This window comes from Callospermophilus lateralis, chromosome 14, assembly GCF_048772815.1.
Source record: "Callospermophilus lateralis isolate mCalLat2 chromosome 14, mCalLat2.hap1, whole genome shotgun sequence".
Lineage (NCBI taxonomy): Eukaryota > Metazoa > Chordata > Mammalia > Rodentia > Sciuridae > Callospermophilus > Callospermophilus lateralis.
In genome coordinates this window covers 93,768,717-93,912,895 of record NC_135318.1, presented here as the reverse complement: position 1 = coordinate 93,912,895, position 144,179 = coordinate 93,768,717, and the positions used below count along the sequence as shown (strand labels likewise).

The 144,179-nt window shown below is 41.6% G+C and overlaps 1 protein-coding gene across 1 annotated transcript; it reads left to right on the top strand.

Annotated features, from left to right (window-relative positions):
- The first annotated feature begins 31,609 nt into the window (after window positions 1-31,609).
- Window positions 31,610-110,553, top strand: LOC143386066 (dynein axonemal heavy chain 9-like). Its single transcript, XM_077105176.1, has 17 exons — window positions 31,610-31,831; window positions 34,346-34,469; window positions 45,161-45,303; window positions 46,353-46,514; window positions 46,724-46,957; window positions 58,626-58,886; window positions 71,445-71,870; window positions 77,300-77,419; window positions 79,697-79,885; window positions 82,660-82,895; window positions 89,017-89,139; window positions 90,489-90,693; window positions 93,550-93,714; window positions 96,852-96,992; window positions 101,657-101,827; window positions 103,540-103,662; window positions 110,278-110,553. The coding sequence occupies exons 1-17, from the start codon at window positions 31,610-31,612 to the stop codon at window positions 110,551-110,553; spliced, it is 3,321 nt and encodes a 1,106-aa protein (XP_076961291.1).
- The last annotated feature ends 33,626 nt before the right edge of the window (window positions 110,554-144,179 follow it).

Genomic DNA, 144,179 nt, shown 5'->3' with positions numbered 1-144,179 from the left:
GCATATACTTGTAATCCCAGTAGCTCAGGAAGCTGAGGCAGTTGGATTACAAGTTCAAAGCCAGCCTCAGCAATTTAATGGATACAGTAAGCAATTTAGCAAGAGAGTGTGTCAATAAAAATTAAACAAGGACTGGGATATGGCTCAGTGGTAAAGCACCCCTGGGTTTAATCTCCAGTACCAAGAAAGAAAAAAAAATGCACTAAGAAAAACAAAAAGAAGGTAATTAGCATTCTCATATCATTTATTTGCTTTAAGAAACACTCATCAAATAATTTGCTTCAGAGAAAGACTCAGTGAAAAATATTTTAATTAGGTTTTTAAAAGCATTGGAGTCTATTGTAGAAAACATAAAGTGAAGAGTACTCTTATTGGTATTTTCAGGAACAGAAGAAAGACTTCCAAAGTTGTCTATCAGTACAAACTAACTGAATGATCAATTCGTAAGTAAAACCCCCACAAATGGTCTTGTATATAGAATAGACTTTGTTTACAATTTAAAAAAAAAGTCTAAAGAAAATGTAATTTTAGATTTATCAGAAAATGGAGAAAGTAGCAGCCCCAATCTTCAAGAGGAGTTTTTTCTAGCTACCCCAGCAACAGGGAGACGTCTGAATACAAAAGGCAATTTGAGAGACACAATTTGTTAACTGCCCAATGTGCTGGAACGAACCCTGCCCAGAGCATTTTCCTATCATCCAAAACCTTGAATTCTCTTCCTTAACTCCTGCTTCTTTCTTTCTTATAAGATCATATCCTGACTTTTTCCCTTCCCTAACTATGCACATAGGGAAATAGTCCACATCATCTAACCATTCTCAAATAACAAAATGAAATAAATACTACTCTTTCTGAAGCACTCAAAACTCAAAGTACGGGGCAAAGCTTGGGAACATCTACTTTCCAATTCAGGCAGGCAGGCAGGGAGATGATGCCCTGAAATCCAAATCCTAGTCAGCCTGCTGCCAGAGTTCATGATCTTCTCACCTCCCTATCTACTAATACTGAGTTCCTCTTTGGTTGCCAGCAAAATGACTGGTTTTACACATTCTGTGAGGAGATACACTTACTTAAGTGGCTTCATTGTTTTATAATTAACTTGTAATATACAAAGGTGAACCAACTTGCTACAAATTTGTCTTCACCTAGGTCAGATCTGTTCTTTTTAAAATTTTTTAGCTTTAGGTGGACACAATATCTTTATTTTATTTTTTATGTGATGCTGAGGATCGAATCCAGTGCCTCACACATGCCAGGCAAATGTGCTACTACTTGAGCCATATCCTCAGCCCCACCTAGGTCATAAATACAGTTATATTTACTGGCTATGATTGTCTCTTTTCTTAAATCAATCAAAACCTATGTTCAATATTAACACACTGGCATATACACTGATAATATATGAATATATGAACTAAATATAATCATTATTTTATTTCTCTGTTAGTAAAAAAATAAAATATCAGGCAAACCATGAAGTCCTCAGAGTAAAACAAAAGAAATAATAATAAAACAAAACAATAGTGATAGATTATATTTGTTGTGTTTTTTTCTTTAATGCCAGCCACTATCTTAAACACAGATTAATTCTAAACCTCACAATGCCATGAAACATATCTTCTTTTTGTTTTCATTTTGTAGCTGAGGAAACAGAAATATACCGCAAATAAGTGATTCATTAATATAGTATAGTGTTATACTATATTAATGGTGGAAGTAGACTTGGGAAATCGACTTTTACTCTGCTCTCAACCTCTGACCTTAAGCAGTGGTGCACTTCTCCCTGAATACGCTCATTACTAAATCTTCCTCCGAACAAAATCTCCTGCAAATGAGTTAAGAAAAGGGGTTGACATTTTACTATTTCCTGTGTCAAGTAACAGATCCAGTTCTACAGTTCCACCAAAGCTTTGAAAATGGAAAATTCTGACTTTCTGAATATATAAAAAATGCATAATAATCTGCAAGACACTGTAAATAGTCCTCTTCAGAGATTCCTTTGTGCCCCTGCTTCTTGTGCTGACATTTGATTGGCACCACCAACAGTGTCAGAGCAGTCTGTGACGGATACACAGAAGGCTTGGAAAAGAATCACAATGAATAATTTCTAATAGTTACCCCAAAGCACTGTCGTGGTACCTGCATCAGATATAATCCTGGCGATGCCTCACATATCTAACGTAGGCAGAATGAAAGATGATCTAAATGTGAGGGAGTAGTGCAAGAGAGGTATCGATTTCTTTAATAAGAAAAAGTTGTTGATTTTTAACTTAAAAATTTAGACAATGTATTGGTCTGCTTTCTATAATATATAAGGCTATTACATGAGAGGTATTTCAATTTTGATCTGGAACGTCTCCCAAGGGCTCATCCATTGAAGTCTTGGTCCCTAAGGTAGCAGTGTTCAGAGATGGGACTTTTGGGTCATGATCTAACCTCATCAGTGGATAAATTTATTGATGGATTCATAATTTTAAAGACATTATTGGGATGTGGTAGAAACTTTCGGAGTGGGGCCTAGTTGGAGAAAGTCGCATGTTGAGGGTGTGTCCTTGAAAGTTCTACATATCTTGGCCCTAGCCTCTTCCTCTCTTGCTACTCCCTGGTGCCATGAAGTGAGCATCTTCCGCAGCTATGCTCTTATGCCGTGATGTCCTGTATAGCCCAGACCCAAGGCCATGGATCCAACTTACTCTGAACGGAAGCTTCTGAAATTGAGATCCTAAACAAATCTTTCCTTCTGTAAGCTGTTTTTCTCAGGTATTTTGTCTCAGTAGTGAACAGTGAACTAACACAGGAGCCTAACTTTACAGAGAGAAGGCATTTATGTAGCTCACAGGTTTGGAGGCTGAAAATCTAGTCGCATTGCACAAGCTCTGGAGAGTTCCCTAACCCTAACCTCATGGCAGATGGCAATGGCAGGAAGATGTGTGGGAGGAGAGATCAGGATGACAGAAGAGGAAGCCTAAGAGAGAGACTGATGTCCCACACTTCTTCTGAGGACCTGGAGGACCTTTCAGTAAGCCTTATCTCTTAGAGGTTCCACACCACCTCCCAGTACCACCCTCCTGGGGACCTAGCTTACGACCCATTAACCCCGGGGGGAACAAACTCAAACTATTGCTGGGTAGGGGTCTGAGATGATCCCCAAAGGACAAAGGTCCTCTCGACTCAGCCCTGGCAGGTTCTTGACTTCCATCACAAAAAAGGAATTTCAGGACACATCAAAAGAGGCACAAGCAGAGATTTATTCAGGAAAACAAATGACAGAGCAGGAGTGCAGGTGCTTGAAATTGAGACTTTGGGAATCTGGGGTTCTTCTTTTAGAAAAATGTTTGTAAGTGGCGAACATGAGAAGCACGTGGGGGTGGTGTCAGCTTAAAGAGCTTGATTCCTTTGATAGAAGAGAGAGCAGGTGATGGTGGTTGGCCTTTCTCAGACTTTAGGTTGTTATTATCTAACTTAATAGCACTTGAACTTCATGCATATCGTAGGTCTATAACATGCACTCTCTCAAGGCTTCTTTTCATCAGTCTAAAAATACATTCTGTAAATTTACAAGGTATATAGGTATAAATTAGCTGGACTTACACTACTCTAAGATTTATGGGACCTTTTAAGAGTTCAGGCCTGGAGGCTTATAAAGAAATGGTGAATTCAATTAATTTCTACAATATAAACAATAGGTTTGCAAAAGGGTCTGCAGTTTCTGATGGTGAACAAAGAACCGGGGTTGAAGTGTAAGATGAGATGTTGAGAGGGTAGGAGATGAGGATACAGTTAGTAGAACTTAGGAAATATGAAAAAGGAATCTAAAGAAGATGGCTAGTAGCAGGAAAAGAGAGAGGAAGTGATTTTGGGGAAACAAGTAAGTGGAAAGACAATAGAATATATAAAATAAACACACATAAATACTAAGAAAAAATTTTAAAAATGTAAAAATGGGAGATAAAAGAATATACAACACAATTGTAATATACTTTTCAGACATCCAAGTCCTCAGTATCCTAATTCATGCAAAGTATTTGGTTTCACAACTGTGGGGATGGGAGAATGAGAGAATAGGGAGGGAGAAAAAGAAAACTTTTGAAGAAACAAGGATTGCTTTGGTTGGAGTTCAGTATCTTTCCTGCTTTCCTTTTCATCCAAATAAGTGCTGTTTTCTGTTATCTGCTAGGATCCCACCCTCAGGATTTTGAAGGATACCAGGGTGGTAGGGTTGATCTTGCATGCAGGGCACCTGAAGTGGATACGGCAACAGCCAGTTTCTGATAAAAGACTGCACCCCAAGGATCTCCTTTGGGGCCCACTCATGTGATATGGGCTCCTGGTCTTATCTCCTTATCTTGCCTGTAGACCTCTCCCTCTCCGTTTCTACTTCCTAATTGTGGACCTTTCTCTTAGGAGGTCTTGTGGGTTGTGCTCTAGGGGCTGCAAACCTGTCTTGGAGAGCTGTTTAGTATTGGGCAGTCGCTATGTGGGATTAGTAGCTGAAGGATAGCAGGGGGAGCTGGGGACTATGGATACCTGCCCAGCTGGTGTTCCAACCTGGGAGTTTCCACAATTAAAGATGGTGATGAATGTGCCCCAAGATGGAGGCGGCTACTTTTAGTGATGGAGTGTCAGGTGGGGGTGGGGTGGGTGGTGGTGTTGGGCAATGTGTTCAAAGATGCAGCTCTGACCTAGTGTGGGCTCCAAGGGCTATCCTGGGCCTGCATGGATTCCTTTCTGGGTCAGCGGGGCTCAACAATCACTGTTTTCACATTGCTCATAAGCAAGTGAAGGGCCAAAGGGGCTCTGGGATCCTAATTTGTCACTGGAAGGATCCTCTGAGGAAGTATTGCCTTAGCAGAGCTATGAAGATAATTAGGAACAGGCCAGCAGGATGAAGGGGAAGCCCATTGGACAGATAAGGATTTACATGCCATAAAGTAGGCATGTAAACACTGCAGTAGGAAGTAAAATTCCATCCACAAGTAGGAATGTCACAGACTCCCTGTGCTCAGTGACAGTAGACACTAGTAGAAAGTCTGAGGCTTCAATATGAATGTCCTTTTTTGTGATCAAGTTTGTGATTAACTCTTCTGAACAACTGAGACTGGAAACCCCTTCTAACCGTGTGAAGTCTATTTAACAGCCTGGCCCTCCTGCATTATTGGGTAACTAATGAGAGAGGTAGCAATGCAGAATCTCTGGCCTTGTCCCAGACCTACTGAGTTAGATCTTCAGTTTCTTTTTGTGTATTCAAGTTTGAAAAATGTTCCTGGTGGTCAATGATCCTAGACATTGGCTATAACCAGAAATCATCTGTGGTGCTCTGACAAAGAACACACACTGGTGCCACCCCTACTGAATCAGGTTTGTTCACTTGTTTCCTGACCAGAAAATACTCATATTTTTCAATTTCCACAGGTAATTCCAATGTGAAACTTGGGTTCAGAAGCACAGGCCAAGGATAATATATCCTGAACTTGGCAAGATATCAGAATAAACTGAGCAGTGCCCTGTCAAAGACATGATATACAATTCATAGTCTCCAAGGATGGATGGGCTTGACAATGTGTGTGTGTGTGTGTGTGTGTGTGTGTGTGTGCGCATGCACGCAGATAAGATGTGCATTTGTGTAAATTCAATCATGCATCCAAGTGTTTTCATATTTTTCCTTGTGGCACACCATTGATCTAAGAAGGTAAAATAGGAACTGAGAATCTGTTGAATGTTGTTGCATTATGATTTGGAGGATAATTTTTTCAATTTTACTGACAAATTTTTTTTCAAAGAGCCTTTGGATTATGTAGCTGCAAAACCCATGTAAATTATTAAGAACAATATGGAATTAACAATTTGGAGCTAACATGGACATTCATCAAAATCAAGTATATGACATTGTTTTATGTTTATGGTACTCAACTGATGGAAAGTGACGGTTGATGTTCAAGTTTTCTTCTTTCCACTGCTCAGAGACCTATAGCTTCCTTTTCAAACTCAGCGGAGGGCTACCACTCACAAACACAATTGGAGGAAATACATGTGCATTGAGCTTATGTCCCAATAAGGTTTGGGACACAGAACATGCCTAACAGCGGTGGAAGGAGAATTTAGATGCAAACCCTGCAGTAGGCAGTGTGCATGTGACTGTTCCCCAGAGTCAGCTTGGTGCAGATTGCTTCGGAGGGTATCTAATGTCATCAAAAACCTCAACAGAAAGGGTCAGGTGTTATGGTAATGATATTTGACTGCCATTGTCAATGTTGCTTTGTTAAGACTGTGTAGAAAATGTCCAAGTTAAAGTTTATAAAAGTTTTTAATTGGAGTCAAGTTATCACACTTGAGAAGGTTATTGGAACTATTTTTGCTTCTCAAACTTTGGCATCGTTTCGAAGGCTTCTTCCCCCTCTCTTTTTAACAGAAAGACAATGCTTATAAATGTCATAAAAGAGAGGTTTGTTTTTGGATCTTATGTAATGTCATTCAGAGCTAAAAACCTGTGTAACTGCATCTTTTAATAGCTATGTTGATCCCAAAGTAACTCACGAGGTCACTTGAAATAGGGGATTTTCACTAAAATAGATTTGCCTGGAGAAGTCTTGAATTTCTCATCCTTGTAAATAGATACATGTCCCTCATAAATGCTCTAAACTTTAAATTGATAAAAGGAATTAAGGTCACTAGAGGAGAAGCATAAAAGGAGCTAGAATATCCCAGAATGATTTAGCCAGAAGAGAGCTCCAGGGATCTAGCTTTTTACTTACTGAAAGGTCTGCAAATAACGAGTTACCTTAGCCATAAAAGCATCTCCCAGGAAATAGCCATCTGAGCCTCATTTGGTAAAGGACTCCTTGAAGGTGATTCTAGGCCAAAACCCTTCTTGCTTGCAATTATCTCCTTTCCATTTGTCTTCCATGAAAATGAGCATATCTTGCTTACAAATAAATGGCTTCCCTTTTGTTTCCCAACCCTCAGTAAAGGAAGCAGGTTTCTTTAGCTCTTCCCTGACTTTTTATCCTTCCATCATTCACCTTCACTATTTATATATGATAGATGATTGATAAATAGTTATTGTATTAAGTTTACTCAGTTGATTTCCTCTAGATTGCTCATTATACTATGTAATACTTTCAGTTATGGAGCTCCAAAGTAGCAGCGCTCAAAAAAAGGATCTAAAACATCCTGAGTAGGGCAAAGAGAATGCTTCATAGTTTTCTTTATGTCCTATTATTGCCATCAGACTTTTTAACCAGCTTTGTTCTGTGGAGTTGACTTTTGATCTGAATTGGGTTTTCTCTAAGGGGTTTCAGAGCTACCTTAGGAGGGACTCCCTCAAATGGCTTGAGACATTTATCTAACACTGGGATATCTTCCCAATACATAATGATCAGGATATGGGCTAAATGATTGATAATTGATTGTAGTCAAATATTCCTGGTCAATAGGATCTGAGTGACCATTTTTGCAAGTTTCTTGCTTTTCGTTCTTTTATTTATCCCAAGTTCCGATCAATTGTAATTTTTGTTTACATTATTATGTACCAAGCACTGTACTCTATGAAATAGGAGTGAATATATTCTCTGTTTTTAAGACACTAAAAATCTCTTTGGGGAGATACACGAAAGCTGTAATCATATTTCACATTTCTAGACCAAAATATAGAGGTTTCTTAGGGTGTTGTGGGAACACAGAAGAGTCTGTGTAGGAGAAGGTCCAGTTGGGAGAACAAATGGCAGATCAGCTGTTTGTTTAACAAAAGCACAATCACAGCCAAAGGAGACAGACATGGCGGAGAGATCTTTTTCCAAGGGTGGCAGCCTGTGGATCTCCAAATTGCTCTAGGGATATTTTGATAAATCAACCAAACAAGAAAAGAAAAAGGGTGGGACAAAGGACAGGAGGGAGAGCTACAGAGAGGAGACCACAGAAAAGGAAAGGAAATCACAGGATGATAGGAGTGTGCCACCAGACCTGGCTAACTCTTCAACACTCTTTATTGACCCTGTGATTAAAATGCCCTCATATTAATAAAATCTTTTCACAATATTATGTGTTATATATTAAGAAAAGTTGGTAGCTATTTATTATTTTTGCAAAGATGATGAAAATGGAGAACAGAATGAAGACAGTCCCTTCCAAGTGGCCATTTCTCATATTAATTATTGGCCACTCCTATTCTTATTTGCTTTCTCTCTCAAAACACTCTTTCTCCAACTTAATCTTGGTTGTGTATCCATGATTTCTCAGAGCTTTAACATTTGTACATACTAATGAGAAGCAGGTAAAGCACTATGAACTTCAATGTTGACAACATATGCATGCAGCAATAAAGAAGAGTGATTACTGACAGTTTCACAAAAATGTATTTTACACTATCTTAGGATAATTTATCAAAAACTATGAAAAAAGCAATTATTTAAAAATCATTTGGAGTCTTCACCACCTCAATTTTCATTTATAAAACAAAATTATTTAATGTTGGCAAACCTCAGCTAAGTCTACAGTGTCTAGCAAGTAATCAAAATACGAGTTATAAAATATAGCCTAGTGCATAAGTTGCAGCACAAAAAAAAATAACTGGGACTTGTTGGAGACGTGGTAGCAAATTAAGGAGAAAGAACTAGCAGGTTAGAGACTAAATTTCAGCTGAAAATATTTGTATTGAATCACAAGTGCATAATTTCTTGGAATTTTGCAGAAATTCGTGGCGATGGAAAAAAATTTTTAAAGTTTTTAAATCATTTGCTTACTCCTTTATAAATTCACCCTCAAGATTTCTTAGAAATAGCATTTGATAATCCTGTGCCTTTTCCCCCACATGTCAATTTCTATGTTTTTAATTAAAGCCACATTACATTTTCCTTTGTAATTGTTAGTTTATAAATATATCTCTGAAATTTAGAACTTTCTCACACATTTACTGGCTACTTGTATTTCTTATTTTATCTCCATTGAATATTTGCCTGTATATACCTGCCTCTTATTTAGTTGTTTATCTTTTTTTTTTTTTTGAATTGATTTTCATTTGTTCACTATGTGATATATTCATCCCTTGGTATCCATGTAAAGTTGGTTTCCAGGATCTCCTGCAGCCACCTAAATTATGTATTAGATATAATATATACATATAACCTATGCACATCCTCCTGTGTACTTCAAATCATCTCTAGATTACTTATAATAGCTAATTCAATGTAAATTCTGTGCAAATAGTTATTATATGGTATTTTTAAAGGAATGAATGCAAGAAATAAATGTACCTATTCAGTGCGAACATTTTTTCCAAATATTTTTTGATCAGTAGTTGGTTATTTCACAAATGTAGAACCTATGGATCAAAAAGCCCTCTGTTTTAACATAAAAAATCCATTTCTACTGTATGTTGGAAATATTTCTCCTTTAGTTTATAGTGCTCTTTATAGAACCTATGGAATGTATAATCTGGTTAGTTTGCTCCAGCTACTGAAATAACTTATAAGTTAACTATTTTGGGGGAGGGAGTGTACTGAGGATTGAACTCAGGGACTCTTGACCACTGAGCCACATCCCCAGCCCTATTTTGTATTTTATTTAGAGACAGGGTCTCACTGAGTTGCTTAGAGCCTCACTTTTGCTGAGGCTGGCTTTGAACTCACCATCTTCCTGTCTCAGCTTCCTGAGCCTCTAGGATTATAGGTACAGGTGTGCATTATTTTTAATGTTTTTTCTTTACTTTTTTTTTTTTTTTTTGGTTTAAAAAAAAGGAGCCTCTGGGGCTGGGGATGTGGCTCAAGCGGTAGCGCCCTCGCCTGGCATGCGTGCGGCCCTGGTTCAATCCTCAGCACCACATACAAACAAAGATGTTGTGTCCGCCGAGAACTAAAAAATAAATATTAAAAAATTCTCTCTCTCTCCCCCTCTCTCTCTCTCTCTCTCTCTCAAAAAAAAAAAAAAAAAAAAAAAGAAGCCTCTTTTCCTACATAGAGAAAAGGAAAGCTCTATAAATCTATGTTAACTATCCTATCTACTTATATCCTTCCCACAGGTGTGCTCAATTACATGAACAGCTACTAAAGCTGAGCTGTTATTGATTTACCCAAGCAAATCCTGCTTGCAGCAACCTTTACCACACAAGTTACTTCTTGCCTTTGACGCCTATCCGATTAGCTGCTCTATCAGCATGTGAGTATCATCTGAGCTGCAGGTTTTTCCTCTCATCATGTGTTCCTTTTTGTCATGTTAGGATACATCAAGAAGGCCTCACCAGATGCATCTCCTTGATCCAGCTCATTGGTAGAGCGCTGGCCTAGCACGGGCGGGACCCGGGTTCGATTCTCAGCACCACATAAAAACAAAGGCATTGTTTTGTGTCCATCCACCAAAAAGATATTCTCTCTCTCTCTCTCTCTCTCTCTAGAGAGAGAGAGAGAGAGAGAGAGAGAGGTGACTTTCACTGTGGTATATTCACATATGTACACAGGATGGTTTGATTAGTTTCATTCCATCATTCCTCAAAAGTTGAGTTGAGCTGGTGAGTCATCCATTTAAAAAAGAACAAGCAAAAGGATAGAGTTTTAAATGCTGAATTCCCCCACCCTTTCCCTTTTGTTGTTCTATGTAAACTCTGACTTCATATTTAGATAAAATGCTTAATGAAAGTAGCAAGAGTGGATATTCTGTCATCTTCCTGATATTGATGGTAAAGAACTGATCTTTTTTCCCATTAAATATGATGTGACTTTCAGGTTTAAGTACATGCCTTTATAAGAAGCCTTTCTGCTTTTGAAAGTTGGCTTCCATTCTTATTCTAATTCTTCCATCATGAACAGGTGTCATTTTGTATCAATTGTTTTGATCATGTGGTTTTATTACTCAGATGATCTTATGGTTTTATTACTCTCCAAAATCGGTTATTTAGCCATTTGTGTTCAAATCAGTAAGTAGGAATTATTTAAATTAACTAGTTTTTCCTTTATTATTATTTTTTAAATGTTTTATAGTTTTAAATGCATAAGTCTTCCACTTCTTTGGCTAAATTTATTTCTAAATATTTTATGCTTCTTGATATTATCATAAATGAAATTGTTTCCTTAATTTTAGTTTGACTTATTCATTGCCAGGTGATTCTGTATATTGATATTTCATCACAATGATGATGAAATATTTACAATTTTAGTAGTTTTCTTTTAAATTCCTTGGACTTCCCTGTGCCATGTGTTTCCATAAGAAATAGAAACAATACAGGCAAAGAAAAACTCAGAGGGATACTGTTTGGTGATGCAGGCATATAGGTAGTGTTTGGTGGCCCCTGGAGTACAGCATGATTTAAGAACTGCCTCCTTAGATCCTTGTATCTTACAAAGTTAAAGCCTTAAAATGTTTGAGAAGGATCAAACTCATTGATTCTAAGAGACTGATAGAAGAAAATGGGTAGGAAAATCTCTTGGATCTGGGATCCTGCACTAAAACAAAGCTGAGGTTGTCTATTGCTTGGTTAATTGGGGAAAGGGCAATAAACATTCTTATACCTGAAGGAAGGCAAAGATTAGTTTCCAATGGGCACCAGGGAGAAAGGCTTAAGATGTTCATGCCCAAGCATATCTGAGACTGAATGTGGACTGAAAGAACCGATAAATACGCTTTATTTCATCACCAGCCTTGAAACAAATAGCAAGGACCAAGAACAAGAGTAGGGTGAGTGACTACCTCTCCAGAGACATGCAGGGACTGTTAAAAGCTTCAGGTAGAATTGGAACATTGAGAAAAACCCTCAAGGACTCTAGGAGAAACAGAAGATATCTGTACCCCTACTGGATGAATTCAAAGCTTGTGGTACATTGGGAATGATGATAGCAACAGCAAAACTTAAAATCAGCTAAATGCCAACCAGATTGACCATTTATCACAGTGGGCTAACTGGGGAAAGAGCATACTCATGTCTCGATATAAATCATATTACACTCAGTTTCTAATAACATTCTATGTATAATGTCTAGCTTCAATAAAAACTTCCAAAACACACTGAGTCATGTTCTACTTGGGCTTCTGTAACAAAATAACTTAGGTTGAGTACTTTTAAATAATAGGAACAAACTTCTCATAGTTCTGGAGGCTGAGAAGTCCAAAATCAACATGTCAGTAGCTTTGATTTCTGATGAGGGCTCATGCACTGGTTCATAGATGGCACATCCCTGTGTCCTCACATGGTGGAAGAGGCATGCTAGTTCACCGAGGACCCTTTCCCTCATGACATGATTACCTCCCAAAGGCCCCACTATCTAATACTGTCACCTTCTGGGTTATGACTTTCAAGAACAAATTGAGGAAGTACACATTGAGACCACAGCACACCAGGAAAGTGCAACAAAATGATGAATTGTCAACATAATGCAATCAAAGAACTCCACTCAAAACCACTGAGATGTTTGAACTATCAGGCATGAACTTCAATTATCACTAGTACCTTCAAGATCAAAAGGAAAAGGACAACTTATAATGAATAAGTGAAGAATTTTAGTTGAGATCCTGAAATTAAAAAAAAGAATAAAACTGATATACCAGCAAAACAATAACAACAACAATGCACATATCACTAATGAAGAATTCCTTTGAGGTCTGGGGTGTGGCTCAGTGGCAGAGACTTGCCTAGTGTATGTGAGGCACTGAGTTCAATTCTCAGCACCACATATGAATAAATACAAATTAAAAAGTCCATTGACAACTGAAAAAATATTTTTAAAAAACCTCTTTTCAAAAAAAAAAAAGATTTCCTTTTTCCTTAGATGTATGAGCAAATTTAACAGTTAAAGGGAAAAATCAGGAATGTAAAGGTAGAAATTAGCCTAATTAAGAAAAGAAAAAAAAAAGCTTTTGAAAGCATGTTAGAATTTAGGAGATAAATGTTCTAATCTAGTTATAATTGAAGTCCCATGTAAATAAACAAATGAAAACCAACTAAAGACACACAAATAAATATACATAGAGACACATTCAAGCATTCTACACAAATGACCAAATACAAAGTTTTGATGGCATCAATAAAAGAATAAACATTACAAATGGGGATAAATATAAGAATGATCATAGACTTCTCATCAGAAAGAATATGTTTTAATCTGCTTTATGTTTGGTATAACAAAATATAGACAGTCCCTGATTTGTGATGATTTGACTTAACAGTGGTGCAGATGTGATTTGTATTCAGTGAAAACTACATGACAAATTTTGAATTTTTATCTTTTCTCAGACCAGTAGCTGTCAGCTCAGTTTCATAGCAGTCACAGCAAGACACAGTCCCCAGTCAGCAAGCTACTCACTCTCGAGGTTAACAACTGATAATCTACAGTGCACTGTGCTGATAAGCTAGGATGCTCAGTAGACAAGGTATATTAAATGCATTTCCACCTTTTGACATTTTCTTATTATTATAGGTTTATCAGGCCACAGCTTAATTCTAAGTCAAGAATTATCTGTACCTGTGGCTCGATAATTCATAAAGGACAAAGACTTATTTCCTAAATTTTGGAGACTAGGAAGTTAAAGATCTACATCTGGTTAGAGCCTCCTTCCTGCTTCATCCCATGGCAGATGGCAGAGGACAAGAGAGCATGTGCAGAAGATAGCAAAAGATAGAACTTGAAACCTCAAGCCCTTTTGTAGTCAGCATTAATCCATTTATGAGGATGAAGCTCTCATGACCTAAAAGCCCCACCTCTCAATAGAGTTGCATAGGGGATTAAATTTCCAACACATGCTTTTGAAAACATTCACAATGTGACACTATGTAATCAGGAAGTCAAAGAAGTGACAATCTTTAACAGACCAGAAAAAAGTTAAACAGTCTAAAGATCTATTTCTAGGAAAAATATTCTTCACAAATTAAGGGGAAGCAAAACCAATTTTAGACAAATAAAATATGAAATAATATGTTGCCAGCAGATCTCAGTACTTGGAATGTTAATGCAACATGTGTAGGCAAAAGGATGATACAAGGCAGATATTTAGATCAAAAAATGAAGAGCTGAAGTAATTGTATAAGTTAAAGTTTTCAGAACAAATTTTTTCCTAATTCATATTTGATTACTGTCTATGTAAAGACATATATTAATGAGATATTGTGTGATTTATAAGGTATGTATAAGTAAAATAAATGAAAAAATAACACAATAGATAAAGAAAGGAAATCTGAACTTAATACAGTTTGGGAAAATAGTACCACCATGAATGAAAGAAAACACAGTGATTATGGGGTTAATTCCTCAAGAGACCTCATGATCTTTAAATGTCTGCACAGAACAACAGAGCTTCTATATTCATAAAAAAGAATCATCATGGCAAACTTATATCATTCCTCTCTCAATAACTATAGAGTAAGTTGCCAAAAATTAGTGTGTAGGAGACTTGATCAATGTAGTTTATCTACTTTACAGAATATCCTGTTTAACAACAGAATACACTTTTAAAGTACATGTGAAACATTTGCCAGGGTAAACCATATTGAGAGCCATGAAACAAATAGAAACAAATTGTAAAGAACTGAAATCAGCCAGGCATGGTGGTGCACGCTTGTAATCCCAGCAACTCAGGAGGCTGAGGCAGGAGGATCATGAGTTCTGAGCCAGCCTCAGCAACATCAAGGTGCTAAGCAACTAAGTGGGACCCTGTCTCTAAATAAAATACAAATTAGGGCTGGGGATATTTCTCAGTGGCCAAATGCCTTTGAGTTCAATTCCCAGTAACCCACCCCCAACAATAAACAAAAAGAACTGAAATCATACAAAGTATATTCTGTTACTATTGTGAATTTAATCAGAATTCAATACTCAGTGTTTTTAAAATGTCTAATTATTGGAAATTGAACAACACTTTTCTAAACCTTGAGTCAAAAGAAATCACAATAAAATTTAGGAAATATAAAAATGGAAGCATAACATATTAAAATTGGTGGGACAAGCTCAAAAAATGCTTAGAAATGTGTTAAATGTCTATATTTAAAAGATATAAAGTAAATTAAAATCTGAGCTCCCAGCTTAAGAACTAGAAAAGAAGAATAAATTAAATTTAAAGAGTAAGGCTAGACATTTAAATCAATAGAAGAAAAGAGAGAGTCCAGATATTGACCCATCTATTGACTTTTTAAAAGAGATGCCAATCTGTTCAACATACAATGTTGGAAGAATTGTACATCCTTCTGCAAAACACATATATTTATATATTAGTGGCCCTTGGCTTGCATCATGTACAAGAAATAATTAAAATGCATCATAGACCTAGATGTAAAAACAAACCCCACACAATACCTATGAGAAAACACAGTGACACTTGGAAAGGCAAAGTTTGTTAGTAGGATATAAAAAACCACACAAACCATTAAAATTCAGGTGTGAGATCAGGATTCCTGCTGTTAATCCTCATCGATGTTGAATTGTATCCTCCTGTGCAATATAACTAAAGAAAAGATGTGACATATGGAGATTAGGGAAGGAAACAAAATTACTGTTATTCGTAGATAATAGAAATTAACAGATAATTTAAAAAAATAGAATTAATCCAAGTTCAAAAACTGCAAAAGAGCATAAAATGAACATTAAATAATGAGTTATGTTCCTTTATGCCAGATAGAAATTAAAATTTCCAGTGACAGTGATACCATTCAGAAAGACAAAAAATATATATATTTTGGATGTACTTAGGAATAAATCTAACAAAATACGTTGGAGGCCTATATAAAAAATGTTACTAGAGACCCACAAAAGTGTCTTCAGCCAAATATGCTGGAGCACAGGAGCGAAGATTCCCATTTCATTGTCCCACACTCAGGCCTCCTGGAGAATGGGGCTGTCATTTCATGTCATGGTAGCAGCAGTAACTCTGGTGACAGTCCTCTTGATGGTCTAGGGGCTGCATGGCATTTCAGCCTCTATTTTGTACTGCTCTTTCTTCCTCTCCTCCTTACACATAAACTCTGATGGAGTATCAGACTGGCTTTATTAATGCCTATTCAAGGGAAAATGCCTGTTAGAAAAAGATCCCTAAGAGATCATAATAATCATTACCATTATCAAATTCTTATTAGGATCCAGGTGCTTTGCATGGATCATCTTATTTCAACCTAGTTACAACCATATAAGTATAATTAGAATGTCTTTTTACAGATGGGGAAACTGCTGCTTAGAATGGTTAAGTAAATGAGCCAAAGTCACAGAGTTAGTTGAGGAAGACTGATGAGTTCAGTGTCCAGGCTTTAAGTCACTCTGGTGGTGGTTCCAATCATTGCCTGTCACTGGTTCAGTCTCTGTACAAAGTTATGATTCAGTAGATTGTGGATTCTGGCTCTAATAATTTCAAATCAGGAAAAGAGTGCTATATAATGTATTATAATATTTTCTCAAGGACTTAATACCAAATTTTTTCCTATGCCTATAGAGAGGACAAATTCTTTTTATTATTCATCTGTAAAAGCACATGGCTTCCTATTTAGTATTAATTACCATAAAATAAAAACTGTAGCACTATTTTATTTTCATTTCTTGATTTTATGTTCAATATTTAGTAGATAAAATGGCTTCTATTCAAGATATACAATATGATCTGATATACATATATATTTGCAATGATTGTCATGAATTAATTAACACAACCATTCCCACCTATGCTACATGTTAGATCCCCAGAACTTGTCCTTATAAGGTCTCACCTATAAGTGAGACCATAGATATATTTGTATCTAATGGCAGCACCATTAATTATAGGAACTATCATCCTGATGCAGTGGATTTAGATAGCATTCTCAGAAATTTCTACATAGCTTATTCTTACCTTTTTAAAGCACAGACTAATCATTTCTATTGAGTCCAATATTTATCTTTTAATTTTCCTCCAAACTGTTGTTACATCTGAGGAATTGCAGAACCAGGAGGGAACACCTCATAATCAAACTGGTCCACCTTATCCATGGGGGCTGCATTCCAAGACCCCAAGTGGATGCCCAAAGCCACAGATGGTAACAAACCCTAAAGATATTGTGTTTTTTCCTCTACATGGATACTTATGACACTGTCTAATTGATAAATTTGACACAGTAAGAGACTAACAATAGCTAATAATAAAATAGAACAGTTATAACTTGAAATTTGAGGGCAAAACTAGCACCTGTTTTTCCTGCACATTTTCACTGACAGATGATTAATTTTTATTGTAGATCTTAGCAATCTTAGCATGTGATTTTTTTTTCTTTCCTGACTAAGAACTTTGACCTTCTCATTAAAGGAAGCACTTTATGGCTTTTCCTTAGAATGTTAGCACTGCAAGAATTATACCTCTGTGCTTTGGGGCCATGATTAAGTAAAATAAGTGTTACTTCAACATCAGAATGGCGACACCATGGCAGTGGATCTGATAACCTCGGCATCTACAAATTGAATAGTGAGTGAGTAGCACATGCTGTTTGGATATGCTGGACAAGGGGGTGATTCTTGGCCCAGGTAGGATGAAGCAGGATGGTGTGAGGTTTTATCATGCTACTTAGAATGGCACACAATTCAAATCTTATGAATTGTATTTCTGGAATTTTCCATGTAGTATTTTCAAACCATGGTTGACTACAAATAAATGAAACCGTGGAAAGCAAAATGCAGAAGGGTGGGAATTACTATATGTAATTTTGTGATTCTCCAACACAAGGTTATAGGCATGACTCTACCTCACTACTGGAAATACAAAGATAAGTAAACAATGATTTCATGGCAAAATAATGATTTCAAATTTAGTCATCTTATAAATTCTAGAGAACCTTTCAGATCAATCTTCTTGAATTAGAGTTACAAAAACATGAGCCACTGTAGAGCTCAATAACATTTTAGCAATTCATTAAATTATATCAGTTAGAAAGAATATTGTGTTGTTATAGATTATCAGGACAAGTTATTCTTTTTTTTTTTTTCTGGGTCTGAGGATTGAACCTAGGGGTACTTTACCACTGAGCCATATCCCTAGTTCTTTTTATCTTTTATTTTGAGACAGGGTCTCTGTAAGTTGCTTAGGGCATCGCTAAGTTGCTGAGGCTGGCTTTGAACTTGTGATGCTCACCTCAGCCTCCCAAGTGGCTGGGATCATAGGAGTGCACCCTGGTGCCCAGCAACTTATTCATATTTTGAATTCTCACAAAAATAATCACGGATACATTAGCTCTTCAGAAATGCTCTTTGATAGATCTTTATTTTAATCACCCTTCCTTAATGATCTGGTAAATTATGTAAAGAACAATAAATGTTATCTCCTCTGACAGAAGATCTAAATCTTTCTTAATTGCTTTCTATATAGTGCAGTCAACATTTTTAATGGTGGACAATCTTTTCTTTTGAATGTCAGACAGTCCATTATAAGAACATCAAGACTTTTGTGCTTGTCTCCTTCTAAATTAATCATACTTTTTTGAACTCAGTGTCTCACTCATATAATTTAGAACAAAAATTGAATTGTTTTATATTGCTGTATATCTGTACAATACCTCAATTATACATGATTTTTAAAATATATGGTTGCATTAAAATTGTACATGATAGTGAGATTAATTATGCCATTTCATACATGCATATATAATTTGATCAATCTCATTTCCCAGTACCTTTCTTTTCTTTTCCTCCTCTCTCTGCCTTATGAACTTGCTTTATGTTACTGACCTTTCTATTATTGTTGTTTCTTTTTAAATATTTTTATTAATGAATTATAGTTATACATAATATTGAGGCTCATTTTGACAATCATAACATGCATGGAATTTAATTTGCTCTATTTCAGTCCCCGTTCCCACACTTACTCCCTCCCTCCATTTCTTCCTCTACTGGTCTTCCTTCTATTTATTTATTGTTTTGTAAATTAGCACTTTATAGATATAGAAAGGTGCAATTCACTTTGATATATTTATATATGTACATAACATAATTTGGTCGACTTTAGTCTGTGCTTCTCCCTTTTCCCATTGCTTCCCCATATCCCTTCATCATCTCCTTCTTCTACTCCACTGATCTCCCTTCTATAACCCATTTTTCCCTTATTTGTGAAAATTTGGCTCTGGACTTTTCATATTAGAGAAAACATTAACTTTCTTAGACTTGCTTATTTAACTTAGCATGATGTTCTTCAGTTCCACCACTTACCAGGAAGTACCGGTAATTTCATTCTTCCTTATGTCTGAATAAAACCCCATTGTGTCTACATATCACATTTTATTCATTCATCTGTTGATGGGCACCTGGACTTGTTCCATGGCTTGGCTATTGTGAATTGTACTGCTATAATTATTGATGTGTCTGTATCAATATAGCATGCTGATTTTAATTATCTCAAATTAATACTGAGGAGTGAGATAGCAGGGTAATATGGTAGTTCCATTCCTAGTCTTTTGGGAGTCTCCATACTGCTTTCCAGAGTGGATGTACTAATTTTCAGTTCCACAGACAATGTATAAGTATAGTTTCCCACATCCTCACCAGCATTTAGCATTATTTGTATTCTTGATAATTGTCACTATAACTGGAATGAAGTGAAATTTCAATGTAGTTTTGATTTTCAATTTCCTGTTTGGTAGGGATATTCAACATTTTTTCAAATATTATTTGCCATTTATATGTCTTCTTTTAAAGAGTGTCTGTTTAGGTTTTTTACCTAGTTATTGTTTTTTTTTATTTTGGTGTTAAGATTTTTAAATTATTTATATATTTTGGATATGAATCTCCTGTCAGAGGAGTAGCTGGAAAAGATGCTGTCTCATTCTTGAGGCTCTTTCTTCATCCTCTTAATTGTTTTCATTACTTTGCAGGTTTTTAAATTTGATGCCATCCCACTTATTGATCTTTGGTTTTATTTCTTGAGCTTTAAGAGTCTTTTTTTTTTCTTTCTTTCTTTTTTTATTATTTATTTATTTTTTCATCTTCCATACATTTGATTCAAATGAGTTATGCATTTCCATTTTTACCCCAAATACAGATTGCAGAATCACATCAGTTACACATTCACAATGTTTACATAATACCATTTTAGTGACTGTTGTATTCTGCTGACTTTCCTATCGCCTACTATCCCCCCTCCCCTCCCCTCTCATCTTCCCTCTCTACCTCATCTGTTGTTGTTCCATTCTAGAAGTTGGTGCCTGTGCCGTTATATTAGAGTGGAGAGCCTATGTATTCTTTCAAGAGTTGCAAATTGCCTGGTCTAATTCCTAGGTCTTTGATACACTCTGAGTTGATCTGTGCAGGGCAAGAGATAGAGATCTAGTTTCATTCTTCTATGTATGGGTATCCAGTTTTCCTAGCACCATTTGTTTAAAAAAAAAAAAAAAGACTGTCTTTTCTCCAACATATGTTTTTGCACTTTGTCAATTATCAGATGAATATAAGTATGTGGATGTGTCTCTGTGTCTATTTTGATGTCAATACCAGGCTGTTTTTGTTGCTATAGCTCTGTAGTACAATTTCAGATTAGGTAATTAGGTATTGTATTGCTTCCTGCATTGCTCTTCTTGCTCAGGATTGCTTTGGTTATCTGGAGTCTCTTATTTTTCCAAATGAATTTAAGGCTGGTTTCTTTATAGTTCTGTAAAGAATACAATTGGTATTTTGATGGGAATTGCATCAAATCTGTACATTGCTTATTGCCTTTTTTTTTTACAGTATTCATTCTGCCCATCCAAGAACATGGTGGTGGTCGGGGGGAGCGTCTTTCCATCTTCTAAGGTTTCTTCAATTTCCTTCTTCCATGTTCCATAGTTTTGTGGTAGAGTTCTTTCACTTCCATAGTTAGGTTAATTTCTAGTTTTTTATTTTGTTTGTTTATTGTTTGTTTTAATGGATTTTATTTTTTAAATACATGATAGCAGAATGCATTACAATACTTATCATACATAAAGAGCATAATTCCTCATATATTTGTTTGTATATAAAGTATGCTCACACCAATTCATATGTTTGTTTTTCAGGTTATTGTGAAAGTGTTGATTTTTCTGATTTCTTTCTCAACAGAATCACTGTTGGAATATAGGAAAGCTATTGATTTTTGAGTGTTGATTTTCTATCCTGCTGCTTTGCTGAATTTGATTATCAGCTCTAAAAGTTTTCTGGTTAAAGTTTTTGGGTCTTCTAGATATGAAAGTAGCTACTTATGCTTCCTTTTCATCTCTATTTGTATGATATTTTTTTCCATTCTTTCATTGTAAGCCAATGGCTGTCTTTCCCTATAAGAGGTGTCTATGGGATCAGTTGTTGATGTATTATGGACTGTTTGTGTGGCTTATTCCCCTGCTTGTTCATATTGTTTGTATTTTTACCTGTCTGCTGTTCTGATTAGTTCTTCTACTTTTATGCAAGGTACTATTCAGTGAGCTTATTTCTCGTAAGTGACCCAGGCGGGGGCAAATATCCAAGTATTGATATTCCCATTCAACATGTATCCTCTGCTAAGCCCAATATCACAACCATTTGAAATAAAATACTAAGCCCAACTAGGAAAAAAAAAACCTTATTAAAATGTTCTTCAGAGATTCTCAAATTCGATTATAAGATTGTAATAATGTTACTAAATAGGTTGAGAAATTAATTAATAAATATAGAAAAATTACTATTATTCTACATAAGGCTTGAAAAGGGAAGAAGAAAATGAGGCAGAGGAAAGGATAGAAAAAATAATACAAATTAAGATTAAAAAGACAATAAAGGGAGGGATACTTGAAGTAGGATCGGGCATACCAAGAGGGAAAAGAGAGACTAAGGGGAGTCAGTGTGAACCTGAGCCAGTAGTGCAAAGATAGAACTGTCCAAGGTACTAGAGATTCGGCAATGAGCAAGACAGGCTGTGCACTGGATTTGTGGAGGGTAGGGAAAGCTTATGGGAAAACGTCACATGTGAAAAGGTGAAGTCAGCTAAGGGGAGATAAAGAAGAGCCCAAGAGGTGGGAAGGGGAAAGAAGATATCTCAGAACTGTATAAATTAGAAAAAATCAAATGAATAATTCGACAATGGTGACAAGGGCAATAGAGAGACCAAGATGAGACAAACTAAAAAGATATCATTAGATTTGACAGAAAGTGATCAATTGATCATTATTTACTCATTAACTTTTTATTTTTTTAATTTTTTTTTGTACCAGGAATTGAACGCAGGGGCACTTAACCACTGAGCCACACCCCCAGCCCTTTTAATTGTTTTATATTTATTTGTTTATTTATATATTTTTTTTTTATTTTCTTGAGACAGGGTCTCACTAAGTTGCTTAGGGCCTTGCTGAGTTGCTGAGGCTAACTTTGAACTTGATCCTCCTGCCTTAGCTTCCTGAGCTGCTGGGATTACAGGTGTGCACTACCCCACCTGGCACTCATTTATTTATTTTTAATAAATTTATTAATCCTGACCAAGCAAATTGAAATAAAGTAAAGAAGGGCAGATGGAGTGGTAGCCTCTTAAAAAAATGTATTTGCTTAAGGCTGAGATTATGGCTCAGTGGTAGAGCACTTGCCTAGCATGGGTTTGGTTCTCAGCCCTGCATAGAAATAAATAAAATTAAGTTTCAATGACAACCAAAAAAAATTTTTTTAAATGTGTTTTCTTAAGAAGTGAATCCTCAACAATTCCTTCAGTTTTTCTATACTTAAATACTTTCACAATGGTGTTCCTTTGGGAATCCAGAAAATACAAGTAAAATGATGTTTATCAAAAGAATAAATCTTTCTAAAGTGTGCTACACATTTTAGGTAAAGAAAAAATAAAGTCTCCTGAACATAATTTAATGCTTCTTGATGGATCAAGAATTGTTATTGGGAACATTAATTATTGTGCTATGCTGCTCACTCTGGGATAGTGATATATGGACTTGATTATTCTCCCTCTGAATTTCTCCCAACAGTTGATCTGTTTTATTTATTTATTTTCTTTCTCTTTTCAACCTCATGCCTGCTATTTCCTGCCTTCTGTTTATCTTCAGTCCTTTTTAGAATCCTTTTTAGTTTTTATATAGGGAAAGGAACATAGACTGAAATCAAAACATTAATCCTTCTTTTCTCCAACTTACTTCTGAATCAAACTGAGGTTTTTAAAAAAAAGCATGGATAAATGAATAATCAAATATCACTTTTAATATGAACATCATTGATATCTTGAAACTGAAGCAAGAATCTGGCAGACTTACCTTCCATCACCAGGCTGTGTCCCAGGTCATGATGTTATAAAAGATATGTCCTAAAGGGGCAGCCCAGATGTCTGCTTCCTGTAGGAGTTAGTTTACAAGAAAGAAAGAAAGAAAAAGAAAGAGAAAGAGAGAGAGAGGGGGGGAGAGAGAGAGAAAGAAAGAAGAAAAGAAAGAAGGAGGAGGAGGAAGAGGAGGAGGGGAAAGAGGAGGAGTAGGAGAAGAAGGTTGAAGTCTTAGTTCCTGAATTAACTGAGAACTTCTAGAGGAGTGAGAATATAGACAATCCAGGAACATAATACCAATGGACATCTTCATATAGAGGTCAATTAGTAATGTGATAGCAAGTTCTGCTCCTATAGAGCCAAACAGATGAAGTTAGGAATCTCAGTTCCTATAACCTTGGAAAATTAAGAAATCTCACTAATCCTCAATGTCTTTGTCATTAAATGGAAAAAAAAAACTCACAACGTCTATTTCAATGAGCTTTTACAAGGATCAAATTAAATAATATATGGTACAATAAAGATACTTCAGCACTGTAGAATGCCTTCACTCTTTCCAAATTACCATTTCCCTTCTTACCCCCTCTTCATGCCTGGCTTTGGCACCAGTGAGACATGACATTAGTAACTTCTGCATATTAATGAGAGTGTATCTCTCTGTCAGTGATTGATCAATACCACAGCTGTCACAGCTTTGGCTGTTCTTGGCTGTGCTCAGCATGCCTTGCCCTCAAAGACTTTTTCAGTCCTGCATTACTTGGAGACTGTTCAAGGATTTATTGTTACTGGGCAGCTCATAGCAAAATTCCTTAGACATTGCTTTTTACGTATCACAAAAAGCATTAGTTAATTGCCTAAGTTTACAAAGATCCAAAGCATGATTCCCCACTTTTCTAAGAGCTTGCAGCATAATTTAAAAGTAACTCTCACAATTGTTGAGACCTCAAAATGTTTGTGATGCGCATCATGGTTAGGAGAGCTAAAGGGAATGATCAAAAACAACAGCAGGGACATTCTTTTAAGTGTTGTAGCTATCTAATGAATGATTGGAAGTAATCAGCAAACTTTCCAGATAAATTCCACTTACACTACCAGTGCTATCCTCAGAACTGCTCTGCATTCCCCAGTCTGAGTTCCGTCCACCACACTCCCTGCCCTCCCAAATCCTCCCTCTTTGCCTATGGTTTTCGTGAAACAAAATCTGCCTCATCTTCCATTTCTCTGAGTTCATCCTTCTCTGGTGGATCTGAAAAAAAAACAATGGACCCCTGAGTAGAGGAAACCTGTTTCCTTCCTGGACCCAGGTACCCCAGAGTCTAGGGAGTTGTAAGTCTCCTCCTTACCCCCTCCCTCACCGCCCCCCGCCCCGAGCATGTTCAAGTCATTTCTCCTTTTGTCCTTCACAAACCACAGCTCTTTCAAAGCACACGGAATCCAGGTTCCATGCTACTTCTCCCCCCGTGACAGTTGACAGGTGACTCCTCAATGCTGAGCCATCTGTCTCTCCTCACCCATGGCTTCTAGTCTCCCCTTCTTTCTGATCCTTGGTCTCCTCTGCTCCTATGATCTTTTCTTCCACCTCACCTCAGCCCCTCATGTATAACCTCTGTCCTAGAACATCTACCAGCAATGGTGAACTCACCTGCAAAATCTGAATTTCAATTATCCCACTCTCCACCCTGTACCTCCTACCCTTCCACTCACCTGTCTTTTATTCCACCTCTTCTTAAACTTCATCAAGACTTTGTTTCATGGGCCATCTACCTTCTCAAGCTCCCCCCTACCATGTCTTTACTTTCTCCCTCACCTACGATGGATTCTGTCATCCTGGTACAAACTCCCCTACCTCTCCTGTCATTGTACCCACATGGAAAAGCCCCACTTTGGTGAAACCAGTCTGTTACCTTGTTCCACACCTATCCTCATCCAGCTGTTTATGGTTGAAGAAGAATCCCTCACCATGTTTGTGCTAGTCATTTTTTTGCATTGCTGTGAACAAAATACCTAACAACGACAACTCACAGGAGAAGAGATTTCTTTTGGATCATGGTTCAGAAGATTCAATCCATGGTCAACTGGTTCCAAGGCAGAAATATCATGGTGGAAGGGTGTGGCAGAGGAAAGTGGCTCATCTCGTAGAGGAAGGAGCCAGGGAAAAGACAGACCATTCCAGGGCACACTCCCAGTGACCTACTTCCTCCCAGTATCAGATGACAGGACCTCACGATTTTTTCATTCCCTAAAAGTGTGACCTCTGAATCTTGATGCATTGGTGACCACATTTTTACATATGAGCTTTTAGAAGATACTCCAGATCCAAATCATAACAATAATTGACTACATTTGTTTCAGTATTGTGGCCACAATATCAAGTAGGCCCCCCAACGTTGCTAGAATTCCTCCTCCAGGATCCTGAACACTTTGTTCCTTTGTCTTTCCAAGATAACTGAATTATATGTTTTTCCTTTCTCCTCAAACTTCTAACACTTCTCCCCTCTCTTTAATCCCAGCTAACAACCACATCTCTTGTTTCACTGAGAATTCTTATACCTGCCTACCTGGGATACCTGTGCAGCCCATGTATTTCATACACATCCTACCCACAAAATTGTGCCTTCCTTGCTGTTTTAATTAATGAGTTTGGTTCTTACCTGGGGATGATCCCTTCATACATATGGATGGGATCCCAACACCTCTCATCTTCTCAGTGACTTTACTCCTTCCTATAATTATCTTCTCTGCCTCTCTATCTCTCCTTCTACTTTTTCTTCTCCCTCTCCATTTCCCTCTCCCTCCCCTCTTTTCTCTCTCTCCTTTTTCATGTTACCCCATCATTAATTTCTGTATGCACATTAATGTACATACACACCTACCATGTTACCACTTATCCAGGAAATAATAAAATATTCCTTGATCTTCGTATCCCTTCCCATCTACTACCCCTCATTTCTCTTCAGCAAAACTCACCAAAGAAATTATCCATTCTTGTCATACCTCCTCACCTCTAATTCTCCTCAACCCACTGCTTACCATCTGAACAAAGCGGTTCCCACGGTAATCACCACAGACTCACCTCTTGCTAAGGTCAGTTGACATCGCTTGTATTACTGGACACCCTGTTGCATTTTTTCATGATTTACTATTGTGTCTACTTTCTTGGCTTGCATCCATCCATTCATCCAACACATGTTTATGGATTAGACCACCATAGTATGGGTATGGGGGATCTTGGTTTTATTGACTTCAGATCCCCAATACCAGGACATTGTCTGGAATCTAGCAGGTGCTCTATAAACTTTTTAACATATCATATAGGAATAAACCAAGTAGAGGAGAATAAAGGGAGGGGGGGGATGCTGGGAGATGAAGAATCCAATTTCAAATAGAGTGATCCAGAGGCCTTACCAAAAATGCAGTATTCTGATATGACACATAAGATATAAAAGTCACCATGGGTCAGGTTCACAGTGCTTTGAATATATCAATTTTATTTAGTCCTTATAAAAAGACCTAAAGAAGGTAAGGCCTATTGTTCTCCCTATATTGTAAATGAGAAGAGAAGTTGCCTGAGGTCATATACCTCATAGAAAGGAAGCCAAGTCTCACACCTGTGCAGTCTGGGTCCAGAGTCTGTGCTCTTGCCCTTCACATGTGACGTTTTCCCATAAGCTTCCCCTACCCTCCACAAATCCAGTGCACAGCCTGTCTTGCTCATTGCCGAATCTCTAGTACCTTGGACAGTTCCTAGCACATAGTAGGTATTCAGTAAATAAGGGCTTAAAATGTCTACCAACTAACCCCGTGATAGTGCAACCAGTATTTTTCCTCCTCTTTAAGAGCTACCAGCACCTCTGCATCAGTTTTGGAACTGAGGCGAGTCTTTGCCCTTTAAGGGTGAATTTAATTTGGGAGAACAGCTAGTGATTCCCAACATGGGTGATCAAACTGACGGATATTGTTTTTAGGAAAAAAAAATAAGGGCTGGTTATGAGAACTGGCTTTTCTCCTGAGACTCATAAACAGAGTCTAAAGATCATTTCCAAAGAGAGGCCTGAGCCACTTTTAGTGATGGCAAAACAACTGGGAAAATGAACTGTCTTGAGGGGGCAATGCTGAAGCACAGAATGTATTCGGATGTATAATTTTCTGTACATTTGTGTTTTTAAAAAAAAAAAAATCCATGTCCCATTCCTTTCCCCTTGCCCTGCCCTTCCCTCCCCTCCCTGTGGGCTCATTGACCCCTCTGTGCTGCCCCTACCGGCCACATATCCTTAGACCACAAAAAAGGGAGGCCAAACAATGCACTGAGAAACATGAATGATAAGCAGCAAGATGCCACAGCCTCTGGTGTCCAAGACTCAGAGCATTCAGGGCTTGCTCCTGGAAAATCCCACCCCCCTGAGACCCAAGTTGGGAGTGGCACAGGAGAAGAAAATTATCTGTATGAGCTTTCTGAGGAACCCAGGAGTCCTGTGGGGCAGGGGATGCAGAACAAGGTGAGAGCCAGCCTATTTTAATGGTGCAGTAGGATCTATGTTCATTCTGACTTCATCTGTCTATTTTCTTCTTGTCACTAGAACATTTTAGTATTTTCTTTTGTTGGATGCCCCTACACCTTCTCCCAATATTGCTTCTCTCCTTTCTCTTGCTTTAAACCCAATTGGCTGGGGTGTTTTGGCAAGGACACCTAACTTCCCCAAGCCTCATGTTCTTCATCTGTAAAACGAGAATAATAAAAATACCCTCGTGGTAAGGTTGTTGCTGCCTATGGGAAATGCTTCACCCCCGAGAAAGCAGTCAATACATATTCATTTTTCTCTTGGTGCTCTTGCTTCCATTCTCCATAATACCACTGAATTTGTTCTTCTATTGAATTCCTTCATTTATTTTTATTTTTATTTTTTTATTTCTTACATACATGACAATAGTGATATGCATTACAATCATAATTATCCATTCACAACACCTTCATAATTTCAGCAGATTCTCCTTCTGCCTTTTCTTAAAACCTTCAACTAGATCTTTTCACCCACTTTTGACACCGTCTTCATTCATCTTTTTCTTTGCCTCTTTGTTTTTTTGCACTCTCACGTGGATTTTCTGCCTGCTCTCTCTTTTTCTTTGAGAATCACTTAGCAATCATTAGTAAAAAAGAACTTCAGATGTACTTCTTTTGTGCCCAAAGTATCTTATTAGTTCTCCAGGGGATTTGTGTGTGTGTGTGTGTGTGTAGTCTTCAATAAACCAGCCTTCTCCAGCTGTGCTGTGTTGCATCTTCAGCTTTTGTTTTTAATCTCCCAGAAATTCAGTAAAGAGCTTAACATAGACTGGTGTGGCTGGCTGGCCCAGGAGCTCTTTAGAATATTGATCTTCTTTTTAAATTTTGTAATTTAAATGCAGAACCCTTTGCCCTCCTCGGAGGTTGTTAATGAATCCCCAGCTGGAACCTGATGCTGACAACTGCAGACTTAGCCATTCTTCTCTGGAAACTTCATCACTAACGATGTGTTTTCCATTTTAGATGTTGAATGACATGAGCAAAACTGAGTTCAGGCCTTCTAGAATGCAGCTGGGTGTTGGACATCCCAGAGAACCCAGTTGGAGTCCAAATCTTCCCCCCAAGATTGCCCCTCTCCTCCACTTTGAATCCATTCCCACCTCCCCTTTTCTAAATCAGGAGAGAGAACCTGGATATCTTAGCACCTTTCACAAAGGAGACACAAAGCAAATGACCATGACACAAAGCACATAGCACCATGAATAATTACGCACATCGTCCCAAATGTGACACTGAGTTTAAGGCATGGACATGTTCTATTTTACTTTAATAACATTTTGTTGGATATCTTCAATGTGCCAGCACGGAAATGCATACCAAACAAGTAGGCACACTCTTCAGATGTTGTGAAATGATGGTTTAAAAAGAGAGCAAGAGAAGCATAATGCTAGCTGAAAAAGTCAGAGTATAAATCTTCTAATTAAATTATTAAAGTAAAAAAGTAAAATCATTTAAAAAAACAGTAAATGCAGGTCAGTAAATGATAAACACTTAGATGAATGAATTGTAACTACATAAAATTCAGTGAGATATGATTTTAAATTCTAAAAATTTGTGTGCATCCAAAATACCTTAAAGAAAACTAAAAGGTAATAGTAAAAAGTTGGAGGGTAATTCAAAACATACATAAAAGGTCCTTACAAATGTAGAAGCCCACTTAAATTTAAAAGTGGGCAAAGGACATGAACAGAAAATTTACAAAATAAAAAAATATAGAAGGATCAATAAGCATGACAAATGTTCAATTCCATAAAAAATTAAAATTAAAACAATAATATTTTTAGCCACTAAATTGGCAAAGATTTATGTATGTGTGTTTGTGTGTGCGTGTGTGTGTGTGTGTCTACTTGCATGCATGCATGTGTGAGGTTGGGCACCAGGCCCCCCTTCATGCAGCTGGTACTGATTGTTGACACACATATACTTGTGCCGTTTCCTTCCCAACAACAAATACAATGCGGACCCACAGTTAGTTTATGCTAATTCTGACCAAGTCATCAGTACATGCAAGAAATTTGCCCTAATAAGAAAATTCATCACAAAGAAGCTCAGCATGAGCCCTGTGACCTCACACCTACTTATTGTAACTTGTCAAACCCCACCCACCAAAACTACTTCCCAGCCCTCCCTCCAAACTGATGTCACACAGACCTTAAGTCACTGCACCATTACTTAATTTGGGTATAGCATTTCTAATCATAATATCATTAACATAAGACAGGAAATAGGAATGTATTCTGTGAAATTCAATTTCAAATGGATCCCTGTTCTATTTGGCCAAATGCTACCTGAATTCTTATTATCGTTTTCTTTTTGTCCCAAGATCACCAACACCTACATTCACGGATTTATATTCTAATTCAGTGAATACAATCCAATAAATCCTCATCCTGCAATACCACAGATTCACCTTTTGATCAGTTTTACCTTAGAAAGGTAAAACTTAGTGCTATCTTCTGGGGGTGGTTTTCTGGAACATATCAAAAGCTACAGAAAGTGTCCTACTGCCTGACTCAGCAATTTTACTCCTAGGAACTTATCCCAAGGAAAAAAATTAGAGATCGAAACAAAGAGATTATATTTTATTATTTATAGCTGAACTATGTTGGAGACAATCTAAACATCCAACAGTAGGCTATTACAGATAAGCAACCTATTCTACTTTTATACCAATATAATATTCATGTTTTATACAATATTGTCCCAGCATCAAAAGCAAGATGCAGCAGATTGTTACTGTCAGAGGGAAATAATCAGAGTATAATGCTAAATGAAAAAAAAAATGGTTCAAAACACTACCTTCAGTCTAAAGAGTGAACCTAAACCCAATTTTTAAAAATTGACGAGATATAAATATATTGACTTTTTAGGTGTAATGAATGTATGTATGCATAACTACGTATTTACAAAAAATATAGATAGTAAGGAAAAGTCCACAAGGCCAATTAATTATTAATATCAATAATGTTTCTTACTAGACAGCAGCCAATTGTGTATTTTTCCAGTGGTTTTATACATTTTGTGCAATGCATAGCCATTGTTTTCAAGATGGACATGAAACGGGAACAGGATTTCTTTTTATAAATAACGTGCACCCAGGAGAGGGCTTAAAGAAAAGGTTGGCAGCGTCTCCTAGAGAGAGTTTGGAGGGCTTGATGCAGAGTGGCGTTTGAGGAAGGCTTGGGAGGACCGGGGCAGTGGCTTCCTTTGGAGAGGGTGGTCTAAGCCCAGCGTGAGACCTGGAACATTTCCCCATGCTGAGGTGGGCACTGAGGGCGATGAGAAGAAGCTAAGCCATGAGGGGAAGAATCCAGAAGCCAAGGATGTGGGTGTCTTGCGGGTTGGCAATTATGCAAACATTCATTACAAGAGCATCAACATCCACCAAGGACTGAAGGAGGCAGAGAGAAACTATGTCAGGCTCTGTTCTTACCCTTCCTGCCTCACGCTCCTCTTCTTTCCTAAGACGAACACACTGTTCTGGTCTTGCCATGTCCCCAAGCCTCCCCTGATATTAATTATTATTATTATTATTTTAGTAATATGTCTTCTACTTTTCTCTTTTTTCCTGTTCCCTCTTCTTGCCCAAAAGCACAAATAGGGGAGACTAAGTGAAGTGGGGCTGTGGGGCGGGCAAAGTCAGGCTTAATGGGGAGAAGAGGGAGAAGAATCCTGGGCCCCTCCCCATCCATCCCTGTGGCTGACCCCTGAAGTGCTGCCTGCCTGGCCTGGACTTGTCTCTCCCTGGTTCACTGAAGGCTATGGATTCAAGCAAATCAACAGCAACTTTAGTCCACTTGGGCAAGAAGGCAGAGCCAGGTTTGGGGACATTTTATCAGGTCCCCTTGGCTCAGCCCATGATGCACTGCTTCCAAGGAAGGATCCTATTCCCCCTAAGATGGTTATATGCCTCGTACTGGGAAAAGTCTGATCAAAGCAGCAGGCCTCTGCTTCTTCCTCTGTAGCTGCCATATCAATCGCATCTTGGAGTCCCCACGGGGGAATGCTCTGCTGATTGGCGTAGGTGGGAGCGGCAAACAGAGTCTGACAAGGCTGGCGGCTTTCATCAGCTCCATGGATGTGTTCCAGATCACGCTGCACAAAGGCTACCAGATCCCTGACTTCAAGGTGAGAAGGTCCGCCGGCTGGGGAGTAGACTCAGCCTCTGTCCAACCACCCACGACTCCTTGTCAACCTTCCTTAGCTCTCTAGTTCCCCTGTCCAGAGTCTCCCTTTAATTGTCCATTTTCTCCTTAGTGTCTGGGTTGGTGACAGGAGGGGCTCTTTTCTTATGAGACTCAGCCTGCGCGCAGTGACCTCTCCAAGGTCTGCCTTTGCAAGTCCCCAGCTGCCCTTACGACATCCGTGGGGCCTCAGCTTTTGCCCCAAATCTATATCAAATTCAGCGTGCAGCTTGCTAGCTTCCCTAGTACATGCAGGAAGAATCCCAACAGTCTTCCCAAGTTTTATTAAGAAATTCAGATTTTAAAAGATGGATTCAATAATGACTGGCCCCCTTAGGTCCTGCAGGGACATTTTCTGGTTTCAGAGAGCAGCCCTTAGGAGCCACGCGTGATGCATGTTCTGGAAAGTGAAGAAAGGACACATACAACCTTCAGAGATCCTTTGTCTAGTCCTCTCACTTTTATGCATGGCCACAACTAAGTCACAATAGAAAGTCATGGTGTCATTTATATCGAGATGCTCTGCCTTTCCTGTTCCTGGAAGAACTCCAGCCAGCCCTGAGCCACCTGCTCTCATAATATTCCAGCCACTGATGGGAGAGGTACATGCTGGCTTCTGCTCTGAAGCCACAGCTCAGGCTCTTGACACTGGCTGTATCCAAGGTCATACATCAGGTTCAGATTAGGTCTTTCTTCAGGGTTTCAAAAAAAAAAAAAAAAAGATAAAACAAGACAGCATAGTAATGGGAGCTATGCATTTACAGAATGATGTAAGACAGTAGTTCTACACTGAGACTTTGGCTAAATCCCAGAATCGCTAGGGATCTTCAAATAATGCCAATGGCTGCATCCCATCCCCAGCTATTCTGACTCAACTAGCATGAGAAATAGCCTGGGCATTAGGGTTTTTCAAAGCATCCTCCAGATGATTCTAATGAGAATTAAAAAACACTGCCTTAGATCATTTTGTAAAAGCATAAGGTAAGAACCATTGATCTAAAAGGAAGTGTATTATCTTGAATTATTTGGATACCAAGAAAGCTCTGCAACAATGTTACTGAAAGCGCAGTCCTTGCCCCCTATGCCAAAACAATAACAAGGACACAGTTTTGAGAAAAAGGAAAAAAGAAGTTTTATTGCTTTGCTCCGAAAGGAGAAGCACAGGGGATTCCTGTTCCAGAGGCTGTGATTCTGTCAATCAAGGGAAGCAGGGGGCTTTTAAAGAGGTGATTCAAAGGCTGCATTCCAGCGTTCTCTGTTGGAGATGTAATTCACTTGTTCATTTGGGAGATAGTCATTTCTGAGATCTTCCTGTGCCATCCCCAAAGTCTGGATTGCTTCTTTCCTGTGATGGGGTGTGTGCTCAAGAACAGATAACTCTGTCTAGCATGGGAAGAAAGGTAATCCTGTTTCCCTGAGATTAGAGTGAGAGAGAGAGAGATTAGGGAGGAGCAGGGAGAGAGGAAGAGAAAGAAACATGTCCATTTTTAAAATAAGTCACTGTGGCCGAGCAGCCAGGGATGTATTCAAAGCACAAAGAGGACCACTATTATTGGAACAGAATGTAGGAGGCTGTTAGGAAATAATCTCTGACTGGTGATAGGAAAGAGAGCAAGGGGTTCTGGGGCTGTAGCTTAGTGGTAGAGCATTTGCCTCGCATGTGTGAGGCCCTGGGTTCGATCCTCAATACCACATAAAAATAAATAAACAAAATAAAGATATTGCATCCATCTACAACTAAAAAAAAACTATTAAAAAGAAAGAAAATAGAGCAAGGTACTGGACAATGGCTGCGCTTTGTGAAGTTGATATAGCAAAAGAACCGTGACTGACCATGCTGGGTAAATTCAGGGCCTGGCATCCTTGCCCCAAACTTCATCCATCCATAGTTTTGAATGTGTGATTGCCTACAGCTGATTGTCTGTTGCAGGGAAAGTGTATTCCCCAATCTATATTTTTTTTTCAATGAAAGTTTTGCTGGAGCTAGTCATAAGAACGCAAGAGGCTGCCAACATGAGATAGCCCCAAGAACAAAATCCTTCTGTCAAGACCAAAAGCAGTTACCTGCCTTCTAGAGCAGGTCATTTGCTTGCATAATAATACAAGTAAAACAGATGAACAGAGAACACCTCCATCCTTTGGAAAGGACCACCTCTCCTATATCCACACAAATCAAAAACTCCAGGAGCTCGTTAAGGAGTCCCCACAGTTGTATGAATTAGAGGTCCTCCCTATGTGGTTTTACTCACCCAACTCCATTGGCACTGAGCCTGGGAGTGAGGGAGGCAGATTTTCCTACCTGTCAGTGCAAGGTAGCATTCTCCCTGCCTCTCACTGTCACCTTGCTTTATTTCCAATTAAGATAGATAAGAAAATGGTTCCATTTCTAAAGAGTGGATTGGGGATCTCTTTCAAGAAGGTCCCCTTCTCAGGATTTCTGGTATCGATTTTCCCACAGGTGGACCTGGCTGGCCTGTGTCTGAAAGCTGGGGTGAAGAATCTCAGCACCGTGTTCCTCATGACTGATGCCCAGGTGGCTGACGAGCGGTTCCTGGTGCTCATCAACGATCTCTTGGCATCTGGTAAGAGGTTATTTGCACTCGAGTGTGGAGACAACCACCAAGGTCAGAAATGATGAGTCATAGAAATGAGGGAGAAAATTGATAACAGTGAAGGACTGGGTCATTGAAGCCCTTCCCAGGTTTGGTGCTGGGCCCACTGTCCTGGCTCTTAGATTCTACTTGCATTGCAAATCAGGCAATAATCTTGAGGCTGTCTTACTGGGACAAGATCAGGTTATGGGAAGAAAAGCAGGTAAGAACCTGGGAATCTGCTTAGTCAGAGAAAAGGTGCTATTTCTTCTCTATATTCATCATGAAGAAAAGCTGAAGGTTAGGTATTGGCAGGAAGAAATACAGAGATAATGAATACCCAACACTGGAAAAAATTGGGTTGCCAATGTAATTCACCAAAGATTCAGAACCTGCTGGAAGCAGAAACAGATGTAGAATATTTCCACATCATTTTCCTTAGTTCCTGATGACCTTGACAGGAGTTGTCTAGTGCCCTGTGACACTATCTGTGCAAGATAGGGCTTCAGAGAAAAGCTTGATTCTTGCTGCATTATTGTTCTTATTGATGAGTATATAATTCCCCAAAGTCATATAAATATATATGTACACTTCATACACTCAAATTTACATGAGACAATAGAGTACATAAGAAAATAAAATGCATACATTAAGCATCTATATAAACATGTATATATTTATATCAATTAAAGGGAGAACATATATTCCTGGCTCTTAAACCAAATGCAGCCTCTGTAAAACCACCTCTTCACCAGGGAAAAGAAAACAGCATTCCAAGATGTTCCTGAACAAAATTTCTTCCTTCAGCTTCCCAGAATTTCAAAAGTCCATTTCTCCACAATCCATCCCCTAGATCTATTGAACATTCTTTAGTTTATAAAGTCAATATGGTCCCCAGGTACTTGTGTCCCTCATCTGTCCCAGGCCGTAAGTAACTTATTTCAGGATAGCTCCTAACAATCCCTACGAGCTTCACTGCTTCAGAACATAGCCTGCTTCATATTTTGTGGCAATCCACCTCATGCTCTGTCACTGTTGTTCCACGAAGAGCCTCTGGTCCCAGTCCAGACCATGCACTAGCAGGTCTTGTTTCTGAGGAGGGTCTGTGTCCCAGGTTCCTTAGCATGCTGGCTCCCCACACTCATTTCTTCCCCAGACTGTTCTGTTTACATTAGCTTTATATGCAGACATTTTCCTACCAACTCCTGTGCATTTTCTGGAGTTGCAGGTATAGCTTCCTTGCAAGGATTCCATGTCAGAAAGAATCAAGGTTTGCATAGACGTATTAAGGTGGAGATATAGTTAAGATTAGCACTTTTTTTTTCCCTCATCATTTTTTTTTTTTTTTTTTGGTGGGGAGAGGTTGGGGGTACTGGATATTTCCCTTCCTAAATACTGCCTTTAACATCTCATCACTGTAGTAGTTAACCTACAATATTATCTCACCTTTTATTATTTTATTAAATAAAACAAACAAACAAAAAGGAATCCAATTGGCCTACCACTCTGAAACTATCCTACAGCCTAATTTTTAAAACTGCCTAAGAGAGTAAAAGTGTGTTTCCAAAAATGTGTAGCTTTGGAGACGTCAGGCCTGGTGCCAGCCTCGCTCTGTTATTCAGTTGGCACCAATCCAGCCAGATCACCTTCTCCTAAAATAATGCCTGGGACATAGAAGTTGTTAGACTTTTGCCAAATGAAGTTTTAGTCCTCAATTAAGTATCTTTAATTTTTCATCTGGACAACAACTTTTCTCAAGTGCAAATGAATTTCTGAAGCCTTGCCCAGTGAAAACGTAATGAAGTCAGCCTCCTCCAAAGGCATGGAGTTTCCAGCTCACAGTTTCCTTGTAAAGCTTCTATGTCAAAAAGAAGCAAGCTTTGCCTAGACATGTTAAGGTAGAGGTATAGTTAAGATTAGCACATTTTTTTCTCCTAATCATTTTTTTGGGGAGGAGTACTGGATATTGAACCCAGGGGAGCAATATCTTTGGCCTTTTTATTTATTTATTTTTTTTATTTTGAGACAGTCTCACTAAGTTGCTTAGGGCCTTGCTAAGTGGAAGAGGCTGGCTTTGAACTTGCAATCTTCCTGCCTCAGCCTTCTGAGTGGCTAAGATCACAGCCTTGTTTAACTTGACCACTTCAACAGGGAAGATTAGAGCATCTCTTAGTCCTAATTTTACCTATCCAATAAATAATTTCTGGCAAGATTGTACTGATTGCTAGGCCAACCAAGGTTGCAGGGACTTCTCAAAATCTCACCATCTTCTTAATTTTTTAATGGGGTTGGGTCACGTAATTACTCCATCCTTGAAAAGCACAATAAAGACTAGGAAAGTATACCTTGGGCTCCCTTGACCATAACCCATTACTTCATAGTCATCTATAAATCCTTCCAGGTTGTCTATAAAAGCACAGTTAGGGGCTGGGGATGTGGCTCAAGCAGTAGCGGGCTCACCTAGCACGCATGGGGCATTAGGTTCGGATGTCAATGATACACCTCTTACAAGCTGGGTGGCCACCCAGGTTACAAGTAGATAAAGCATATCTCTGAGCCATGTCCCTTGGATGCCACCATCTTAAATAGGGAACATGCAGATGCTGTGACACTGTGCATTAAATATAGACTCTTGCTGGATCTGAAAAGTTTAATTCTTGCTATGTTCTTATTGGCCTGTTATGATAGACTACGAAAAATGTACATCATCAAAGTCATGAGTTAAGGAACTCTTACGAAAGTTGTTCTCTTGATCCTTGACCCAAGTTTAGCAAGTCCCCATCCTAATTTAGTAAAAGAAAAGAGAATTACCAAGTCCCCCTCTAATTTTCCACCCTTCTAGAAAGTCCGTTCACTTATTGCAGTACCCCTGCCCAATAAGCACTAACTGGCTAAGAAACTAGGAAACTATACCTTATATTTGGACCAATATCCTATTGGTAAATAGAACAGTCTAGTCTAGGTGTGATGTCTCTTCCTATCCTAACTCTGAAAGATTTCATACTTCATTTTACTCTGAAATTTTATGTTTGGAATTTCCTTTCACTTTTCAGAAGTCTTAATTACCTCCCTCTAAAATTAAGATCTGTTTTCCTTGACTTAGGCTAGATCATTTTCCACTTCTTCATTTATTCAACAACCACTTATTAAGCTCCCATGCTCCAGTCACAAGGTCCTATGCTTCTCTGAGAAACAGGTAGCCTCTGTATAGCCTAGGGAAGAGTGTAGAGCAACTGGGCCCCTTCTGTTCTAAAGTCATAGGCACAGTTCAGTCTCCACCTCTGACCCAGACTGTTCTTTTTATATTTGGCCCAATATCCGGTTGGTATATAGAACGTGAAAAGATCACCTCATCTTCTAGGTTGCCATGTTAGTGTTCTACACATATCACATGAAGATGCAGAGTCTGGTAAGATTTGTAATGAACTTGGCATTAGAGGGTTCTCCTGTGAGCAACTGGAACTGGGCTTCCATAGATGAATGAGCCTTCTATGCTGTTGTATAAGCTAACTTCTGACCCAGTTTATCTGAAAGAAAGGAAAAAACCACAAAACTTGGAGCAAAAGGACAGCCAGAAAGCACGCATTGAACCTCTTGAATGTATTCTGTGGACTCATTGGATCTGATCACAAGTAGTGCAACTTTGAACTCACATTCTCCAGATGCAAAAACAGAAATCCCAAGAGGGTGATGCAAAAAGATGCTTAAGTAATCAGCGTTTTGTTTCCTCGTTGTGGTACCCAAGTCCCATACAGGTTCTTCTCGACTTTGTGTGTCTGTGGATTTCCTTACATGGCTAAATTTTCCCTCACTATATCCAAGGCAAAAACAATGGCCACCAGTTTTTCTCCCAAAACATTTCTGAATCCATATCTTCTCTGACTCTGATGTTATCACTTTTTGATTCAACAAGTGCAGGTACTTCTTAACTCATCTCTCTCCTTTGCAGACAATCCCCTGGAATTATACTTTAGACAGGGCTTATCAAAAGTACAATTCCTGTATTAATTCCTAACTGGGTGCAGGATAAAACCCAAGCCCCTTTTGTATCAGGAAATGTCTAACACTGAAGTAGCATATTATGCTGTTTTCTGACATCCTTTTTCATGATGGTCATTTTGAACCTCGTTTCCTTCTCTTTCTTGGTCTGGATTCACTCCTACTCATATTAGAAGACATGCTTAAGTGTTATCTCTCTACTGATCCACTGTCACCCCTATGTAAGTCCCCTCTGTGTTCCTAAAGCAGTTGATATCATCCTTATATTGAAACAAGATTATAAATTCATGAAAGGCAAAGACTATATTGTGTTGGTTAATTTTATTTTGTTAAATAATTCAGAGATACAAAAACAGAATGATTAAATACCTATCATCCAGTTTAGGAAGTAAAACAAAGCAGGTAAAACTGTAGCCACCTGCAGAGGCTGTATTTTTTTTTCTTCTTTCATACCTTCTGTGCTCAGCCCGTCTCCTGGCCCATAATTACTGTTCAGGAGGCATTCATTCCTTGAACAAAGGTGTGTAATATCAGGAAAATGACATGCCATCATACATATTACTTATTATCAAGGGACAACAGGCTTTCAGAAGTCTTCCTGCCATGGATAGAGAGGAACAGACATACCGAAATAACTGTCACACTTCTCCCTTGAGACCCAGGAACTATTTTTGAAAACTATCAGAATGTGGTCGGGTTGAAACTCATAAGCAAGTGTAAGACTGGGGTCATGGAGCATCTAACCCTTAGTTTTACCCTTTTAATCACCACGCTTCAGTTAACAGAACTTTGTGAAACTATCAGGGTCTCTTCTCACTCAAGCAGTTACGTCCTCTGAGGAATCTGAAACTAACACAGAGGAGATAATCTGTTTTGCAAAACATTATTTTAATGACAAAACTATTTTAATGACCACAGAAAACCTGCAAGCACTTGGAGGCAAAAATAGTGTTTCCCAGTTTCAGGCCTCAGGAGGAAAGTTTTCAGATGTCTCAATAGCTTCTGCCTCTGTTCCCATCACAAGTCCCCGCCCCCCCCCCCCCCCCCGCAGTTCATCTTCCTGCTTTCAACACGATATGGCACATCACAGAATAAGTGACAGGAATATTGTCAGGAGAAACTGGAGGAACACATCTGAAAATCAGACTTTGCTAGGAATTCAGAGGCATTTATCCCTAGATATTTCATCTAGCAATCCCTTCTTACAGGTTCTTGGGATCCTGTGACAAACACCACCATCCTATGAGCCTGGAAAATCCCAAAATTAACTACATGCTTTCAGCATCTTGGCTCCGGGTAGCTCAGAAGCGGTGGTCAGCAGACATTTCCTACAAAGCATCAGGAAGTCAATACTTTAGGTTTTTGCAAAGCACACATCTCTGTCACACCAACTCCACTCTGACATTGTAGTGCAAAAATCACCCCAGATAATACCTAAGAGTCCAGCTGCACACAGTAAAGTTATTCATGGACAATAAAAGGTGAACTTCAAATAACATTCATGTGCCATTCAATATATCCAATTATCAAAAATTATAAAAACCATTCTTTGCTTACAAACCATACAAAAAGGAGGTCGAGAGCCACAGTTAGCCTGCTGCATTTGCCTCCTCAGTATCCTGCATCTTTTTTTAAATAAATGACAGCAGAATGCATTACAATTCTTATTACACATATACAGCACAACTTTTCATACCTCTGGTTGTATACATGGTATATTCACACCAATTTGTGTCTTCATACATGTACTTTGGATAATAATGATCATCACATTCCACCATCATTAATTACCCCATGACCCCTTTCTTCCCCTCCCACCCCTCTGCCCTATCTAGAGTTCGTCTATTCCTCCCATGCTCCCCCTTCCTATCCCACTATGAATCAGCCTCCTTATGTCAGAGAAAATATTCAGGATTTGTTTTTTCATAAGGTGAAGGTACTGCTGTTGTAACTTACACAGGTAGGGTGTGGCTAAAGGAAGTAGGTCACTTGTGGCATTCCTTTGGGTTTCTATTTTGTCCCTGGTGAGCCAAGCTCCGGGGCTCTTTCTCCCTCTCTCTCATTCTCTCTCTGGTTCCTGGTTGCCATTGCTCTCCTCCTCTACACCTTCCGCCATGATGCTTTACCTTACCCCAGGCCCACAGCTATGGAGCCAGCCAACTACGGACTGAACCTCTGAAACTGTGAGCCAAAAATAAACTTTTCCTCCTAAAACTGTTCTTGTCATGTCTTTGGATCACAGCAATGAAAAAGCTGATGAAAACACATGATATATAGTGTTTCCAACTTTTTAGCTATGTTACTGCTTCCTTCATTCCTCTCTCCCAATCTCATCTCTTTTATTTGAAGAAACTTATCTCATTCAGGATGAGCCTCTCAACTACCTTTACGCATCTCAGTTTTCGTTTCTTTGTATATTTCTCCCTTTCTCCAATATTACCATTCCACTTCTCCAAGACCAATCCTTCAGACTGAACTAAGAACCTACCCCCTGTAGTTCCTAATTCAAAATTTTGTTCTAATCCATCTCTTCTTTAGGAATAGTCTTGTCTTTCAAACATGACCAAGTCTCTCCCTCCAAAAGAAAATTATAAATCACCTTTCTCTCGCTTGAAATGCAAGTAACAATCACAGAGTATTTCCCCAGACTAAATTCTTAAAAGTATAAAACTCACTCCTTTCCCATTCTCACCACCCATGTTGACTTTTTTCCCTTGTTTTTCTATAATTTCTTTACAAGGTATTTTGGGAGCTCAAAATGTAATAAAACAAAACACCCATGCAATTATGAACAATGTTGCAAAATAGAAACCTGTGCAGTTTGCCAGAGTTGCTTTAAATAGATACTCAGAAACTAGATCACTAGATTGCCTTGTACCTGCATTTCAACATTGCTAAATAAAATGTCAAATTATTTTCTAGTGTAGTTATGCAAATTTAGTTTCTGGTGCATGAATACTTGTTTCCTTCCAACCTCACCAATATTTGGTTTATCTGACGTGTTAATTTTTGTCAATAGGAATGAAAGGAAATCTCACTCATTCCTTTTCCCTTTTTTGCTAGTGACACTGAGCATCTTTTTGAGTGTTCTTTGGCCATTCCTGTTCCTCTTCTGTGAGTTGCCTATTTATAGAATTGGTCCTTTGGCTCTTGGACTCTTTCTTATAGATTCATAGGGTCACATAGAGCATGGAAGGGTGGTGTCTTTGTCTCATGAATTTGAGGAATGAAATCCATGGACACAAGGGTGAGAGCAAAGTAACAGGATTTATTGAAGTAAGAAAGAAAAAAGATCTCCCAAAAGAGGAGAGGCCCCAAGAGAAGGATGCCAACAGGTGTCTATGGTCTAGGTGTTTTTAAAAGGTATATCTGATAACCCAGTGCAAGTGATTGGTAGAGTCAGGGATGCCAGCATGGACCAATCAAACACTTTAAAGCTTTAAGCTTAATAAGCCAATCATAAGTGCATAATTTCAATCCCTTATTTACATAATTAGGGGGACAGTTCCAACCTTGTGGTTTGACACATTAGGGAGAAGAAGATTCTTCAGGTAAGGGTCTACTTTGTGATCAGATGTTGCTAGGGGTAGGGACAAAGGTGACTAAAGAGGGGCTGCTCTGGTTGAAGCTGTGAGGAACAGAATTAGGAATTCTAAGTCAGTCCCCCAGACCTGAGGTCTCCCTTCAGGTTGGCATGATGCCCCCTCCCCTCCTTACCTTCTCCAAGGCCCTTATCCTGGCTGTCGATGGAAGACCTATCTCCCTGCCTCAATAGGAGTTCTGTAGATGCTTTGGATACTCACCCTTTTCTTATAATATGGGTTGTTAGTATCTTTTCAAAGTCTATGTCTGACCTTTATCATACCAATTTCTGATGTTATAAAAGTTAATGTTATTTTTTAATGCTTTGTGCTTTTCAGGATCTATTTCATCCTGAAAATTTTTTCCTAACCCAATGCCATAAAAATAATTGCCTGTGTTTTAATTCTTTAATCATTATGGGTTTTACTTTTCATATTTATATCTTTAATTCACCTTGAATTTATTTTCATAGAGTGATCTAATTGCATTTGCTATACTAATATTGAATTATCTTAGCTTTCCTTATTTGTTCTCTATACCTTTGTATCCTGATTTTGTACATCAATTTCCTGTTCATATATGTATGTGTTTCTAGGTGGTACACATTCATTGTAATCGTTTATCCCAGTACTAACTTCTCATTGCTTCAAAAAATGTATCTTTATAAAGAAATTTGATTTCTGGCATAGCAAATCCCTCCTTCTGGTTATTCCAAAAGAATGTCATTTTTTATCAAGTTTTATTATTTTTTATTTTTTTAGTATCTTTTTCCATATTTTATTGGTGCATTATAATTTTCATAGTATCAGGACTCATTGTTACATGTTACATATTACCTTTTTACCTCCATTATACATAATAATGGGATTCATTGTTACATGCTTATGATATAGCAATGTAATTTGGTCCCCATCCTTCCCCAGTATTTCCTCCCGTTGTCCCTCCCCCTACCCTTTACTCTTTCGGGTACATTTTAGAATATGCTTAACAAGGTCAAAACACAAACCCATTTGATTTTTTTATTGGAATTGTATCTTTGTAATAGTGTTACTACCACATCAACCCCCATGAACACAGTGTTTCTCTCCACTTATTAAGGGTTTCATTTTTTCCATTCAGTACTATGTTGTGATTTTTACATTAAGATCTTGCTCATCATTTTACGTATTTATTACTTAGCTGCCTATAATGTTTGCTGGTATTCTAAATGATAACTTTTAAATTGCCTTTTGTTTTTTACTAGAGAACAAAAATGCAATTTAATTTCCAATATTGATTTTGTATCCAGTAAGCTTGTTTTGAACATTCTTATGATTTCTGATCATTTATATGGATATTCTCTTAGGTTTTCTATGTATAAAATTAGATTTCAAACAATAATAGTTTTATTACTTTCTTCACTCTCCTTATACATCTTCCTTCTTTTTCTCAACTTTGTGCAGTTTAAGACCTCCTATATAATGTTAAACAGAAAAAAGATAGTGATTGTATTTGTCTTGTTCTTGATTTAAAAGGGAATGTTAAGTATTTTACTACTAGGATGTTTGTTTTGGGCTGGGGTTGATATCTATTATCAAATTAAGAGAAATATCTTTATTGCTAGTTTTCCAACAGTGTTTTAGAAATCCTATGTATCTATTTCAGTAGTTACATAGTTTTACTTCCTTAATCTATTAACAGTGAACTATTTCATAGATTTTTTTTAATATTTGCTAACTTCACATTTCCAGGATAAGCTGGACTTAGTCACCATTTATTGACTTTTATACAATAGTTAGAATTTCTTAAATTTTTATTTATCAGTGAGATCAGGCATATAATTTTATTCTTATATGCTACCTAATTAATACAGTGTTTTATTTAACTTTCAGAATTTTGCCCACCTGGTAAAAAATGATAATCAGGGTTGTTTCGATGTACATTTCTATTATTATGAGGCTGAGTGTCTGTTCATGTTTGACATCCTAATTTGTATAAGCTTAAAAGTAACTAAGCAGTTTGGATATGCATTTCTATGGTTACAAGTTAGACCTCTATTCATATGTTCAAGAGACATTTTCATTTCCTTTACCGTAAACTCCCTTTCCATATTCTTCATTCTATCATTCTATTGATTTTCTGATCTTTTATTTGTAGACAATTTTTTTACATATTAAAGAGATTGATCATTTGACAATAATCTAAATTAACATATATTTTCTTAATTTTTCCTCGTATTTTTCTTAATTTTTCCTCTGTAGTTGTTATTCTTTGCCTATGGTATTTCAACCATGAATTTTTTAAAAAAATTTTGTGTTGTCAAATTTATCAAATTTTATGCATCAGATTTATCTTTCTGCTAAAATAAATTAGTTGAGTTATAGTTAGAAAGTCCTTCCCCACTCAGAGGTTATGAGAATATTTTCTTTTTTGTTTTTATGGGGATTTTTTTTTCCTGATAGTTAAATCAATGACCCATTTAAATTTACCTTAGCATACAATGTAAAATAAGAACCCAACCATGATTTTTTTAGTTCTTAATACTACATATTGAATTATTAAATAGTTCATCTTTTCCCCATGGATTTTAGGTATCATATTTATTTTATTCCAAATTCCATGAAACCACTACTGCTTTCTCCCCCTCCTTTCTTATAGAAAATGATAGTTCTCTCTTCTGAAATATAAGGATTTGCAATATATGTTTCTTATGGCTCTTTTCACCCACTATCTTAAAACTAAATAAATTTTACATCTCCAGGTAAATGTTAAGCTCTTTAAGAACAAAATTTCCAGAAGGGCCAACAATACAGTAATTATTAAATAAGTGTTTTATGTGAAAGAAGAAAAGCCTATTGAAATGCTACCAATTGTCAATGCCAGGACAATGCCCTATACCAATGCCAATGCCCTCCTCCTCCTCCCTGCCCCATCCATTGCTAGACACTCTCCTATCCTGGGTCTAGTGCATTCATAGTGTCTCTCCAGCTCACCAGCAAGAGAGGTGGAATCTGGTGTAAACACCAAGAGACCCGTGCTCCAAGGCAAGATAACCATCCATGTCTGATTGCATCATTTAGCAAGATGCCAAAGCTGCCCATCCGCCCTCTGTTTATTCCCAGGAGAGATCCCAGATCTCTACTCTGATGATGAAGTTGAGAACATCATAAACAACGTGCGGAATGAAGTCAGGAGCCAAGGTCTGGTTGACAACAGGGACAACTGCTGGAAGTTCTTCATAGATCGAGTCCGACGGCAGCTGAAGGTAAAGAAAGATTGACCCACGGGGTAGACAGGGACCAGAAATGGTTCATGGGAGTCTACTGATATTTTTGGACATGGCCATCCTTACTGATTTTCTTAAGGGTAGGGGTGAGAGCTCAATGCCCGTGTCAGCCTGAGCACCACTGGAAAGATGACTTTCTCATCTGCTTTGTGGACCGTGCCCTCTCTTAATTTCTTGATCTCTTGCTGGGAAAGCTGGCTAGAGTGTATGGATGTGGTCTCTGCTAGATGTGCTTCACAATTCCCTGGAAGATCAGGAACACAAAGCCATGTCTGCTTCTCCCCTCCCTCATTTTTTTTTATTAATACATTATAGTTATACAGATGGATGGGACCTCTTGTTACATATTCTCACATACACACAACATAACGACATAATTTGGTCAATATCCTTCCCCAGCATTTCTTCCGTGCCTCCTCATTCTCCTCCCTGTGGTCTATTTTCTCTATTGATCTCCCTTCAATTTTTAGGAGATCTACCCTCACCTTCCTTTCCTTTTCCTCTCTAGCTTCCATATATGGGAGAAAACATACGACCCTAACCTTCTGAGTTTGACTTATTTTGCTTCACATGACGGTCTCTGGTTCCATCCATTTTCCTGAAGATGCCATAATTTCATTTTTATTTATGGCTGAGTAAAACTCCCATATATATATTTACATTTTCTTCATTCATTCACCCTTTGATAGACACCTAGGATGGCTCCACAGTTTATCTACTGTGAAGCGTGCTGCTGTTGACTATGTATGTGTCAATGGAATAAGGTGGCTTTAATTCTTCAGGGTAACTACAGAGGAGTGGTATGGCTGGGTCAGATGGCAGTTCCATGCCCAGTCTTTTAAGGAGCCTGAATACTGATTTCCATAGCGGTTGTACTAACTTACGATTCCACTGAGGATATAGAAGTGTTCCTCTTTCTCCAGCATTTAGTATTGCTTGTCTTTTTGACGACTGCCATTCTGTCATGTCTCCTTCTCTGTGTTTCTCTGGTACCTTTCTTTGCTCTCTCCATCCTTCTGACTTCTCAGGTGACTCTCTGTTTCTCCCCCGTGGGGAACAAGCTGAGGGTCCGCAGCAGGAAGTTCCCAGCCATTGTGAACTGCACGGCCATCGACTGGTTCCATGAGTGGCCTCAGCAAGCCCTGGAGTCTGTCAGCCTCCGCTTCTTGCAGGACACGGAGACCATTGAGGTGAGAGGGGGAAAGGAGACACTCCTCCATGTCCTCCTCACCTCAGGGCACAGAGGATTTCGCATCCAGAGGTCAGGGTTAAAGTTCAAGCTCAGCTAGAATGAAACTGGGACACAATTTTCCCATGTGGTGAAGGAAGATCTGGGGTGGGCTGTCACCTTCGAGCTTCATGGCAAAATGATCTCCTTATTCCTGCTGTGTGATTTTAGCCCACAGTCAAGCAATCAATCAGCAAGTTCATGGCCTTCGTCCACGCGAGTGTCAACCAAACCTCCAAGTCTTATCTGAGCAATGAGCAGCGTTACAACTACACAACTCCCAAATCCTTCCTGGAGTTCATCAGACTCTACCAGAGCTTGTTGTGCAGGAACGGAAAGGAGCTAAAGTCTAAAATGGAACGACTCGAGAATGGGCTTCTGAAGCTTCATAGCACCTCTGCCCAGGTGAGTCATGCCCTTCTCTCCTGCCTGCAGAGGACTTAGAGGAATAGAAATGGCCCCAAACCAGCACAATGGAGGGACTGCAATCAAGATATGGAAAACATTTATGATTTTCCAGGAATCTGCGGCAGAAACAGTGCCAAATGTTAAGGCTGACCTCCCCCAACAGAGACACATGTCCTTACTTTCATATCAGGTCTGCCCCCCTCTGAAGCTGGCATCCCCTGAGCCACCTCTTCTCTTTTCCCTCTTTGCAATCTTCTTTTCCTCCACTTTCCTTTTCTCTCCAATTCACTTTCCTCCTGCCTTAGTCTGTCTTGTGTTCTATAGCAAGATACCTGAGGCAGTGTGTTTTATAAAGATAAGAGGTTTATTTGGCTAACAATTCTGAATATTCAAGTTCATGGCACCAGCATCTTACAGTGGTTGGTGGGAGCATATATAGAAGAGGTGTGTGGTGCCTACAGAAGAGGAGATCAGGACTGATGCCAGGTACCCTCATGACAACTCATTCTCATGTGAATTGATCCAGTCCCATGAAATCAAACTTACTCCTGAAAGATGGCATTAACCCTTTCATGGGGGTGGAGTCCCTGTCACCTAGTTGCCTTCTACCAGGCCTCACCTCTTAATGATTCCATCACCACACCAGGGACATGGCTTCCAGAACATGAACCTTTGAAAGAAAATCCACACACAAACCGTAGCACCTTCCATCCTTAGAAGGAAAGGAAATGAATGGTGGAGAAAGCAGTTTCAGGGCCATAAGAGTTTTGATTCTTTTCTTCCTGTGTTATCTGTCAAAGAGCCGTTGGGACCCACTTCTTAACTTCTGCCTCATTTCAGGCATTTCTTCTGATGCTTCCAAGTTGCTGGCCACCCTAAGAAGGCCCTGTCCTCCGGCCCTTGTTAGATTTTTCTACTTAACTCTTAAAAATGGAACAGGTCTATTTCAACCTACTCTTCTGCCCTTGAGAATCGGGGATCGCTCTGGCACCAGCTCTGCCCCTGCCTTGGCTCCCTGAGGATCACTGCTCAATTGATGGCCCCTTTCTCTTCTCTGCTTACCAGTAGCAGAGACGACCCTCGTTCAGGTGATGAAATCGTGATCAACTTAGTTCCTAGAGGTCACATGTTCCTGTGGATGTCTAAGCCTTTTCTTTTTTTTTTTTTTTTTTGGTCTCAGAATTTTGCCTTTGGGGGCTGAGGTTGTAGCTCAACGGTAGAGCACTTGCCTAGCACGTGTAAGGCACTGAGTTTGATTCTCGGCAAATAAATAAATATATAAATGTCTGTTGACAATTAAAAATATTTTTTTTAAAAATATGATTTTGTCTTTGGAATTCCTCTTTTGACTTGCCTCTCCTCTCCACTTCAGTTTCTTTATTTTGTTCCACATTTTTTTGTGCATTATAGTTATATGCACTGATGAGATTTGTTGCTACATATTTGTACATGCGCACAATAACAATATAACCATATAATGTGTCCAGTTCACTTCCCAGTACTTCCAACCACCCCCCCCTTGGTCCTTTTCTTCTACTGATTTTTCTTTGATTTTTTTTTTAAGAGATCCACCCCCATCTTTCTTTCCTTTCTCCTTGCTAGCTTCCACAGATGAGAGGAAAACATGCAACCCTTGACCTTCTGAGTTTGGCTTATTTTACTTGACATAATGGTCTCGAGTTCCATCCATTTCTCTGAAAAATGACATCATTTTATTTTTCTTTATGGTTGAATAAAACTCTATTGTGTGTATATATAGTACATTTTTCTTTTTCCATTCATCTGTTGATGGACACCTAGGGTGGTTCCATAGTTTGGCTGTTGTGAATTGTACTGCTATAAACATGGGTGTGCGGGTATCTCTATAGGATAATGACTTTAATTCTTCAGGGGAAACACCGAGGAGTGGTACGGCTAGGTCATGTGGTGGTTCCAGGCCTAGCCTTTTGAGAAGCCTCCATACCGATCTTCATCTACTTCAGCTTCTTGATTCAGAAACATAATCTGTCTAAAGGATCTGAGTTCATTTGGCAGGGTGAAGTTGGCCCTTGTGATCCCCACACCGTCTGGGACTGAGGAAAGCCCTCTTCTGTCATCTGACTTTGTCCATCTGGTCTGGTCTCTCCTCTCGGAGCACTGGCTTGCTGAATGATTTCCCTGATCCCTTTATCCATTATGTTCTTGCTCATTATTTCTATCCCTTTGGCCTTTTTCTTTGTGTTCTAGGGCAGCTTTTCAAGTTTATCTTACAACAATACTGATTTAACGGTCTGTGATGCTACTCTGCTTCCTGTACTTTGCAATGAAGACTTTTATCATTTCATTGCATTTTTAATTTCCTAACAGCTCTTCCACATCTCATCCTTTCTGCTTTTCGGTAAAAAGCAAATGGTATACCCTATTGCCTTTTAATTTCTCTTTTCCTGAAACTCTTTCACCAAACCATTCTACGGATGACGCCAAACGGTTTCCACCGTATTGTTTTCTAGGTCTGATAATGGACCATTTTCAAAGTGGTGTCGATTTTCCATCTTCTAGATGTTATTGCTTTCTTTCTCTGTTCTGTAGTGTTGTACAGATAATTTTTTTTTCTTTATTTACCTTCAGGCAAGGTGAGATCATTTCAAATTCAATGTCCAACAGCAAATGACATATGCAAATGACCCTACGATACTACTCCCTTTCCACTTGTGTCATGACCACAAAAGCAATTTACCGGATTGTTCATCTTTGCTACGGAAAGGCAGCATTTTTTTTTTTTTTTAGAGAGAGAGAGAGAGAGGTAGAGAGAGAATTTTAATATTTATTTTTTAGTTATTGGCGGGCACAACATCTTTGTTTGTATGTGGTGCTGAGGATCGAACCCAGGCCGCACGCATGCCAGGCGAGCGCGCTACCGCTTGAGCCACATCCCCAGCCCCAGAAAGGCAGCATCTTGTCCATCAGTCACCTTCTGTTCCTCTCAGTCTCTGAATTTATGGAACACAATTCTAGAATGTAGTACTATCAGATTCTTTCAACATCTCCCACCTCTTCCCCTTCCTTTGTTTCCTCATTCCTTCAAAGCTCCTAGAACATTCTACATTTCTACCAGCCATTCCCTGCTCTACTTCCTGCCCATTTATCCTCTAGGAATTGCTGGTTGGTTGTGTAAAGAATGGCGGCCAGGGAGCAAGGGACAGGAGACACTCTGACCCTCTCTAGAGCAGTAATCTATTTTGTGCAGATGCAGGGTCCTTGAGCAGACAATGATGAAGGCACACAGGTCTGTGTTCCTGTTTTAGGTGACCTCTATTTAATAAGAAGAAGACTGGTGATATTGTTAGGTGAATCCAGCTCTATTATCCCATGTCCTGGCATTAAGTTCAGTATCAGACACCACAAAGGCCATCTTTTCCGTCTGTATTTTCCACTTTAATGAATGATACTTCTGGCTACCCAGTTACCTAGGCCAGAAACCTGGGAATTATCCCAGACTCTGTCACTTAAACATTTAAGAATGAACGAGTCATAGCCAGGCACAGTGACACACACCTGTAATCCCTGCAGCTCAGGAGGCTGACACAAGTTCAAAACCAGCTGTCAGCTTATGCAACTTAGTGAGGCCTTAAGTAACCTAGTGAGACCCTATCTCAAAATAAAGAATAAAAATGGCTGTGACTCAGTGGTAAAGCATCCTGTGTTCAAACCCCAGTATCAAAAAATCAAAAAAGAAATCAAAAAGTCCTATGTGTTTCTAAAGATCTCTGAAATATGCCCATCCTTCTGTATCCCTATTTTCAATGTCTTCATTTAGACACTTATTAACAGGATTATTTCAAAAGGCCGAACACTCAGTCTCTCCCTGACTCCAAACCTGCCTTACCCACGACTTGTGGCATCCTCCACGCAGGACAAAATCCTTGGGATCATCCTTGATGCTTCTTATTGCTCTTTTCTCTTGTATGCACACTTAAACCATAAGAAGTTTGGGGGCTGTAACTTCAAAGTACACCCCCAAATCTCTGCACCCACCCCCTCACTGTCGGAGCCACTGGCCCTATTTTACCTGGGTAGCTATAACACCCTTCAAACTCATAGATCTGCTCCTACTTTGGTCCCTCTATAGTCTATCGTCAAGTTGAGCAGGCAGAGTTGATTAATTTAACACATAAATGAGACCATGTCATGCGTTTATGTAAAACCTAATGCTAACTCCCACTCCTCCAGGGGACCGAGCTCCTCTCTAGCTGTGACTCTACCTGTGACTCTCAGACCTCATCTCCTATCACCCCGTACCTGTGACCTCTGTCTCTATCAGACTTTCCCTTTGCTCTCTGCTCAGACACTAGGCCTTAGCACTGGCCTTATCCCTCTCCCTGGACATCTCCCTCTAACATCACCAAGGCTCAGTTCTTTGCCCAATGCCACCTCTTCAATGAGTCCTATCCCGATGACCTCATTTTAAATCACAGCCCTTCCCTTAGTTCCCTTGCTATAGCACACACCCCCATCTAACATAATCTATCATGGACTCCATGAGTTGCATTTATTGTTTGTTATCTGTCTCCATCCTTTGGCTCTAGGGTCTGTAATGACAAGATCCTTGTCTGTTCTGTTCACCCATATATCCCAGTGCCTAAGAGTGCCCGCACAGAGGGAGCACTCATTTTACATTTGTTGAACAAATGAATGAGCAATGCTGTTGATCAGTGCTACCTTTACATATTGTTCCATCCTTTCCCTCCTCCACACTGGACTCTGGAGTTCATAGGTGCTCTTTGCGACTCCCCCAAAACTCCTTTCCTTGTGCCTTCACCCTCACCTCATCCCTGCCAAGACCTAAACCATTTGCTACCCACCCACCCCCCATCTGTTTCTAATCTCCAAGCCATTATGAATTTCCTTCTCTGAGGTTTCTTCCTTGACTTCTCTTTCTTCTGCATATATCATACTATGCTGTTATCAGTTCTTCAAAGAAAAACAGCAGGATCCATTTATGTTCTATCTCAGAGACCAGCACATAGCAGGTGTTCTGTTAAGTTAGTAGCTAAATAGGTAGGTCATAGGATGATGGCTGGATAAACAAATTAGCAAATGTGCAGCCCTCAAATCGCCTACAAGTGCAGAGTGGGGGTGGAAGGTGGTTTGGGGCAGTAATGTACTCATGGAATAGATTCCATAAATGCCTATTGATGGTTATAATGATGATTCTTCTAGTTAAAAATGGCATTTGGGGTTCCTAACTCTGGAGTAAACTATTCATCTGTAACTGTTTCTATGGTAGAAAGAGACTAATGTGTACTATCATAACTAACATAAGGATAATGACTTGAATCATATTGTCATTAGACTCCTGTTGCCTGACTATGACAGTTCCAATACTTATAACCTAGTGGGAGCAGGCTAAATGGCTCAGGATATAATTTTATTTAGCCATCTTGGTTGTAGCCAAAGTAGTAATGTTTGTGATCCGAGTGACAAAAATCAACCATTTGTGATAATCTAAAGCTTATTATCTTTAGCCTTACAGTTCATACTTAGAGTTGATCACAAATGTAGCTTCAAATCCAGCATAACTGAATTTGACTTAGTTCTGCGTCATCTTGATTATTGAAGAGCAGAAATCTTGCGTTTCAGTATGAGTAGTCATTTCAGGAGCTGTGGCTTGGGTATGTTTGGGGGTTTCCCAAGGGCTCATATGTAGAGGCTTTGTCTTCATCCTGGTGGTGCTGAGGTAGTGGAAACTTTAGAGGTGGGGGTCTAATACAAGGTAATTAGGTCCTGGGGTCACTAGCCCTGGAAAGGATGAATGGTCTTGCAGAGTTACTTAGCTTCAGAAAGAGTGAATTGTTATAAAGTGAAGCCATTGCATATATTTAGCCTCTTCTACACACAGCCACTTTGCTTTCCACTTTTCTGCCATCTTGTGATGAAGCTAGGGCACCCTCATCACCAGAACATTGATGCATACTGTTTGGACCCTTCAGCCACCAGAATTCGTGAGCCAAATAAACCTCTTTGTTTTATAAGTTATCCAGCATCAAGTATCTTCTTACGCTATTGGAATAGGTTAAAAACTTAGTTCTTGGAGGGCAGTCAGTTCACAGTTCAAACTCTACCTCAAAGTGTTTTCCTGTCAAGGATCTTTGTACCTTCTCCTCTCTGTGGTAGTGTGAGGTTTCAAGAAGCAACTGATAAACATCATGGTGTGATTCACCAGATTTCACTGGCTCTCATGAAGGTAGGCTGGCCCTGGAGGGTCCTTAGGTATCATCTTCTTCTGTCTTTGCATCAACTTTAACTTCAGGCTTCATGGTTGGTGCAAATTGTGGTCTGTTTCCTGGCATGTTCAGAGCCCTCAACCTGACTTGGGTGCCTTTGTCCCTCCCTGGCACTGTCCAGAAACCACTGGGATCATCATTTCTATATAAAATTCAGGCATATTCATGAGGAAGAGGAGACTGTTGGTTGAAGAAATGTTCACAAAAGGCCTAAAGGCTATTGCCAATTCCCTGCATATAGGATTTAACTCACACGTCTGTCAATCTGAATGCTTTTTCTTAAATTCAATTTTTTTTGATTGACACATGATATTTGTACATATTTATGCGGTATAATATAGTGTTGTGATCCATGTAAATTAAATTCAGCTTATCTTGGGGTTCTCAAATAATCTCATGCCACCAAATTTACCTGAAGTTAGTGATTTATTAATTCATGATGTTTTTGTCTGGATTTTTTTTTTGGGGGGGTGCAAGTGAAAGAATTCAAAATTCATTTAGCAAGAAAGAAAAATACAAAAATGAAAGGAAGAAAGGAAAGATAGGAAAGAACAGGAGCAGAGGGAAAGAAGAAAGAGAAAACCTTAAGAACACATGAAATAGTTATCAGGACTCTTGATGACAACAAAATTTACCTTAAGTTGGTCTAGACCAAACAATTCACTTCATTGTTGACCTGCTTAAATAAAAGCAGGTAACTTCTTTTAAACTACTAAAAAGTCAAATACAGAGGTTAATTTGGACAGAGCTGAAACTAGTTTGTTGTAACATGTCCTGTTCAACATGGTTCCTCCATTCATGACAATGGGAATCAGTCCTCCCCAGCAATCATAAGGCCTTGGGAAGGGCACGTTTTTCAAAATGAAAATTCAACTATATTGCCAGAATAGGATGCAAAGTTTTTATCAGATCCATCAACGTAGCAGAGATGGAAAGAAAAAAAACACATGTACCCAAGAGAAACTTCCTTGAAATCCCAATTCATATCAGGAAGTGTTGAGTGACTACAGAGACACAGAATAAGCAGAAGAATTCTCTAGACTGCCAATCCACAGGGCACTATTCATTGCTGCTAATCACCCTGCTTCCTCTTCTTTGGCAAATGGTGATATTTTCCCTCCCTCCCCAAACATCCAGAGGAGCCAGCAGGATTTTCCACCCTGGGCAATGTGGGTAGTCATGTGTGCCTTTGACACCCCCTGCTCAGCTCCTCTGATTTCTCCTCACATCATTACCAAGGTGGCTGGAGTTCTGGGGGGAAAGTTCCCGAGCAGCTTGGTCTCTCTGTCATTATTGGTCCTTGAAGAAGGGGCCACCCGCACCCCCCATGTTGTCACCCGTCTTTGCCAAAATTCCCCCATTTTCCACTCATGTTCCCAATTCATGGGGGCCAACAGGACTGAGGGAAAGGGTCTCTCCTATGATCAGGGCACTGTCCCTCTTAATCTTCCCATCCAGGTTTGGGGGTGTCTAAATAAGGTGGAAATCCAAAGTGTGACTCAGGTGTTTTGAATAAAGAAGGAAAAGGAGTCAAAAAAGACTTAAAGTAATCTGTTCCAATTCCCTATTCTATTGCAAAAGAATCATAAAACTAATCTGAGTTCTGCCTTCTCTGATTTTCAGGGGAGTGGCCTAATTCTGACTGGCAGGACCCTCATGTTGCCCCATGTCATAGCTGAAGGGCTATTAAGCTCCCATTCACAGTGCAGGGGATTATTTACCTTGGGGCTGAGGTCACAAGCCATATCTGCAATCAACAAAACAAAACAACAATAACCAAAAAAAAAAAAAAAAAACCACTTCAATTTTCTCAAATCTCCCAAGATTTAAAAAGGAACAAAAAGTTACTGGTGTGTTTGCTGACTGGAGTGATTATGCAACTCAATCATTTTGATTTACAATTGCATCTTTGTCCTTGTAGAAATAACTCTCTGCAGCTGAACAACGGGAGATGGAAACAGATTAACCTTCCAACATGTGAATATAAGAGGAGTTCTAGGGTGCAAGCCTCTATTTGAGGTTAACACAAAGTCTCCGGTTTCCATGAATACACAAAATTAAAGAGCATTCTTTTTTTTTCCCCTTTCCTTTTCTTTCCTTTTGATCTGTCATGAAAAGGGAATTATCAGTGGTGTCTAAGCCTCAGTTTTATATTCGCCCTGATTATTTTGCATCATAAAGCCTTTGAATCTGTTTGACGTATTCCAGGAGCTCTGAATCTTTGGTAGTTGTGTGCAATAGGCCGCAGGAAAAAAATAAAGGCAAGAGGTCATTCTGGAATGGAAAGTTTATGAGCCATATTGCAAATACAAATAGCTTTTCGACTTTCAAGAAATAAACAGGTCTGTGTCTTCCCTGTGCATCTGAAAAAGGCCGTTACACTCCATCAGTGATTCTCAAACCTACATGGACATCAGAATCAACCGCAGGGCCTGTAAAACACAGATTGCCTTGCCTCACCTCCAGAATTTCTGGCTCAGTAGGTCTGGAATAGGGCCTCGGGGTTTGCATGACTAATAAATTCCTATGTAAAGCTGATGCTAGTCCAGGAAGCAACATTATGAAAACCACTGCACTGCTGATTTTGAGTGTAAACAGAAGACCATTCCTCTCTTCCCAGCTCATGAGATAAATAGATGGTTTGCCAGCACTGATGTTCCCATCACTTCATCATATGCCTCCAAATGACATTTGACTTCAGAAGTTGGATAGGGGAATCGAGTGGCCTGGACCACCGGAATTCTTGCTATCACATTATTTTAACCTGGTCATCTATTTCTATTGAGGATTGTGGAAATCAATGAAGACCAACCAGGAGAAGTATCCAAGCTATTTAGGGAGAGCTTGCTACAGGCCAGGAAATCTGCCACCATCACTGGTATTTAGCAGAGAGCCAAAACCAGGCAGAGAAGTGGAAGAGCTTGATGATGAGGAAGGAGAAGGATGTCCAGTGCACCCTGAGAGCAGGCCAGGGAAGGGACAGGTGGGTTCACTAGAAGTAGGCATCCTATATAACTGGTCAGGGAGATGTGTTGGGGTTTTTGTTGTTGTTGTTGTTGTTGTTTTGTTTTGATTGGCCCTACATTGGAATAAGAGACAAAAATGAAGGAAGTTGGAGCCAGGCACAGTGGTGCACACCTGTAATCCCAGTGGCTCGGGAGGCTGAGGCAGGAGGATCTTCAGTTCAAAGCCAGCTTCAACAACAGCGAGGCGCTAAGCAACTCAGTGAGACCCTGTCTCTAAATAAAATACAAAATAGGGATGGAGATGTGGCTCAGTGGGCGAGTGCCCCTGAGTTCAAAAAAAGAAAAAAAAATGAAGGCAGTCATCCATTATTAATCAAGTCCTAGCCATTTGAGGCTGATTGTTCTAGGGTTATTGTAAGTCTTCCTGAAGGTTGTGGGTCAGAGTTCTGTTTTTTATATACAGTCTTGCCATTGTTCATCTGTATATTTAGTCTCTCAGACAACACCATAGACATCCTCCTTTTTGTATATCCTAGGAAAATCCCACATTGGTTAGTTTTTTATGTAATTTTTTTAATTTATGTATGACAACAGAATGTATTACAATTCTTATTACACATATAGAGCACAATTTTTCATATCTCTTGTTGTATACATAGTAAGTATATTCATACCAGTTCGTGTCTTTATACATATACTTTGGATAATAATGATCATCACATTCCACCATCATTAATTACCCATGCCCCCTTCCTTCCCCTCCCACCCCTCTGAACTCTCTAGAGTTCATCTATTCCTCCCATGCTCCCCCCCCCTCCCTACCCCACTATGAACAGCCTCCTTATATCAGAGAAAACATTCAGCATTTGGTTTTTTGGGATTGACTAACTTCACTTAGTATTATCTTTTCTAACTCCATCCATTTACCTGCAAATGCCATGATTTTATTCTCTTTTATTGCTGGGTAATATTCCATTGTGTATATATGCCACATTTTTTAATCCATTCATCTATTGAAGGGCATCTAGGTTGGTTCCACAGTTTAGCTGTTGTGAATTATACTGCTATAAACATTGATGTGGCTGTGTCCCTGTAGTATGCTTTTTTAAGTCCTTTGGATATAGTCCGAGGAGAGGGATAGCTGGGTCAAATGGTGGTTCCATTCCCAATTTTCCAAGAAATCTCCATACTGCTTTCCATATTGGCTGCACCAATTTGCAGTCCCACTAGCAATGTATTAGTGTACCTTTTCCCCCCACATCCTCGCCAACACTTATTGTTGTTTGTATGCATAATAGCTGCCATTCTGACTGGAGTGAGATAAAATCTTAGAGTGGTTTTAATTTACATTTCTATAATTGCTAGTGATGATGAACATTTTTTCATGTATTTGTTGATGACTGTACCTCATCTTCTGAGAAGAGTCTCTTTCAGGTTCTTGGCCCATTTATTGATTGGGTTATTTGTTTTTTTGGTGTTTAGCTTTTTGAGTTCTTTATATACCCTAGAGATTAGTGTTCTATCTGATGTGTGATGGTAAAGATTTGCTCCCAGGATATAGGTTCTCTGTTCACCTCACAGATTGTTTCTTTTGCTGAGAAGAAGATTTTTTAGTTTGAGTCTATCCCATTTATTGATTCTTGATTTTAATTCTTGTGCCACAGTTGTCTTATTAAGGAAGTTGGGGCCTAATCCCACATGATGGAGATTAGGGCCTACTTTTTCTTCTATTAGATGCAGGGTCTCTGGTTGTATTCCTAAGAAGTCCTTGATCCATTTTGAGGTAAGTTTTGTGCATGGTGGGAGATAGGGGTTTAATCTCATTTTGTTGCATATGGATTTCCAGTTTTCCCAGCATCATTTGTTGAAGAGGCTATCTTTTCTCCAATGCGTGTCCTTGGCACCTTTGTCTAGTATAATTGTAGTTATGTGGGTTAGTCTCTGTGTCCTCTATTCTGTACCATTGGTCTACCAGTCTGTTTTGGTGCCAATACCAACACATTGGCCAGTTTTAATTAAACAACTGATATTTATTAAGGACTTTCTATGTGCAAAATTCATTTGGGGATATAGCTCAGTTGGTAGAGTGCTTGCTTTGCAAGCACAAGGCCTTGGGTTCAATCTCCAGCACCATAGAAAAAATAATTTGTTGTTGTTTGGTGCATGAAATTTTAAAAGACATACCAATATCAGTGAGAAGAAGCCTAAAACATTGAGATATCAAGGAGAAGTATCAGAGTGCCTGTTGTTTAGAATATTCCATCAAAGGGGAGAGAGAGTCCAGTTCCTTTCCTAGATCAGAGAGCTGGGTTTCACCGGGGTACATAGCTTTGCACCTTTGTTTGCATCAGGAGTTGGCTCTCTGTTCTGCAGAGATGGGTCTTCAGGGTCATGCCTGCCTTACTCCTGCTAAGCCTCTTTACTTCTCTGATGCAGGTGGATGATCTGAAAGCCAAGCTGGCCACCCAGGAAGTGGAGCTAAAGCAGAAGAACGAAGATGCAGACAAATTGATTCAGGTGGTCGGCGTGGAAACTGATAAAGTGAGCAAAGAGAAAGCCATCGCAGATGAGGAGGAGCAGAAGGTGGCCCTCATCATGCTAGAGGTGAAGCAGAAGCAGAAGGACTGTGAGGAAGATCTGGCTAAAGCAGAGCCGGCACTCACGGCCGCCCAGGCAGCCCTCAACACCCTCAACAAGGTAGGAAGACTGCCTGCCACACCTGACCACCTCCAGGGGTGGGCCAAAGACCACCTGGTGTCCTGGTGTTCTCAAGACACATAAGGGCAGAGTTGGGAGGGTTCGGGTGACCCCAGATGCCATTGCTTTATTCACTAAGTAAACAAATACTCATTTAACTGACTCTTGTGTCAGGGTCCAAGAGCTACCACAGAAATCCCATAGATGTTCATCATAGAACCAACCAGAGCATGAAAGAGCACTTCACAGATGAGAAAACCAAGGCTCAGCAAGGTCACTCACTTTCCCACAGTCACAGGTGTCAATATTAGAGTCAGGACTTGAACTGACATCTTCAGAATCCAATCCCTAGATCTTCCAGTGTGGCAACCCAGGGTCCTTTTGACCTTTGAGTACCACACAGGGCACAAGAGCTTTCTAAGGCTCTTTCATAAATGTTTAAGATATAAGTCTGAAATAAGATACAACGTCCCCTCTGTCTAATCGAAAGTACCTCTATTCTTCCCTACCCCACCCCGTGTTGTGAATTAGCATCCTCATATCAGAAAAAAACATGAGGCCTTTGGTTCTCTTGGGATTGGCTTATTTCTCCTAGCATGATATTTTCCGGCTCCATCCATTTACCAGCAAATGCATTGTATATGTATAACACATTGTTTTTTATCCATTCATCTGTTGAAGGACACCTAGTTTGGTTCCATAGTTTAGCTATTGTGAGTTGAGCTTCTATAAACACTGATGTGGCTACATCACTGTAGTATGCTGATTTTAAGTGCTTTGGGTATAAACTGAGGTGTGAGATAGCTGGGTCAAATGGTGGTTCCATTCCAAGTTTTCTGAGGAATCTCCATGCCACTTTCCAGAGTGGTTGCACCAATTGGCAGTCCCACCAGCAATATATGAGTGTACCTTTTTCCTTCCATCCTTTTCAGCCCTTTTTACTTTGTGTTTTGAGACAGGATCTCACAAAGTTGTTTAGGGCCTTGCTAAGTTGCTGAGGCTGGCCTCAAACTCCACCTCCCTCAGCCTCCCAAGTTGTTGGGATTTAGGCACATGGCACCATGCCCTGCAAGTCATTGAAGTTCTTGATCCCTATGACACAGAAAAGAAAGAGGAATTAATGTGCTGTTTATCTCACACTCCTATACAATCTATTAACAAATTTGACCAATTTCAAAGTATATCCAGAATTTGAATGCTTTATATCATCTCTACCGCTGCCACTTGGTCCTAGCCACCATCAATCATCTCTTCCTTGGGCTGTTAACAGCTTCTTCATAAGTCTGTGTCCACCCTTGCTCCAGTGCTGTCTTTGCCCATTAGAGCAGTCTGAGTAATCTTTTCAATTATTATTTGTCTTTATTGTATATTGACAAATTATAATTGCCCATATTTATGGGGTATGAAGTGATGTTATGATTTTTTGATTCAATGTGGGATGATGGAATCAAGCTAGTTAGCGTATCCATCACCTCAAATACTTAACACTTTTTATGAGAGGATTTGAAATTTATTCCTTTAGTGGTATCAAAATACATGGTACTTAATTATTAAATATATTCACCACACTGTGCAGTAGACCTCAAAAAACTCAGATGTATTCCCCCTGTCGAGAGTTTGACACATCACATTTTCTTTAAGCATTCATCCAGTGATAGACACTTGGGTCCTGAGGTTGATTCCATATCTTATCTGGTGTAACAAGTGCTGCCACAAACCCCAGGAGTGTGGATACCTCTTTGCAGACTGGTTTGAAGTCCTAGAGTAAATACCCAGAGTAGCATTACTGGATCATCTGGCAATTCTATTTTCCATGATGTCTATTCTGATTTACACTCCCACTGACAGTATGCAAGGGCTCCCTGTTCTCCGTCTCCTCACTGTTGTGGGGCAGGTCACTCAGAAAACACACCAAGTCCCAGTTTTGTCCAAATGGAAGAGTCTTTATTTAGCAGGCTGGTAGGTGACTGCTCCTCTCAGGACCCATAACTGTCTCTGCAAGGAAGAGCCCAGAGCCTGAGCATTTTAGAATATTTAAAGGCAAAAACCACATCTAGGTTGACGTAGCTGCAAGCAAGCAGGTATAGAAGCTGAACTGAGCAATTAGCGAGACAATGCAATGGGTGCCTTGGTATTTCTCAAGGGACTTTCCAGGTTGGCATAGCAGCAAGCAAGCAGAAGGGAAGAGGGTCAAAATGACCCTAGTTCAGTATATGTTAGAGAATGGTTACTAACGTCTAGACAGTCAATCTCTGACAAGGTACATTGCCCAAGGAAAAGGGAAACCAAAGAGAACAATTTTATATTGTATAAGAATTGCCATTTTGTGTTTCCAAGTATGTTATGCTAGGTGACAATTAATGGGTACAGAGACGGGGCTTTCCCATGGGAGAAGCATTTCTTACATGGTATGGAGTCCCAGGGTAAAATGGAGTCTGTTTGGTCCTTGCCCGTAGAGCCCATAACACCCACCAGCACTTGTTTTTCATCTTTTCTATAGTAGCCATTCTAATAGGTATGGATGACACCTCACTGTGGGTTTAATCTCAATCTACCTGATGATTAGTGACATTGAGCTTGTCTTTTTTTTTGGGGGGGGGGGGTTGTTTGTTTGTTTTCCCCTTGTACCTCTTAGCCACTCATGTTGGTCTTTTTGAGAAATGTCTATTCATGTCCTTTGCCCATGTCTTTTCCCCTCTGTCTTTTGTTTTGGTTTGGAGATTCTGGGGGATGAACCAAGTGCTCTACCATTGAGCCACCCCCTCAGGACCCTGACCATTTGTTAATTGGACTATTTTCTTTCTCTTGAGTTCCTCACATGTTTCAGACTTAATATTCCTCAGTTGGATTGCAAATATCTTCATTCAATCACTGGCTGTCTCCTTGTTTTGTTGTTTCTTTTTTATTTAAAGTTTATTTCAATGTAATCCAATTGATCCACTTGTGCTTTTGGTTTCTATGCTTCTTGAGTCCAATCTGAAAAAAAAAAAATCATTGCCCAGAACAGTACATTGTACATTTCTCTCCTATGTTTTCTTGTAGGAAATTTATAGTTTCAGGTCTTATTTTAAAGATTTGAATCCATTTGAGTTGACTTTTTTTTAATGTGGTATGCTATAGGGGCCTAACTTTATTCTTCTGCCTAGAGATATCCAGTTTTTTCCATGCCACTTATTAAACAGACTATATTTTCCCATTGTATTTCCTTGACATTTCGTTTAAATTTAATTGACTGTACATATGTAGGTTCATTTGGGGGCTCTATTCTGTTCCATTCACCAGATCTATTTTTATGCCAGACCTATGGTGTTTAATTACTATAACTTTGTAGTATTGTTTAAAATCAGATATTGTGAGCTAGGTACAGAGAGGCACAATTATAATCTCACCTACTGGAGAGACTGAAGCAGGAGGATTACAAGTTCCAGACAAGCCTGGGCAATTTAGTGAGACTCTGTCTCAAAATAACATAAAAAGACCTGGGGATCTAGTTCAGTGGTGGGGTGCTTGCCTAGTATGCACAAAGCCCTGAATTCAATCCCTAGCATTAGAGAAAAAATCACATATTGTGATGTGTCCAGATTTGTTCTTTTTGCTTATAATTGTCTTTGCTATTTGGGGTGTGTGTGTGTGTGTGTGTGTGTGTGTGTGTGTGAGAGAGAGAGAGAGAGAGAGAGAGAGAGAGAGAGAGAGATAGTCCATATGAATTGAATTTATGTCTATGAAAGTTACATTGGAATATCAGAAAGGGTTGCATTGAATCTACAGATCACATTGGGTAGCTTTTTAAAAATATTAATTCTTCCAGTCCATAAACAAGTATGTATTGGTGTTTTTGATTCTTTCACCTTGGTTAAATTTATTTCTAGGATTTCGTTTTGTTGTAGTCATTGTAGATGGGATTATTGCCTTGATTTCCTCTTGAAAAAGCTCATTCTTTGGTGTGGAGAGATGCTACTGATTCTGACTGTGGATTTTGTAATCCTATAAATTGACTAAATTTGTTTTTGGATTCTAACAGGTGTTTTTTTTTTCTAGTGGAAACTTTAGGATTTCTATATGTAAAATCATGCAAGCAGCAAACAGCAATAATTTCATTTCTTCCTTTTTTATTTGCATTCCTTTTATTTCTCTCTTGCCTTATTGCCTTCCAATGACTTCCAATACTATGTTGAATAGAAGTGTCAAGAATGAGTATTTTTGTCTTCTGAATCATAGAGAAAAGGATTCCACTTTTTCTCCATTAAGTGTATTAACTCTTGACTTATTATATATTGTATTGAATATATTGTATTCAATTATATATTATATTCAATATATTGTATTGAAATCCATTCATTCCACGCCTAATTTGCTGAGTGTCTTAATCATAAAAGAATGTTGACTTTGGTAAATGCTTTTTCTGCATCTGAAATGATCAAATGATTTGTCTTTCATTCTGTTAGTGCATTCTATCACATTTATATTAATCTGCAAATACCATTCTTTCATCCACTTGATCATGTTGAGTGATCCTTTTGATGAATCTGGATTACTAGTATTTTGTGGAGGACTTTTGCATCTATGTCATTAAAGATATTGGCCTGTAGTTTTTTTGTGATCTCCTTTCTGGCCTTAGGTACTGAGATCCTGCTAGCCTGATGCAATACTTATAATCACACTCAATGCTAACTTAACTAAAACTGTGACATAACTACAATAGAGGAAGACATTGAGAGAAAAATGAAGTCAAAAAATAATAAAGTATTCATTTTCTAGAGTACTAAGTCACTTGATAATGTTAAAATGTTTTTAACAGCAATCTAAACGTTTTCTCTATCAGTAATGCATAAAATCTGGAGGTAATCATGGAATAAATTACGGGGTGATTTCTGGGAGCTGAAGCTGGGGAGGTGTTTTGTTCTAAGACTTGAAGCTCCAGTAGAGTTTACAAACCTGTGCAGGCATTACCTAACAGAAATAAAAATTAAACATTTTCAATGACTTGACAGCAAAGAAGAGGGCAGAGTGAACTGCCTGGCCAGGTAGGAAATAAAGAAGACACAGTTAATTAATCAGTTACTATTGGATGAATATTTTACTAGATGGAGGCAGTAGAAAAGAACACTCCAGAAAGGAACAATCTTTGCAGTGTATCTGAGTGGTGGGTACAAAAATGGGGTCCTGAAAGTCAAGCACAGCGGTCCACATCGGTAACCCCAGCTTTTTGGAAGGCTGAGGCAGGAGGATCTCAAGGTTGAGGCCAACTTGAGCAACTTAATGAGACCCTGTCTCAAAATTTTAAATAAATAAATATAAAGTGAGGTCCCCAGGTGAGGGTTCTGAGGGTGAGTCGACCATCCTTAATAGTCCCATGACATCACCAAGAAGTTTAACTGTAGGCCAGTGTTCACAATCTGCAGGTGGGCAACCTATTAATGATTCTGTTTTAGTTAGCTTTTGGTCACCATGACCAACAACAACAGCTTAGAGAAGGGAAAGTTTATTTGGGGCTCTCAGTTTCTAGAGGTCTCAGTCCATAGAGAGTCTACTGAATTGCTCTGAGCTCCAGATGAGGCCAGCATATCCTGGGAAGAGCCCAGTAGAGGAACTCTGCCGGGCTTATGGTGGGGACTGGAAACAGAATTGGCAGGGGTTGGGGAGAGGAATTCTTCCAGTGACCTACCTCCTCCAGCCATGTCCTACCTGCCTACAGTCGCCACCCAGTGCATCAAGTCAAACTAGGATGATCTGATTAGGTTACAGCCCTCCATAATGTGATCATTGTACCTCGGAATATTTCTGCCTCCCCAGGAGCTCATTGGGGGCACCTCGTACCCAGACCATAACAGAGTCTCAAATAGCACTTCTTTTTTTGATGGAGTAGAATGGACCTGAGTGTACAACATGTCATAAGGACATATTTTGCTTCATGATCCCACAGACTCCAGGACACCACAAACCCTTCTGCACTCACAGAACTTTGGTATTTAAGGACCATTTCCCTGTTTGCTCATTATTTTCAAAGTTAACTATAAATTTTTAGCTCATACATAAAGAATACCTGTAAATCCAGAGGCGGTTACTACGTCTCTGCACGTTCTGTCTCCATCTCAGCAGTTTTATATTGCTTTTATAGCTAAACTGAAATAAATCCCATAGTTGTTTTTTTTTCCTGCCTTAGTTTAGGAATGGTATATCTTGCAATGTCATGGCCTTTTCTCCCTCCACAAAATTACTTGTAATTTTCTATTTCCCATGCATTTTTATAGCAAATTTATTTTTATTACATACATAATATGTAACGGCATTTTTATTGTTAAAAATAATTCAAATTGTATAGGCTATATAGGGTCAAATATGATGTCACTCTCATTTTCTACTCCAGCCCCAGTTTTTTCCCAGAAGATAATTTGGGTGTATCTAATTCAACAATTTTTCTATGCATTTACATTTGAATAAATGCATACATACCATATATACATTATATAAAATATACCATATTTTAAATGCAAATAGATGCTACCAACTTACTTTCTCTTGTTTATTTATTGTATATGTTTAGGGTATAAACATGATGATTTGGTATACATAGTGAATAATTACTATAGTCAAGAAAATTAACAAATCGATCAGCTTATCTTGTAGTGTAACATTTTTTGTGTGTATGTATGTATGTGTTTGTGTGTGTGTGTGTGTGTGTGTGTGTGTGTGTGTGTGTATGAGAGAGAGAGAGAGAGATGAATTGAAAATGTAACACATACAATGGATTACTACTTGGCCTTTAAAAAGAAAGAGATGCTGCTATATTGTGAGAAAATGGTTAAACCTGAAGAATATTATGCCAAGTGAAATAAGCCAGACAGAAAGAAAAATGTTGCATGAACTCACTTATATGTGGAAAGTTATTTTCTCTCTTGAAACAAGGTCATTTCTTGTGAGTACCTATGTTGAAACCTCGTTTATTTATTGCAAGTAGTATTCCATGTTATAATTGTACTGTATTGTATTCATTCATTTTTCATTGAGTTTGTAGGGTTTCCTCCTGAGACAAATATCTCGGTACATATACCTTAATTGCATAAGTGCAAATATTTCTCTGGGCCAAATAAGTACAACTGTTTGGTAGAACAAAGTGGCAGACTGAATAATGCCTCTCCCCCAGAGAGCCACATCCTAATCCAAAGAACATAGGAATGTTACTGTATATGGCAGATATGATTTTGCAGATATAATGAAGTGAAAGGCCATGAGGTAGGGAGATTATCCTGGATTATTGTGAGAGCTCTAAATGTAATCACAGGGTCTGCAAAAGAGAGAGACGGAAGGTGACTGATGATAGAAGGAGTGGAAAGTTGGAGTGTTATGGGGCCATAAGCCAAGGAGCAACAGTATCTAGTAACTGGCAGAGACATGGGATGGATTGACCCTTAGAGCCTTCAGAAAGAACCAGTCCTGCCAACACCTTTACTGTAGAACTTCTGACCTCCAGAACCGCACACTGATAACTCTAGGTTGTTTTGAATTGCTACATTTGTGGTAATTTGCTACAGAAGCCAGAGAAAGCTGTATAAATAATACTTTAATTTTAAATGGTTTCAATCTAAACAGACCAAGAATCTTTCCAAATATTTAGACCTTCTTTGGTTCATCAATTGTTCAGGTTCTTTGCCCATTTCTTTTGAGATTGTTTCTCTTCTTGCTATTGATTTACAGTTATTCTTTACAAATGTTTCCAATTAATTCCTTGGTGTGAGAGTGTGTGCGTGTGTGTGTGTGTGTGTGTGTGTGTGTGTGTGTGTGTGTGTGTTTTCTCCCAGTCTGTTCTTTGTCTTTTAACCTAACAAGTAACATAAACATAGATTTTATAATCTATTCATTTGGGGAATGCTAGGATAATAGACAAACTTCTTCCCTGCAGAACTTCTCAGGTTCTCCTTAAGGTGATCAGCTCAATACTAAAAGTGATAGAGACACAGCCTCAGATTAATTTATGAATGATGGTATAAGGTATGTGCATACAAAATACCAGTCCGTCAACTCTGGCAATGTGTTCAAACACCCATATGCCAGCAACCAGAAAGGTTTATCCAGTATACGGCAAGGGAGAAAAGCTTTTTAGTCCGAGAAATGTCAAAACGGTATTTAACACAGTTCAATATTCACTGCTTATTAAAGCTCTTAGTAAAGTAGGGATAAAAGGATAATTAGATTTTTTTTGCTAACAGAAAGCAATCAATCCCAATCCAAGGGCAAAACATCCTATTTAATAGTAGGCCACTAGAGACACTCCCATTGACATAGAAAAGACACTGTGGTTGCCCCCCTCTCTACTGTTACTAAAAAAAATCTATCCTAGATTCCTAAACAATGCAATAATAAATGAAAAAAAATATCAATCCTATGAATCTTATGCAATAGCAGATAAATGTCTTATTCTTCATACATGTTATAAAATATAGTAAATAAATGTGAAAGGTTAAGGGCTTATTACAAAAGAGATTACAAAATGTAATAGCTTCCATAATATCCACAAAAGCCATTTGGAAAATGTATTTTCAAAGTAACAACCAAAACACAGGGTCCAAATAAGTGTAAGGAAATCTGTTGAAACTGTGAAGAAAACTGCACATCCTTAGTGGATTAAAAAAAAATGTGAATAAACATATGCCAAGTTTGTATACTGAAAGATTCAATTTCATAAGGATGCCACTGTTTCCCCCAATTTATTCATAAGTCAAATACAAATCTAATTGAAGTCCAGTTTGGATTTTTGGTTTTTGTCTCTAATATCATTAAAAGTTAATATCCTTTAATCAACTATTAAATGTGAAACAATAGGAAGTTGAGCCAATTATGTACCTGTAAGAGAGAAAACTGCATTTCGTATCTTAAATCACACTTTATAAAAATAATTAATAACATTAAAATGTTCAAGATGCTTTGCATGAAAAAGAAGGTTAACATAAACAGGGATATGCATGTGTCTGGGTGTGCGTACATGACTATATAGATATGTAAATTAATTAAACCAATGTTGTGATATCATTTTCAACTTATCAAATTAAATATTGAAAAGAATGGGCATGTGTCAGGCTCTCTTGAGCACTTGTCATTGAAATTTCTGGGAAATAACTTGATGGTATACACAAGGAATGCTAAAAATGTTTCTGCATTTGGACCCAACCAATCCACTTCCAGGAATATTATTATCCTTAAAAAAAAATGACTCTAAGATTTTTCACACAGATCTATATAGAATCACATTCATCAAAGCATCCTGCACGAGGTAAATTTTTGGAAATGACCTAGGTTTCCTGAGATTCGATTTGTTTTGTATAAATTGGGTTCATCCATCTGAAGGATGAAAAAAATCCTGCTGAAGAATTTTATTCACTTCTTGTTGAGCCTAGCAGTAAGCTCTGACTATACTACCCCAAATGGGTTCCAGTTCCAATCATTTCTCATCACGTGCACTGGGGAAAAACCTGGACCAAGCCCTCTTCAGTCTCCTTCGTAAATGACTAAAGCAGCTTCCCTTGACAGTGCGGGCACACCCCAGCCCTGTCCCCCACACTACAACACACTCTGGTTAAACTGAATTAAGTTTGACCTTTAGGAAGTTGGCCCAATCAATTATGTACCTGTAAGAGAGAAAAGTACATTGCTTATTTAAAAATCACACTTTATAAAAAAATAATTAATAATATTCATAAGTTATTAATTGTTCATTAAAATATGCCTCTGAACATATTTTAAATTTGGCCTAAAGGTTTCTCCATACAGAGTGAACTGAAGCCTATCTTGAAGTGAAGAGAGTCTACAACCTCCTCTTGTAATGAATGACCACGTCTTAACCCATCCCCTCAGCAGAGTTTCAGCCAACCAAGGACCCACTGTTCAAAGCAGGTTCCAATAAGGCCAAGGTCAAGCTGTAACCTGTGGCGCCGTCTCTGTACCTCACTTCTTTCTGCTTTCTGTAGGTCACCTCCTTTTCTCTGGCTGTAAACAAAACCCACTGGTGCAGTCAGGAAGCATTCTGACCTGTTTTTGTTCGAATTGCTGCCAGAATCTAGAATCATAAACCAAAGCAATAAAGATCTGCAAAGCTAGATATGTTGTAATTTTCTCTTGTGACCCTCTTAAAGCGTAAAGCAGATAATTTCATTTGCTGTCTAAGGCCTCCAAGTGGCTGCCTGCTGAAATTAGAATAAAATCCTAACTCTTCCCATGGTGCCTGGTCCCCATGGTCTGGCCCTGATTGCACCTTCAGTCTCATCTCCACCAATCTCCTGACTCCTCTGACCCCTACATCATGGCCCAGTGCCTTCTTGCCTCTGACCTCTCCATTGCTGACTCAGCAGCCTGGAATAGTCCTGCAGATCTCTCTAGAACTGCTTTGCTCCTATCTTTTAGCTCCCAGCTGGAAAGTCAGGTTCTCCAAGAGGCCTCTGCAGACCTACCTTCTTAGCTAACATGGTATCATCACCCTCCAAGTAGTCTCTATCCATTAGCCCTGGTTTGTTTATCTTCTCACTGTCAAAAATATCAAAGATTATCTCTTTGTTTAACCATCTCCCCCAACTGAATAAGTAAAAGGACTTTTCCTTTCTTGTGTTCTAAGTATCTTCATCCCATAAAACAGTACTGGGCACTTATTAAATTTTTGTCCTGTGAATGACTCTGGATGTACATTTGTTTATTTATTTATTCACTCAATGAAGATTTATGGACTGCCTTTAATGGACTAGGCAGGAAAAAAAAAGAAGAGCTGTGTCTCTAGGATGCTCATATTCTAGCAGAGGCAAGACACCATCAGCATAAGGAAGAGGTAATTTACACGAAGGGATACAGCGTGACAGATGCTGTGGAATAAAAAAGAAAAATGTGGAGCACAGCATGGAGGAGCCCCGAGGCCGGGCAGCTGGTGAGGACCAGCGGTAGAAGGCAGAAGGTAGCAGTTGGTGTTAAAGAAGGTGAATGTGGACCATCCTGAGAAGTTTGAGAAAATTGGGGGGAAAGGACAAATTAATTAGGCAGGTACCTGGAGAAAAGCAGTCAAGGCCACAGCTAAAGTAATAGCCCTAGGATAGGAGTGGAACCAAGGCTGCCCAACGTTTGCACACTCGATGGTGGCCTCTTGAGAAATGTCTCTGCCAACCTTGGGCTTCTGTTAGTAGTATCATTGCTGCCTGCCCCATTGTTATTGTCTTGAGAATCCATGTTCAGATCATTTCTTAGGGTTTTTTGTTTGTTGTTGGTTTTTGTACTTGGGATTGAACCCAGGGGCACTCAACCACGGAGCTATATCCCCAGCCCTTCCTTCCTTCCTTCCTTCCTTCCTTCCTTCCTTCCTTCCTTCCTTCCTTCCTTCCTTCCTTCCTTCCAACAGGGTCCCATTAAGTTGCTGAGGCTGGCTTTGAACTCACGATCCTCCTGCCTCAGCCTCCCAGGCCACTGGGGTTACAAGCATGCACCATCATGCCCAAAGCATTAATTTTTAAATGATGCCATTTCTTATTTCTGCCTGTTCCTATTTTCTCCCTTTGCCCTCTCTCACCTCCATGGAGGCTACCACTACAGGTGTGCTAGCATCCCTCTCACACCTATGCCATCCTTCATTTCTGCCCCTGCCGGGGAGTCATAACCACATGTGAAAACAGTTCAGGAACAAAAGGAGCATCTTCCTCAGTCTTTCCATTAGGAGCTAGAAATAGCCCCCTTCACTGGTGGACTTCCAGGTTCAAGTGCACCTTGAATAAATTCGGAAAAGGCTTTCATCTCTGAAATCAAGATCTTCCCCCATAAGCGAGTGGTTTCATTCCTGGGCTTCACGTGGAATATCACAGAGAGTCTCACATCAACTTCATGAGCATTTAGAACACAATTTTATACATGAATTAGTGGGTGCCCCTGACCCCAATTTACACACGAGGGCATCAAGTCCCGGGAAGTTTAAGTGATTTGCCAAGGTCAGTCCTTTTAGCCACACCTCTCTAGAGCAAGTGAGACTTGGAACAAAGGACAAACCTGCGACCGGGCAGGGGCAGCTGACTCAGGAGCCGTGCCTGGCTTTCTGACTGAATTATTTCTTGGCAGAAAAAAAAATGCCACTTTGCTATCAGGACAGTCAAGAGTAGTTAGAATGAGCTCATGGAACAAAGCAGTTTAATTAAAGAAAAAAAAAATTAGTTATAGCAATCCGGGGTGGAAATTAATTTATAATAACCTTATCTTTTATTCATGTCATGCTGCATATTTCAGAGTATGTTGGCATCCCTATAGTTTTTCAGCTGAATGTGAAATAATTGTGTGTTTCTAATGGGGCTGAGAGTCAGTTAAAGCATTGAAAGAACATAGCTGAGTCCCCGTCTAACCATTCAGGGAAGTCTGAAGTCACTGGGGAGTAGCTTTGGTTTCCTTTTGATGAGTCATGATATTTAAAATTCAGAGGGCTGCTGCAGGCTTCAAAGCAGCCCATTCAGATTGATTGCTCCCCAGCCTAACTCCATTAGTGGCCAAGAGGACAAAGAAAACTCATTCGTTTTTCCCTCTAATGACCTCCTTCTCTTTTCTCAGACCAACCTGACAGAGCTGAAGTCATTTGGTTCCCCACCTCCAGCTGTCAGCAACGTCAGTGCCGCAGTGATGGTGCTCATGGCCCCAGGGGGCAAGGTGCCCAAGGACCGGAGCTGGAAGGCTGCTAAGGTCACCATGACCAAAGTGGACAGCTTCCTGGATTCCCTGATCCACTTTGACAAGGAGAACATTCACGAGAATTGCCTCAAAGCCATCAGACCATATCTGCAAGACCCTGAGTTCAATCCTGAGTTCGTGGCCACCAAGTCCTACGCAGCTTCGGGCCTCTGCTCTTGGGTCATCAACATCGTGAGGTTCTATGAGGTGTTCTGTGATGTGGAACCCAAGCGCCAGGCTTTAAGCAAAGCCACCTCGGAGCTCACAGCTGCTCAGGAGAAGCTGGCGGCCATCAAAGCCAAGATTGCTGTGAGTGGACCCCAGCCCCTTCTTCACCCCATTGCAAACAGTGCAGCCTCTCAAACACCCTTCTCTGGCCATGACCCAGTGCCTAACATGATATCTAAGGGGAAATAGGAAACACCCCCCCCCTTTTTTTAATATTTATTTTTTTTAGTTGTAGTTGTACAAAATACCTTTATTTTGTTTATTTATTTTTATATGGTGCTGAGGATCAAACCCAGGGCCTCGCACATGCTAGACGAGCGCTCTACCGCTGAGCCACAACCCAGCCCCTCCCCCTTTTTTTAAACAAAATTTCATTTGTCAACAGAGGCAACTTTTTATATTTCTTTTTCTAACATCTTTTAGGCCAAACAAGACAAATCCCCTGAACCACTGGCTTACAATTCTGGTCTGAAAAGATTTTTTTCCTTTTTCTCTGAAGAAAGAAAGGGTGACAGATAGGTAGATATATCATAGACACACGGTATTATCATGGAGCTGACTGTTCTCTTATTAACCATGTTAAATGTTAAAGTGAATTTAATATTTTTTGCACATTTGATAGGTTAAGAGAAAAAAGTTAAGACTTCAAGATTCTTTCCTCCTCATCCCCTTTGAAATGTAGGTTTTAGCCACCTTGCTTCACCTTTGGTACCTAATTAGCTTCATTTCTGGCCAACAGTGTCAGTCTCACACTCAGCAGTGTGGACATGTCTTATGCTATCTGCATTGTTTTATAGATGCTTTTAAAAGCAAGCAGTATAGCTGGGCATGGTGGCACACACCTGTAATCCCAGTGGCTCAGGAGGCTGAGGCAGGAGGATCACAAGTTCAAGTCCAGCTTGGGAAACTCAGTGACACATGGTCTCCAAATAAAAGAAATAATAAGAGCTGGTCTTAGGATGTATCTCAGTGGTAGAGCACCCCTGGATTCAATCCCTAGTACTGGAGAAAAAGAAAAAAAAAGCAAGCAGTATTCTGTGATTTCGGGGGTGTTCCATTGTCCAAAACTATAAAACTATAAGGGTCATTAGCTATATTAAACATCACATAGGTAACACTAGCATATCTGCTTCACCCAGCACTGCGGGAAGGGGATGGTGATCTTGGGTTCACATCTATTTTAGAGAGGAGTCCCCTTGAACTTCACCTTGACCATGAAAATGAAAACTTCAAAAGTAAAAGATAGACATTAGAATCCTGGGGATAGCACAGCAATTAAAAATATGTTCATCAATAGACTTTAATTCCAAACCAAGCTGTGATATTTACTGGTGGTGTCTTCAGAATGCCCAAACTAAAGTTTCCTAAAGTAAAATGGACACAGTAATAGAACTGGCTTCACTGGATTGTTGTGAGGATTAAAGGAAATTGCACAAGTAAAGCTTGAAGCCAGACCTGCCCAGGACAGAGGGAGCAGCAGGAACAGCCTGAGGTCTCGCTGTTGCCCCTCTGCCTCTCCTGCCCTCCTTTGCCTCGCACACTTTCTATCACATGCATATCTACTGCATGCAAGAATTCAGTCGCTCCCGTAATCAACTTCAATCCAAACAATTTTCTGGATATTTAATTTCTACACCTGCATTCCAGGCAAATGAGATGCTTGCTGCACATTTGTCATGACGATAAAGCAGGTCTTACAAATTGTCAAAAGCAGGATTGTAGACGTGCGGCATGCCTCATGTGGTGTGGGCTTATTGATTGTTAAATGAAAACCTGTGACTAATGTCTCTAATTCAAAAATCCTTGCCACCAATCTCTATTTTTGAAAGATACTTTGGGACTGGGGATGTAGCTCAGTGGTAGAGCACTTTCCTAGCATATGTGAAGCCATGAGCTTGATCCCCAGCACTAATAATAATAATAATATTAGTTTTGGTAAAGCAGCTGATCTCTAAAATACTTGCTTTGTAAATCCAGATGTTCATGGAACATTTATTTAAAACAGGTGATAATCTCCATAGCAGTTCCTCCTCAAAGAACACCAAGGGTAAAATACCGTGATATCCCCATTCCAGATTTCTGGGAGGAAAAGACCTCCCAATAATTTCATGTTCTTCAGTCTCTCCCAGGAAAGTATAACAAGAGAATTTTTGAGACTCTCTACTCAAGCTATTTTAACTAAAAGAACATTTGGTGCAAAGGGGATGTTTTCAAAATGTTTATACCTTTTCAGTAGCCGACATTCATATGATGAGCCCACTCAACCTGTGAAAGCAATAAGAATATGTTTAAAATCCTTGGCTACCTTAGGGAGGCACTTCTGTTCTGCCAAAATATTTTCTAGTGGAAAAATATATATATATTCTTGCTTTTAACCACTTCCTCTCCATCCTTTGCTTATTCATGTGCCTATTAACATCAAGAGCATGTGAACTGTCCCTGCTAATACCAGAGGACAAGGGCCATCACCTGTCCCTAATATGCAGGTTCACTCAGAGCAAGAAAATTCCTCCCCATTTGCTGTTGAAGCCCTTCCAGCCTTCTCCAGTCACACACACAAACACACTCACACTCATAGACACACACACACTCTCCACACACACACATACATACTCACACATGCACACACGTAAATACCTGCCACGTGCATGCTTTGTGGTTAGAATTTAAGGATAATTCCCAGTACAGAATTTTATATTCAGGATGCGTAAAGTGGGTTTCTTCTTTAATTCTTCTATGGTTTATCCTCAAGAAACTTTCTCAAAAAACTTAAGAGAGAGAGGTAAATTGTCTGAATAGTAGAAGTCTGGAAATGCCTTTTTTTTAAACTGAAGTAACAATTAATTTGCCAGGTTTTGAATTCCAAGTTGCTATTTTTTCTCCTTGAGACACAGAGTGCTTTATTCTGTTGTTGGTGAGAAGTGTAATGAACCATTGGGGTCCCATTCCTTTGTGAATGCCGTTCCCCCACCACACTCCCTCGCCTTTCTGGAAGTCTTTCAACCTTCTCTTTATTCTTAGTATCTGAAATTTTACACTGATGTGCTTAGCTGTCATTCTCTTTGTATTCATTGTGCTTTGCATGTAAAGACTTACTGTCCTCAGCTACTTGGTATTATCTCATCCTTCTGTCTTCTTTTTCGACTCATAATGCATATTGGTTGGATGACAACCCTCCTGACATGGTCCTCTCTTTCCCTTCTTTTTGTCACTGTATGATTTCTTGTAATTTCTAGGAGATTTCCTCAAATTCCTCTTTTAGCCCTTCCCTTGAACTTAATATGTTGTAAATTAACAATGCAATACTGGTCATTGCCAATGAGTTGTCTTGGTAGCATCCTGTTCTCATTTGAGGGGTAAAATATCTTGCACATCTCTGATAAAATAGTTGGAAAAGGTTTTAACATTGCTATTGTTACTGAATTATCTCCCTTTTTCCAGACCCTCATTTTCCTCTTATTTACCTTAATCTAAGTTTTCATTAACATCTTCTTGTTCTTTCATGTTTATAAGAGGTATTCAAAAGCTGATTCTATGAACTTGACAAAATCATGCTATGTGCATGTATAAATATACCACAGTGAATTCCACCTTTAAGTATATGTGTAAGGCAGCGATCAAAAATAAATAAATATTGGCTGGGGTTGTGACTCGGTGGTAGAGCATTTGCCTTGCGTGCTTGAGGCGCTGGGTTCGGTCCCTATCACCACATAAAAATAAACAAATAAAAATAAAGATATCGTGTTTATCTACAACTTAAAAATTTAAAAATAAATAAATAAATAAACACGTGAAAGGAAGACCAGTAGGATTAGAGAAAGGGAATAGGGAGAGTGAGCAGGAGAAGGGAAGGGGGGTACTAGGGACTGAAATGGAGTAAACCAAATCCCATTCAGTATGATTTTGTCAAAATGAGCCCAATTATTATGTGCAGTTATAATATTCTAATAAAGATATTTAGAAAGGCAAAAAAAAAAAAAAAAAACCCGCTGATTCTAGTTCTGCAAGTAAGTGCAGAGCTGACTGGTATATTTGTTTTCCAAATCAAATAAGTTATGTTGGATGCTCCCTAAATGCCAAAATATGGTGCTTTTTCTCTGCCCCTGTTGACTCTCTTGCCTGGTGGCCTAGGTGCCGAGGGGCATTGAATGCTGGACATGGGGATGGAGATATGAATTGGATCCATAGGCTCCCAATGAGCCCCCCTATTTCCAGCTCCTCTCATTCCCAAAATCTCCAACTCACAGTGGGCCTCTGTAGGCTCATCAGCTCCCCCTCTGGTGAGATATGGGAGCTGTAGCTTTCTCCTTCCTCCTCCTGCTCTGCACTCCCTCCATAGCATGACCCTCCAAAGATCTTTTGGAAAGCCTCATCCTCCAACAGCCTTCACCAGTTTGCTTGTTGTTAAGGGCTTTATGGCTTTTTTAATTGCTTTGCAATCATTTTATAGAAGTCTGGGGAAGAGAGGTGGGAAATGAGTGGCCAGTCGGCCATCATTAATCAGATGGCTCACCACCTGCTCTTAAACCTACTTGGCTGTGTAAACTCGGCCTTGTATTTATTTCTCTTGTGACTTTAGTAATGACTAACAGAACAGCCTGAACCCCAGTTACTGCACCCACACGGGACACATTTGTAGGTATCTCCTGTGTCTTCTTTATACATACAAATATGTATTCTTGAGGGCATCAAATGTTTTATGCTCCAGTTCTAGATTATTTTTTTGTTTTTTATTTGTATACAATACATTTATTTTGTTCATTTATTTGTATGTGGTGCTGTGGATCGAACCCAGGGCCTTGCACATGCTAGGCAAGCGCTCTACTGCTGAGCCACAACCCCAGCCCCAGTCCTAGATTCTTAATAATTTTTTAAAAAATCAAAACTATGACTTTTTCAAAAATATTCCCATACTTTGAAATAGCGGGAGACAAGCAATGAGGTTATATAAGAGTTGTCCTATAGGTCTAAGGCCTTCTAGTCAGCCTAGACAGCCCTGTCCTGACTAGACACAGAAGGTACAGTCAGTGATCCAGGAAGAACTGCCCTGGTATCCTCTGGACCATGTTTTAGTTTCCCCCAGTTTTAATGTGCTTTTGCTTTTAGTAGCAAGACCTGCACCATTTTGACAGACCACAAGAACCCAATTTTCCCCAATACAAAGAGAGGTGGGGTGTATGCACCCCACCCCCCACATCAGTCTCACCTCCTATAGCCTTTACCCCATGACTGAGGTGTTGGAGTGTGGAAGCTCAGCTCTCTCACCTTGGATGGGAAATCTCTGCATTCCCACTCCATAGCCTCACTACGGTATAAAGCCAACTTCTTCCCTGGGACTCCACTTGAGATCATTCAGTTGGCTCCTTTCCTTTCCTACCCTGCTTTCCCAGGCCCTTAAGCTCCCCACAACCCAACCACTTCTTCTATAATCACATGAACCCTCATCTCAGAAGCACTGGAGGTGACCTGAGCTGGGATTACTGACAGACCTTGTGCTCCTTCCTAAACAGCACCTTAACGAAAACCTGGCAAAGCTCACTGCCAAGTTTGAGAAAGCAACAGCCGACAAACTCAGATGTCAGCAAGAAGCTGAAATGACCGCAGGCACCATCTCCCTTGCAAACCGCCTGGTGAGTGCACACCTCGGCAGCCTGAGCTCCCGTTACATTAGCAGCTCTGTGGAGTGTTGTGAAGGTGCGAAATAGATGGCACAGCTCAGCACTGCCCATCTTGCGGGGAAACATTAATACGTGCTGGGATGCAGGGACTGAGACCTCAGGAAAGTGTGGACATGCACCCTGGTCATGCCAAGAGTTTGCTTATAGAGATGGTCGGATGGAAGGAAATGCTGGATCTGTCACACCCATGCAAGATGCAATTAAGCTTGCATGTGTGCAGAAACATTACTAGAGGAAGCATGTATTTTTATAGGCAAGCTCTAAAGATTTTATTTATGCTATGTTTTGATAATAAGAGTGTAGTCTCAGGGCCTCTCCATGCAATATCTCCTGCAGGCTAGTCAGATATCTTCCATAGTGACCCAGGACTCCAAGACAGAAAGTGGACAGTTTCAGTCTCTTAAAGCCTGGATACAAAACCCAGCACAATGGCACTTTATCAGTTTTATCTTTATCAGTTAAGATCTTGCAAAGCAGTCCATTGAATGAGGTTACTCTTCAGTTGAGAGTCTTAGCAGCACCATCCCTACCAGTGAAGGGAAATATAATCGATTCTTTTTTACATTTATTCCAGACACCACTTATTTGTATAACAAAGCCATAGTTTTTAATTTAGGGAGAAATGAGTCATTGCCACCATTAAACTGAGTCATGCATTAGTAGAGAAAGGCTGTACCACAAGTGTGTGTCTGTGCTTGCTTGTGGGACCAGCCTCTACATAATTTAGAGACCCTCCGTTCAACTGAATTGGGCGAGAAATCATCCAGATTTCCTAGCTGGCTTGCCTTCCATTCAGCTCCCTGATGGGTTTCCAAAACTCAGCACAATTTGCTGCACCTGGCTAGAGCACTTTCTGAGATGGTTCTCATGGGAGGCAGGATGGCACTAGGCTGGAGAAACATGAGGCACGTGTTCTGAAACCACCTCTTTCTCTACCAGCAGATTGTGGGGAAATACTTACACCCTTCTAGTCTAATCTAAAAATGGAATGGGAATGGTGAAGTTAGCGAATTCCTCAGGTCCTTCCCAGTTCTGACACTGTATGGTGGCTTCTTTCAAGGGAAAAATGAAGGGCAAGTCCTCACACAGGAACGAAGCTCCATGAGACACCTTGCAATCCTCGGTGGAAAGATGGCTCTATTCCCAAGGAGAGGGCTGCTATCCCAAAGTGGGCCAGGTCAATCAGGGTGTGTTCCGAAGTCTGTGGTCCTTGGCACACACCCCCGTATGCACAGTACTTCTACAATTTGTGTCTTACTTACCACGTGGTAATTATTTATAGCACACAGATTTGATTTTATTTATTTCCATTGTATAATGAAAAATGCAATGGAAGGCAGGCCAGCATTTAGAGAGGAAGGGAGAGGTACCTATAGACCAGGTATGGTGCTAAGTGATTAACATACAGATCATATTTAATCTTCCCAACAACCTGTAAAGTGGGTGGTATCCATCTCCACAGGGGAAAAAGGGCAGAGCCTAAAAGCTTGTTTTTCAGCCAACTATAGCAATCATGCATACCCATGTTCTTAGCAGCACAATTCACACTAGCCAAGCTATGGAACCAGCCTAAGTGCCCATCAGTAGACAAATGGATAAAGAAAATGTAATATGTGTGCGCGCGCGTGTGTGTGCGTGCGCGCACGCATGTGTGGGTATGTGTGTGTGTATGCACACACAATGGAGTTTTGTTCAGCCATAAAGAAGAACAAAGTTATGTCATTTGTAGGAAAATGGTTGGAATTGGAGGCCACCATGTTAAGCAACATAAACCAAATTCAGAAAGTCAAACGTCATATATTCTCACTCATATATGGAAGTTAGAAGAAAGTAGTTTTTAGAGGAACCTCATGAAACTATAAGGGATCCAGTAGAGGATAGGAACCAGGAGTAGGGGGAGAGGAAAAGGGGAAGTACCAGGTAATGAAATTGATCAAATTACGTCATGTGCATATAGAAACGTACCATAATGAATCCCACTGTTATAAATAATCATAATGCACCAATTTTAAAAAAGTCATCTTTCTGTAGTCCTCGTAAGGCACAGCACAGAACAAGGGCTTGTTTGCTGAAATCAGGACCAAATAGCACTGATCGAAAGGGTCAAACAAATGATGTCCTGGCTCTTCCTGCTCTGAACGTGCAATGAGTGATCTCTGTGGTCAGATCCACTGCTGTTGCCCGGCATGTGACAGCGTCTTCTCTCCTCTCTGGCCTTTGAAATGGTAGGTTGGGGGACTCGCTTCTGAAAACGTGAGGTGGGCAGAAGCTGTGCAGAACTTCAAGCAGCAGGAAAGGACGTTGTGTGGAGACATTTTGCTTATTACAGCTTTCATTTCGTACCTTGGCTTCTTTACCAAAAAATACCGGCAGAGCCTCATGGACGGGACCTGGCGACCCTACCTGAACCAGCTGAAAGTACGTACTTCCTGAATTTCTCCTGTGTCCACACATGGACACCAGTGAGGTCACACGACCACAGGAACTCAAACCTTCTGGTGCCCTCTTGCACACTCACTCCTAATACCGCTCTTTTAGCACCAGGCCTGGGACATGGGTGTCCTCCGTGTCCTTCTACCCTGCCTTGCATTGTGGCCCACTACCCTTTAGGCCAGCCAAGGACAGAATCTCACTTCTTAATGAAGTTCTTCATGGGAATTTGGGTCCTCTGGCCAGAAGCTCTCTCTTGGCCCTTCTCAAAATAGTAAAATCCAGGAGACCCGAACAAAACCTTTGTTTTTCTCCGATCTTTCAGCTCCAGAGCCAAATGTCATAGGAGCAGCTACTCATTGCACCTTGTCACCAGGCCTCAAAGCTGCCTAATTTGTGCCTGGGACTCTGAGACATGCCCACCACAGCTCAGGTGATTTTGCCATGGGCTGCACAGGTGGTCTTTATATAAGTAGATGAACCTACTCCTGGGTCCTTCCTCTACACCTCTCCCACCCAACTGAATGAAATAGGCAAGGTGCTAGTTTCTAATCAAAGGGGAATCCAAGCTGCACTTGGATCCTATAGTCAGAATAATTCCTAATATTCCCATGGCATATTCACATCACTCATTATCATTAGTTCACTAATATTCAGTGAGTATCTAGTGTGCCCTACCCTCCATTCTAAAGGAGTCTCAGAAGTCATCCAAGATCAGGATACTGCCAACATGTTCACAGAGGATCTTAAATTCATAAAATTCAGCTATGGGAAGCATCAGCACCAAAAGTTCACAATGTACAGTAAGGGATGTCTTCCAAAATTCATTGGTAGCTGTATCCCCAGAACAAAACAGATGCATTTGAGAGGGGGGATAAATGGTTGATTTCCCAGATTATCTCATAAAATCCTACTTCTGTGATGATTTGCTAAACAGTGATTTAAAGACTATTATAGTACTTGGAATGGTACAAGTACTAGTTAAGCTATTATAACATAGCAGTACTCATTGTGTTAACTAGTCATGTTAAAAGTACTAATTAAACTGTTATTTTGTTCATCTTGAACACTGGTGGAAAAGAGGAAATTATTGAAAGAACCATCATTAATTGAGCAAATGAAGATGAGCTGCTTTGTTGCAGCTGGTGAAGATTTTACTGGCTTTGTTCGGGGTTCTTAAACATTTCTATGCCATAGACTCCTTAGTCTGGTTTCAGCTTCTGTAACAGAGTACCTGAGACTGGGTAATTTATAAAGAGCAGAGATTTCTTTTTTTTTTTGGCTTATGCTTTATGAGTCTTGAAGCCCAAGAGCTCTGACATCTGGTGAGGGCTTTTGTGCTGTATCATCCTAGAGTGGGAGCCAAAAATACAAGAGAGGGTGAGAGCTAGAGAGCAAGAGGGGGCCAAACTCACTTTTACAACAAATCCACTCTCACAATGACTAACCCACTCCATGGTAAGGACAGAAATCCCCTTAGGAGGGCCCAGCATCCGTCACCTCATCACCTCTTATTAGGGTCCCCTCCCAGCTCTGTGGCATCACAAATAAAGTTCTCAGCACATGAATTTCAGGGGCACATTCAAACTATAACAGACACTCTGCTAAAAAAAAATACTAATGCCTTCTCAAAATAACGCCACTGTGAATAAGATTAAAAGAAAAATCCGATCCCAGGATGAGAACCTTGAAGGGGCTGATTTCTCTTTAACAGTTTGTTTGATGGCATAGCACCGGCCATTTGTGCCCTTAATAGATCAAGTTAAGGGACAGGAGATGGTTTGAAGAGATTTTCCTGGGGCAACTGGGCAAAGCACAGCACAGAGAGGAGAGAGACAGAGGGGTTGAAAGGGACTATGTCTGACTCCCGAAAACATGTCACTAAATAAAAATAGCCAGGCACAAAAGGTCACATATTGTCTGATTCCATTTATATTAAATATCCATAATCAGAAAATCCATGGAGACAGAAAACATATTAGTAGTTGCCAAGAGCTTGGAGTAGAGGGAAATGAGGAGTGATTATTTTATGTGTACGAGGTTCCCTCTTGGAGCAATGAAAATGTTTTGGATATAGACAGAGCTGATGGTTGCACAACATTGCGAATGTTCTAAATGCCACTGAATTCGACACCTTTAAAATGGTTAGTTTTCTGTTGTGTGAATTTTACTTCTAGTTTTTAAAAAGTGTATATGAGTCACCAATGAAAAAGATTGCTTGTAGGAAAATTAAATAAGCAGATAGAGACCAAAAGAGAAGAAAAGGAAGAGTCTGGGAGCCCTCAAGGGAGCCATGGGGAGAGTTCTCAGGGATGGTGGATGCTCTTGGCAGGCAGATGTGCAGAGAGGGTCCTGTGAGCAACCCTGGGAATAGGATGTTTGGGGCAGCCGGGAAAGTAAGCCTTTCTACCCCTTTGCAAGGTGGTGCAACAGATGAAAGTTTCAGGCTGGTAACCGAGAGACATGGTAGAAAAATAAATGTAGGAGGTTCTATATTAAAATATAACCCATCTCTAGCAGAAATTTGGTTTAGGTGAATATAACAAAGAGCAATGGGCTGATTTTTTATTATTATTTATCCATCAAGAGAAAAAAAGACTATCAGGACTTCAACAAAACACCTGATTCCAAAAATGATCACACCCCCATGCACACTCTTTGGGGGAACCTTGATCTTGCTTTTTAAAGTGAGATCCGAGTCCACCTCCCCGCCACTGAGAAAATGCTCCTCCATTCTGAACACATGTGTTCACTTTCACCAGGTTCCCATCCCAGTCACCCCAACCCTGGATCCCCTGAGAATGCTGACAGACGATGCCGATGTGGCCGCCTGGCAGAATGAGGGCCTCCCGGCAGACCGCATGTCCATGGAGAATGCCACCATCCTCATCAACTGTGAGCGCTGGCCGCTCATGGTGGACCCTCAGCTACAAGGCATTAAGTGGATCAAGACCAAATATGGAGAAGACCTCCGGGTCACCCAGATCGGTCAGAAAGGGTAAGTAACTGAGCACAAAAGTCACCATTTTGCCATGGATGCAGGAAAAAGAAATGTTAAGTGTGTATGGATGGCACATCAAAATATATTCTGCTGTCATGTGTAACGGAAAAGAACAAAAAAAAATTTTAAGAAGAAAAGAAATATCAGGAGCAGACATTAGGTGCCCCCTAGCTTGTCTCTCTTCTCCTGATCTCACACAAGTTCCTTCCTGGTTCTCCTCCCAGTTACCCCACCTCTAACTAGGGAATTAGAGTGGGTACAGAATTTACAAAAAGTAGTTTTCTGTGAATTGATATTTGTGCTTATTTTACAATGGTGTGAATGTACCCTTAAAGTGGTGCAGATGCTAAATTTTATATTTTGTGTATTTTCTCGAAATGAAAAATACAGTCACGCGTGTCATTTAATGACAGGGATTTGTGATGATAGGTGCCTTGGTATGCAGTTTTATCATCGTGTGAACATCACAGAGCATTCTTTTTTGTTACTGTTCTTTTTAGATACACACAACAATAGAATGTATTCTGACATATTGTACATACGTGGGATATCACTTTTCATTATTGTGGTTGTACCTAATGTGGCATTACACTGGACATGTACTTATCCATGAACATAGGAAAGTTGGGTTCAATTCACTCTTCTGTCTTTCTATTCCTATTCCCCCTCCCTTGCTTTCATTTCTCCCTTGTGTGATCCAATGAACTTCTCTTCTTCCCCACCACCTTATTGTGTGTTAACATCCACATATCAGAGCAAACATTCAGGCTTTGTTTTAAGGGGGATTGGCTTATTTCACTCAGCTTGATAGTCTCCAATTCCATCCATTTACCAGCAAATGCCATGAATTTCCAGTTTTCCCAGCATCATTTGTTGAAGAAGCTATCTTTTCTCCAATGTATGTTTATGGTGCATTTGTTTAGTATGGGAGATAACTGTATTTATGTGGGTTTGTCTGTATGTCCTCTATTCTGGACCATGGGTCTTCAATGCATTTTTTGTTACTATAGCTCTGTAGTATAATTTACTATAATTTAAGTTCTGGTATTGTGATGCCTCCTGCTTTATTTTTCTTGCTAAGGATTGCTTTGGCTTATTTTTCCAAATGAATTTCATGACTGCTTTTTCTCTCTCTATAAAGTACATCTTTGGAATTTGATAGTATGGCCATTTTGACAATATTAATTCTGCCTATCTAAGAACATGGGAGATCTTTCCATCTTCTAAGACCTTTTTCAATTTCTTTCTTTAGTGTTCTGTAGTTTTCATTATAGAGGTCTTTCACCTTTTTTGTTAGATTGGTTCCCCAATATTTTATTTTATTTTATTTTATAAAGGGATCATTTTCCTGATTTTCTTTCAGTTGATTCATCACTGATGTATAGGAACACAAATGATTTATGGGTGTTAATTTTACCTCTTGCAGCTTTGCTGAATTCATTTATGAATTCTGGAAGATTTTGGTGAAGTGTTTTTGGGTCTTCTAAGTATAAAATCATGTCTTCAGCAAATAGGGATAGTTTGAGTCCTTTTTTTTCTTATTTGTATCACCTAAATTTCTTTCTTCTGTCTAATTGCTCTGGCTAGAGTTTGTCAAATGCTTTTTCTGCATCTATTGAGATAATCATGTGATTCTTGTCTTTAAGTCAATTGATGTGATGAATTACATTTATTAATTTCCATTTGTTGAACCAACCTTGCATCTCTGGGATGAACCCCACACAATCATGGTGCATGATCTTTCTAATATGTTTTTATATGTGATTTTCCAGTATTTTATTAAGAATTTTTGCATCTATTAGCATACTATAGTGATGCAACCACATCAATGCTTATAGCAGCCCAATTCACAATAGCTAAACTAGTGCCCTCCAGGAGATAAATAGATAAAGAAAATGTGGTATATATACACAGTGGAATATTATTCAGCCATAAAGAAAAATGATATTATGGCACTTACCAGTAAATGGATGGAACTAGGGACTATCATGCAAAATAAAACAAGCCAATCTAAAAAAAAAAAAAAAAAGGCTGACTGAATGTGCTCTCTGATATGCAAATGCTACTTCACAATAAGGGTGGTGGGTAGGGAAGAATTGAAGTACTTTGATTAGACTAAAGGGAATGGAGGTAAGTGGGGGGATGGGAATAGGAAAGTTAGTAGAAAGAATCAGACATAACTTTGGTGTGTTCCTATATGAATACATGAGCAATATAATTTTTACATCATGTACAACCAGAAGAATGGGAAGTTGTACTTCATGTATGTATAATATATACATTCTACTGTCATGTGTAACTAAAAAGAACAAATAAATAAAGAGTACTGGGAAAAAAAATAATTTTTGCATCTGTGTTCATCAGAGATATTGGCCTGAAGTCTTCTTTCCTTGATGTGTCTTTGTCTGGTCTTGGTATCAGGGTGATACTACCTTCATAGAACGAGTTTGGCAAGGTTCCTTCCTTTACTATTTCATGGAGGAATTTGAGAAGGACTGTTGTTAGTTCTATGAAGGTCTGGTAGAACTTAGCTGAGAATCCATCTGGCCCTGGGCTTTCCTTTGTTGGCAGGCTTTTGATGGCATCTTCAATTCCATTGCTTGAAACTGATCTGTTTAAATTTTCTATGTCCTCATGATTCAATTTTGGTGAGTCATTTGTCTCTAAAAATTTGTCAAAGTCTTCAAGATTTTCTTTTTCTTTTTTCTTTTTTTTCTTCTTTTTATTTCTTTTTCTTCCCCCTTGGTACTGGGGATTGAGGGGCACTCGACCACGGAGCCACATCCCTGGCCCTATTTTGTATTTTATTTAGAGACAGGGTCTCACTGAGTTGCTTAGCACCTCACCATTGCTGAGACTGTCTTTGAACTTGTGATACTTTCATCTCAGCCTCCTGAGCTACAAGATTCTCTATGTTATTAGAGTATAAATGTTCAAAACAGTTTGTGATCATTGTTTGTATTTCAATAGTGTCCGTTGTGATATTTCCTTTCTCATCATGAATTTAGTAATTTGAGTTTTCTCTCTCTTTCTCTTTGTTAGCTTGGCTAAATATCTATCATTTTTATTTATGTTTTCAAAGAAGCAACTTTTTGTTTTGTTGATTTTTAATTTAAAATTTTTTTAATTTTTTTTTTCTTCAATTTCATTGATTTTTGACATGGAACATTTTTACACAAAGTGAGATAGGTATGATGTCACTAGGTGGCATAACTTACAGAACCACTGTCATATAGGCAATCGCTTGCTGACTAAAATGTTGTTTTGTGGCATATGATAGTCCACTAAATAGTTGTTTTGTTTTTTTAAGTGATAGAGGCAATATTTGAACCCAGGTTATCCTCACTGAGAGACCTGAGATTTATCCAACATAGCACAAGTGAGGTGAGGTTTGCTTCTCTAGTCATGTGTCCCTAACATGCTCTCCCACAGGTCTAGTTCACCCAGGATTGTTTACACCTAATGTGTAATGTTAAAAATAACAGTTAAACACCTTTAATCCCAGTTACTCAGGAGGCTGAAGCAGGAGGCTAGAAAATTTGAGGCCAGGCTCTGCAACTTAACAAGACCCTGTCCAATATAAGTATTGGGGTTGTAATTCATTGGTAGAGGGTCCCTAGGTTCAATCTCATGAACTATAAATAATAATTGTAAAACAGAGCAAATGAACACCCAGGAATGACATGATATATTTTTATCTACATCTTCAGTCACAGAATAATCTAACCTTAATCTTCTTCCCAAACTTTGGTTAAAATATCCCTTTCTAGTCAACAGAATGCATTTTAGATAGAAGTGGAATTGTTTTTGGAGGTGGTGGTGGGGGGGTGTTGCTCATTGCTACATCCCCACTACCACAAACACTGCCTAACACTTTGTTGGCCTTCAATAAATATTTGTTCAATTAATTCTCCGTTCATGTCTATTGACTACTTTTCTGTTGGATGATTTTTTAGATTTGTTGTACTTTATTTGAATGCAAATGCTGTATTATCCATACAATGTGTAATCTTCTTTTGTCAAGTGAATGAAAAACCTGTCTAGGCTTTTTATTTGTGAGATTTGACATACTATTGTTCATTTAATTTTGCTTTTATTTGTTCAGACTTATCACCCATTTCTTCTGTGGATCATCTTTAGAAAAATGTCTTTTTTTTTCCTCCAGAAATTTTATTATATTTTAGTTTTCTGTGAATTTTCTTTTTACACTGAAATCCAATCATACTTTAAGTTCCCTAAATGAGATGCAGACTAATTTTCCAAGTGGTTAGCTGCTGTCCCAATGTAACCTATTACATTTTCCATCCTTTTCTCGATTAATTAGAAATGCCATTTTACTGTATCATTATTGTATTAAACAGCATTTTTGTTCTTTTTATGTGTCTCATACTATACTAGCTTACTGACCTCGCTTTTAAATTATTTAGTCATAAATTCAGTCACATTAATTGTAGTATTTCTCATTACAAGAGTAATGCATTATAATTGTGGAAAAGGTAGCGAGAAGTAGTTACTGATAAAAGGAAAGAGGACTGTGATTGTTGCTGCGTGGTAGAGCACTTGTCTAGCTACTATGCACAAAGTCCTGGGTTCAATTCCCAGCACATTACTTAATTAATTAAAGTTAAAAGGGCTGGGATGTATGTAGCTTAGTGGTGTGGTGAAGCACTTGTCCAGCAGGTGTGGGACCTGGGTTTCAATCTCCAGTACTGCAAAAAAAAAAAAAAAAAAGAAAAAAGAAAAAGAGAAAAGAAATAATACTTTCTATAATTTATCATTCAAAAACATTGCTAACTTGCTAACTTTTCAATACTTGTCTTTTAAGAGTTCTTTTGACTGGGTATGGTGGTGCATACCTGTAATCTCAGCGACTCAGGAGGCTGAGGCAGGATTGTCCCCAAGTTCAAGATCAGACTCAACAACTTAATGAGACTTTCATCAATTTAGTAAGACCCTATATCAAAAGAAAAAAAACTGGGGAAGTAGTTCAATGATAAAGCATCCTTGGGTTCAATACCCAATTGAAAGAGAGAGAGAGAGAGGGGGGGGGGGGGACTTTTTTTACATACCTGTATTGTTGAAGTTATATAAAATATTTTAGCATTAGATAATATGAGTCTCCTTTCTTTTTCATCATTTTATTTTTGTTAACTAGCCTTGTTGTTTTCCTTTATGATGACTTCAAAATCTTTGCTCAAGTTATGTAAAATGTTTTTGTTCTGTTTGAACTGGAATTACATCAAACTTATAAATTGATTTGGGGAAATTCATTTTTATGTGTTTATTAAATGCTATAAAGCACTGAAAAGCTAAAAGTAACCTAGATATTCATTGATTGATTGATAAATAAGTTAAGTTATATAAATAAAAGTCTAATATCCAGTCATTAACATTTGCTTTGGGCGAATATTTAATAGCACAGGGAAATGTTTAAACTATATTTTATTTATGAAAACTGGGTTTTAAAGTAAAGATGCCATATGAATTCAATAAAGATGCCATATAAAAACTAAATTTGAAAATACAACATAGCCCTCTGTATCTGCAGGACAGAAATCCGCAGATTCAACCAACCACACAGCAGAAATACATGAAAAACACTGTGCCTGTAGTGGACACATGTAGACTTTTTTTCCTTTGTCATTATTCCCTAAACAATAGAGTGTAACAATGATTTACATTGCATTTACTTTGTATTAGGTATTGTATGTAGAAAGTATACAGAATGATGTGTCCAGGTTAAATGCAAATATTACATCACTTTATAGAAGGGACTTGAGCACCTGCGGATTCTGGTGTCCACAGGGGTCTGGAACACCCACAGTTACCAAAGGATCACTGAATGTCCAGTTACACCCAGTAAATGCCACATTGCTAATATAGTTATGATGAATTTCCATAATCTTTTTCGTATTTTGCAATTTCTCCCTATTTCTAAAAATGTACAAAATTACATAAATGTCACTTGAAATAGAGAAAAAATGGGGCCACGAAAGACGTTTCAAATAGCTGTTCCTCCAAGTGTACTGCCGTGCCTTGGAGGCCACGGTCGTCTTATTAAATTGCCTCTGAGTGCACACCTGGCCACAGGCTCACACTGCCTGACTTGCTCCCCCAGCTACTTGCAAACCATCGAGCGTGCCCTGGAAACTGGAGACGTGGTGCTGATTGAAAACCTGGAGGAGTCCATTGATCCTGTTCTGGGACCTCTGCTGGGGAGAGAAGTCATTAAGAAAGGGCGGTAAGGTTCAAGCCATGTGGCTGCCCCTGTGTGAAGAGCTGGTTCCCCACCCCAGTTAGAAATGTGGAGAGGTCTGCTCTTGCTAGAGTCTCTTCTCCTCTGCTCTTGTCAAGTAGCTCCCTGGAGCCAGCACACCTTTCTGTCTCCCAGCAGAGGCCTGCTTAGCTTAGTTCAGTGGTAGAGCACTTGCCTAGAATATGCAATCAATCAAGCCCTTGGGTTTGATTTCCAGCACCCCCCTCCCACGCCCACAGGTTCACAGTTCAGTTTCATCTTGAGTGCCATTATGGATTCAGGCTTAGCAAGAATAGGGCAGAAAGAGGATATGATGCACAAGGGAAATGAGAAGAAGTAGAAAAGCCATCCTCACTAAGACAGGGAGTGTTAATTATCATGAAGGCATGCTCGACTTAGGATCTTAGTCCATTTTCTGTTGCTATAACAAAATACCTGAGGCTGGATAGTTTATAAAGAAAATAATTTTTGCTTAACTCAACAATTTTGAGGCTAAAAGTCCATGATCAGGCAGCGCCATCCTTTAGACCTCTGGTGAGAGCCTTCTGGTTACATCACAATATTGTAGATGGCACTATGGCAGGAGGACATGTAAGAAGGACAGAGAGATCCTATGGCAAAACAGGAAGCAAGACACTGATTGAGGAGCCAGGCTCATTCATCTTGTAACCTACTCTCTTCAGAACTTATCCACTCCCACCAGCCCTGACCCACTTCAGAGAAACAGCATAAATCCCTTTCCACCCCTGTGACCTAATTACCTCCTTCCACTCGGTCCTGCCTCTTAACATCAATATCATAACACAGGGGAACAAACTTCCGGCCTGTGAACTTTTGGGGGACAAACCGTATCCAACTGTAGCAAAAGTCTCACCCACTGCTCAGGCCCTAAGCTGCTTTTCCATGCTCATTTATGTGTTTAATTATTTTCACCCATCAAAGTCATTCTCCTGTCGGCCATGAGGAAAAGAAAAAAAAAAGTATGACCTATCATAGCCTAAAAACACCTTTGTGCAAAGTACAAGATGCTGCTTCCTCCAAACACTTTACTGCCATCTGCTGGAGCTTTTCCATAATATCCTAATCTGTACTGACCACCACCAGAATGGCTCTCTCTAGGGTTGCACAGTGCACATATCAAAAGTGGTGGCCAAGGGAAAATTAGTTCCCTTCCAAACCTAAACCCTAAATTACGGCAAAGAAGGACCCAAGGGTGCACACTAGACATGCCTAGAAAAAGTACATCTGAATATAGCCACATTGTTGGCTGTAATCTTGAAAAAAAAAATCTCACAGGAAATCACCCCACCTTCACATGAGCCTGTATGTTCCAGATTCATTAAAATTGGAGACAAAGAGTGTGAATACAATCCCAAATTCCGGCTCATCCTTCACACCAAGCTGGCCAATCCTCACTACCAGCCTGAGCTGCAGGCTCAGGCCACCTTGATCAACTTCACCGTGACCAGAGATGGCCTGGAGGACCAGCTGCTGGCTGCCGTGGTCAGCATGGAGAGGCCAGATCTGGAGCAGCTGAAGGTGCGTGGGGTGTTCCCCAAGGAAGGGAGGTGCTCTGCTCTAGATCCTGCAGTGCACCCTACTCTGGGAGTAGGGGTTGGGGCTGCTCTCCTTGCTACCAAGAAAGTGAACTCTGCGATATGGTGGAAGAAACCCAATCCCATAGAGCCACCCAGAAACACCAAGTTAGGAAAAAGAGGATATAGTGAGTTAAAGCAGAGGACAGGCAGGAAAAGGGACACTCCTACAGCCAAGAGCAGGGCCTGGCCCAGGACTCTGATCCCATACATTCACACGCTTATGTCCAGCCTAAGTGGAATCAAATCTGCAGTGGTAACAGAAGTGGGTTCGACCCCGCTAGGGTTGTGCCTCAGTCAGCTCTGGGTGCCATAACAACACACCATAGACTGGGTAGCTTTAGCAAAGCCATCTACTGTTCCACAGTTCTGGACACTGGAAGCCTGAGATGAGGGTGTCACCATGGTCTTTTCTGGTGAGGACTCTCCTCTTGACTTGTAGGCAGCCACCTTCTCACGGTGCACTGTGCTCCCCCATCTGATCTCCTCTGGTGCATGCATAGAGAGAGAAAGAAAAAGCTCTCTGGCATCTCCCCCAAAAGAGCACTAATCCCAACAGAACAGGACTAGAGTTCTTAGGACCTCCTTTAACCTCAGTCACCTCCCTAGAAACACTGTCTCCTATATAGTCACATAGGAAGCCAGGGCTTTGACAATTCAATTTATGAATTTAGGGGAAAGACAACTCAGTCTGTGGTGAATATCTCTTTTTTTCTCTTTTCTTGAATTGCGATTAGGTTAGGTTACATGGGTTTAAAATGACAGTGCTCCTGGGATTGATTTCAGGCTTTCCCTGGGACTCTGCCTCTGTGATCATTTATTTTTTTGAACACCGATGGAGCACCAACTGCATAACAGTCAAGGTGATAGGTACAGAAGATAGAGCAGTGACCACAGAAAACCATGCACTGTCCACATGGAGCTTATGGCCTAGTAGAAGTATATGCAAAATAAGAATGTAAACCAAGACATGATATCATTTCAGCAGATGATAAGGATTTTTTTTTTTGGTATATGCACATAATGTACTTTATTTTTTTAATTTTATTAGTTCTTCTTAGCTATACATGACCATAGAATCCATTTTGATAAAGTATACAAGCATGAGGTATATCTTATTCTAATTCGGACCCCATTCTTGTGGGTGGGCATGATGGTGGGGTTCTCTAAGGTATTTTCACAGGTGTTCATAGGAAAGTCATGTTAATTTTATTTATTTATTTACTTACTTACTTATTTATTTTTGTTTATTTAACAGTCGAATGCGTTTTGACACCTCATACATAAATAGAGTATAACTTCTCACTTTCTGGTTGTACCTCACGTAGAATCACATGGGTCATGTAGTCATATATGCACGTAGGGTAATAATGAAATCATGTTAGATTTAGTCCACTGTCTTTCCTATTTCTATTCCCTCTTCCTTTGGTTCCCCTTTATCTAATCTACTGAACTTCTCTTCTTCTCCCTCCCCATCTCATTATTATGGGTTAGCTTCCACATATCAGCAAAAACATTCAACCTTTGGTTTTGGGGGGGATTGGCTTATTTCACTTTGCATGATAGTCTCCAGGGATGAGAAGTTTGAAGAAAATAAAACAGGGTGATACTAGAAAGCTAGGGGGCTAGTTTAAATAGTGGTAACCAAAAAGAGTTCTAGGAGGAGCTGGCATTTGAACTAATTCCTAAATAACTCGAAAGCTGCTCGACACAGAGAATTCTCAGCCAAGTGAGCAGCAAATTCTGGTCTTGAGATAGGACTGAGGTAGACCAGGGTGGCCACAGCTGAAGCCTCCACATGTAGCCTTTGGATCTTTCCATGGATCCAAAGGCTGCGTGAGGACAAAAGAGCTAGAGCTGCCTGAACTTAACTCCCTGGCTCCCAAAACTGGAATAAAAGGTGCCCAGTCCCTTGGAATATGAAGCCTGACCATCAGAAAGGGGAAAATGTGGTGGGATTCACTTGGATGCCAGTCTCTCTCCAGCCTTGGAGAAGGCTCTTGCAATGATCTTGACTAAATTGGGTAAGATGAGTTTCTACTGTTTTGTTTTGTTTCATGCAAGCAAAGCATAGGAGAGCTGTTCATTTGGGGGCAGTAAAGTGGTGATAAAGAGGACAAGCTAGAGAACTAAAACTTGACCTTTCCCTCTATTCGCAGCAATCAATTACATTTAGTGACACTGAGTATATCAACACTGTGCTAAGGATAGCACAAACATCCCGCAAATAGGGACTGATATTAACCCCACTGGAAAGAGAAAAATTAGCCCAAGTCTCATGCCCTTTGTCTGAGCGGAGGATGAGTTTCAGGATCCCTCTTGATTCCAAGACCAGTTGAGTTTCAAGCCACTGGTCTAATAGTATTTGCATATAACACACTTGCAACCTCCCTGTACTTTTATGTCATCTCTAGGTTACTCATAATACCTAATGCAAGGTCAATGCTGTACAAATAGTTTTTATACCGTATTGTTAGGAAATAATGGCAAGAAAAAAAAGCCTGTATGTGTTCACGAAAGACACAATTTTTTAAAATATTTTTGGTCCACGGTGGGTTGAATTTGCACATGTGGATATGGAGGGCAGCAGTGTAGGGTACTGTTGGGTTTTGACTTATCTGCTCATCTCCTGTTGCTTGTGGTCTCAAGCACCCCACTACTTGGCCTCCACTTTACAGTCTCGAAGGGCAGGGACTCTGGCTCCAGGAATGATTTTTTTTTTTTTTTAATTCAAACCTCTCCCCAGCAATAGGATGCCCTGGGCATCTCTGCCTTACTCTTTCTTCCTCCTTATTTGCAGTCAGATCTCACAAAACAGCAAAATGGATTCAAAATCACACTCAAAACATTAGAAGACAATCTGCTCTCTCGCCTCTCCTCGGCATCTGGGAACTTCCTGGGAGAAACAGCTTTGGTGGAGAATCTGGAGATCACCAAGCAGACTGCTGCTGAGGTGGAAAGAAAGGTAACTTTATTCTAGATGGTCCAGGGAGGCAGCCCCCCATTGGGGTCCTCCTGTGATTTTTCTCTGCTCAGTCCCTCAGTCTGACTTTTTGAAAAAAAGAAGAGTAACAGATAGCATTTCCATCTTCCCACCATTCTTCCAAGCAATGACTACCTCCACTTCTGTGTTACAGTTTCCATTTTCTAGAAAATGCTTCTGACATCTGGGCTCCACAAACTTAACCCTGTGCAGTCCTGGCTTTCTGTTCAGGGAATCAGACTTCAAACTGAATGCCTCAGATAGTTTGTGGAATGGCCCTGAAGCTAAGGAATCACATTGCTGTGAAAGTTCTGAGATTCAGGCATGATTGCATCCTAAGAAAACCCACTGGACTAGCAAAATCTCCCAAGTCTGATTTTAATGAGAAAACTTCAGTGACAGGGCAGGAAAACTCAGTTCTCAAACTCTCTATCATCCTGGGAAACAATTAGAGCAGATAGTTTCCTTCATCCATTTCACAACATTTGGAAGGTTTTTATTCCTCCTTGCAGAGAACTAGAAGATGACTTGATAAGGAAGAGAGGCCCAGTCTCTCATCCTTTCCCAACGGACACTCAAACCTGTATAGGCCCTTTTGCAATCCCAGTCCTGCTCTGGGATCAGAAGACCAGTTGTGATTACTCATTCTGATTCAGATATCACATACATCTTAACGGTGCCCGGGAACAGTGAACCTTGGAATGAATATGCTTATTGCTGACTTACTGGGGTTTCTCCAAATATGAAAGACTTTTCCAAGTAGAGACAAAGTAGAAAACTTGAAAAGTAATGGTCAGAGCAGATAAACCAGATCAGACCCCCTGTGGGATAACAGCTCTTCACTCAGGTTGGAGTGATGATCCCCAAAAAAAGAAGGGTATAGTCTAACCCTGGCTCAGCAGAGGATGTGCCTCTCAGCTTTTATTGCCATTTATCTATGACCTCTGCCTCTCCAGAGGGGACCAAAGAGTTTGTAAAGCAATGATGGCAGAAAGTCCTCTGCTCTGGGCAGGAGAAATCTAGCTCACATACGAGTAGGTCAGAGGATGAATCAGCTGTGTAAAAACCAGTGAACATTTATTGAGCACTTGCTGTCTTCCAACTAGCACAGGAAATGTAATATTATTTCTTTTGTTCATTGTTTTTTGGTTGACTCCATAGTTTAGCTATTGTAAATAGCGCTGCAATAAATATGAGTGTGCAAATATCTCTTTGATGTGATTTCATTTCCTTTGGATACATACCCAGTAGTAGATTACTGCATCATCTAGTTATTCTATTTTTAGTTTTTTGAGGAATCTCCATGTTGCTTGCTATAGAGACTATGGTAACTTCTATAGATCTTTCCTAATTTTAAAGCTATTCACTTTATTTTACTTTATGGATTAACCTTGCTTTGTTTATATGTAAAAATATATGTGACTTTAAAAATATATTTTTAAAGAGTCCAAAATTAAGCAATGTATTTGCTTCTTGCCAAACAGCATAAAGATTAGAGAGTACTTTAATTCTGATCATTCCCTCCCAACTTCTGTTATTGTTTTATAATATAGCTAATGTTGTCTTGTTGCTGCTGAGAATCTGCTTTCAGTCTAATTGCTATTCCTTTTCAGCTTTGTCTTTTTTAGTTGCTTTTAATAGTTTCCCTTCTTCTTTGATGTTTCCGAATTTCACCACAGTCAGAATTTATTTTTTTTATTCATTGTACTCACGATTGATATGCTTCTTCAAGATAAGCACTGTAGCCTTTTATCAATTTTCGAAAATTCTTAACTCCAAATATAGCTCCCAAAGTAACTTCCAGTCAGAAATCATGGTGCAACTCAGGAGGCTGAGGCAAAAGGATCTGAAGTTTGAGGTCAGCCTGGGCAACGTAATGAGCACCCCTGGGTTCAATCCCTTGTACAACAAGGACAACAACAACAAAAAAAAACAACTTCAAATATTGTCTCTGTTTCATTCTTTCTATTCTCTACTTCTTCCTACTAGGACTGTCTGAATCTTCTCATTCTATCTTCCAAGTCTCATAAACTTACATATTTTCTACCTTCGTTTCTGAGCTGCATTTGTAATGATTTCTTTAGGTCTCTCTTCCAGTCTGTTTCTTTCTTTTCAACTCAAGCCTCTTATATTTACCTGTACAGTTTTTTAATTTAAATAACTGTCTTATTTTTAGAAGTCTAGTTAGTTCTTTTTCACATATGCCTGTTCTTTTGGTAATGACCTTATTATATGCTTCTTTTATATCTACTTGTTCTGGAACAAGGACATACTTGTTCTGTCTGCCTTCCCAGTCCTTTCTAGACTTTAAAGACCAGTGTTTATGAGATCAGTTTTTTTTTTTTTTTTTTTTTTTTAGCTTCCAGAAATGAGGGAGAATATGCAGTATTTGTCTTTCTGTTTTAAGTTGTTCAGTCATCTTCATTTCTCAGAGTGCTAATCCTTCTGGGATTTAGGAGGTGTTCACTTCATTGGAAGAGGCCTTCTAACTGTCCCCTTTGTTAGCACTTCTTCTTCTTGTGAAAACCTCTTTAATAGGGATCATTGCTTTTTCTTGTGGACTTTCACAAGTTATCAGTAGTTGATTCTATTTTGGAGTCTGAGGGCAGAGAGCATTGAGGTTCGTATTTAAGTGACATGTTCTTGAAGAAATCTCTCTTCCTGTTGCTTAGGTTTCTCTTCTTATTTTTACCGGTGATAAGAAATTTTCTGAAAATAAAAATACTCCATTAAAAGAGGTTTTCTTTGTGAATTTATGTATTCACTATTTCATTAAACTTTTTTTTTTTTTTAAAGAAAATTATTTTGCTTCTTCCCATGGACTTCCACTGCTTGGCATGGAGTTCATTTTAAAGCAATATATATATTTTTTCGGAGCTAAGAAGCTGGCATATTTCCTAACTATGAGAACCAACAGCTCAGTCTGTGAGAGCAAGATTGTGAATACTGTCCTTCCATTCAAGCTTGATACAGGGCCTTTCCAACTTCTTCCCACTATTCCCATTTCCATTCACTCCACCCCATACACAGACACACACCACGCACACAGAAAGATCAGCTTGATTCTCTGGAAGCCCTATTTAGTTTGAACAATGGCCTGCTATTTATTTTCTCAACAGGTCCAGGAAGCCAGGGTGACTGAAGTAAAAATCAACGAGGCCAGAGAGCACTATCGGCCAGCAGCTGCCCAAGCCTCTCTGCTCTACTTCATCATGAATGACCTCAGCAAGATACACCCAATGTATCAGTTCTCTCTCAAGGTGATTTATACCTGGAGTTTTTTTTTTTTTTTTGAATAATCGTAATCAAGCGGTGTTAGGTCTCTAATGTAATTTCCCATGAGAGCTTATCCATGTGCTTCATTAGTTACGGCAGATCTTGAAGATCAAGGCCAGGAGTACTGCTTCATTGGCTTCAGACCTGCGTTATAGGTCCTCATTTCTTTAATTTAGTCTTATATAATTCATTGGAACAGAAGCAGGTGCCACAGCAAGGCTTAGCTTCATTCATTCCATAAGCAAATTCAGTACGGGTGGCTACTGGATGTGTGCATGTTGGATGTGTGGACGAGGATATCAGAGAAATGTCAGAAATTATTCCTGTCCCCAGAGAGGATTGAATATGCACACCACTTGTACTGATGAAAGACCAGTGCAGGCCATCATAACAGTCAACTTTAAATTACTTTTCTTATTACTTTAATATCCCCAAAGCAACTGTTTTATGGTTGTTGCAATATTCCTGAAGCCAAAGTTGTTAGCAAATTTCAAGTGCTGACTAAACTCATCTTACCCATGAAAAAATAAAACCCATAAATTTTAAGTGAACCTCGGAAACTATCATTCTCCCCTAGTGAATTCATCAAATGACCACAATTAAAGAAGCATTAAGAGGAGATCAAACGTTTCTGAGCAACTTCATTGGTTTGACCCAACAGAGAGGACATGCACATGCACAAATAGGAGAGAGACAGAGAGAACATATGTATATGGACACAGAGATTTCACACACACACACACACACACACACACACACACTCCTCAGTATGTGTATTACATGCTAAGTCATCATGTGGAGGTCAAGGTGTGGATATGGTGATGAATACCTGAGAAATCAGAAGACCCCCAGTACCTGGGGCTCATTTAATTGGAGAGGGTTTTCACCATTTCCCAATCCTTTTCCCTTAACTCAAAGTCTCTGCAGATTGGAAGACATGTGGTTATAATATTTTATGTTTTTAGGAGAAACTCGATCCTTGGCTGTATAGTCAGATTATGAAAACATGTGAAAGAAATATAAGATATTTCAAAAACAGATATAAAAGTTAGCATAAGCCTATTAACTACAGGGTCATCTCCTTAGTTCCAAGAGTAGTTGAAGTTGACTATCAGAAGCCTACCACGGTGACTTGGAAAACGATCTGAGATGAAATTCATGAAAATATGGGCTAAAACATGTTGTCAGTTGCTCTGCAGCAACAGCATCCTGATCTAGGAAACTCTGAAGCACTACTTTAAAAAAAAAAAAAAAAAGAAAAAGGTGTACTTTGGGTCGCCATGTTGTTATGAAGAATTGCCAAGGACAACTACCTTTCATTGATCAACTAGATCATTGAAAACAGATGGAAATTCTGAGTGATAAATAGCTGTGGGATGGGTCTTCAAAAGAACAATGCATTTGAAAGTCTCCTGTGATTTGATTTTTAAAAAGCTAGCTACTGGAGTTTCTACAGATTCGATTTTCATATGAGGATCAATTTTGCAGTTCTCATTTCTGGCACACAAAGGAGGGACATTCTCAGAGTATGAAAACCCCAGAAAGACCAGTGTGCCAGGAGCCACATGTCCCATCTTTCAAAGCGTTTTGAGCAAGAATGCGTTAAAATATTTGTCCTTGCTTTTACACAAGCAGAAATTCATCCAAATGCAAGTTTTGAATGAACTTGAAGTTCAACATGTGGTTAAGATGGGAATGAAAGCAAAGTAACTTTTTCTTCAAAGCTCAACCAAAAGCTGGGAGACATACATAGAAGGCACCACAGTGTCATAGATAAGAGGACACCTCCCTAGGATATCCTGCAGACTGATGGGAGGCCCAGTGTAGCTGCTGTGTGCACTTTATAGAAAGGCATGACTGAGGAATACCATTTCTCCATGAGATGGGAAAGGGATCATCCGATAGACAGAAGCAAGATGAACACAGATCACGGGTTTCAAACAGGGAACCCAAGGTCTTGTTGATCTCTTCTCTTTGGTCCACAGAAGGCTTTTCAAATACTTGAGTAGGTTACCAATATTTTAAAATAAGGAGGATTAGTCTGAAGGTATACCTCAATGGTAGAGTGCTTACCTAGATGCATCAGACTTGGGTTCCATCTCCAGCACCACAAATAATATTACAATAATATAAAGAGAATTCACATAAATATACCAATTTGGGGCTTCTCGTGAAAATTTGGAAGATTGACAACATTGTATTCACATTCCACATGGGATGAATTTGTAGCTGCTTCTCCCTAGGTGGGCACCTGCCCTCTGTGTCCTGGTAGTCTTCCTCCTCCCTATTTGGTCTTGTACACCTGGTTCCTGGAGGCATTTGAGTTGGACAGTCTTGATCTAGAGCGTCCCTCATTCTCTTGGGCATTAGCAGAGCAAATTTATTCATTCATTCAACCATTCTTTTTCAGACCTATAATATGCACAGAGCTGGACTCGATTTTGAGAAATGCAACTATTTTTATACAAGTGGAAAGACAAAACTCTAGGCAATCACTCATGGGCCCTAAAAATGTTCCAAAAGCTTGTGAGTATCTACCAGGGGAGGGTAAGTCAATAACCAGACCATGTGGGCAGAACAGACCTTCTGGAGAAAGCTGTGGGAGTGAGGATCAGGCCCAGCACCAGAGTTGTTCATAACCACAAAGGGAGAGAAACAGGGATGGAAAAAAAAAGACAGTCAAATGAGCTTAGTGTAAAGAAAATATCCTGGATGTATCCAGATTTTTCATTTTCCTTAACTCTCTTCCTGAATCAGGAATCATTTTATTTAAACTTAGTAACTCGAGGTTCATTGCTGATTACTGTTATTTTGATAGAGCCTTAGAAGAAAGCTATAGCAACCACCTGGAAAAGTACCCATCCATCTCCATGGACCTATTCTGCACATGGAAGCTTCTCAAATTGCTCTGTGTGGTTCTAGAGAGCTATGGCTTCATCAGCTCATAGTCAACTAATATTTCACCTAAAATCTACCAAGTGAAGGCAAACATCACAATGGATTGGTTTGAAGATTTTGCTGAGATGAAGACTCCAAGGGCTTTGTTAACAAGAAGAAATGTGGATCTGTGAATGGAGAGAGAAATTCACATTTTTTTCCTATTTTGCAAATGAAGAACTACTAAGACTCAAATCTTATGTGGTTTCCATCTAGGTTCAAATACTTGGTCTCAAAAAGACTTTAGATTTTTTTCTTCTTTTTTCTTCTTCTTAAAACCACAAAAGGAAAATAGAGAAGAAACTAGAAATCTGCAGAACCAAGAATCTAAAAGGTCCGATTGTATCTTGGCTTTTATTTTCTTTAAGGATTTGTTCTATTCATGTCACACTTGAAGGGTAGCATTTCAAATATTCACTTTTACGAGGAGTCATTATTTAAGTTTAAAACAAGAGAAAATTAACTTATGTGATTTTTTTTACTGCTCATCATACCCATAATATATAGTTCTAAAGAAGAACCCAAAGCTGGCTGTACTCCCACCATTGCAGAAGGGTTCATAAGGGAAAAAGGACACTTTTCAAGGACTTTTCAAATGACTGCAAAATTAATAGGAAAAGAACAAATAATATCTAAGACTCTGATCATTATCAAAGGAAAAATCATTAACTAAAAATATTCTCACTGCCTGCTATGTGCAAGGGTCAGTTCAACAAAGTTGTAACAGAGGATTGTTTCTGCCCCCAAGAATTTTATCCCATGCTGTAGAGCATCATTAATCCCAGCTGTGTCTACTTTCTATTCAGGTAGTTATCCAACAAAAACTTACTGAATTTAAAGTATATTGACTACTGGATGTTTGTTCTTCACTGATCAAAGCCTTGGGCTCTTCTCTGTGTGTCCTTGTATTTGATCCTTTTCTTTTACTAAAAGAACAATAGCATCACAGATTGGGGAAGTTATAAAGTTATAAAGAAAAGAGTTTTATTTCTGTTCACAGTTCTTGGTCCAAGGTCAAGAGGCCACATCTGGTGATGGCCTTATTGCTGGCAGCGTCCTTATTGAAGTGGGACAAGGCATGTGTGTTTCCTGGTCTCTCTCCTTATAAATCCACCACTAGGGGGTGCGGTGGCACACTCCTGTAATCCCAGCATCTGAGGAGGCTGAGACAGGAGGATCACGAGTTCAAAGCCAACCTCAGCAAAAGCGAGGCATTAACAACTGAGACCCTGTCTCTAAATAAATTACAGAATTACGGATTGGGGATGTGACTCAGTGGCTGAGTACCCCTGAGTTCAATCGCTGGTACTACCCTCCCCCCCACCACCCACAAGAAAAAATCTCTATTCAACGTTAGGAGTTCCACCCTGATGATCTTATCCAGTTTTACCTTCCTCCCAAATTCCCTTTCTCTTAATTCCATAGTCAAATTAAGCTTCCACTCTCCTAATAACTCACACTAGGGATTAAAAATCCAATATGACTTTCATAGGGCACAAACTACATTCAAACAGTGGCAGCCCCGTAGCGATCTAATTGTTCATCTGAGCAAACTAAGAGCTAAAGCATCTTCTCTTGTTACCATTGTCTCTTCTTGTCTTCCCCAGATATACTGGGATAAGTTTTCATTGGGTGGGCTGGAAAAATTGACCCCTCATATAATAAAAGGAGGTTCACGTAAGTCACCAAGATGCTACCCTTCTGTCCTCAGGCCTTCTGCATCGTCTTTCAGAAGGCTGTAGAGAAGGCCGCTCCTGGTGACAGCCTCAAGGAACGGGTCACCAATCTAATAGACAACATAACCTTTTCTGTGTACCAGTATACGACCCGCGGACTCTTCGAGTGCGATAAGTTGACCTACCTTGCCCAACTCACCTTTCAGGTAAAAGTAAAACAAAAAAAAAAAAAATAATTTCTAAAAGATAGGTCATTTTTAGTGCCCAGTCATCAGGTCTTAAAAAATTTTCTTTTTTTTTTTTTTGCCTCCCACTAGCTGGAGATAAAACCCAGGGCCTAAATTAGTGCTCCACCACTGTCTGAGTCATGCCACAGCCCTGAAACTTTCTTCTTGTAACATCTCTTCCCAAAGAAGTTCCGATAGGATACATGCATGCTGCCCCCACATTGTCCCCCTCATGACAGATACGCTGAATCAATCATGGTACATTTTCTTGCTGATCCTGGATGAGCTCTGATCCTTCTAAAAATATCCCTCCAGCAGCCACTACCAGTCAATCAAAACTGGCACCGAAGATGGAACTAGAGGGCCATACTGAAAACTAGAAGATTTTCCAATGCCATCAGAAGTTTTGTTCCATCAATATTTATCTAGATAATAAGTTTACTGACCTAACCTTCTCCCGGGTTAAGAAATCACACAAGACATGGTAGCAACCATGGCCTTAGAAAATTTTCAACAGCTTTGGTTCTTAAAGGCCTGGGAAAATTGGAGACTTCTAATATTGCTGCATCTTGAACGAGAAACCCTGGTCTTCCATTTAATTTCAACATCAAAAAGTCATAAAAATTTACTTCCTTTCACTGATCCCCCTAATTATTTAGAATTGGGAATTTTTTTTTTCAATATATACCTTGGTAGCACAGACTAGACTATCTCAAAGGCCACTTCCAGTTCCAAAATCAGATATTGTATCATTTTTGTGTTGACTCCACGTTCCAAAGTCAAGCTCATAGATGTGAGCATCTCTTAGTCCTCTCATGTTCTGTAATTCCCAAGCCAGCCTAAATGATAGCTTGGACTTTGAAAATACAGGGGTTCTACCTCTCACTGAAAATCATGTCTCTAACCAAGCCAAAAGCTTTTCCCCTCCTGCACACTCTGTTGTAATTCCCTTCCAAGCCTCTGCATTTTTCATTCCGCCCCCCCCCATCTGAAAGTCCTACCTTCCTGTTCAATATTCCCATCTCTCAGCTTTTCAAGACCTAATTCAAACTGACTTAGGATGTGGCTCAGTGATAGAATGCTAGCCTGGTAAATACAAGGCCCCTTGGTGTATTCCCCAGTACTGGGGGCGGAGGCTGGGGCTGGGGGTGTGGGGGACGACTTATAGAAAATTTAGTCAATTTAAACCCTTCCTTCCTCTGGCTTGCTGGCCACTCCCTTGTTCAGGAACCTCTCTCCTATTTTTAATTCACATATGTGCTTCTATTTTGCATAAATTCACATTGTTGATTCATATGTGTGTTTCTATTTTGCGTGTGTTCATATGTCACTTTGGCACTTTCCTCAAATCATGTCATTTGTATGTGTCATCTGCTCAATTAAATTTCAGGCACATACTCCGTGGCATTTATGATTGATACATAATAAATGCCTGCTAACCAAGATACATAGTCATCCACTGGGTATATTTAAGTCACTGTGATATTGGGGTTGAAAACAGATGCACATAGGAGTAATTTGCATAAATATACACTTTCTTCCACTCCATCCTCTCTAAATAACCAAAATTGATGGGCAAGCTCTAGTGTTAGAGGCAGCAATAATTACACTGAGTGACAATCCCTAAGATCCCCTGAACCTGAGGCCACCACAAGCTAAAGAAATATGGTGTCATGTTCCCTCCTTTGCAGATCCTCCTCATGAACCAGGAAATCAGTGCAGCAGAATTGGACTTCCTGCTTCGATCTCCAGCGCAGACAGGCACCCCTAGCCCAGTGGAGTTCCTCTCCCATCAGGCCTGGGGAGGTGTCAAGGTCAGTACTGGTTCCTATGAAAAAGTCAAGTTCTCATCTCTTACTTTCCTCCTGATACTTGTCCCTACGGTGTCAACCAGGATCTCAGTTTTTGAGCTCAAGTATGGAGCTGTGTCCCTTTTCCTGTACACCCACAGCAGGCTCAATCTTCTGAGCACGCATTTGGGTGTGTGAGGGCTGTGCCTCCAGGGGAGAAAGGAACCTGAAGTCCCTATAAACTTCTCTGAGCTGCCTTCATCTACCAAGGCTCAGGACTGGAATGTGGGCTCTGTGGTGAGTTCCTGGGACTGATGTGGAGCTGCTGCTGCAGTAGCATTTCTAAAAAAGCAGACATCTCCACCTGAATCTGAACTCAGACTCCAAGCAGGGAATGCATTCCAACCTGGGATGCTGGCAGTGATAGGAGTTCATGCTTATTGAGTGCCTCAGAAAGGCAGGGTCTCATTTCACGGCCATGTCCGACTTGGCAATAGGTATTATGTGTTTCCATTTAACATTTGAGGAAATTGAGGTCCCACTTCTTACTAGTGGCAAATTCAGAACTCACATTTTGGCCTGGCTGGGGGCCGAGCCCATTTTCATTTCATATTGTGCAGTTAAGTTGGGATTGTATGAATGTTGAAAAGAATCAATAAAGTCCTTTCAATAGGCACTGTGCCTACATTAAGAGAACCTGACATGATGCCTGCTGGAAAGGACAACTGAGTGAATCCCAACTCCAGAGAGTCCAGTCCCTACCAGAGGAGTCACCTATGGAATGGCATCTGCATAAGATGAATCCTACTTATGATCTTCCATATTTGTTGCATTTTACAGAGACTTGATTACAAAGAATTATGAGTCTACAGCAATGGGATTGGTTTTCTTTCTCATATATATCTTACTCAGATTTTTTTTAAGTAATTGTGGATTCACAGGCAATTGTAAGACATAATACAAAGATATCCCTTGTACCCAGCTTCCTGCAATGCTAGCATCTTATAATACTATATACAATCACATATCCAGGAAATTAACATTGACATGATCCACCAATCTTAGTCTGATTTCACCAGTTTTACAGAAATTCGTGTGTGCGTGCTTGTGTGTGTTTAGTTACAGGACATGTGAAGAGTCATGTAATCACCACCACAGTCAAGACCCAGAAAGTTCCATTTTACAGAGCTTCCTCATGTTGGCCTTTTATAGTCACAGTGTCCTCCTTCCTTACCCAGTTCCTACTACCAACCAACCACGAATCAGTTCTCCATTTACATAACATTTGTCATCTCAAGGATGTTATTTGAGTGGAAACATATGGCACATAACTTTTTGGAATGGGCTTGTTCACTTAGCATAATTCCCTTGAGATCCATCCAAGCTGATTTACTTTATAACAAAAGCCCCGAAATAGATCATTTATGTGCAGGCTTTCCTCTTTCAAAGGAGTCGTCTTAAGAAATTCTAGGCTAATTCCACTAATGCTACCATTGCTTAAAATCCTCTCCTAACTTCTTTTTCAGAGTCTATAGCTATCCTTTCAATCAACCTTAGGACTATATACAAATCGGGAATCATCAAACTTTTTGTGAAGGACCACATAGTAAATATTGAGGGAACCACTCAACCGTGCCAAAGACACATACAGTGTGGAAATGAATGGTTCCCACTCATTCAGAAAACTTAACTGGAAACGCAGGTGCCTTCATGCAGGGAACCTGCATTTCCAATGTAACAGAGGCTAAAGAGAAACAGAGAGTGCTGGTTCTGAGAAGCGGTACTGCTTCATGAAGCTTCAACCAGAAACAAAGACCCTTCCTTCAATTGGAAGCTGCCTGCACAAAATGCTTCCATTCTGCACACTTCCAAGCTTTTCTCAGCCAGCAACTTCAGACGACACTTTACACCCAAAGTACAAACTGTGCTACCCAGAGAGCCCTTGGACCTAACATCACCAATATTCACGTGGAAAGTTGGACGGCTGACAAGATCAGTTGCCCAGTTTCATTGAAATCCTCTTCTCAAATTTTTCTGAAAACTCATTGGAAATGAAGGTGCCCACGAGCAACAAACTCTGCTTTATATAAGACACAGAAACTTCTAAGTAAAGCCAGTGACTGCTGGATCTCAGAAGGGGTTCCAATTCTGATTAGTTCAGAATCTCAACAAAAAAAATCAGTTCACAAATCTCAATGTGCTCTCTAGGAACACTTTTACATCCTGCAATTGAAGCTGTTTGCACACCCTGCTTCTCTTCTGCACTTCACACTCTTCTCATTAAGCACATTCAGAGAACAGTTCAGGCTCAATATCCAAAGTGTGCTAGCAGGAAAGCCCTTGTACCTCGGAGCACTTGCTCAGATAGGAAGTGATGGGACTGCTGGGTGGGTCAATTCCTTAAAGATTCTTTGGAATCCATTCCTCAAACAGATTCTGAAAACTATCTTGAAATTGCATGAGCCTGTCTGCAATGACCTATGCTTTACTGAGTGTGTAGATGGTTCCAAGTGAAACTGTGCCATCAGCTCTGACAAGAGGTTCTGCTTCTTGCAAGTTCAACCAGGGAAACCCCCCATGTGTTCACTGAGAACAAAGCTACTTTGATGCTTCTTGCACAAACTGTTTCTGTTTTCCCCCTACAAATGGATCTCAGGATGCACATTCAGAACACATTTCCTGAAAGACATTACAAAGTATCATTGCAAAAGTCCACTCTTGTCTAGCATCACCAACATTGATTAGGAAGGTGGTCTTGCTGAGAAGATGAATTGCACAAAGTATCCTTGTATTCCCTTACTCAATCTTCGCTGACAATTCCTTGAAACTGCAGGTGCCTGACAGCAAAAAATTTAACAATGGCACAGTTTCAAATTGAAACAGTGCCCAGAGCTCCCAGAAGCATTTTGATTTAATGCTAGTTCAGCCAGGTACAAAGCTTAATGTGCACACTGAGAAGAAAGTTATTTCCTAATATTAAAACTGCTTGCAAAATTATTCAGTGCTGCACTGCCAAAATATTTTCAGGAATTACATTCAGAGCACAGTTTCAGCCCATATACAAAGGATGCTAGCAAGAGAGCCCTATACCTAGGGTTTAACAACTTTGAGAAAAAAAATGTGAGCCTTCTGGAAAGATCAGTTCCCCAAGGTTGATTGAAATCGATTGCTCAATCTTTTGTCACAAAATTCACTTGAAATGCAAGTGCCTGCCTGCATTGAACTCGCATTGACCAATTGTACCGATGCTTCAAAGGGAAACTGCCACCTCTGAGAAGCAGTTGTTCTTCATGTTAATTTAAGCAGCGACAAACCCCAATGTACTCACTGAGAACAAGGTAAGTTCCTGAATGTTGAAGCTGCTGAGAGACTACTTCACTTATGCACCCCCAAAATATTCTCAGCAAGCTCATTCAGAGCCGAGGTCAGGCCCAAAATACAATGTTGGCTTACAAGAGATTCCTTGCACCTAGGATCACCAATTTTGAGAAGGCAAGCTCAATTCAACCAAATTTCTTGGAAACCCATTCATCAGACCTTTCTGAAAAATCACTTGAAATGCAGGTTTCTGCATGCAAGGAACTCTAGATGACTGATGGCAAAGACATTTCCAAATGCAAACATGCCTATCAGATCTGAGAAGCAGTTCTCATTTTCAGTGTTTCAGCCAGGGAAAAATCCCCACGTGCTCACTGGGAACAAGTTAGTTTGTGCTACTTAAAGCTGCTTCCACAAACAGCTTCACTTCTGCACTTCTAAGCTGTTCTCATCAAGCACATTCAGAGCACAGTTCAGGCATGAAACACAAAGTGTGCCAGAAAGAGATCTCTTGTATCTATCATCACCAACTTGCAGGAGGAAAGAGGACCAGCCGAGAAGATCAGTTCTCCAAAGTGTTATTGACATCCATTTGTCAAACTAGTTGACAACATACATTTGAAGTGCAGGTACCCACATGAATTAACTGGTTTTTGTTTGTTTTTTGGCACAGATGCTTCAATGTGAAAGCGTGCTTGTCACCTCTAAGAAGCGGTTCTGCTTCATTCTAGTCAACCAGAAAAAGCACCATGTGCTCACTTACAACTAAGTTAGTCCTGCAAGTTGAACTGCTTTGCAGAAGTGGTTTCAATTCTCCATTACCTAGCTGTTTTCAGTAAGCACATTCCATCCCAATGTGTGCTACCAAGAGAGCCCTTGTACCTTACATCACCAAATATAGGGAGGCAAGGGGAATGCTCAGAAGATCTATTCTCTAAAGTTCCATTGAAATCCGTAAGTCATACTTTTTCAGAAAACTCATTGAAATGCTGGCCCCACAGGCAACAAACTGTGGTTTACAGATGGCACAGATGCTTCAGTGTGAAACCGTGAATGCCAATCATTACAAGTGTTTCTGACACACTCTAATTCAACCAGGGACAGTCCCAGAGTACTCACTGAGAACACGCTTTGTTCCTGCAAGTGGAAGCAGCTTTCACAAACTATTTCAGTTCTGAAATGTCAAACCCTTCTCAGCAAACACATTCAGAGCACAGTTTTGGCCCAATAGAAAAAGTGTCCTAGCAAGAGGGCCCCACACCTATGATCACCTTCATAAGGTAGCTTCCCAGCTTCTGAGCGGAAGTGTACTTCTCATTGGCCCTTATGCTATGGTGGAGATTTCTAGGAGCTCAGTTTGATGCAGGATTTTTTGCAAGCCCTATGCAGCCCTCACACATGCTCAAATGTTACAGGATCCTGCAGACCAGTCCAGGCAGCAGTAGGCATCCATTCATTTTCTATGGGCCTACAGATTCCTAGATGTATAAAATTCATTATCTGTAAATTTTATATATATATATATATATATATATATATATATATATATATATATATATATATATATTATATACTATATATATATAATACATAACATATACACTATATATGTTATATATCATTAAAATCTGAACAATTAAAATTGGAAATATTCTAAAATCAAAACAGTGGAACCCCATTGTGATGCTACAAGTAGAAAATTCCACACCGGACCTCTGGGGATGGTTCACAGTCAAAATCAGCTTCACTAAAAATATTGCATGAAATTACCTTCAGATAATGTATAAAGTTGCATGTGAAGCACACAGGCATGTCTCTTTAGACTTAGGTTTCATCCACAAGATACCTTATGAAATTGAAAATACTCCAAAATTGGAGAAATCTGAAAGACTTCTCCAAAGTATTTCAGCATAGACCAACTCAAACTCTCTATCTATCCTTCAACAAGTGTGTGTGTGCACTTTGGAGAAGTCTTTCAGATTTGTTTGTGTGTCTTTCTTTGTGTTTGTGTCATGATGCCTGATATTTCATTGCTCCCATTGGAAAATTAACTCATTTAATACCATCTGTCAAACTCCTAAAAACATAATTTCTTTGTGATCAAATGAAACATTTCTTCCTTTGGGCTTATATGTTTCTTCTAGGAATGAACTACTACAATTAATACACTCAAATCATCAAAGTAGATCAGATAACAAAAAAATTATATTTTAAAAAGTGCTTGGTTTAAATAACAAATATATGATATAGTAATGAATATGTTACTAAAGGGAATATATAACAAATATCTAATGCCACACTATAGATTGGCAACTTCAAAATTTTGAAGCAAATATTAATAAATGTAAATGATCATAGGATGCTTCAGCACTGCCCAACCAAACAGCAGAAGAATGTTCTTAGAAGGATCCTATGGAGAGCTTGAGCCTCTTTTGCATCATAAGGGGTAGGTTTGGGCTGGATCCACTCATCCTTCTTCTTAGAGAATGTCCTCTTCCTCAGCACAAAGTCGTATTCAATGTGAGGGTTCATAGCATAAAAAACATTGCAATGGTGAGGAATCTTCAGCTCTGGGAGGAGAGGAGTATATGGGAAGAAGTTGGCATGCAAGAGGTACAACATGGGACACCCCAAAATATGAGAAGCTCGACCAGAAACGACCTGAGCCACAGACCTGGGAGCTCTCCAATTCAGCACCAAACCAACAAAGACAGTCTCCACAGTCCTTCCTGAGGAAAAAGTAGGCAGAGCACTTCAACAGACCTAATGTCTATTCCTTCCAAAGGCTTTGGACTCCAGAACATCCCAGGTCTTCTTGCATCTTCCAAAGCACACCCCTAGGGTTTGCATCTGAAATCTCCCACAAAAGGCTCCTGTGCTGAAGATTCAGACCCCACATGAGCCATCTTCATAGGTGGGTTTGGAGGGAAGCATTGGATGGTGAGTGCTCTGATGTCATCATGAAATTCTCATTCAAGATGAACACACTACTGGGAGATGGGAGGGACTAGAAGAAAGGTTGGGTATGGTTGGAAGACCTGAACAGGGTTGGGCCCTGGGCAATAGTACCTTGTCCCTGTTGGCTCCACTGAATCCTCATCCTCCAAGTAGAGGTCCTCCTCTCCTCTCTGTCTTTCTCTCTCTCCCTGTCTGCCAGCCTCATTCTCTCTCTCCCAGTCTATGCCTGTTTGGCAAGGGCTGAGGAGCTCTCCACTGCCACACACTAGAGCTTTATGGACAGCCTCAGTGCACAACCAAAGAGAAAGCTGTGAAACCCGGAAAAAAGGCCTAGGATTCCTCCTCTGAGTTATTTTCCTCAAGTATGGCCACCGTGAGGACAGGCTGACCAGAACAGATACCACATTAGAGCCATGCTTCTGCGTTGGTGGAGACCGCCTCCATGTGGACCAGGCTTCCGAGAATGGAGGCCACTCTCCAAATGCTGCCCTACTGAGAACAATGGTTCCAAAGACCAGCAAAGGGACTGCTTCCCTCCAACATGGTGTATGGTCCAGTGGTGCCATGACCCCGAGTGGGGGAATACAACAGCCCGCTTCTCCTTCCTCTGCACACCTGTTTCCTGTCGCCCTCCTCTAATCTAGAGCCTGTTCTCCATCCCTTCTGGGTTGATGAGGGGATCTCTGCTATGAATTTCGTAGGCTACCAAGGTCCCAGACTGACTTCCTCTTCCATAGACTCTACTGACCTAACAGTAGGTTAAGATGGGAGAAAACTGATCCTAGAACTCATAGGGATGGTGGTCTTCAGTGTACATAGGCTGGGATCATGGCTGCTGTGGATGTTGGACTCACAAAAACCAACCAACCAACCAAAAAGCGCTGGCATTATTAACAGATGAGCTTTGTGGCCGATGTGCTCAGGAAGCCCTCATCTGACTTCAGTTAGGGGTCATAACCTGGCTATTGTGATCACCTCTGGGCAGGTGGACTCAGATACAGACAACCAGGGAATTTGTCCAAACAGATGATTCAGCCTGTCTCCCAGCCTGTTCTCTCTTCCCAATTTCATCCTGTTACTGCTTGCTAGAATCCTGGCCATGCTCTGCCCAGGCAGTCATTTTCTGGTCACACAGAAGGCTTTCAATATTGCTGATTCAGTCCACAAAACTGCCAGTTCCATCTTTAGCCCATGCATTCCCATGTTCCTCTAAACCACTCCTATCAGAGAGCCGTGGGGCCCTACATTCTCTGGAAAGAGGCTTTCCTCCTTGCTACTCCTGATGTCAGCATTGGATGCCTGTTCATGATCAGGGGAGGACACCTGGTAGGGAGTCACATTAGAGTCACACCTAGAGACTTTACACCAGCTCGAATTCAGTATTCTTTGTGCATGAGAGCCCACACACACTTTTGTGTGTACAAGAGTCAGAGACTACTCTTTGGTGCTATGAGTTGACCTGAGTCCACTTCCTGACCATCTGACTGTCCCACTTACTCCAATGATTAGAGATGATTTGGCCCAGCTCATAATCCTCCGGCTTCTCCTGAGTAAGCAAGTGTAGCTCGAGGGCCCTGCGGATGACGACAGGAGCCCTATCGTGGCAGGTCGCCTGGAGCAGCATGGGAGACAGGCCTTCAGGAAATGGGCCTTGAAGTGACTACTCAAGGACAGTGGACATGGGCATTCTGGTGGTACCTCCACTCTAAATACAAGGGCACCATCCATGACCCTACCACCTGAGGCTGGCCTCCTCCTCATCGCCTGCGCTCTTCCCATAGGCTACTAGCCCAATCCTTGTACATAGGACTTTCTGGACCTGCCATTGCTCTTTGTGGAGCCGCACTCCACTCGAAGTGAAAGGACCCCACTCCCTGTATACAGATGCAATCTCATCTCACAAGTTGGGAGGAATGGGACAGTGGCCTCCAAGATCCCAGGTCTGCCTGAGGATGCAGGCGGCATTTGGGGTGGCCCAGACACAAAACCTAGAGGGCTTTGGTCTGGATTGCCAGGGCCAAAACAGACCCAGGAACATGACCACACACAGGAGTGCTGAAAGACAGCCATGAGAGCTCCTGGCCTCCAGAGGCTCAGTGCTGGCTGGGGTGTAGGAGGACACCTGATCTGGCAAGGGTGGTCATTGGAAAAGGCTCCTGTCCTGCAGGTTACCTGGACATTTCATGTGTTTACTCCATATCCTTATCGATTCTGCAGAGAGACCCTCTCAGCTCCTTGTTGAAAAAACATGCAGAACTTCATACTGCTGTCCTCCTCCATGGACGCCAGCATCCCATCCTGTTTTAATCGGCCACCAATACCTGCCCCTGCCCTTCTGGACTGCACACTGCCACCCGACACACAGACACCCTCAGTCATGGTGGTGGACATGCTGCTGCTCTCCCTCATCTCAGGTCAAGTCCTTCACACTGACCTCTGCCTCCTTTATTCCTATCTCTCCTCCTGACCAACCAGAAGGTCCAATTCAAGAGGGCTCATGAGTAGTTCATGGTATTGGATTAGTATTTGTTTCCTGCCCAGGGGTAAGCACCAGGGGACACCCCTGCTCCCAGGCTTACCAGGACAGTCTTGGACGTCTTTGGGCTTTGTGTCTCTAAGTGGACGCGAATTAATCAGGTATCTCCCACCTGCTTGTGGGAAAGCCGCCTGGAGGACTTGCAGGTTGATTCTGAGAATGTGGGGGAAGCAACATCAGCAAACCCAGAAACAGAAAGCTAGCCCAGCCTGTCAGTTGGCTCTATGGGCTTCCAGCACATATGTCCAGGTGATGAGGCTTCTTATTTCCAAGGTGGATGTGGAATGGCAGCACAAGTACAGCTTGAATAAGGTAGGTGTTTTCCTCCTTTCCCTTGCTTGTTTCCTCTTGATGGTGGGATGTTTTCTCGGGATGAAATGATACTTTATTCCGGGATTAATGGACAGATACATGACTGCACGGTCAGGGACCTTTACTTCTGCAGAGAGGTGGAGGCGATTGGTAGGTGACACTCATGGATTATACCACAGACACCCCCAACCCCTGAGAGTCTCTGCCAGGGCAGGCCAGCACCAGATTTGAGAGCCCTCCAATCCAGCTACAGTGCCACCAAAGACTCCCTCAATGATTCTTCCATGAACGAAGATGATGCACAGGATCTAAACCAAAGGAGCACCTGACAATGGAAACAGCACCTGGGGCCCCAGAACTTCTCAGTGCAGGTTGGACCTGCCATAGAGACACTGCTAGGCTTTGCATCAGGATTGGCCCCAAAGGATCCTGTGCTTAGGCCTTTCTCCCCAGGGCAGCCATGCTCACACATGGGCATTCAGGGAAGTGTTGGATGGTAGGTGAATTCATCCCCTTGCCCTGGATGAATCCTCTCATGGATGAATACGCAGAGGGGAGGTGGTATCCATCAGAGGTGTGTTGGGCATGAATATGGAGGACTTTAGCAGGGTGGTGCCCTGAGAACTCTATAGGTTCACTCTCCTCCCCATTGTTTCTCATCATGAGCTGTCTGCTTGGTACTTTTATTCTGGTTCTTGTTCTACTTCTGGATCTTCTTTCTGTCCTGCATCATCTTTTAGTTCTTTCTGGGTCTTTTTCTTGTTCTTACATGATAACTTCTTGTTCCTCTTCTGTGTATCTCCCTCCACCCTTCCTTCTGTTTTGCCTCCTTCTTTTTCTTCTTCTTCCTCCTGCTCTTCATCTTTGATCCTCTCCCCACTCAGGAGTGTCCTCTTTCTCCTCCTCCTCCTTCTCCTTCTTTCTCTGGCCATGGTGGGGCGTCCTCTGAAGAGTTCAACTCTATCACACTCTTCTGCCCAGATGCAGCCTCTCTTCAGAACCCCAAGATGAAATCAGTTCTCAATCAATGGCCAGGAGTGAAACCAAGACTTGACAAGTAACTTCCTTTCTTTGTCATTGTCACAGTCAGGAAAGACTTCCTAACAGACACCGCATTCTGGATAGGCTTCTACCCATGGTAGTCAGCACCTCATCTGGACCAGGATTGCTAAAATAGATTCCACCTCCAAAAAGCTTCCCCAATGAAAACAAGGTTTCCAAGATCTAGGAGAGGGCCAGCATCACTGCCACCCTCCTGCCATAAGGCATAGATGCCATCACACCTGGTGGGTTCCAGGCCCCCTGCTAGTCCTCCCTTTTGACGTCTGTTAAACACAAACCTCCCCTGGTCTGGAGCCTGCTCTCAACTGATGCTTGGGTTGAAAGTGTCTGTTTCTGAAATCACCTCCATAGACTCTCAGTTTTGTAATTCCTTATTGACTGGCTTATTTTTTTTAATTTTTTAATTTTTTTACCAGAGATTGAACCCAGAGTCCCTGCACTAAGACACATTTCTAGGCCTTTTTACTTTGATTCAGGCTCCCCCGAACCAGGCCCTGGCCTCTGGAAGCTCAGTGTGGGCCTGGTTGTAATGAGGTACTTGACTCAGCACTGGCAGGCACTAAGTTTCCGAGGCTCTTTTGAACTTCTGATCCTCCTGCACAGCCTCCCAAGCACTGAGATTCCTATCCACTGTTACCTTGCCCAACTCCTTGGACTATCTGGACCTCAGTCTTCCTCACGTGTAAAACAGAGCTAAGCGAACCGACTTGGTGTGTGAAAATGGGAAAACTGACGATAAATGCCCTAAAGATAGTGGGTTCTATTGTGGACAGGCTGGGATGGTGGAGGCTAGGAGTGTCTGGCTCACAAGAAAGGAAGAGCACTGGCAGTGTGGACAGCTCAGCATTGTGGCCTATGATCTTCAGATGCCCTTCTTTGATGCTGGCAGAAATAATAACCTGGCCATTCTGATATCTTTGGGAGACGGACACCCAGGCACAGAGGACTTGGAATTGCTCCAAAAACAACCCAAACACACTATCCCCTGGCCTTGACTTTCTCTTCACTGAGTCCTCTTCCCACTTGCTGCAATCTTGACATTCCTGTGACTAGGCGGGACTTCTCATGTCCTGCCCATGGATTTTAACATGTGCTGCGTCAGTCCACATCAGTGCTGATCCCATCTGAAGGCATCCTTATCAGTGAGCTATAAACCAACTGCTGATTGACTGAGCCCTTCTTCTTTGCCCCTCATGGATATTAGCTTTGCAATGCCTGCCCAGGTTCAGGGCAGGACACATTTAGGGAGGTCTAGCAGCCCCCTGGGGCCTCTTTGAGAACCTGCAGATTTGACTCGAGCATCACTGCAGTTGGTTTCCTGCACCAGGCCCACCACACTGGCTGTTTTGGGGGCCAAGGCCCACTTTCTCTTGGCTGTGAGTTATCTTGAGCCCACTGTGCATCATTTCTCCCAATTATCTGATTGTCACACTTATTTTCATGCTGAGAGACCATTTTGAGCAGCTCAAAGTCTTCTGGATTCTTGTTCTTGAGAAAATAGTGGTCAAGGCCCTGTGGATGATGCCCGTAATATTCTCCTGGCAGGTCACCTGGATCAGGATGAGAGAAATTTCATCAGAGAACTGATTTTGGAGGAGCTACACAAAGGACAGCAGTCGAGGACATTCGGGAGAAACCTCAGCTACAAGGGCACAATCTTGTTATCCTGCTACCTGAGTGTGGCCTCCATATACCCCCTGGGTTTTTGCAATGTGCTACTAGAACAATCCTGGTACAAATGTCTGCCTGTACCTGCCATCCCCCCTCCCCCTGGGGAGCCACATTCCACTCAGGTCAAAGGACCAAACTGCCTATGCACAGACACACTCTCAACTCACTGAGATGAGAGCAATGGGCCAGGGACCTGAGTGCCAAGTGTGCACTGGGATGCAGGCTGCCTTTGTGGGTGGAAGAGGCAGATACACTGAAAATTTTGGTCTTGACTGCCACTACACAAAACAGACTCAGATACAAGAGTGTGCACTTGAGTGCTTCATGACAGCCTGGAGAGACCCTGGCCTCTGGAAGCTCGGTGCGGGTCTGGTTGTAATGATGTACTTGACTCAGCACTGGCAGGCACTGGACATGTCTCCTCTGCAGCTGGACACCTGCAGCATTAGGGTGTCTACTGCACATTCGTAGAAATACTGCCAAGAACCCCTTTAGCCTCCTATTCACATACATGCAAAGGCTGACATTCCGAAGCTTTGGCATGACCCCCCAGGTGATCCTGACCCCAAATTCCCACACCTAGTCATGCTAAGGAGGTTTCCTTTTCTGTCACCAGCAACACATCTTCTTCTACACATGTGACAAGTCACTGCCACCTCCTCTGCTCCAACCTCACTCATTGAGAATACCAAGTTCTAGGCACTGCAGCCTGCACCCTGGACATTTCTCTGACTTCATCTGCCCACAGCACTTCTGGCCTGCAAAACCCACAATACACAGGCCCACTCACCGCTGGAGCTGGGCATGCTGAAGCTCTCCCTCCTCAGGTCAAGCCCTTAAGATGGACCTCTCTCTTCTTTATTTCCCACCACAGCCCCGGGGTTGGCTGTGTCTCCTGCCTTCCACTGTGTGGACACCCAGAAGGCAGCCCTGCTGTCGGGCTTACCAGGATGCGCTTTGTCTCCCTCCTGCTCTGTCCCTCTAGGAGGACGTGAAAAAAGCGGCTATCTTCCACCTGCTTACTGGAGTGAAGCAGTGAGGAGCTGCTACTGGTGATTTTTCTCTTGCAGCACTCATTGCTTTGGGTGGCCTGGGGCAATGGTCTGGCTGCTGCAGAAGAGGTGCTGATCAAGGCTGGTGGGATCCTGGATGTATTCTTAGGAGACTCCAAGAACTGCAGGGTATGACAACATCAGCAAAGCCCAGCAACTAAACCCCACCCCAGCCTGTCAGTTGGCTCTGTGGGTGTTCTACAACATCCGTCCAGAAGCTGAGGTGCTTGTCACCTTGGAGGAGGTGGAGTGGCACTAGGAAGAAGGTGGGTGTTTACCTCCTTTTGCTTAACCTTGAACCACTTGCTGGCGGGTCTTTCCCTGAGGATAAAATGGTAGTTCACTCTGCCATTCATAGCATAATACACATTTCCATCAACAGGGATCCTCAGCTCTGGAGAGGGAGGGGCACAGGTGTGGTAAATGATACTCAAAGAGTACACAACAGAAAATCCCCCCCATAACTGAGAGTTTCTGCCAGGTCAGACCTGAGAAACAGAACTGAGAGCCCTCTAACCTCGCTACTGTTCCACCCAAGACTACCTCAGTGATTCATTCCTCCCTGAGGACCCACTATGCACAGGATCTAACCTTTCAGGAAAAAAGCCCTTTGCACCTCAGAACCTCTCACGTCAGGTTGAAACTTCCAAAGAGACAGTGCTAGAGTTTGCATCCAGATTCAAAGACTTATGTGGTAAAGATTTTCTCCCTGGTGCAGCAATGATCACATGTGAGTTTGTGGGGAAGACTTGACGGTGGGTGCTTTGACCTTGCCAGTGGATTAATCCATCCATAGATGAATACACTAATGGGAGGGGGTATAAATTGGAGGTCTGTTGGAATGGAGGATGTCCACAGGAGCTGTCCCTCAAAAATAATATGTTTTTTGAGTTCCTTACTTCTCCATTTCTTTTCATCATTATAATTCTGATCACATTTTTAATCTATTTATCATTATACTTCTTGTTCTTCTTGTGTTTCTCCTTCTTGTTCTTTTTCTTCTTCTTCATCTTCTCTGAATATTCTTTTTCTAGTCTTCTTCATGTTCTTATTCATTGTCTCCTCCTTCAACTCATTTTCCTCTTCTTTCTCTCCTCCTTCTTTTTATTTCTCTTCCACTCCAGTTTACCATGCTGTGAAGAGTTCTATTCTACCACACACTTCTGCCTAGATATGTCCTCTGGTCCTAAATGGAGTCAGTTCGCAATGAAAAGAAAGATTGGAAACCAGGTGTCTAAAAGACATGATTCTTCATTGAACTGCTCTTAACATGTACTTGTCACAGTCATGAAAGGCTGACTAAATAGATACGCTGTGGTTGCCTATCCTTTGATAGAAGACATAGATTCCTATCTTCTTTTCCCCTCATGGATATTAGCTCTGCAATGCATGATCAGGTCCATGGGAGGACACATGTTAGAGAGGTCCAGCAGCCACGGGGGCAAAGTTAAGTACCTGTAGATTTATGCCCCCATTGTTGCAGTTGGTTTTGTGCACCACTCCCATCACACTCTGCCTATTTTTCAGGCTAAGGCACACTGTGTTTGGGCTGCAAGTTATTCTGAGCCCATTGTGACTCATTGCTCCACACCATCTGATTGTTCCACTTTTACTCTAATAGTCTGAGACAATATGCAGAAGCTCAAAGTTTTCTGGATCCTCCTGCTGGAGCAAGTGTTCATCTAAGGCCCTGCACACTCGTCAACAATACCAAGGTCCATAGAGTGCAGCCTGCAGCCTACATATTTCTCTGAGTCTTCTCAACCCAGCACTTTCATCTCCACTCTGGCCTGCACACCCTAAAACACACAGGCCCACTCACTCATGGAACTGGGTATCCTGGTACTCTCCCATCCCTCAAGTCAAGCTCTTAGCACTGACCTCTCTCTCTCTTCTTTATTCCCTGCTCTCCTTCCTGACCTTCCAGAAGCTCTAATTCAAGAACACAGGCCTAGTCCAAGGTGTTTGCTGTGGACTCGGTCTTCCCCAGTGTGGGCTCCCAGGAGACTCCCCTGCTAGAAGACTCACCAGGATGCTCTTATACTGTGTTGTCCTTTCATTTTCCAGGTAGACGTGAATGAGGCAGCTGCCTCCCACCCGCTTGTTGTACTGGGGCCATGAGAAATACCTAGTGGAGATCCCTGATCTCCTGGACTCCAGCTCTGGATGACATGCTGTTGCTGCCTTTTCCCAGGGCACCAGAGCCATTCCTGGAGAAGGCTCTAGCTCTGGGGTTGGCTTAGGAGCCTTCATTGGAACTGAGCTTGTAGCTAGAGGAGAAAAGATGCCAACATGACTGCCTTGCCTGAGCTTCACACAAACAGACAATACCCCTGTCTGCCAGGAAGACCTCAGCCCCTGAGCCCACAGGGGACTCTTTGCAGACAGGGGCCATTGCCTGAGTGGATAAAGGCTTATCCTTGTTCCCAGCCCAACACCAGCCATACACATCCCACCCAGTGGGGAAAAAACCTGGACCTTTCTTCATCTACCCTTATGTACCTCTCCCAACCCCGCCCAGGCCTCCTGGCTCTCAGGCTCTGCCTCAGTTGACTTGCCATCTTCAATCTGGGCCAGCGGGTGGTGTGCTTGGTGCTCCAGGTTCAAGCCACCCAGGAGGAGCCGCATGTATGGCAGCAGCAGCTGGAGAATCAGAGATCCTGGAGGCTGATGGAAAGCCTCAGTGTACAAGTCCATCCAGATACCTGCAAAGGAAGGTGTGGCACTGTGGGGAGGCAGGTGTGCAGAAGCCTGGTCTCTCCTTCCCTACAGCCTCCAGTAACAAAACTGTAAACCTGGACTTCTGAACTTTCCCTGTCTCTGCATAGACCAGTCCACCCAGATAAGACATAGTGGCTGTACAGGCAGCGACAGGTCAGGTCTCTAGGCAAAGAAACTACATTGAAAGGAACATTAGATCCATGGTATGACCAGCTCTGCCCGCCTCGGGACATATGCCTGACACTTTTCTCTTTGATACATGCTCTCCAACCTGGAGTTCAACCTCTAGAAGTTATCTGTTCTCATGCCCACTATTATCAGGGATGCAGGGATGCCTCCTCTCCTGGCTTGGGCTGCCATGCTACTTTATTCTCTTGAGCTCTCACCGAGTTCCTTGGAGAAGCAACTGATCTCTCTTTTTCAACAAGTGGAGCCAACATCTCTGTGGCCCTGGAGGAGGACAGAGGAGTGTAGTCGGACTGGGATTGGCTATGGCGGGGTCAATTGTCATAGGAGCTTTCTCTGAGGCCAACATCTCCTCTCAGTTCCCCAGAGGACCATGACTCTACCTATAGCTCTTTGCCTTATTCCTCCTTCAGTTAAAGCTCTAGACCTTAAGCTGCATGCAGGAAACAGAACTGGAGCAACCAGTGTTTGCTCAGCCTTCCCAGTCAAATCACCTTGCAGGTGCCTACTCTGGAAACAGGAGCCGACCCTCTTGACCCCAAGCCCATTCCATGTTGAAGTTGGTCCAGGGGTTCACCATGTTCACTGAAGAGGACAACGTGCAGTTATGCCTCATGGAGTCAGGGATGCTGTCACATGTAGGATATGTACTCGTGGCACCTGCGGCTTCAGGCTGACCCCCATGAAAAGGGACACAATGGCAGAAATTTTGACCCCATTGTTCACTGAATTATGCAACATGCCTGGAAACATGTCTTCAGGCAGTGAGTGTTTTCTCCATGCTCACTGGTGAATGAGCCCAACCTGCTGCTTCCCACGTATCTCTCTAGGCCTGGGAGCTACCATCTCCAAAGGCCCTGTCCAGCTATATCTCAGATAGGAAGTTCTGATCCACTATGGAACCTGGCACATCCCTTATTAACCCTAAATGCTTTGATCAACGCCTGAGTTATGAGATGCCCCTGGCACTGAGCTTTTCATACAAAAAGAAAATATTATACCCGACAAAACCCCAGGCCTCTCTGAGTCCACCTGGGAATGAGCTCAGCACACACCTTTGAGCTGTGGTGCCCAGGGTTTGGGGACTGCTCCACACACTTTGGTGACCAGCTGGTGTCAGGATGGTTTCCTCTGCCTGAGAGGGAGAGTTCACTCCCCTTGCAAGGCTGTGGTAGGCGCCTCCAGGACTCATCCTACTCGGGGCTGACATTCCACTATGAGCATGGTCCTCTATCTCACTAGGTATCACAAACCTTTGGGTCCCTGAGAGGTACATGGCAGCCCCAAGACCCAGGCATGAGGGGGCTACACACTTGGGCTTGGTGGTCTGGTGCTTACCTTGGGAACAGCAGGTCCAGCACCTGCTGGGTGGGGATGAAATCCCAGTAGATGAACTCCAAGTTGCTGCTGAAATCTAGGTTCCTCCTACAAATGACAGGCAGGAGCTCATTCCTAAGCTGGTCCTGCATGTAAAGTTCAAGGCTCTGTACCCTGCAGGGCTCATCCGTGTTCTGATCATTTTCACCCTGGGTTGGGACCAAGAATGGTGGGTTCAAAAATGGAAATGGTGACAAACAGAAAAATGACTTGTGCCAATACAGTAGAGTCAAAGAAAACAATGGGACAGTTCCCATCAGTACAAACACACACAAACACACACACACACACACACACACACACACACACACACACACACACAGAGTCAGAATAGGAGTCCTGGGCCATTCATCAGGGATCAGACTAGAGGGCCTGCTGGGCTCACCTGCCCTGTGCTACTCACTGTTACTCTTGAGCTCCTCTGTGACAATCGCCAGAGGCTCTGGAGTCTAGGACAAAGCCTCACCCAGTGTTCCCCCAAAAGGGCAAGGCGGCCCCCCTGAGATTCCTGGGGGGCTGAGGCTCGACATGGTTTGAAACCACAGGAGAACATCCTTCTCACTCCAGTGTCTCCAATCAAGTGAGCTCAGATGTCTTGGTCAGTGAAGTGGGTGCCTGCATACCAGGGTTCCATGCTCTGTTTCATTCATTGTCAAGGCAATAATATCACTTCTTGCGGTGCCCATACCTGAGCCTCCTTTTCTCTTAAGACCACTTTCAAAGCCCTATGGGCTGCTGATTTCTCCCCTGTACCCACCCATATCAAGTTTAGCAAAAACTTCCCAATTACCCGCACCAGCCCCTACCCAACTTGGCTGCCACTAGAGTTCCAGCTTTGAGGATTAACAACTGAATTCACCAGTTCATCCTTCTCACCAGCTGTGTGATCATGGTTCCATCATTGTGTCACTCATGGGCTCCCCAGTGTCCCTAGCTCTTTCTAGAAATCAGTGTGGCATCTAATTTCTAGGATTTATTGGGCACATTTGCCCATAAGAGCCTACATTACCTCTGAAACCAGAGGTGGGACTCACAGGTGGCTAAAGCTCAAAATTAGAGATGGCAGAATCACGAAAAGGGGGGGGGGTGACAAAGAATGCACCTCACAGGGACTTGGCAATGTCAGTTCCCTTTTGGTTGTAATTCCCACTCTGAACCATAACAAGGTTGAGGTGACTGAGATTCAGAGGCTGTCCCTTTCTGGCATACAGCTTCCCAAGGCTTCTCCTAAGATTTCAAATTGCCCAAGTGCTTCTACTCAGTCTAGCCGTTGGGGGCATCAAAAAAATTCCATAGTACCACAGTATCCTGCTGCCCAAAGCCAGTGCACTCCTCACCTCAAGATGACTCAGACTCTGTCTCTGAAATCATGGGAATAGAAGTGGGCACAGGTGATGGGATATCATCTCCAAGATTGAGTTGTGCAAAGTTATGACTTCTCTCTGGATCCCTGTCTCCAGCACCTCTCTCTTTATTTCATCTTAAATCTAAGCAAACAAATTGATTTAGCATGAGATGTCTATGGACACACCCCTGTGATAAAGACAGGACATAGTCCCATCCTCCCATTAGAAAAGCACTGAGGCTCAGCCAACATGGATCCCACCAGGAACACAGGCATAAACTCAGACTCTGATCCTCCTAGCTGAGCCTCAATGGAACTTGGAGTCCCAGCCTCCTGAGACAAGGACACAGAGGTGCATAACTGAGCCACCTTGGATGCAGGTGCACATAAACTGAACTCATCAATGCCTCTTGCTCTCAGTTGTGAGTAAGAGGGGAGGTGGTGTTTCACAACCATGAACATCAAGTGCAGTCTCTAGGCTTTGGGGTGTGCCCTGGCCTCTCTCTATCTGCCCAGGCCCTCCAACCCATACTGGTCTTTTACCCAACCTCCTCCTAGGGCCAAACTCAATCCTGCCTCTCAATTTCTGCTGCCTTCCCCAACACACTGCTCCCCAAAATGAGCAGGGCTGGCTCTCTGTTTTCATGCTGGTGCCTGCAGCAGTGCCACCCCACTGACATAATTCTGAGTTGCAACCTAGGCACTTTAGCTGTCCTTGCCACACCTGACCCTGTTTGGGCTCTGGCTCTTCCTCTTTTTCTTTCAAGTACATTTGTTTTGATATTTTGAGTCTCTCCAGCCACAGATCTGCAGTTACAGCAGGGTAGAGCTCATGAGGGTGACATTCTGAGCCATGTTCAGGCCCGTCAGGACTGTTAACTGGGGTTACTGCTGGAACACGGTGATGAGTGAACACGAGAGGTGGTTGGACCCCCCTTGTCTCTCAGGGGCTTCCTTTCAGCAAAGGAGTGCTAGGGATGGGAGCCCCTGGTGTGGGATGCTTTGGACAAGGCGTGACCATGGGCTCTCTTCCCTGGAAACACTGGCTCCAGTGAGCATGAAGAGCACTGTCATTCCTGGTGGCTCACAACAGCCCTGGACCCCAGTAAGGACCCCACACTCAAGACCTACCCCTGAGTGTGGGTGTCCTTGAGGAAATGAGGTCTCCTGATCCCAGGTGCAAAGGGGTAAGTCCTCTCAAGTCCAGGGACAATGAAGGGACATCTGAGTTTCCCTTGTCCTTCTTTCCCTCTGCTGAACCCAGGGTGTCCTCACACTAACCACAGTTAGGACCCTGGCCTCAACCTCAATGAGGATCATTGGGCTCCATAAAGGACAGTCTCTAAGATGCTCAGTGGACCAACACCCTCTGCACAACCCATAACCCTATTCACCCAAGATGCAAGAGGATTTCTATTCAGGAAAACCAGGAAAGGGAGAGCATTTCTCAAGGACACAAGGACATTAGTGGGTGAGGGAGTACTTAATGGATGGAGAACTACGGCCACCACCAACTTCCAGGAGCATATGTGGCCCTTTGGGCACAGGTCCTTATCCTTTTTTTCCCATCAATTTTTTTTTTTTCAAAAAAGTGAGTCTTTCTCTCAGATGGCACCTCTAAACTAAGGGGGTCTCCTACTTCCACAGAATGTTGGAAGTGGGCAACGGGCCTCCCATTATGTGTATCTGAGAACATTCTGGGGGCATTGCAGCCTTTCAAGACCCCGGGAACCATGGGGGCACCCCAGCACCAGCAGAGCATTTCTGCACATCACAACAATCACCCCGGGTGAGAACTCTCCATTCCACTCTGTACTATGCACTGTCATCTGACCTGATCAGTCCTACCCCTCTCCTTCCTGTTTCTTGATTGTACTGCTATCGTTCCCACACATGGATGCCAGGGTGCTTGTGGCCCACCCCAACCATTTGTGTGCCAGGAATAAATGACAATGGGGAATGTGGCTGGGAAATCTGGATGACTGAAAGTCCTACTCTCCAAGTTTTCATCTTCAGCATAATGAGTTACAAGGGGACAGGAGGTCTCTGCCAGGTAGAGATGAGTGGACAATGACTGAGCCTCAAATAAGTGCCTGGGATTCTGGGTTCAGAGCTGGCTTTAGGTGGAATTGCTAAGGGACCAATGTACTCTATGAAAAGGGACAGTGGATGCCCTCAGTGTTGCATGTGGCCTCAGCTGTGCTGTTCAGAGCCCTGGGATATCCCAGGTGTGTGAAGGTGGGGAATCCACGAGCCATCCCAGGCTGCTCCCGAGCACCTCTCCCTGGATTCGAAGCTTGTGACTTTGCATCAGAGTCATCACATCAATGTTTCCGGGCCTCCCACCCCAAAAGTGCTCTTAAAGACACTGAGGTTCCGCTGGCTCTGGACTCACCCTTTCCTCTGGGATCCTGTTTATTAGGAGGTCACACCAATTCTCAATACATAGGCTGGGCTCGCTCAGATCCCAGGAGAATCAGGCATTGCTTCTACTTGTAGTCCATCATGACCCACGACACAATGCCTGGCCACACAAATCCAGAGTCCTTTATGCCACAGACGGCCCTACTCCCTGCTCGGGACACATCCTCCAGTCAGCAACAGAAACCACCAGGCACAGGGCCTTGGTGCATACTGGCCTGCAAAGACCTGGGGGTCAAAGACCTGGGGGAGGAGGGAATCTCCCAGGCTGGGTGGGACCCAAGACCCTAGATCCTGGGATACAGCTGCCCACTGACATGGACAGACAGCTTATGTGCACACAGTCAGTATTGCTGTCACTGAGAGGCCAAATGAGATACCAGCAGACTTGGCAGTGGACCTGGTATACCCAAGGAGTTGGGGTAAACTGCATCCATTGAAAATGTTGATGTTCAGAGAAAGACAAATTTTCTAGAATTTCACTTGTTTCATATTCCTGATAATCAGGTTTATAAAAACATAAAGTACAATGTTCATTTCCTGGGCCTGGGGAAGGGAGTAGGATTCAGTATTAATGGCAAGGGTATGTCAACGTGAGTTCCAGAGATGGATACTGGCGATGGCTATCAACAATATGAACATGTTTAATGCTACTAAACTGTGTACTTCAAAAATGGTTCAATTACAAAATGGATGTTGGTGTACATTACCACAATGTAAACATTAGAGAGATTGCTGATTTACTTGTCTTCAGATTGTTTGTGTTGTGATAGCAGAATACAAGAGACTGGGTGATTGATAGCACAGATTTTATTTCTCAAATTCTGGAGGCTGGATGTCTAAGATCAGGGGCCAACTTCTGAGGACGTTCTTGTTGTGTCCTCCTGGGGCAGAAGGTAAAACAGGGACAAGGGCTGCTTTGAAAAGCCCCTTCCCAGGGACAGAGATGCCATGGCCTAAGCACAACTTCAAGTTCCCAGCTGCTAGCACTTCATATCAAAGAGACCAAATAGAATGACAGCCCATGCTCCCCAGAACATCCCAACTTTTTGGGATGACTCAATTTCTGCAAGTTTACAAGTCATGATTTTGGATAAGAAAAGAGTTAAGCTTAACACATGGGGAGAGGGCTCCCTTCTCTGCTGATGCTTGCAGTGTTGCATGTGGCCTTACAAGTCATTACTGAGGTTCTGCACAACAGCGCCGACTGCCCTCCTACCACATCCCCATGGGGCTGACTCACACTCAAGTCCAGAAATCAGAAATGTCACAGGAAATCCATGGGAGATTTGTTCAAAGACCACTGAAAACACCACAGTTCACACATGCGCAAGTCTCTTACAAAAATGGCAGAACAATGTGTATCTTCTTCCTGTATTGTTTACATTATCTCTACATGACTTCTGACACCTAATACAGAGAAAGGGCAGTGTAGTTGTCTGTCTTACTACATAATCTAGGAAACAATGACGGGAGAAGTATCTGTCCATAGAGACACAACAGATTTCCTGATATTTTTTATTTGCAGCGAGTGGGGACTTTGGATGGAGAAGGATGGTACAGGGCCAACTCTTCTTTCTTGCTTTGCATTGAGGGGAGAAAACAATGAAGCCAAGACAAGGGCTTAAAGGAGCTGATATCCTTCAAGTCACCATCTGGACACATCTGACCTTCAGTCTGGAAGGCTTTCTGGGAGAGGATCCAAGGACTTGCCTACTGTGGAAGGAATCCAAAAGAATAACTTACTTCAAAGGGTGTCAAACACTGATCTTTCAGGAGGGAGGGAGTCAATCCAATTGCTAGACCATGTTTGCAGGTCAGAGGGTGGGTTCCAATGCAAAACACTGCAGAGTCCCATGGAGAACTCTGGAGAATGTTGGTGATTTCAGAAAATGTGTGAATCCAGGAGTCACAAGGTCCTCTCAGACATAAGGAAAAAACCTGCCATGACAGGAATTAGGACAACAGATACCAGGAAGCCTCACTGGGTAGAGATCTGAAGAAAGGCAAGTGTACTGGATAGAATAGTTTCCCCTGAATTCTTGTCCACCCAAAAGTGGGTGTGACCTTGTGTGGAAACAGTCTTTGCACAGTGCTCAAGCTAATAAGAGCTCACATGATGGAACACAGCCTCAACTAGCCCTAAATCCAATATGTGGTGTTCTTGAAGGAAGAGGGGAGTTTGGACCCAAAGACTAGGGAGACCTGGGGAAACAGACTGTGTGAGGTTTGAGGCAGAGACTGGATTCCCATAAGGGAACCACAGATTGTGGGCAGCAGCAAGAGAGTGGACAAAGGCTGGCAGAGCTGGGGGGACACTCCCCTAGACCCTGTGACGAGTGTGGCACTGAAACAGCCCACACCAGCATTGTGTTCAGCCTCTGGATCGCAAGGGAAGGCCTTTCTTCTGTTGTAGGCCACCCAGATGGCTCAGTTTGGTTGCAGCAGCCCAGGACCCGCCTGAAGTTCTGAGCATCTTGGCCATGCAGGTGGGATCTGGGCCACAGATACACTCTGATGACTGCACGGTCTCAGCCCTGAGGCAAGACAAGCGCCAAGTAGGAAGATGGGGAAAGGGCTAGGCACACATTGTGGCAGACGGTGCCTGTGTCACTGGGAGCACTTATGACCCCAGTTCCCTGATCTGCTGCCAACATAGCCTACATAGGAGTGTAGAGGGACACAGAGCCCGGATCTGTCCCACTCGGTGTGCTCAGGCATGCACCATGGCCAGCAGCCTCATGCCATGCCTAGTGAGTCCCTAAGTGAGTGGCCCCTTCTTCCCATCCTGAGAGCTCCTCCCCTCCCCATGTACTCCTACCTCCCCACTGCCTCTGGCAATGTCTATTCAGTGCAAGGGACAACATCCCTGGGAACTGCTGTCTGTTGAATAGCAGGGGAGCCTATGATCCCAGGACAGTGTGCTTCCACACACCCTAATGGAGTTGGCCACCTGGAGGCTGGAACTAAAGGTTATTAAGGCTGAATTACAGGTGTGCACTTCTGGCACTTTGTTTTTTAAGTTAAATAAAACATATTTGATTTCCAAATCCTCACCCCCTCCTGATATTTTAATTATTTCCTCAACATATGAAATTTGACCAGTGTAAAGTTAATTTTGTATTATAGAAAGTTGATTGAAATAACATTTATATAAATAATCAATCACCAAACCTTGAATTTTTCTTCTCCTTTTTTATCAGGAACTGTTTGGATACAAGAGAACACAGTACAGACTCATGGAAATGCTTGAAATGAACACCGAAGCTTAGCATTGAGTCCTGGACAGGGTTTGACAAGGTCATTTGATATCTGCTCCCAAGAGTCTACCAGACAGAATCCTCTGGCTGATCCCTGACTCAGCCATAGGAACTGGCTAGAAAATCCTTCACATCCTCAATACATTCTTCACTTCAGAATACTGGACAACGATTGGTATCCATCTCTTGTTACCTTGCTCCCCAGCCAACCATTCTTCAACAAAGTCAAAGGAGCACATAAAACTGAATCTTGGAAAATCTCACATTTGCTGATAAATGTTACTTTGTCAGGCATGGCGAAGTGAAAAGTGGGACTTTGGATACTCAAAGAACACAATGTGTGGGATTGGTGTCCCTGATTCATACATAGCATATGGTTTCTATGAAAGCCAGTGAGGGAGCAGGAGCAACAAAGCTGAACAGGTGACCTGAGGGGATACTGGCAGATAGGCCAAACTGAAGAACATGTTCCAGCTAACATTGGTGTTTGGGCTCCTGAGCCCAGACCTGTTTTTTAAAAAGGTGCAGACAGGCACTGTTCATGTACTGTCTACCATTTAAGAGTGGGTAATTTCAATGGCATCTAGTTACACGTCTGATAGAATGAAATTCATAAATTGGCAGACCATTTTAACAAAAAAACAGATGATACATATAAAGATAAAACCTTGTCTTTACCAGGATGCCTAGAAATATGTTTTATTTGGCTTAGATGCAAATATCTTTCAATGGAATTTCTGATATCTGAATGACTTTATTCAATATTATACTGCACAGATCACAAGGCTTTCTTTGTAGAATATTCTCTTCTTCTTAAAGCCTCACATAGAAAATGTCTCACAGGACATATGAGGGAAATGACTCAAAGGATGAGAGAATGGCTGGAACCGTTCTCAAATGAGCACATATAGCCTGAAGTTTGAAGGCATCTAATTGTAGTCTAAAACAATTATGAACCTATTTGATCCCTTAACTGATAAATATCACCACTTTACCACTTGAACCAAATCACAGAAAATTGGAAACAGATGATCATTGGCTTTGATACCTTTCCTTCCATTTCATTACCCAGAGATGATCAACTCTATACTTCAAGTGATGCAGATTTATTACAGAATGCCTAAGATTCTGAGGATCTATTTTGGCTCAGACCATGGTACTGCTTCAATATTTTACTATTTTCTAAGTAATAAAATGTAACTTCATGTTGGATGATATATTCAAGCCATGAAATTATCATCCAACATTGTTCTTCCCAAAACATTAGCCCAATTTACTCTTTAGGAATTTTACTAATTGTCTGAAGGTTCTAGAGGACCTGTTAGACTTGTAATTGGCAAACGATCCAACATACTCCAGAGAACAAATGAGTGCCAAAGAATAAAATAAGGTCAGCCTATAGCAATGGGGAGTTGGGAGAAGCACTGGCCATGGCACCAGGGCTGCTGGGCAGCAGAAGCCTCCACAGCCCTGCAGGGAGCCTGGAGCACAGCTCTGCATAACCATGCTCAGCCCTGGACAGATGCACATGAGTTCCCATCACAGGCTAGAGTGTGACAGTCCCAGGTGCATGCCTGTCATGCCAGCCACCAGGGAGGCTGAGGAAGAGGAACCTTTGAGGTCAGCTTTAGCAATTAGTCCTTGTGGCCAAGGGGGGAAAAAATTACAAGGGACTCTGAGGGTGTAGCTCAGGTAGGTCACTTGACTAACAGCCTCAAGGACCTGGGTTCAATCCCCAGAACCACACATACACCAAAAAGTGACCTTGGAACATGGTTTAAAATGATGGGTCAGGTACACAGAAGGAATCAGGAAAGAGTTTTTAAAGCAAGAACTTAAAAAAAAAAAAAAAAGAAAGAAAGAAAGAAAGAAAAACTCACAGGTGCAGCAGGAAAACCAGGCACAGAGTGAGACCTGAAATACCTGGGCGGGTTTGTCTTTTATACCGGCCTCCTGCTCCCCAGGTCACACTGGGCTCCTCTGTGGAACTCCCCTCTCCAGGGGCCTGTGGGTCAGGCCACCTCTTCTCCTCTGAGGTCCAACGGGCAGGCCACACTGAGGCCACCGCATCCTGAACAGGACCCTGCAGATCAAAATCCACCAGCTGTGACCAGCAGCTCCGCTGAGGAGAGCCCTCAGATGAGGACCAGGACAGCGGGGTCGGGGGAGGGCGCTGTGGGGACCGCCCTGGCGGCTGCGGGGGACAGGCACCCGGGACCGAGGCTCCAGGACGGCGGCAGAGTCCTCCCGGGTCGCACCCTCGTGTGGGCGCCTAGACAGGGGCCGCTCCCGGACCCCACAACCGGGACCCGGACCCGCGAGCAGGACCCCACAACCGGGACCCGCAGCCCCGCTGCCCCGCCTCCCTGTGCTACTTCCAGGCTCCCGGGCTCTGAGCTCCAGGGGACCAGGCTCAAAGTTCCCGCCCTGGCTTAGGCCCCGCCCCCGTCTCCCTGGCGACGGCCCCACCCCTCTTCCGCGACCCACTCAGCGTGCTGTGGGCGGTGCTGTGGGCGGGGCTCTGGGCGCCCAGCCTGCTGCTGTCAGCTCAGCTGGTGACCTAGGTTGGAACAGCAACTAACTAGCCTCCTCACCTGTCCCCAGCTTCCTGGGTGTGAGGCCTGCGGCTGTCCCTCGTGGTCGTGGGACCCTGTGGACGCGGCCCTGGATGCTGGGCTTTCCCATGGGAAATGGCTCCTCAGCCAGGGACAGGGGACTACTGCCCAGGAGGACAGGGCCCCTGAAAAGGCGCCAGCCACTCTCCTTGCTTGCAAGGGGACACTGTGACATAAGGCCAGGCAGGGAGAGTGGTGGCCCAGAGCAAGGCCCAGACAGAGCGCTGGATGGACATTGCTTGTAAAATGACTGCTGTGGGTCAGAACACCAACAACCAATTGCCATCTGCCTTAAAAGTTTTAGGAAAATATCGCTCACAACCATTTTTCTACCTCTAATATGTGACTGTATTCCATTCCCCATGAGTAAGGTCACCGGCATGTGTCGTTCTGTCTTGCTTCTGTCTCTTGTCCCAGAGGCCCCTGGTACTCTTTGTGCCCCAGGACTGAAAGCTCTGTTACTATAGGGGTTTTTTGTTAATTGATTTTTTAAAATTCAGTATATGTGACAGCAGAATGCATTTGGATTCATTGTACACTATTGCAACATAACTTTTCATTTACCTAATTGGACACGAGGTAGCATTGCACCCTATGTTACTCATCCATGTACCTGGGGGAAAAATGTCCATCTCATTCCACCATCTATCCTGCCCCATACGTCCTCCTCTCCCCTCCCTCCCATTTGGTCAAAATTTCTCCATTTCTCACATTCCCCCGATTTGGGATCAGAATTCAGTTCTTAGAGAGAACATTCAGCTTCTGGGTTTATGAGATTGGTTTACTTCACTTAGCATGATTGTCTCCAATTCCAACCATTTACCTGCAAATGCCATCATTATATTTTCCTTTAATGCTGAGTAGTAGTCCATTGTGTTTATATAGGACAATTTTTTTTGTATCCACAGCAGAACATCTAGGTTCCTTCCACAGTTTACCTATTGTGAATTGAGTTGCTATAAACATTGGTGTGGCTGCTTACTACAGTATGCTGATATTAAGTCCTTTGGGTATAGACCGAGGAGTGGGGTAGCTGGGCCAAATGGTGGTTCCATTCCAAGTTTTCTAAGGAACAATAGAGTTTTGAACTGGCTGTTGGTCACCTGATGGTACTCCATGGGTTTGTCCAAGCCTGACTTTCATCTGCCTCCCTCCATCCTCTGGGATGAGCTAGATGCTCAGTTGTGTCATCAGCAGTAAAGATGGCTTTCCTATGTCCTGTCCCTCATCAGCTTGCAGTGCTGGGTCTGCCCCCAAGATGGAACTGAGCAGTGCATGCACAGGCATTGCTCCAATGTCCTGCTACCTCCTGACATGGAAGGAACATCTCTGAGGTTTGTTGTATATCCACCCCCACCCCTGCTTTTGCTGTCTCTCCTTGAAGTCTTAAGTGACCTCATTCCACTCATTCTAACAAGAACTTAAGATATTCCCCTTCTCTAAAACAATGGCTTTTCTCCTCTGATCCATACCCCTCATTCAACACCCACATTTGCAAGTTGCTGCAAAGATAAAAAAAATTAGATGCTATACTAAAATTCTCAGAACAGATGCTCTAGCATTGAAAATGCTGCAGAGACACTTGGCTACACCACAAACAAGCTCTGCCATTGATTCAGGTCCTTCCCTGCTAGGAAAGGAGGCCAAGTGCTATCCAGATGTAGCTAATAGAATTATCTCTGTTCTCTGGCTTTGATTCTTCAGAATCAAACACACACACACACACACACATACACACACACACACACACACACACACTCTCAATGAAATAAAATTTGGACCACGGCACATGTGTCAATATGTTAAATACTAATTATTTACAGAAGAAGGTTCTAGACCATGTGTTTCCTTGATGTTATTGTTTTTATTATTTTCTCAAGAGGCTAGGAGCAAAGAGGATCCTCTGGCTGTCCTCATTAAAGTCTTCCATGGCTCTTCCTTTCTGGAAAATATCATGGGTTGTACAGCCAGGAAGGGGAAAGAATTTGGAGGCCAGAGCTAAGGACAGCCCAGCCTGTGAAATCAGATTTGGGGTTTTCTGGCATAGTTTGGAACATTGACCACATGAGCCCAAAGATCTGTCCAGAGAGTCAACTTTGAAAACACTTGTCTTTACACATGGAAGACACATCTTTAGGAAAAGATTAAAGGAAGGAAATGTGACTTGTAATTACTGTTAAGCATGTGTTAGTAGTTGTATATACTAACGTGGCCCATGAAGAATGCCAAATTTATGCCCTGTTTCCAAACCACACACTCTCTCTCTCTCACATAAACACACACACACACACACACACACACACACACACACACACACATACACACACATCCACACACAAATTCTAACAAAACATCCATGACATCCTATCAAATAGTTGTCAAAATGGGTAAAATTATCTGTATAGCAAAGGAATTTCAGAATCAGCTTCTGAATTTGTAAAATGAATCAATTTTTAAAACCCATCAATATGATGTCTCAGGGTAAGCTACATCAAATATATGTTTATTCAGTGCAAAGTGTTGGTTTCCTTCAAGAAAATGTTTCATGATACAAATAGGCCAGGAGCCAAAACCTGGAGATTTTCTCAGTTGAGAGAAGCCAGGAACTTTGGGTTTCATTGGACAGTTTCTGCCTAAATCTCAGAAGCTGGACCTCAATCACATGATCTGATAGTGGGTTTATTGGAGAATGTCCCCCATTCCTACCATGATAGTATGGACCATAGCCCGCTAGGCCAGGGTAGTTTTGGCTTCTGCCTTCTATTTGATGCCATTTTCCCCTCTCTGCTCCCCCCCAGCTCACTCTTGACAGGCCTTCTGTTCTGCCAGCCATAGTGACATCTGCTGGCAGACATAGGAAGTCACAAATCTGTGGGGACCCTCTCAACCAAACCTTGTTAATGCTGCCATTTATCACAGGGACAGGGGTGCGGGCTCTGGAGGGCTGGGCGTCATGTCATTTCTCCCATACCCTCTCCCAAGAGAGCAACCATGTCTCAAGCAGCCAGTTCCCACCTTCCATTCACGGAACTGAAAGGCAGGCAGATGCAAACCCCAATGTTAGCGTGGGTCCTGGAAAAGAAGCCACCATTCCAGGTGACAATAGACTTGACTGGATGCTTGGGGACTGAAGCAAGGTAGTTCTTACCCACCTCTGCGTCCTCCTCATTTTCAGCAGGCCTCTGCCTGCAGCTAGGAGAGGAGTGGAGCTTTCTCCCCCACCTGGCCCCGCTGTCTCAGCGCTGCTTTAGGGGCAAACTTGCAACTAGGTGATTCAAAAGGGGATTATTCCAACTCAGAGTTTCTTTTCTTCTGAACTAACACAGGAGATGTCTACTTTGCGATTCTGAGAAGTTCATGGTGTCCTAAGAACTCCACGTCACTTTGGCTACTCAAAGTGGGGTCCCTTGGTCAGCAGCACCAGCATCCCTGCTCAGAGCTTGTTAGAAACGCTGCCACTCAGAGGTGCTAGAGTTTTGCACTGACAGAAGCCACGTTTGAAACAAGCCCCAAGGCCATACCTGCACACACCCAAGTTCATGTGCTTGTACTCCACACTGGGTTCCTCACCTTGGCGCCCCTGGCCCATCAGCCCAGATCCTTCTTGGTCTGCAGAGGTCTTCCCGGGCAGTGTAGCCATTCAGCAGCACCCATGGCCTCTACCTGAGTTGTGCACCAGCACCCCTGACTTTTAATAAGTAAAAACGTCTCCAGGCATTGTCAAATGACCCGAGGGGAGGGGGAAAGTCACCTGTGTGACCCATACCTTTAGGGTCACCTGAGACCTTGTTACAAACACACATTCTCAGACCCCACCCCAGATTGGCAAAACCAGGAGCTCCAGTGGGGCCCGGGAAACTGGGTAACTCTCTGCGAGACACAGGCACTCTGAGGTGGAAGAGGACTCGGGAAAGGCCCTGCAGTGAATCACTATTTGGTGACAAAGAAGTCACAGGGGCCAAGCATGACCAAGAGGTTGCAGGCCATGGGTGATAAAGAGCCCAAATCTGGAGCCACATGGGAGGTTTTGCAGCCACACTTCCCCCTGTGCTATCTCCATGACCTTGCCTATGTGACCTGATCTGTCAGTGCCTCAGTTGCCACCTGTGGACAACAAAAGCACTGTTTCTCCTGCAACTATCAAGGGATGAGGAAGCCTTTATGGTAAGTTGCTTAGAAGAGTGCTTCGCACCAAGAGCTTCGGACACATCACCTACTGGTCTCATCTTCACCATCACTTGCCTGTCTTGCCCCCGATTGTTGAGTCCCCTACAAGTCAGCCAGGCAGGTGCTTCATTCTCTGCCACATCCTCAGCAGGGAGCCCTGGCCTGGCCTGCATCAGGCTCTCAATGAACATCGGTGGAGAAAGGCATTGCAGTGCCCACGAGGACATGAGGACACCAGCAGAAGCCCTCTGCCTCAGGGGCTTGAACTTTGCTGTGGATCCTGTATGTTCTGCAAAGGGACCCCAGCTTCCTAGATCCAATTCTATTAGAAGGTGTCCTTGCAAATGTGGCAACTAGGCAAAAGTGAGCTTCTCTATCTGTGTGTATAAGATGGGACCTCAGGTAGACCTATAGGCATGATGTAACCAACAGTCAATCAACACATGCTTAGAAAATCATGGAAAGTCTAATGATGGGGGCGGGGTGCTTCACAGATGCCAGGTGTTTTCTTCCTCTACTTCTAGGAGTCTTTCTACCCAACTCCTGAAGTCAGTTATACAACTATCCCCATTTCAGATATGCAAACACTGAGGCCCCTAGAGGTTACAGAACATAACCAAGGTCATTGTCCAGTAAGCAGTGAAAGTGTTCTTCTCATGCTGGTCTCTGATTCCAAACCCACACCTGCCTTTCTTCCCAGGGCACTTCCTGGTCTGCACACAGGAATTACATGCCTTAAGATTGGGAGGGCAATCCTAATTTCAAACCTTCTACCTCACCTTATGCTGAAGACAATCCTAAGCAGCAGAGCACATGTCATATTTGGTTTAAAAACTCCATCTCTGGTAGTAATGAGATCTCTATGCCACAGCCCCGCCAGATTGCCACCTGGGAAGACGGCAGAGTGACCACACGAGTGTGGAGAGAGAGGATAAAGTTGGGAAAGCGAAAGACGTAGAAGGAAGAGCTGAATACACTAGAACAGACAGGACCAGCAGAGAGAGAGTGCAGCTGAGAGGCCTGGAGCCAGGGCTGGGGCGAGCCAGCACATTCCACGGATATTGATGAAGGTCTGCTGTGTGCCTGGCACTATGCTGAGAAGTAGACGCTGCATTGGGCACAGTCTCTGACCTTGCCCTGCTAAAGATCCCAGTCTGGGGATTCAAAGCTAGATGACATTGTCCAGCACTATGCCATTTCTTCACACCCCAGCTGACCTCCAATCCCCAGCACCATGGCCCATTTGCCTACAGTGAAGGCCAGCAGCAGATTCCTGCCATGGCTGGAAGGAGTGGCCAGCTCTCTCACCCTGTAAGAAGGCTTCCATTAGTAGCATGATCTACATGGAACCCCAGCACTCCTTAGCAGGGCTGTGCTTGGTCGCTCAGTGACTAATCACTTCCTGTTCCCACCTGGAGTTTTCTAGTATTGCCTCCCAAGTAAACTACTTGCTAACAAATCTGGATCACAGGTCCCCACATTTTAACCTCAGGGAAGCCAGAGCATGAAAGAAGGTTCTAGAAAGGTGTGCAGTGATCCCAGTCTATTTGGCCATTTTACGCTTGTATTTAGTTCTCCTTGGCTGCTCTGACTGCCCTGATAGGTTTAGGAGAAAAGACAAGCCATATTTTGGCATGGAAAAGGCATTCAGGCCAAGTCTCTTTAAAAACACAACCTACCAAGTAGGTGTAGAATCTCATGAAATTTTAAGGACAATAGAATGCCAAATGACTACTCATTCCAGTGAAGACATGCTGCCAATAAGACTTAGAAGATGTGTGGCAAACAAGAGTTAGAAATGGGTCCTCAGAGCAGATTCTATCATTCTGCATTTGCTTCTGAAAGTAGAGGACACCTGTTGGTACACAGTTCTAATAAGCCCAGGAAGACAAGGTTGATACACAGTTGAGTTGGCATATGATGTTCCAGAGCTCAGGACTTCAAGGCAGCTGTCAGGTGGTTCCCGGGCTCTTCTGGTCCTCACCTTCACTCAATGTCTTTTTGTTGGTGATGTAGTTCAGCAATGGATTACTGGGCCAGAGACTTGTTCAGTATTGCTCAGCAATAGCAAAACACGGTCACCAGTTGTAGGTAGCCAACTCCAGGTGAGAAACACGATAGATGTTAATGCTCACGGCTCCACACCCCCAACCTTCCCTTCAGTGAAAATGCTCTCTAAAATGTACATCATGCTTAATTGTGTGGAAGAATTCTACATCTAGCCAAACCCCATGATCTTTCAAAAGCCAGTCCAATAACATTGAGAAGATTCACTCTCCAAAGCAAGCTTACCAATGCCTGAGTGCTCACAGGCACCTCCTTTTAGAATGGAATGCACACATCCAGCAAGATATCACTGCCTGTGTTGGTTGAGCTGGCCTTTGCAAAGGACGAGGTGGATGTGATGTAACATGTGAATGAATTAGCATTTACCAACAACTGGAAGAAAAAAATTCACTCTAAGATATGATGATGGAGCAGCTCTATGATCTAGACCATCCACCTCTCCTGCATCCGCTCTATGTTCCTCTGTCCGGCTGGACCTCCAACTCAGCCCACAAGGATGTATCCTTTCTAGTCAGAAGCCCTGTCATTGCTTCCAATTCCAGGCCCTGATTCCTGGTTAACGCAGCCAGATCTCGCTTTCAAGGTAGTCTCTTCAGATCCCTTCCCTACCCTAACCACAGTGTGGGCTCTGGCCCCACCCTTACTCTCTACACCACCATTCCACATTATGGTCTTCCTGTCCCTCTCTGTGACCCAGGACTGCCCGTGACCGACCCCACCCAACAACAAGCTGTTGAACCAGATGCCATCAGAGGGTAGAAATGACCAGAGATGGCTAACTTGAAAATTTCACAGAATAGTTAATAAGACAAAGAATATCCTGAACCAGTCAAATGACATAAGAGGAAGTCAGTGAATTCTAACCTCAAGGGCAATCCTACGGAACACTGGCTCTCAAATTCAGCTGGACACTGGAACCACCTGGGAACTGTACATAGTACTGACCGCTGGACCACCCACTGGCCCTGGGCTGATGGAATGGCTCTGGGCTAAGATTGGACACTGGGGTTTGTAAATTACCAGTTGAGTATGATATAAAGCAAACTTTGAGAACATTACTTTTTCCCCCCACATGAAGAACTAGGTGCATACAGATGCAGAAGTACACAAATCTGCAGCATAAGGCTCCTTCAGGTCCATAGATTAAATGCACTGCAGTGACCAGCACCCTGGCTAGGAACACCACCAGCCCCCTGGAAGCCTCCTATTTCCACTTTCCCAGGTGACCACAGCCCTGCCATCCAAGCATGGAGGAGTCCTCCCTGCTGAGAGACATCAATGTGGAGAATGGAGAGCTCCTCTCTCCTGGGAGTCCCTGCTTTGACAACAAGTGCACTGGAGAAGTTTGAATCAAGTGAGAGGCACATGGGCAGGCTTCCTGGATGAGGCCTTATTGAAGGGAGGATGGGATCTGAGGAGTGGACCAGAGAGAGGAAAGATGGGAAAGGGAGGGAAGCTGGCGAGGGCAGGGCAGCACATCACTGGAAAAGAGGCCCCAGGAGGAAATGCTACAGACTCACAGCTGAAGACACCCGAGCGGGCCTGAGGAGTTTTCAAGCACAGCCTTCCTTGCCAACGTGTGAGCTTCGTGTGCAATAGACATTTCAGATTTTTTTTTTTTTTTTTTTTTTTATGAGAACCACTACCATGCTGGACTTGGATGAGTTTAGTGGTAAATGACATTCAGGGATCTGCATGCAACAAACAAGTTTCCTGATGGCACAAAGGCTTCAAAGTGAAAAGGTGTCTGCCAGTTATTATATGTCATTCTGCGGCACTCTAGTTCAAACAGGGACAGCCACAAATTGCTCACTGGGAATCCACTTTGTTCCCGGAAGTGAAAGCTGCTTGGATGAAGGGCTTCACTTCTGACCTTCTGAACTCTCCTGAGCAAGCACATTCAGACCCCCCTTCTCGACCAATAGGAAAAGTGTACCTGTAAGAGAGCCCTTGTAGCTCCAATCACCAACTTTAAAGAGGAAAGCTGCCCTTTGAAGAAAATACATTTGCCAATGTTTCATTGAAGTCAACGGTTCCCACTCACTCAGAAAACAAACTGGAATTGCAGGAGCCTTCATGCAGGGAACCTGCATTTCCAATAGAACAGATGCTTCAGAGAGAAACTGAGAGTGCCAGCTCTGAGAAGCAGTTCTGCTTCATGCCGCTTCAACCAGACACAAAACCCAATGTGCTTACAGAGAACAAGACCGTTCCTTCAACTGGAAGCTGCCTGCACAAAATGCTTCCATTCTGCACTTTCAATCTTTTCTCAACCAGCACTTTCAGACAACACTTTACACCCAAAGTGCAAATTGTGCTACCCAGAGAGCCCTTGGACCTAACATCACCAATATTCACATGGCAAGTTGGACAGTTGACAAGATCAATGGCCCAGAGTTTCATTGAAATCTTTTTCCTCAAATTTTTTGAAAACACAGGAAATGAAGGTGCCCACGAGCAACAAACTGTGCTTTATACAAGACACAGAAACTTCTAAGTAAAACCCGTGACTGCTGGCTCTAAGAAGGGGTTCCAATTCCTACTAGTTCAACCAAGCCCAAATCCCAATGTGCTCTCCAGAAACACTTTTACATCCTGCAGTTGAAGCTGTTTGCACACCCTGCTTCTCTTCTGCACTTCACACGCTTCTCACTTAGCACATTCAGAGAACAGTTCAGGCTCAATATCCAAAGTGTGCTAGCGGGAGAGCCCTTGTACCTCTGAGCACTTGCTCAGATAGGAAGCGATAGGTCTGATGGATGGTTCAATTCCTCGATGATTCTGTGGAATCCATTCCTCAAACGGATTCTGAAAACTATCGTGAAATTGCATGAGCCTGTCTGCAATGACCTGTGCTTTATTGAGTGCATAGATGGTTCCAAGTGAAATGGTGCCATCAGCTCTGACAACAGGTTCTGCTTCCTGCATGTTCAACCAGGGAAAAACCACCACTGAGAACAAAGCTACTTTGTGCACAAACTTTTTCTGTTTGCCCCCTTCAAATGCATCTCAGGATGCACATTCAGAACACATTTCCTGCAAAAAACATGAGAAAGTATCATTGCAAAAGTCCACTCTGGTGTAGCATCACAAACATTATTAGGAAATGAATTGCACAAGGTTTCGTTGTATTCCCATGGTCTCCTTCTTCTAAAAACTCATTGAAACTTTCATGACTGACAGCAACCAACTTACCATTGACCAAGAGCTCAGTTGTTTCCAATGGAAACTGTGCCTGCTAGCTCTCAGAAGCCATTGGATTGAAGGCTACTTCAGCCAGGTACAAAGCTCAATGGGCACGATGAGAAAAAAGTCATTTCCTAATATGAAAGCTGTTTGCCAAAAATCTTCTGTGCTGCACTTCCAAAATATTTTCAGGAAGCACACTCAGAGCACAGTTTCAGCCCATATGCAAAGAGTGCTAGCAAGAGAGCCCTTGGACCTAGGTTCAGCAACTTGGAGGAGCACTGTGGGCCCACTGGGAAGAGCAATTCCCCAAGGTTGATTGAAATCCATTGCTCAATTGTTTGTCACAGAATTCACTTGAAATGCAAATGCCTGCCTGCATTGAACTCCCACTGACCAATTGTACCAATGCTTCAAAGGGAAAGTGCCACCTCTGAGAAGCAGTTGTTCTTCATGCTAGTTTAAGTAGTGACAAACCCCAATGTGCTCACTGAGAACAGAATGAGCTCCTGAATGTTGAAGCTGCTGAGAGACTGCTTTACTTTTGCACTCCCAAACTACTCTCAGCAAGCACATTCAGAGCCGAGGTCAGGCCCAAAATACAATGTTGGCTGACAAGAGAGTCCTTGCACCCAGGATCACCAATTTTGAGAAGGCCATAGAGACTGCTGAAAAGATCAATTCCACAAAATTCCATGGAAACCCACTCATCAGACCTTTCTGAGAACACTTGAAATGCAGGTTTCTGCATGCAAGGAACTCTGGGTGACAGATGGCAACATTTGCCAAATGCAAACATTCCTACCAGCTCTGAGAAACCGTTCTCATTCACACTGCTTCAACCAGGGAAAAATTCCCATGTGCTCACTGAGAACAAGTTAGCTTCTGCTACTTGAAGCTGCTTCCACAAACAGCTTCACTTCTGCACTTCTAAGCTGTTCTCCTCAAGCACATTCAGAGCACAGTTCAGGCATGAAACACAAAGGGTGCCAGAAAGACATCTCTTGAATCTAGCATCACCCACTTGCAGGAGGAAAGAGGACCAGCTGAGAAGATCAGTTCTCCAAAGTCTCATTGACATCCATATGTCACACTTGTTTACAACGTACACTTGAAGTGCAGGTGCCCACATGAGTGAACTGTTTTGGATCAATGGCACAGAGTCTTCAATGTGAAAGCATGCCTGTCACCTGTAAGAAGCAGTTTTGCTTTCTTCTAGCTCACCCAGAAAAAAAAAAAAACACCATGTGCCCACTTACAACAAAGTTAGTCCTGCAAGTTGAAACTGCTTGCAGCAAATGGCTTCCATTCCCCACTTGCAGCCATCAGTAGTTGACAGATGGCACAAAGGCTTCAATGTGAAACCGTGAATGCCAATCATTACAAGTGCTTCTGACACACTCTAGTTCAACCAGAGACAGCCCAAAGTGCTCAACGAGAACACACTTTGTTCCTGCAAGTGGAAGCAGCTTGCACGAACTGCTTCAATTAGAAAATCCCAAGCTCTTCTCAGCAAGCACATTCAGAGCACAGTTCTGGCCCAATACAAAAAGGGTTCTAGCAAGAGGATCCCGTACCTATGATCACCTTCATAAGGTAGCTTCCCAACTTCTGTGTGGAAGTGTGTTTCTCCTTGGCCATTACGCTGTTGTAGAGACCACTAGGAGCTCAGCTTTGTGCAGGATCATCTGACCAGGACTTTTTGCAAGACCTGTACAGCCCTCACACATGCTCAGATGCTACAGGACTTTGCAGAACAGTCCAGGCAACAGTAGGCATCCATTCATTGCCTAGAGTCTACAGATTCCTAGATGCATGCCATTCATTATCATCAAAGGCAGAATTTTGAACAAAAACCATATATATGTATGTATGTATATATATATATTTGTTTCCAATCTGAATCAAGAAAATAGAAAAAATCCCCAAATCCAAAGAGTGGATCCCTATTGTGATGCTACCAGTGGAAAATTCCACAGCTGACCTCATGGGATGATTCACAGTCAAAATACAGCTGCATGAAAAATATTACATGACATGACCTTGGGGTTATGTGGAAAGTGGCATGGGAAGTACACATTCATGTCTTCTTCACACATGGGATTCATTTGCAGGACACCTTATGCAATTGAAAATACTCCAAAATGGGAGAAATCAGAACCATGTCTCCAAAGTATTTCAGCACAGACCAACTCCATCTATCTCTCTCTCATTGAGTGTGTGTGCTCTAGTGTGTGTGTGTGTGTGTGTGTGTGTGTGTGTGTGTGCGCTCTAGTGTGTGTTTGTACCATGATGACTAGTCGATACTTCATTGCCCCCATTGGAAAACTGACTCAGATAATGCCATCTGCAAAACTCCTAAAAACCAAAGTTCTTGCTGATAGAATGAAACATTCCTTCCTGTTGGTTTGGATGTGTCCTTTAGGAATCACTGCTACATTTAGTACACTCAAATCATCACAGTAGATCAGGTAACAAAAACATATACATTTTAAAATAATAATATATTAATGGAAACAACAAATACAGGATAGAGTAACAACTGTGTTACTAAACAAGGTCAAGGACAATGGCAAACTATAGGTTCAAACTTTCCAAGCAAATAGTAATCAATGTAAATATTCCTGGGCTGCCTCAGCCCCGCCCAGGCACACAGCAGCAGAATGGTTTTGCAAGCATCCTCAGGAGGGCTGGAGTCTTCTTTGCAGGAAGAGAGGGAGGTTGAGGCTGGATCCACTCATCATTCTTTTGGGAGAGGCTCCTTTTCCTCAGCACGAAGTTGGATTTTGTGTGAGGGTTCTTTGCATAAAATACGTTGGCCTGTGCTGGAATCCTCAGCTCTGGGGAGAGAGGCAAGTACAAAAAGAAGGTGGCACTCAGGAGGAGCTCCCTAGGACACCCCAACATCTGAGAGCCTGTGCGTGCCAGAAAGGACCTGAGCCGCACACCTGAGAGCTCTCCAACTCAGCACCAATACCAACAAAGACAGCCTCCACAGTCCTCCCTGAGCAAAAACTAGGCAGAGCACTTCAACAGACCTAATGTCTGTTCCTTCCAAAGGCTTTGGACTCCAGAACATCCCAGGTCCTCTTGCATCTGCCAAAGCACACCACTAGGGTGTGCATCTGAAATCTCCCACACAAGGCTCCTGTGCTGAAGATTCAGACCCCACATGGGCCGTCTTCATAGGTGGCTTTGGAGGGAAGCATTGGATGGTGAGTGCTCTGATGTCATCATGAAATTCTCATTCAAGATGAACATATTACTGGGAGGTGGGAGGGACTGGAAGAAAGGGTGGGTATGGTTGGAGGAAGATCTAAACAGGGGTGCACCCTGGTCAATAGTACCTTGTCCCTGTTGGCTCCACTGAATCCTCATCCTCCAAGTAGAGGTCCTCCTCTCCTCTCTGTCTTTCTCTCTCTCCCTGTCTCCCAGTCTCGTTCTCTCTCTCCCATTCTATGCCTGTTTGGCAAGGGCTGAGGAGCTCTCCACTGCCACACAGTAGAGCTTTATGGACAGCCTCAGTGCACAACCAAAGAGAAAGCTAGGAAACCTGGAGAAAAGGCCTAGGATTCCTCGTCTGAGTTATTTTCCTCAAGTATGGCCACCGTGAGGACAGGCTGACCAGAACAGATACCACATTTGAGCCATGCTTCTATCATTGTTGGTGCCCACCTCCATGTGGACCAGGCTTCTGAGAATGGAGGCCACACTCCAAATGCTGCCCAACTGAGAACAATGGTTCCAAAGACCAGCAAAGGGAATGCTTCCCCCTCCAACATGGTGTATGGTCCAGTGGTGCCATGACCCCGAGTGGGGGAATACAACAGCCCGCTTCTCCTTCCTCTGAACACGTGTTTCCTTTCAGCCTCGTCTAACCTAGAACCTGTTCTCCATCCCTTCTGGGTTGAATGTGTGGATCTCTGCTATGAATTTCTTAGACTACCAAGGCCCCAGACAGACTTCCTCTTCCATAGATTCTACTAACCTAACAGTATGTTAAGATAGGAGAAAATTGATCCTAGAACTCATAGGGGTGGTGGTCTTCGGCATACATAGGCTGGGATCATGGCTGCTGTGGGTGTTGGGCTCACAAAAACAAACCAACCCACCAAAAAGCACTGGCATTATTAACAGATGAGCTTTGTGGCCGACGTGCTCAGGAAGCCCTCATGTGACTTCAGTTAGGGGTCATAACCTGGCTATTGTGATCACTCCTTGGCAAGTGGACTCAGGTGCGGAAGACCATGGACTTTATCCAAACACAGATGATTCAGGCTGTCTCCC

Excerpts from the sequence above, each read along its gene's own strand:
- LOC143386066 (XM_077105176.1), top strand. The coding sequence starts at position 31,610 with ATGCCTCGTACTGGGAAAAGTCTGATCAAAGCAGCAGGCCTCTGCTTC. Across the intron at positions 71,871-77,299 it reads CCATCAAAGCCAAGATTGCT|CACCTTAACGAAAACCTGGC; the intron begins GTGAGTGGACCC and ends CTTCCTAAACAG. Across the intron at positions 89,140-90,488 it reads GAAGTCATTAAGAAAGGGCG|ATTCATTAAAATTGGAGACA; the intron begins GTAAGGTTCAAG and ends TGTATGTTCCAG.